The following is a 143858-nucleotide window of genomic DNA, read 5'->3' as shown; positions in this document are numbered from 1 at the left end:
TGTGTTTGGCATATTGAATACATCACGGGGAGCTTGCCAGGCTTTGCCGAGCGGGCGAGATACTCTCAGTAGCTTGCCAGGCTCTCCGAGAGGGGCGGAGAAATAGAATCCGGCTCTGCCGGGTTGGCTGCGTGCAAGGCAAACGCCCTACAGCTGTGCTATCGCTCCAGCCCTTGAGGTGTCTATTTTAGGAAAATGAGAAAAGAGTGTAGGGTAGGGGCCAGAGTTAGAGTACAAAGGGTAGGACATTTGCCTTGAATGTGGCTGACCTGGGTTTTATTACACAGCGCTGCATGTGATCACCTGAGCACCGCCTGGAGTGATATCTGAGTACAAAAGCTCGGAATAATCCTTAAACATTGCCAGGTCTAACCCCCCAACCCCCTGCACACACACATACACACACACACACACACACACACACAACCAAAAAGACTGCAGGGTAAAAACTGGTCACCTAGAAAGTGAAGTGTGCGAGCCTGAGATTCTTGTTGAAGAGAATACACTGTCAGAAACCAGCAGAAATAGTTGCTTCTCTCGGTCTAACCATGCCGAGATCAGGATTGGCACAGTACCCTGTCTCATGTCTGTTCACTCTAAAATGTCTCAAAGTGAAAGAAAAGAACTATCTCCCACCCTAATAAACTGGATCAGATGTGTGAGCTTCAGTGGATAGTGGATAGTGGCAAATTTCCATGTGGAAAATTGTATTCAGAAATGCCTGACGCCAGCACTTACATTCCAAGGCACACATGGAAGGGATTGAGGATACAGCCAAACTCACAAATAACCCGTGCTGTGTTATATGGTGTCCGGATGCATTTGGGGAAATTAAAGAGCAACATAGTGGGAAAACTTCTGCACAGTTGAATATGAATAACTTGAATGTGGACTAAATTCTTTGCAAGATTTTTCTGTCACTAAAGACTTGGGTAATTTCATCAGATTCTAAAAAAAAAAGCATAAACTATCACTTTGGGTTCTCTATAGTACTTTGGAAAGTGCCACACTTTGAAGCTTCCAGGTAGCTTCCAGGTAGCAAGTAGCAAAGCACTGACTAACTACTTTAAGTATACAAATTTTTATCTTAATGATTTTGAGTAAAGCTTTTTCCAAAGACTGTACACACATATCTTAACTTTTAAAAATATAAACTTAATTTTACTTGAGGACTGCCAATTAAGAACTGTATCATAGTATCAAAAATAGAGTTCCTTGGTGAAACCCAACTAAGGTCTGTTTTCTTAATGGTATGCATGGCTTTCAATTTCTTCATTGTGATAGGAAACTGTATTTATGTAAGATTTTATTATTGGAAACTGCAAGAAGGATACATAGGAACTATATTGCAACTTATTTTTTGGAGTGAGGAACAGCCACTGGTCCTCAGGGCTTACTCCTGACTCTGTCCCCAGAGATTACTCCTGATGGTGTGAAAGAAAAAGAGAGAAGGAAAGAAAGAGATAAGGAAGGAAGGAAGGAAGGAAGGAAGGAAGGAAGGAAGGAAGGAAGGAAAGAAGGAAGGAAGGAAGGAAGGAAGGAAGGAAGGAAGGAAGGAAGGAAGGGCGGTAGGTAGGGAGGGAGGAAAGACAAGGACTGGCTCAAGATCCCTAGAGATTGGTAAAATTATCAGTGGATGATGAAGATGTGGTATACATACACAATTCTATAATACACCACTATAAATGATGAAATCATTCAATTTGCTGCAACATGGATGGAACTGGAAGATATTATGTTAAGTGAAATCAGCCAGAAAAAAGACAAACACAGGATGATATCACTTATATATGGTATTCAGAGTAATTGGATGGGGAAATGCAATACTTTAAAGGGGGATGTCTAGATCAGCCTTGGAGCCAGAGTATAGGGAGGAGAAGGAAAGAAATGGAGTGAAAGGGAAGGGGAGAAGAGATAGATGAGAAGAAACAGGGGCAGGGGTCAAGGGTATTCAGGCACATTGGTGGTGTTAAGGAATGATGGAGCTGAATATCCAAACCACAGTCAACAACACTGAAATTATGAGACACAAATGTTAATAAAAAATTTTAAAGGTGCCTGTCAATATGGCAGGCTGGGGAGGGTTTGGGGTGAGGATATAAGAGAGGGAGTCTTGGGGCTGGAGTGATAGCACAGCAGGTAGGGTGTTTGCCTTGCACGCGGCTGACCCGGGTTCTATTCCCAGCATCCCATATGGTCCCCCAAGCACCACCAGGAGTAATTCCTGAGTGCATGAGCCAGGAGTAACCCCTGTGCATCACTGGGTGTGACCCAAAAAGCAAAGAGAGAGAGAGAGAGAGAGAGAGAGAGAGAGAGGGAGCCTGGGAACACTGGTGAAGGGAAGTTGACATTTTGACATTGGTGGCATGATAGGTGGTGGAACATTCTATGTCAAGAATCCAACTATGAATAAGCTTGTAATTCATAGTGATTTAATAAAATAAAATTTTGAAAGAAAAAAATTGGAAAAATATAGAGTAACATGAATGGGAAAGCATTAATCTACAGGGACTCTGACACTATACCTCTTTTCTTGTTTGGTAAAAATTCCTTAAACTCTATGAACTTCCATGTTTAACTTTGTAACATCAGGTATAAACCACATATTTCAGAGGATTATGGTATTTAATTAAACAGTATACTCAATGTACCAAACAGAGTATTCATCACCTAGTGGGTACTTAATAGATTGCCCTAATCTGAATGTTGCTGAATAATTTGTGGCTGTAGCTATAATTCTCTTGTCTTATTTCTGTAGCTCTGGTTACGGATCATAAGATTTCAGCTTTCACTTTATTGCTCTCCATGTGCTCCTCTGCTTAATTTACTGCTCCTCATCTTCTGAGAGCTTGATACAGTTCTATATACAATATGAATTAGGCTCAAAAAAAGAATCTCATCTGTGAATAAAGTATTTGTGTTTCAGCCACAGACACTAATTTTATTTATTCAGAGGCCTTTCTCTTTTGACTTACCTTCTAGCTTTTGGCTTAGTTCCAGATGGATGAGGTTCTTAGCTGAGTTCTACTTAGATGAAGCAAGTATATGAATAAAAATAACAATGGATATTACTTGCTGATCATTACAATGACTCATACTAATTATAGCAGATAAAGCTATACTATTTTACATGCACTGTCTCATTTAATTCTCAATACCAGTCTGAGATCTAACTAGTTTTTTCCCCTTCAACCATATTTTATTGGACTTTTAAATACATAGGCTCAAATATCTATAATTAGGTTATTGTTAGAATGATAAAAAATTCAGTGGGAAATGTATCAAAATTTAGTGAGTAGAATCCATATTCTCTACTGTATCACTGCATCACTGTCACTGTCATCCTGTTCATCGATTTACTCTAGCAGACAGCAGATAACGTCTCCATTCGTCCCAGCCCTAAGATTTTTGCAGCCTCTCCTTACTCGTCTTTCCTAATGCTGTCGTATTGGAGGCTCTTTCAGGGTCAGGGGAATGATATCTATTATTGTTACCATTTTTTGGCATATCAAATACGCCATGGGTAGCTTGCCAGGCTCTGCCGTGCAGGCGTGATACTCTCGGTAGCTTGCCAGGCTCATATATATATATATATATATATATATATATATATATTTCTCTCTATGATTTGTTGCTTACTGTCTGAACCTCATCAAATATGGTGTGGTAGTTATGGAAAATGGGTAGGGAGTATCTTATGATGTGTCCAGGAATATGTTCACTCATATGTGAGTCTTGGCCTGAGTGTGTGGAAAGCCGCCTGGAGTGTGGCAACAGTTGGGTAGTGGAGGTCGGCTGCCGGGGCTGGGTCCCTTGGGGTGGGGACTGTACTGTACTCTACTGTATTCTACTACAGCTTAAGATTTTCATCTATTGCCCAAGATGCCAAAGTTAATTATTTGCAAAACTGTCATCACTAGATCCAGCTGACTCAAGTACAGTTCTATCGAAGAGAACACTGTAACACCTATTCCTTAAATGCAATTGAAAATACTTTTAAACACCCCCAACTGTTTTTCTATTTCAATCAATTTTTAAATGGAGGTATCATAGTTTCTAGCAGTCTTAGAAGCACTGTTTGTGTTTCCAACACTACAGTACTACCCCCACCCCAGCACCATTGTCAGTATTCTCCATCACTGTTCTTAGGTCCCTTCTCAATCTCCATCCCAGGGCAATCTGAGTTCTCAGTTATCTTGTTAATATCTCAGGAATTGCTGTCATATTGGTCCCTGTCTGTACCCTTGCTTTATTTCTTTATACTTCACATAAGAGTAGGACCATCCAATCTTGATTCACTTCACATAGCTTGACACCTTCCAGTTTCCATTCAAGTTGAAGCAAATTAAAGATTTCGTCTTTTCACATAGCAAAGTTGAATTTCAGTATGTGTGTGTGTGTGTAACTTCTTTATCCACTCCTCTGTTTGGGGGCACTTGAGTTGTTTCTAGGAATTGGCTATTGTAATTAGTGCTGCAATGAACATAGATGTGCATATGTTCTAATAAATTCATGGTTTTGTATTCTTGGGATAGAGACCTTGCAGTGGGATTGCTGGTCCATATGGAATCTCTTTTTAAGATTTCTTGGGACATCTCCATACTGTTTTCCATAATGGCTAAACCAGACTAAATTCCCACCAACAGTGAAAGAGTGTTCCTTTCTCACCACATCCCCACCAGTATGTAGTTTCTTCTTCCAGACTTTTTAAAGCAGAATATTCTCAATGTTGTGAGAAATTTTACTGTCATTTTGATTTGAATTTTCCTGATAATAAATGGTAATGAACACTTTTTAATGTACCTATTAGCCATTTGTATATCTTCTCATGAGTCTATTAGCTCCTCTTCTCACTTTTGGATGGGATTGTTTGTTTTTTTGGTGTTGAGCTTAGTGAATGTTTTATGTATCCTGTAGTTTAGTCTTTTTCCAGATGTGTAATATACATATATTTTCTCCCAGTTAGTAGGGTGTCTTTAGATTTTAACATTTTAGTTATTTTCTTCATGGCCCAATTCTTAAAATGGGAACTAGGGCTCTTTGATGAAGTAGTTAAAGAGAGACTAAGAAAAAGAGAAAGGGAGTTTTTTTTAAAGTTATTAGAGATCTTTTTGGCTTTATTCAGTGATATATGAATCAGGCAACATTTAATCTATAAATATAAAAAAAATTTAAAGAGCTATGCAAATAAATTTTATTGATTTAGGGGGAAGTTTGAGAGGATCACAAATATTGGTGCTCAAGTACTACTCCCTGATCTGTGCTCAGGGAATCATTCTCAGTGTTTTGGGAACTATGTGGGGCTGAGGCTTAAACTTGGACTTCCTATACACAAAGCTTGCACTCGCCCCATTGAGCTATCTCTTTGATTCCATGAAATATTTTATCAATATTTTAGTGAAGTAAACTAGTTTTAAAGAAACCCAGAGAAAGAGAGAAACATGTTCAAGCGTGATTGCCTGCCTCTTTCCCTCTTTCGTGGGAAAAAGCTGAGAGTGCGCATCTCAGGTTGAGATGTGGGCCAATCTCCAGGGTCAAGGATGAACCCCACCTCCTGCTGGAAAGTTGCTTTTATAGGAGTGTTTCTTCCAATCTACCTTGGCCTGGAGTTCTTTGCAAATAGAAAAGTTAATCTGAGTGTTGTCATAAGGAAAAGGTCTTAGACACTTGATGGTCTTTTCATAGTCTTCTGGTCTTTGGATTCACTTGCAGATTCTCCTTTCCTAAAAGCATCTACCCTTCTCTGGGTGGTGCTTCATTTTTACATTTTCATGGTGGTTCATTTTCTCCATCTCTGAAGATGTTTTTGTATCTCAGTATGTATACCTCAAAAGATTGTGTTCCTCATGCTTTTGGGCTCCTTCAGAGCTAAGCATTTTCTTCAATTTTATTATCAACAGCCCCCCCCCCAAAAAAAAAACCCACAATCATCATCTGCCTGCTGTGAGTTTTCAAATAAGCGTAGGCTTGAGGGACACATGCATTCAGTGGCCAAGAGATGCCTCCACAGGCGGGTCAATGGTGACAGATGAATGAAGGAATGGGGAGACACGCTAGTTGGTCAGTTTATTTCTCTCTCTTCTCCTTCTTCCCTCTTACAGCTTCATTCTCCTGCTTCTTTCTAACAGCGTAGTTATTTCCTCCCCCACATAGCTAGATTTCTCTCTTCCCTACAGCAGCTGGCCTATTTCTCCTCTTCCCCTATTACACGTTAATATTTTCTTCCCAACATAGTTAGATCTCTTCCCCATTACAATATCAATATTTTCTTTCACGTGGTTAGATCTTTTCCTGCCTTACAGTGTCAATATTTCTCCCCTATTTACAGCATCGTTATTTCTCCCTTTTCATCTCTCCCCTTACAGCATAGCTATATAGAAATCATGAAGGATAGGGGTACACATACGTAGGATTGAATATTGTCATAACAACAAACAGGTAAAGCCACTCCTTCGGGGTAAGTTCTAGGAGATTAATTCAAGGGAAAAAAATCTCAACTGAGGGTTCAGCATTCTAGAATACTAGGAGATCCGCACAAGGGTGGGATTCCATCTTGGGTGTATTGCTTTCTCCTTTCCTCAGCTCGTGATCTATTTAAACAACCACAGTAAATTTAATTCTTACTAATATTTCTAGTCATTTTGTAGAAACACAGTAAGAGATATATTAAGCTTAAAGGTTGGCTCTTCCTGGCTACATCTCGCTATATTCTCCCAGACTATAGTCCTCAGGCCAAGTTAGTCTTTCCTAACCCCAGCAGGGTCCTTGTCCAATTATTTCTTTTTGGATCATGACAGAGTTTGTCCATGACTATGCTCTTAACTTATTACACATTTTATAGCACTTAGCTTGTCCCTTTCAGATGCCAAGGTAGCTTACAGCTGGCCTTGGGTTCCTCACTGGAATCCTCTTTTTTTTTGGGGGGGGGGTGTTTGGAAGTAAAGGCAACTGAGACTTAGATAAATGTGAGAGATGCCCAGGAGTAAATATTATTTCAAAGTCAATTAACTCCCATGTCTTCCTGTGTCTACACAAAGGACGTTGCTAAACCATGCAAATGACATAAAGGAAAGAGAGAAGCAACACAGGGTTTTTAGTGCCTAATGGAATTGGGTGTGCCTCAGGGGCACTGTTGTGGGAGTAATTCAAAAAACCTAAGCTCCCTGTGGGAGGAACAAGGACAAACCAATGCTATCCAACAGCCTGCAACATTCTTCCCTAGGGATTTCATCCTCTTAATGAAAAAAGACAGACAAAAGCAGGAACCAGGACACTACACTAGGCAAAAACCAAAACCAAAACCAGAAAGTCATTGCAGTACTACTTTCGTTTAGGGGACAGCAATGATTTGGGGTCAGTTTACCTAGTTAATGTAGGTCAAAAGTTTAGGAGTTCATGTCTGGGAGCATTGAAACTACAATTATATCTGAAGACATGGGGCTTGGCATGAACAGCCATTTGAGGTCTGTTGTCTTGTAATAGGACAGAAAGAAATCAATAGTCAAAAATCCAATTCTTTATGAACCTCAAGAAGAAAACAGTCTTGGAAATAGTACTATTTCTGTAATAAGTGCTTGCTGAGTTGTTTAGAAACAGTTTCTCTAAACTGCCTTAAGAAAGGAAACTTTTATTTCCCTTCTGTAACTCTATCCCCTTTTTTTCTCCTATATTAACTGTCCCCCTAATGCATGACAGACAGAGTCAGCCAGGAAATGTCTCCTCTCATGGTGCATTAAGCAGTAGGATTTGAATTAGAGGGTTTCCCTGTACTCTCTTAGGAGTTATCCACTTTACACTTTGAAGAATTCCTGTGTTTGGTGACCGGACAACTGAATAAATGCTAATCTTCCCAAGAGGTCTGTAGATGTTCCTTGCCCATATTTTAAACCCACAGTGCATGCCAGGTGAGGGATCCAAGAGAAGAAAATGAGGGCAGGGACTTATACTAAAAGGTACAGAGCAAGTGGGTTGATTCTCTAAGACCACAGAGGTCAGATTCCCACAAGGTTGCAAGCCGAACCAGCTGTAAAGGCAGAGGCATCTTTAGACAGAAAGGTTTCTCGGCTTTGGCATCTATTTCGCAATGGCTTGTGGTGTGAGGGATGTTTGGAAAAAGCGTAAACAGGAACCACTGTGTCCTTATTAGGAATAATAACTTCTCCAGGCAAGAAGCAGTGCTTGAGGCTCTACTCAAGACTTCCTTCCTCTCTCCTGTCCCAGCCTTTCTGGACCATTGCTCATGAAGGAAACCCACTGAAGGAAGCCATAATCCGTGCATGCTTTGGGGGTTGTTGTGCTGCAGGATTAAGGAAAGAAAAAGCCAATGATTCCATCTGGCTGGGCCGCAGATGCTCACAAGTGCTGCTTCTTCTTACATACGCTGAGCCGAATGGCGCTTCCTCCCTTTAGATCTGCTCAACAGGGCTGGCAAATTTTGTCCAAAGCAGAACACTGGGCAAGACTTCAGTGGGAGGGTCCGGGTGCCTAGCCACCTGTTTTTATATAAGCAAGAACTCAACAGAAGGTAGAGGCTACAGAAATAGATTGGCACCCCATGTGCCCTGGTTGAAAGAGTAGATGAATACTCAGGTCCATGCCAAAGTCACTCTAAAAGTGGAGTTTGTAAGAACAAGCTGTATGGATTAAACTTCTACTGCTGCCTTTTCTTAGATGCACCTTATTGTTGATTTATAGTAAGACATGGCAAGTATCTAAACAAGGGGAAAACAAAGTTTTTGGGATGTCAGGGCATATAGGAACGACCCTGGAGGATGAGAGATGCATGCTGAAAGTAGACTATAAACCGAACATGATTGCCACTCAATGCCTCTTTTGCAAACCACAGCACCCAAAAGGAGAGAGAGAACAAAAAGGTATGCGCTGTCACAGGGCTGAGGTGGACTGGGGGGTGGTGGGGAGGTGGGAGGGATGCTGGGAGCATTGGATATGGGGAATGGGCACTGGTGGAGGGATGGGTACTCAATCATTGTATAACTGAAACCCAAGCACGAAGATTTGTAACTCTACAACTGTACCTCATGATGTTTCACCAATAAAAAATTTTAAAAAAAGACCCTGGAGTGATCATTTATAAAACATTTTGATTTAAAGCGAGTGGGCTAATGTCAAGGTGGATATAAAGTTTATTTTTCTACATTTTGAGTTTTAAGAGCTAATGAAATCATCAAATGAAGATGCCATGAGGCAGTTAAACAAAAATGGAGTTTGAGAGGTTAAAACTATATATCTTTAATGCATTGGTTTATGCGTCACCCTATTTATTTCTCATTAATAAAATGATAAACACTATGAACCTATAACCCAACATAAGAACTGACCATTACTGATAATTCAAAACAACTTAAGTGTTCATCTATACTCCATTCTTCCAACTCAAAGACAAAAATGACTTTGAATTCCATCTATAGTTCCTTTATTTTGTTTTCTATTTTTTTGAATTCAAATTCTTATCTAAAGAATAAAACTGGTTTATTTTGCTTGTTTTTTTTAAGTTTATATATATTCGATATGCCAAAAACATTAACAAGTCTCACAATGGAGACGTTACTAGTGCCCTCTCAAGCAAATCAATGAACAACAGGAGGACAGTACCACAGTGCTATAAAAAGATTATAATTTTGGACCAAACCAATAGTACAGTGGATAGGATGCTTGCCTTGTTTGTCGCCAACCTGGGTTCAATCCCTGGCACTCCATGTGGTGCACTGAGCACTGCCAGGCATCAGTCCTGGTACAGAGCCAGTAGGAAGCCCTGAGCACCACAAGACATGACCCCAAAACAAAGCAAAAACAATTATAATTTTGTGTTGGAACTTGCTTTTGTCACTCAACATTGATTCATATATTACTGATTTAAATATGTTATTAGTGAAAGGATTGATTTGTATTACTTTGAAAAACCAAGCTCCCGAAGGAGAACAATGCAGACTCTCCTGCCTCTATGCCTGGCTGTCCTCACAGGAGCCCCTTTGAGGGGGGAGGACTATGTTTCTCTCTCTGCCCTGAGCAGAGCCCCGGCAGCTAAAGACTTCTGGGACCCAGCCACAGCCATGCTGAGACCACTCTCCACATGCTAAAATGAACCTCACGTATGAAGGAACTGGCAGAGGAACCCAGGTGTATGGGACCCAGGATTGAGATCTCCAAGCCTGCTCAGATCGGGACTGGGCCTTCTCCACCCAGATCCCCCATCTTCCAGTAGCTAGACAGTTACACCCACCAACTGCTGTGTAACCCCATCAACAGCCAAGATCCAAAGACTGTAAAACCAAGCTCCCCATTTTATTGTCTAGTTAAGAACTAGACCTCTTATTGTCTAGTTCTCACTCTCAGAGAACCCAGCAGGCTACCAAGAGTATCTTGCCCCCATATATGCCTGACTGGGAACACCTGGAAAGGTGATTAGAGGCTGCTCCAAATGCTTCCATCCCTCTCCGAGAGCCCAGCAAGCTACGGAGAGTATCCTGCCCACGCGGCAGAGCCTGGCAAGCTACCCGTGGCATACTCGATATGCCAAGAACAGTAACAATGATTTGGTCCTCATTCCCCTGACCCTGAAAGAGCCCCCAATATGCCATCGGGCTACACTAGCACGTGACAGGGACGAATGGAGACGTTACTGGCACCCGCTCGAGCAGATCAATGAACAACAGGGTGATTGTGATAGTGATAGTGACTTTGAAAATTTAGTTTATTTCTGCATTGTCTTTGGGAATAGGAGTTCTTTCTAGTCAATTTTTTTGTTGTTCCAAACAGTGAGATGCATTTTTCTTTTGTGTCTCCTGCAGCCTATGTGTAGAGTTACTCTAGAGCTTATACTTACATGAAATGTCATTTCAGGGCCATACTCAACTCATCAAGATACCGCTGATGTGATTTTCTATGCAGTTGTGTCAGTGGGGAAAAAAAATGATAAGTGCAGGCAACTGTAACGTCTAGGGAGCAGTTAAGTTTTGCCCAGGGACACAGGGGAAAGCAAAATCAAAAGAGGCTTCAGGCTTGAGGTCAGACTCTTAGACATGTACATGTTTGCATATGTATAGGAAGAAGAGCCACTGAAGTAGGAAACAGAAGTGAGTGGTCAGAGGTAAGGAGGACTGGCCAGGCAGAGGTGTGGGGGAAGATCCAAGAACATCAATAAAGGAGAGTTCAGGACTGGGGTGGCCATCATCAAAAGATACTTGAGGGACTGGAGAGTTAATACAGCTGGCAGGGCTCTTGCCTTGCACATGGCTGACCCGAGTCCAAACCCAACATCCATGAAACCCACCAGGAATGGTCTCTGAGCACAGAGCTAGTAATATGCACTGAGCATTGCTGGACATGGCCAAAAAACACAAAGCAAAAATTAAAAAATGCTTGACTGATGGACTTGAGAAGTTGACTGCCTGGTACCCGAAAGTAACACCCAACCTCTGTGTGTGTGTGTGTGTGTGTGTGTGTGTGTGTGTGTGTGTGTGTGTGTGTGTGTGTTGCTAGAAACTGAACCATCGTTTTCTGCAGACAAGTCATGTAATTTCCCAGTGAGCCGCCTCCCTGGTACCTGAAAGTAACACCAGCCTCTGTGTGTGTGTGTGTGTGTGTGTGTGTGTGTGTGTGTGTGTGTGTTGCTAGGAACATTGTTTCCTGCATACAAGTCGTGTCATTTCCCAGTGAGCCGACTCCCTGGCCCTGTCACACCAGGTTTTGCAAGAAACTAAGAGGCAAAGCACACATTAAGTAGAGAATGTGCTTGCCTTGTGCAGTAGATAAATACAGTAGATGAGGTGCATGCCTTGCACGTAGCTGGCCAAGTTTGATACTTGCACAAGGTATGTTCCCCTAAACACTGCCAGGAACACTGCAAGGTAGGTTCCCAAAAGAAAACAAAAGAAGTTAAAGGCTTTATAACCATCCCAGGTATAAGAAAGGGGGAGCGATGCTCAAACTTATCTTCTCATCTCAGTTTCAGGCAATGTTTACAAGGGTAAGTGGAGGGAGTGGAGAATTCTATCATCTATTTCTTGAAAAATAGGAGATAGATTTTGGGATAAACAGCATGGGGGCCTCTGGCTTTCTCAATGAGGATGTGTTTTAGATTCATTTTTCTCCTAAAACATAACTTGTAACAGATCTTATGTTCTGCTGACATTTTTTTGAAAGCTAAAGGCAAGCAAGGAGGTAGCACCAAGGTAGGAGGCACTTGCCTTGCATTCTCAAGGACATGAGATCAAGCCCCCAAAGTGTCTGGCTTTCTGAGCACTACTCAGTACAGCTCTCAGACCCTCAGTGGTTTCTTGGGCTCCTACACTGCAGGAGTTAGGGGTGCCTGAGCAGTATTGCAGTTCTGATTCTTATTGACTGGTGTGAAGCTGGCCTCTAGCCCTTCTAAGAACTGCTTGGGAGTCTACCCATAAAACAAGCTAGCGGGAACTAAGAGGGGATGTTTGACTGAGTTGTTATTGTGGTTGTTGGTCTTCCCTGCAAAATACTTATATATATTTACTGCCTCTGCGAAGAAGTTCCTGTAAAGCAATGCAGAAATTTATTAAGGTATTATTTTGATCTGGAAATACAGTACAGGGGTGAATGCACTTACCTTACCTTGCTGGTTCAATTCCCAATGCAAAATATGGTCCTTTGAACATTCCAAGAGTGATCTCTGAGCACAGATCTCGGAGTAAACCCTGAGCACAGCCATGTGTTGCCCCAAATACATAGATAAATAATAAACCTAATATACCTATGTCTTATAGACTTGTCCTTTAAAGGTCACGTCAGAAAACCCTGTTCATTTAGAGGGATGGTTTCCAAAGCTGAAGAAATGACCATTGATTTTTTTAAAAAATGTCTTTGTTGGAGCTGGAGCAATAGCACAGTGAATAGAGCATTTGCCTTGCACACGGTCATGCCCAGGTTCGATTCCCAGCATTCCATATGGTCCCCTGAGCACTGCCAGGAGGAATTCCTGAGTAAAGAGCCAGGAGTAACCCCTGTGCATAGCCTAGCATGACCCAAAAGGCAAAAAAAAGTCTTTGTTGGTTGCTGAGCCACATTTTAAGGGCAAGAGAGAAATACCCTAACTGGTAAAATCAGTGGATAAGTGGATAACTTCATCAGTGAGCTGAGGATCAACTGTGGGGAGTTATAAGAGATAGCAGAGTTGAAACAAAATTTTTAATTTTTTTCACTCAGAGAATGTTAGAATCAACTATTTTATTTGGTTCTAAATTTAGAAGTAGACACCAATGGGAAAGAAGAGATTGACAAGATGAGAAAGGATCCTTGAAGAGGAAGAGTTTTTAAGGATCAGGAATGAATAAAACATGCAACACAGGTTTGTTCTTGGCAATTTTATTTCTCTGAGACAGAGAAGTTTGTTAAAAGCTTTTAAATGCACCACCAGTGTGATTGTCACCATAGCAACTAACATCTACCTTTAGTGCACATTGTAAAATGTCCTATACTAATGGAAATAGAGTCCCGTTTGATTTTCTTAACAGCTCTGTAACATATTATTATTTCCATTTTGTAGAATATCTATAATAGGCAATCTAATGAAGGAAACATGTTCTCAATATTTACATGAAAACTAAGAATTAAAATGTAGAATGAGTTTTGTAAAATGGGAAAAGGGTTTGGGCTTAAGTAAACCAGAGATGTGAGAACAGTGGGAAAAATTAAACTAGGCACACTAGGTGAAGTGGTAAGGAAATGGAAAGAGGGAAAGGAAAAATACTAGGCTCCTACTTGTTTAAGGCCAGACGGTAGATCCCTTGAAAATAGTGACTTATTTCAACAAAAATTAAAATATGAATAAAAGGAATCTAGTGGTGATCGAAGAGCATCTAAGTATAAGAGAACTACGCAGTCTGGATCATTTCAGTGGTGTTCAAATACCAGGAGGGGGAGAAAACAGTACCACTGAGCACAGGGTAGAATCATACATTGTGGGGCCAAGAGTTAAGGGATGGACAAGGCCAGAGACGAGCACTCATTGGCTGACCATGGGTTTCCTATGGTCCCCGGGGAACCATGTGTATACGGCCTTAAGGAAGCAAATAAGGTCAGAGGGCAGAGAAACAGAAGGAAATAAGCAGTAAGTACACAAAGTGGGTGCAGAGTAAGTTCATCATTGGCATATGGTAGAATGGTGAGAAGGTAAGAGTGTGTGGCACAGGGACTTCCCGGGTATGGAATCTGAAATCTGAAAGGTTGAGTTACAGAGCCATGATAAGTCTACAGTGATAGGCAGTTGGAGAATAGGACGGAGACGAATATCACTTGGACTGAGCACGGGGCATAGCTCAGTAGCTTAGAGTACCAGCCTTGCAAGTCTGAGCTTGGGAGTTCAATCCTGAGCACTGCCACATATACTGAGAACGATTCTAGCAGCTCTGGTGTGTGTGATTCCTGGTGCTGTCAGTGATTTACAGCTGTCCACAGGCAGGGGTGTGTGTGAGCACCACAATAAAAGGGTAGGCCCCCTAAGGAGCACCACAAAAATATGCCCCCTGATGAGTACCACAACTAGAATCTTCCTTTTTTTAAAAAACAATTTTTTTTGCTCTTTGGGTCACATCCAGTGATCTCAGGGGTTATTCCTGGCTCTGCACTCAGGAATTACCCCTGGAGGTGCTCAGGGGACCATATGGGATGCCAGGGATCGAATAGCACACCTTACCCGCTGTGCTATCACTCCAGCCACAAACCAGAATCTTGACCCCTAACGAGCATATGTGTGAACAGCACAGTGACCCTGATGAAGCAGTACAACCAGAATGCTCATGAAGCCACAGTTAGAGTGGAATCCTCAAAGAGCGTCTGTGCAAGTCTAAGCAAAGGTGTGCAGCCCTCAGTGATACCACAATCTGGTATGTGACCTTTGGCTAGCACCACGACTAAAGATGTGAGGCCTTCCCAGGTCATGTGTGTGAGCCCCTGGCACTGCAATAACAGCATTAATAATTAAAGGAAGAAGGGAATAAAACAGAATAAGAATGGTGAAAAGGCTAGCGGAACTCAGAAAGCTGAAGGATGAACTATACACATATACTGTCCTTTGTAGCTTGTGTTGTTTTATCTTCTTCAAAACCACCCCCTGGGGTAGGGGTTCACAGACAGCCAGACAAACGCTGTTTGGAAGAAGTAATGCTGGGCTATTAACGATGACTTCTGCCCCCAAGTTTTCCTCTTCCTCTTCTGTGTCCAACTCTCACTGACCATGCGTGCCATCTCCCAGAAATGTTTCCCTGACTTAAGACTTCTGGGTTTTTATGAGTTTTTCTATCACCTAATATTTGGATGAAACATTTATTTATTTTTCTCAGTTCAGAGGACAATCAGTGTCTTTCTTTTTCCAGCGCCTGGCTTTGCTTGTGTCCCACCAGGGACTCAGGAAAAGTTTATAGAATGAATGAACATACTTCAAAACAATAGACTTGGCCCAGAGACTCACCGAGTCAGGAGTCTCCCTTTCTAGTATTTGGACTTATAGTTCCCATAAGTTTTATTTGAGAAGAAAAAAGAAAAAAAATTCTCTATAAAAGTAATGTCAGTGGGGCAGAGGCTAATAGGAAGGCAGCCAAAAGATCCATGGGGCGGGGGCTGGGAAAGGGACGGGACTGTCTGGGAATTAATTCAGGAGAAAGCAGGAGATACCCAGAGAGCAGTGCTGAGTGTATATTTGTTGAATTACTTAAGCCATTAATTAATCAAAATGTCTAGTGTCCTCAGAGACCAGCAAGTAAAATCCAGCTTATTCTTCCTCCATGCCTCATCTTAGCCTTACTCCCAAAAGACTGACTCCCTTCTTTGATTTAAACACCTAGCAAAGCCTTGCTTCAGTTCATATTCTTCACCCCAAAATTCTCCCTGCAATTCCCCCATTTCCAAAATCCCTCACATGCCCCACTTCTACTCATATATGTACACACAACAAATACACACACATACACACGTGCATACACATGCACATGCATAAACACACATGTCTATATGCACACACCCCTACATGTTGCACACAAATGCGCACACACACACACACACACATATGCATGCACACACATCATGCAGCCCTGATGACATCTGCCCCTGCTCTTTTCCTGGCTGCTTCTCCTTCCAGCTCTGTTTCCCAGAAAAGAGAAAGCCTGTTTTTAGTTAAGGCTTTGGTCACACACAGATGCCTTTTCCATTACTCTTGTTTTTCCTCTGAAGTGTAACATTTCCAATTAACTCTCCACAGGGGAGGAGGCAGGCCTGAACCGAGGTGGGGGTGGGTGGTGGAGGGCAGAGTCCTTGGAGGCCAGCCCTTCTCCGCCCACAAGTGACCCCTGAGCAGGCTGCAGCAGGACCATCCTGAACTCTTTGGGGGAGGGAGGGTGATGCCCAGGGATGCAGTTGGAGGGCTTGTTACCAGTCTTGGGTCTGTGAAATGGACACTTGTTTGAAAACTGAAGCACCAAATTAGCAATGTCTGTGAGTGGAATTTCTTTTACTCTTGGTACCTAGGGGAAGTGTTTGAATAGAAGAACCAGAACTGACTCATGAAAATCAAGAGCATATCTTCTTTATTTTTTTTAAAAAGTTTTAATTGAATCACTGTGATACAGTTACAATGCTTTCATGATTGCGTTTCAGTCATACAATGATCGAACACCCATTCCTCCACCAGTGTACGTTTTCCACCACCAATGTCCCCAGTACCCCTCTCGCCATCCTCACTGCACCCCCTGCCTCTATGGCAGACAATTTCCTTCTTACTCTCTACTTTTAGGCATTATAGTTTGCAAGACAGATAATGAAAGGTCATCATGTTTGGTCCTTAATCTACTTTCAGAACACATCTCCCATCCTGAGTGATCTTTCCAACCATCATTGACTTGGTGATTCCTTCTCTATCCTAGCTGCCATCTCCCCCAGCTTATGAGGCAGGCTTCCAACCATGAGGCAATTTTCCTGGGCCTTGTCTCTACTGTCCTTGGATGTTGGTCTCATATTATGTTATTTTATATTCCACAAATGAGTGCAGTCATTCTGTCTATCTCAGACTCATTTCACTTGGCATGATAGTCTCCATGTCCCTCCACTTATAGAAAGATGACTTCCTCTTTCCAAACAGCTACATAGTATTCTGTTGTGTAGATTTGCCATAGTTTCTTTATCCATAAGTCTGTTCTTGGGCACTGGAGTTGTTTCCAGATTCTGTCCATTGTGAACAGTGCTGCAGTGAACATACAGGTGCATATATCATTTCTACTGTGCTTTTTTTCACTCGGGAGCATCTCTTCTTTAGTTCATACCTCTACAACATAGAAATTTCCCCTCAAAGTCCAATAATGTATAAGTGAAAATATTAAGGAGTCCCACTCTGTCCTAGAAGGAGAGTTTATGCCATTGCCTGTATGACAGGAGAAATATACTGTTGTCTTGAGATCTGTATTCTGAGTAATTGAGTCAGTTTGATCACTAGTCCTCGTGCATTAACCAAAGCCTTAATTCAAATCTGAGCCACCAATGAGGAATAGTAGTTCATAGGTCCAAATGCTTGTGGGTCAAAAGTGTCAAAATGCAAGTACTTAATTTGTTGATGCCAGGTTTTACATGTGGTTTGTAAAAAGCACTGTTGGTGTGTGTATGTGTGTGGCTGGAGCCATAGTACAGTGGTAGGGTGTTTGCCTTGCACTCAGCGGACCTAGCTTGGATCCCCGGCATCTCACATGGTATCCAGAGCACCTCCAGGAGTAATTTCTGAGTGCAGAGCCAGGAGTAACCCCCAAGCCAAAAAGAAAAAAAAATAATTTTTTTTTAAAAAAGCACTTTGGGACAGGTATGTGCTAGGAGCTTGTCAGTTCCTGCACATTGCCAGTGGTATTATCAACTGAATCTTTGGAGAAAACTCATTTGTGCAGAGGCCCTGGACTACAGCTCTTTGCCCCTCTGTGGGTCCACCTCAGAAACCCTTAGTCCTGGGTTTCAAGAGCTAGAGTCTAATCTGATTCATTCGGGGCCTGGGAAAAGGAGCGGAAGCACTGAGAGGAAGATAAACCCTGGAATGGCATTGTGGGAAATATCAGAGATATAAGGAATTTAGTGTGAAGGGAGGGACTGGAGATTCCTGTCAGATTTAAGGAGCAAAGAATTCTGACAAGCTAGGGACACATGCTGTTTATAATCACAAGTTAAGAAGGCTTGATTGTACCTTGAAAGCACCGCCCCCCAACCCCCACACCTGGGTCCAATTATCCAAGACCCTGTTACCTAGAAAAATGGCTGAGTCTGGCTCTGGTTCCCAGACTGGGCTCACTCTCACTATCTTCTTTCTGATATGAACATAAAGGAATACAGGTGGTGAAGGGGCCCCTGGCTGTGGATATCCGTGTGTCACTGTTTTGTATTTTACAACCTAAAATGCTTATGTCCCCCCCATAAGCTTTATCAAGGTACAGTGACATTCAACACTTTATACGTTGAAAATATACACTGTGATGTTGGACATGCTTCTCAAACCATTATCCCAATAGGACGAATGAATGCCTTCATCAGGGATACAATTCAGTACTAGCTCTCATCACCATGCTGCTCTTTTGATCCATACAGTTTATCTTACAACTGGCAGTTTGGGGGGCTGGAGCAATAGCACAGTGGGTAGGGCATTTGCCTTGCATGCGGCCAACACGGGTTCGATTCCCAGCATCCCATATGGTCCCCTGAGCACTGCCAGGGGTAATTCCTGAGCGAAGAACCAAAGAATAACCCCTGTGCATCACCAGGGGTGACCCAAAAAGCAAAAAACAAAAAACAAACAGCTGACAGTCTGTCTGCTTCTACCATCTTTGCATATCTCCATACACAGTGCTGAGCCTCTGACCCCAGCAACCCATCTGCTCTGTTTCTAAGTGCTCAGCTTTTCAGATTCCAAATTTAAGTGAAATAATACCACATTCATCTTTGTTCTAAGGTTGCATTCAGCATAATGCCTTCAAAATTCATTCCTGTAATGGCAAAGAGCAAAATTTCCTTTCTTCTTATGACTGAAATAGATTTCATTATGTATATCACACACTGTTATGATATGTGATATATTTGAACCCTTGCATATATGCTAGGTATTGTGCATATTATATATCGCATTTTATCTATCCATTCAAATGTTTATGGACACTCAGATTCTCTGCATGTCTTGGCTATTGTAAACAGGGCTGAACATGAGAATATTCTCATGAACACGAGAATACAGCTATTATAGAGAACGATTTTTATTGCCTTCGCATGTTAACCCAGAAGTGGAATTCCTAGATCATATGATAGTTCTATTTTTGATTTTTTGAGGCACTTCTATTTTTTCTGATAATAACTCACATTTCACCAACTGCAGATCTCCTTTCTCGATGTCCTCACCCTCACCAGTACTTTCATTTCTTGTCTTTCGGTTTTTATATATAATAGCCATTCTGATAGTGTGAATCGATATCATCTTGTGGTTTTCAATTTGCATTTTGAGTGCCTTTTTAATTGGCCTAGTGATGATGTGTATATTTCCCTTTCATTTCTTTGTTGTGTTGCGGGGAGTCGGGAGGTGTTGGGCCACATCAGATGGAGCTCAGGGACTATTCCTGGCTCTGTGCTCAGGAGTGACCCCTGGCAGAGTTCGAGGAACCATATGCACTGTAAGTGCCTTAACCCCTCTACTAACTCTCCAGTTCCCATTTGTGTATTTTCTTAGGGGAAATACCTGTTAAGTCCGTCACACATATTTTTAAATTAGAATTATTTTTCCCCATTGAGATGTATGCTTTTGTATTTATTTTTAGTATTAATTATCAGCTAACAAATTGCAAATATTTTATTTCATTCTGTAGGTTGAATTTTGTTTTGTCGATGCTTTCCTATGCTATACAGAGCTTTACAGTTTGATGAAGTTTGAGCTGTATACAAATTCCGCTTTATTTGCAGCATTTTGCTTCTTGCTTGTGTGGGGTGGTGTCATGTCTCAAAAAATCATTACCAAGATCAGTGTTAAGGAACTTTTTCTATATATTTTCTTCTCCACTTTTATAAATTCAGCCTTCCATTTAAGTCTTTAATCCAGTTTGAATTTTTTTCGTGAGTGGTATAAGGATCTGGTTTTATTTATTTATTTTACATGTGGATTATTTTAAGGACTTACCAGTTAATTTAAAAATTCTTAGGAAATAGAAAAATGGAATGTGCAATATTCAGTACATATCCATTGCATTCAGATCACACTTGGCAATCTGAACAGACATTTGGGGAGAAAATAGAAAAAGCATGGTTTGAGAGCTCTGGGAATAAACCTTCCAAATGGAGAGGCAGAATTTACCCAGGTGGAAAAGATAATTAGATGACTAAATCCAGAGACTCGTGGGGGAGGGATCCGGCGCCCCTTTGAGTGGGGTAGTTAGGGAAAACGTCCCTGAATTGATTCATTTAGGCAAGGACCTGAAGAAAGAGCCAGACTTAGAACCAACAGATGGAAATTCTTTCCAGAGAAGGAACCAGAATCTGCAAAATCTGTGAGGCTGAAAAGGCTTTGTTCATAGAAATGAAAAGCGGACACTGTGACTTAATTAGTTTGTTTTTTAAAAAAACATAGTGAGATAATATTACATATACATTTATACTGCATTTTTGCTTAATACAGAATGCATTTATTTTATTATCACTTTTTTCAAAAATATGGTTTTAATGACATAATGTTCCATTCTGTAAATGATTATAATTTGTATAACTGTGCCCTTCAAAAAATTAGTTCCCAACTTTTTGCTTTTATAAATAATGGTAGCACAGACAGCTTTATACATATGTACATAAATGTTTGTCTGAACTTCTTGTTTTCCTTCAAGAAAAATGACTAGGAGTGGAACGGCTATTTTGTGATCAACATTTTTAATCCAAATTGCTCCCCAGGAAGTTGGCCTATGTTAGTTCTTTCACCAGTAGTATATGGAGTCATTTCTAGAGGTAGAAAAGAATGAGCACGATTGTTCTACCCTACCCTACCCCTCACTGTTGCTGTGAGGGGAAGGGGGGGGCAGGAGATGATGTGCCACGCACAAGTCTGGTTGTGGTGCTCACATGTTTTAGTTGTCATGCTCCTTGCAGGTTCCTCTCCTTGAGTTGCCTCATTTGCTCATATGCCCACTGGGGTCACATGTTCATTTACTATGCTCAAACACTGGCTCACCGGAAGTTGCACATCATGACTGTGATGCTCAACTTTTGGTTGTTGTACTCACTTGGGGTTGCACCTCTTTAGTTGTGGTATGCACACAACATCTGGGTGTGCGACAACCTGAAATTAGAGATCACTCACTGCTTGAGGGATCATGGGAAGCACAGAGGCCAGGACTGTAGCATCAGAAATTGAATTTATGCTTGTAAGGCAGACGCTCAAAGTCTCTGAGCAATCTCCCAAGCCTCTTAAACAGAATTTTAAATGTAAGCATTTATATTTATTTTGGTATGGGGTCACACTTAGCAGTGCTCAGGGTTTACTCCTGGCTCTGTGCTCAGGGGTGACACCTGGTGGTGCTCAGAGAGCCATATGTGAGGCTGGAGATTGAACTGGGGCCAGCCATATGCAAGGCAAGTGCCTTACTCCCGACTAGACGCCCCATGTGAACTTATAAATAAAAATCCTAATGTGAGAAATAATCAGTTTATTTATTTCTCTGGTTTTGAGGTCCACTTGGGAGGACTGAGATTTCTCCTGGCTCAGGGCTCAAGGATCAATGCTAGCTGTGCTGAGAAACCACACAGTGATCAAGTCTGGGCTTTCCAAACTATTGAAGTGTCTCCAAGCTCAACAACTGACTTTTAGTTATTGTACTAGGATAGAAGTCGCTGCAAAATCTGTTACCCTAGGGGCCTAGGGAATGACCCTGAGCCAAACACTGACACCCCCTATGAGCCCAATCCACTCCTAGAAGCGTTTCTCTTTGGTATCCTCAGCACCACCTCACCCTGTATGGTCTCCACCTGAACAGAGTGTGTGAGCGTTGCTGTCAAAGTATACAAAGTCTGATGCACTCTGCACCCAAGAGTGTAAGTGTGCAAGGATCAACAAGTGTGTTCACTCCTGGTCATTGCAAACACAACCAAAGAGGAAAGGAATGAGGAAAATGTTTTCCCTAAGTGATAAAAATCATTGTATGGGGCTACAGAGATAGTACAGGCAAGTGGTAAGGTGCTTGACCTTCGTGTGCTGATCCTGATTCAATCTCCAGCACCCCATATGGTCCCCCAGGTACTCCAGGAGTGATCCCTGAGTACAAAGCCAAGGAGCAGTTCAGATGCTCCATCAGATGTGGCTCCAAAACCAACCAACCAAATGAAAAGGATTATTATATGACCTTAAGAAAATTAATTTGGAAAAACATATTATAAAAATTATTTGGAAAAACATATTATAACCTTACTGCATACTACATAGAAAAATACATACCATATAAGTTAAAGAAGTTTAAAACATTAGAAAAAATTCAAGAAATGTGTTTATACCATTGAGAAGAAACAAAAATAAATAAGTAAAAGAAGACATATATATATAAATAAATTTTGTATATAGACACAGAACTTCTCTATTAGAAGTAAAGTGTTCCGAATTCTACTTTTTTTTTTTTCGTTGTTTTGTGGGCTACACCCAGCTATGCTTGGGGCTTCTGGCTCCACCTACGGGATCACTTCTGGTAGGGTTTGGTGGGAGGTTCTGGCCGGGAACATATATAGTGCCAGGGATACAACCCTAATTGAAGACATGAAAGCCAAGCATACTACTTGCTGTACTATCTTTCTGGCCCCTCCTATTTAAAATTTTAAAACATAAAATACAATGTTTAAGTAGTAACATAACTATCAATAAAAATTTATCCTCTGAGAATAATAATAGCTGACATAAATTGAGTGATTGCCAGGAGATTTTCGGGAAGCTTTGGGCCATACCAATTATACTCAGGGGCTACTCCTGACACTGAGTTCAGGGTTCACTCCTGGTGGTGCTTGACAGCCATATGCAGTGCCAAGGATCAAATTAGGGTCTACTGTGTAGAAAACAAGTCACTAAGTCCCTGGACTAGCACTCTGACCCTTGCCAAGCTTTTCAATATTTGCTCATAATTCATCATACAAGGATCACTTCCCAGTGCAGTTCCATTGGAGATGATGATTCGGGACCACATTCAGTCTTACAGTTCCAGTTGGTGCTGATACCAGCAGTGCTCAGAGATCGAAGTCCAGGACTCACATAGGCAGAACATGTGCTCTGCCACTTACGCTACCCAGTCAATCCAATATTTGCTTTTTGATTTTTTGACTCCTACAAACATGGGTACTATTATTATCAACCCATGGCATGAGGTGGCCAGAGTCAAGTGCAAAAAGTTATAAGCTGAGCTGAACAAGGATGGCTGTCAATCAAACACCTGTCAACTCCCTAGGAAACTTCTAGGGAGTCTAAGTGTCTTAACACTCTAGCAAATTGCTTCTTTGAGCTTAAGTGTGGCCTCTTTATCAGTCACTTGCCCCTCCATAGCAGCAGGAAGCACCTGATCTCAGTAGTCCCCAGACCAGACACTGGCACTTCATGGACATTGTCGTCATATTGTCCTCTACTGTCAAAGCCTCATAGAAAAGGAAAATATTATTAGAGTTTATGTTACAGGACTGGAGCGATAGCATAGCAGGTAGGGCGTCTGCCTTGCGTGCAGCCAACATGGCCAAGCCGAGTTCAATTCCTCCGCCCCTCTCGGAGAGCCCAGCAAGCTACGTAGAGTATCTCGCCCACATGGCAAAGCCTGGCAAGCTCCCCGTGATGTACTCGATATGCCAAACACAGTAACAACAAGTCTCACAATAGAGACATTACTGGGCCCGCTCAAGAAAATCAATGAACACCGGGAGGACAGTGACAGTGATGTTACAGATTCAGTGATCATCTTCACTGAAATGAGACAGAAAATTTTGAGGTTTATCAAAAAAAGATGGCACTAGCCAGCACAGAGTCCTTTGTGGGTCATCAATTAGTCAGAGGACAGGGCTGGCTGCCTTTAGGGCTTGACCCCAGGCAGGCATCTGTGGGAGACTGGATATTACCTGCTCTTCCCACCTCTGCAGCAGTCAGACTGTGGACCTCATCTTGCTTCCAACACTACTCAAGTCATCTCCAGTTTTTCCCCCCCAGGTGTCTTACCTCTGTGAGTTTTCATTATAAGGAAATACTCAAGAATAATGAAGGATGTGGAAAGAAATGGTTTCTCAGAACAGCTCTAAAAAGCCAAATGTGTATAATATATTTAAACAATGACTAACTCTTGCCCCTTCAGCTCCTTGGAACTTCTGTAGAACATTGTTTAGGCTGGCTTCTGAGTCAGAATCAGGAGATGGTTCTTCCCTGCATGGCCTTCATCCATCAACTGCTTCTTCTCCATCTTCTTGTGGAAGGACCCCCCCCAATACATACCTCCATTCAAATCCCAGAACACTTAGTAATTATGTTCTTTGGCAAAATCATTTACCCAGAAGTCACTCCAAGACTCAATGTCATTATCTGTAAAATGAGGATATTCCTATCTCTTAGAAATATTTCAAAGACTAGTGGTAATAATGTTATTCAATACACATTACTAACTTATTTTCAGAACTGAACTATTCTTCCACCCCCTATTTTTTTCTGACTCCTCTTTCTTTCTCTTTCTTTCATGTTCATCTTTCTTTTCTCTTAACATTAAGAAGATAATCAAAATAATAAGAGCACTTGATTGGACTAAAGAGTAGGTAACACAAAGCAACATAAATTGCTCCCTCTCTTCTCAAATGGCCTTGTTCTACAAAAAATAACTATGAACTTGATCTTCTGGTGGTTATCTGTTTATCTGATACTATGTGTATATCACATTTTTCCTTTTTAATTTCAATTAGATAAAAAAATCTATGTATCATTCCAAGATAAATAAAAAAAATGTGAAAAAGACTATCTGTAATTGTCCTACAAATGTTCCTGGTAGGCATCTGAGTTATTTACTACGTCCCAGTCCCAGGTGCTATGGCTCTGAAATTCATCTACATGCATGGAGCCTCCATTCAAGCTTGGCAGGGATTAAAAAAAAAAAGAAAAGACAGCTTGTTCTTGGGATAAAGGGGACTTCTTAGCAAGACAACTGTCCTTTAAGAACTGCCCATCTGTTTGCTAAAACTTCCTTATACTGCATTTCATCTACAGTCTTTCCTGCCTGGCTTCACTCCCTTCCTAGATAAGCATCATGGTCTCCCAGAGGAGATCAACCTCACAGCCTCTTCTTTTTCCCTCCCCTTTTTACCTCCCAAGTGTTCCCTAATTGGTCTTTTGCATAAATAATCTTGTCTTCTCTGCTTCTCAGAGGACCTAAAGTACCACAGCGGTGCCATGTGTGATCAGAGAGTAGGGGCAGTTAATGGACATCGACTTCCTCCAGGAGCAGGGGGCCAAAGAATACCATCCTGAGTGGTAAGTATGAGACAGAAGTTCCCTAGCACATCTTGGTGACCCAATGAACAAATGTTTCACTGGAGCTGAAAACTGTCTCCACAGAGAGCAATGCTATGGTAGATGTGGTGAGCAAAGTATTTGTAAAACTAAGTAAAAAACCATATTGGGGGCTCTTTCAGGGTCGGGGGAGTGAGGTCCTTTATCGTTACTGTTTTTGGCATATTGAATACGCCACGGATAGCTTGCAGGCTCTGCCATGTGGGTGGGATTGGTAGCTTGCCAGGCTCTCTGAGAGGGATGGAGGCTTTTAGGGTGTCTTCTAATCACCCTTACAGGTGCTCCCAGCCTACCGAATGCAAGCTTTTGGTCGACTGGCATGTTGTAATGATCTGCATGCCACCGTTGCCCCCCCCCCACTATGAGGCAGTGAGCCATCAAGGGGGTTCATGGGACATCAAAAGAACACCTGGCCACTCACCTACAAGGTGGTTGGACTTCTTGGTGTCTTTCTTAGATGTATCAATATGTCTAGGAAATGTGTATATCATAGGTGGCCATTGATCTAGAAAAGGGGCTCAGAAACAGTCTGAGCTCATGTGACTTGAACAGCAATATTTATTTAACACTTGTCTTAGGGTTATATAAACTCTCCTGTTTCTATCACCTTAAGTCCAATGAGATCTCAAGCAGCAGGCCAGTGCAGAGAACATTGCTGCTTTTAGAGAGGACATCTTGCCAATTGGGCAAAGGAACAATGGATAATAAATTCCTGAGAGGTCCTGGAAAAAACTCATGTGTTCCAGAAGATGGAACAAAAATCCTATGAAAATTCAGGTCTTGGGAAAACTCCACACGTCTTACATGTATGAGATCATGGATTTGATCCCTGGTATTTTGTGGCCCCGAGCACCATCACAACCAAAAAGAAAATTCAGGCACTTACCACTCTGGGAAAGTTTCTAGAGAGACAATGATAGATAGCCAAGATAACCCTTTCAAAGGAAAAAAAATTGGTGCCTTCCCTGAGTGAGACTCTGTGGAAAAAGGCTCCCCAGTATATCCCCAGTATATCCAGTAAAGTGAGCAACCCCCTTTCACGTCCTTTAATCTGCAATAATGGGGCTGGAGCAATAGTACAGCAGGTAGGGCATCTGCCTTGCACGCGGCCAACCCAGGTTCAATTCCCAGCATCCCATATAGTCCCCTGAGCACCACCAGGAGTAATTCCTGAGGGCAAATCCAGGAGTAACCCCTATGCATCACCACGTGTGACCCAAAAAGAAAAAAATCTACAAGACCTCATAGCTGGGGCTAGAGAGATAGTAGAGAGGTTAAGGGACTTACCCTGCACATAACTGACCTGTTTGATCCCTGGCACTGAATATGATCCTGAACACTGTCAGGAGTGATCTCTGAGCACAGAGCCAGGAGTGTGGCCCAAAAAACCAGAAGAAGAAGGTAATGGTAAGAAGATCTGATACTGTTGATGGTGGGAAAAGTTCCCACTTGAGTAAATAAGAAATTAGATCACTCACATCATCTGCTCTCTCTCCTATTTTTATTCCCTTTCCCTATTACCCTTTTAAATTTCTGTTACACTTTCATGTATAGTTCTTTCACCTGCAAATATATCTTGACACCCTACTTTGAAAATAAGGAAATTAGCATCCTTCTTTCTTTCCATTTTCCCATCTCTCAAAGTCTGTCTCTATGTTTTATATTCTGTTCTTCTATTTTTAAAATTTTTATTAGTGAAACACCATGAGGTACAGTTGTTTTTCATTTTTTTCATTTCATCATCCTGTTAATCGTCGATTGCCTCGAGCAGGCCCCAGTAACGTCTCTTTCATCCTAGCCCTGAGATTATATTCACGGCTCTTTAGGAGAATGAGACCCATCATTGTTACTGGTATTTGGCATATTTGGTAGGCCACGGGGAGTTTGCCAGACTCTGCCCTGTGGGCAGGCTACATTCGATAGCCTGCAAGTTTGTCCAAAGTAGGAATGAGATAATAAGATGTCATAAAGAAAAGTTCTGATAAGATGTCGCGCGGCCGCAAATGCGGCCGCGCGGTTCCGGGATCTGGATTTTATAGTCTCTGAGTCTTGGCCGCTGATGGGATTACACGGCGCCAGGGGGCCAGGTGGTGGGTGTGACCCCCGCCTACTGGAATTTGGAGGATCTGGGTGGAAGATGCTCGACTCCAATTCGAGTAGGCTTGGAGGTCTCGGCCCCGGAACCCGCGTGGCTTTGTCCCTCTGCCAGTACCTTCAGGTGTGCGGAGAGTGGTCTCAGCATGGTGGTGGCTGGTCCTGGAGGTCTCCGGCTGCCGTAGCCCTGGCCGGGGCGGGGAGGAAAGCTCAACCCGCTCCCCTCCAAGGGACTCCGGGAAGGAACACCGAGGCGCGGGGGCAGAGACTGTCTCTATGTTTTATATTCTGTTCTTCTATTTTTTAAATTTTTATTAGTGAAACACCATGAGGTACAGTTGTAGACTTACAAATTTTTTGTGCTTGGGTTTCAGTTATACAATGATCAAGTACCCATCCTTCCACCAGTGCCCATTCTCCACCACCAATGATTCCAGTATCCCTCTCCCCCTAATCCCCGCATCCCATCCCACCTCTGTGGCAGGGCATTCCCTTTTGTTCTCTCTCTCCTTTTGGGTGCTGTGGTTTGCAAAAGAGGCATTGAGTGGCAATCATGTTTGGTCTATAGTCTACTTTCAGCATTCTGTTCTTCTATTAGAATTAAACTTCCCTCCCATAGGTAAACACTAAATGTTTCAAATCAATTAAATATATTAACATTATTATGGTGTTGTAGTAGTTATCCTCCACAGAACTAAGATTTCACAACATCTCTTTATGTTATCTGTGTTTGATTGTTTCAAAAGTTTCTAAAGGCCGTGTGTGTGTGTGTGTGTGTGTGTGTGTGTGTGTGTGTGTGTGTGTGTTGCAAGGGAGGAGGGTTACTACTGTGCTCTATTTACCTATTAGACCTGCATCAAAACCTCTTCATTATATTACTACCTCTGGGTACCAGTCACATTTTCTTCTGGAAGATATTTTTGTAGACATCCCCTCCTGTTCTAATTTGAACTGGCTGCCTTTTTGAATAGTTGTATGGCTATTGTCCTGGGATTTCACGGACATTATTGGGATCCTCTGTTTTCTAAATACTAGACCTCTCTCTCTCTCTCTCTCTCTCTCTCTCTCTCTCTCTCTCTCTCTCTCTCTCTCTGTCCCTCTCTCTTTCTCTGAAATCTTATTTTTGAAAAGCATACAGGACATAATTTTTTAATTTATTACACCTGGAAAAAAAAAGAAATTGGGGGAAAGGGTCCTTTCAAGCAATGCTAAGAATTGCTGGGGGGCAAAGGTCATCAGTGATTATAGGCCAAATGGGCGGAAGGTTTAATGCAAGACTACAAGCATTTGATGCTGTTCAAACGCAGGAGTGCCTGGATTACCCACCAGCCCAGTAGTACTGGGGGCCTCCCTGGATGCAGACCACACGGAGCCCAGAATCAAAATTGGCTTACATGCACCTAGCCACTGTACTAACTGCTGAAAACATTTTTATTCAACTCAGATATTCAATAAATTTGGAAGGATATAGAATAAGTTGAAAATCACTTTTATCATAATATTGAAGTTTTACTATATTATTCTTTACATGCAATGATTTCTGTTGAGAGATCTGATGCTAATTCTAAGTCTAATTCTTAGTTTTTGTAAATGTTCAGATTTTTTGGTTGGAAAATTTTAGATCTTGTATTTTAACTTGATATTCTAAACAAAGTTTCACCTAGATTCCTAGGTGATCACTTTTTCATGAACCATGAATGGTACCCATTGTGGCCCTTAAGTATGAGAATGCATGTCCTTCAGTTCAGTTCATTTTACTTAGCTCCCCGTGACGTATTCGATACGCCAAACACAGTAACAACAAAGTCTCCAATGGAGACGTTACTGGGCCCGCTCGAGCAAATCGATGATCAACGGGAGGGCCTTTACCTTTACCTTACCTTTGCCGTTTCTTTTATAATAAACAACAAATAAACTGAATTAATTTCTCTCTGTTTCTTATGTCTTCCTTTATGTCACATTATAAATATATTTTTATTTAAAATGATATTTTAAATGATACTTTAAAATGGTATTTTCTGGGAGGTTATATTTACATTCCAACTCAGAAAAGAAATTCACTGTTTTTTTCTTTTTCAGGTAGTCAATGTTTTATATGTTTTAAAATAGCACCCTAGGACCAGAGAGGTAGTACAGAGGGTAAGATGTTTGCCTTAAAAAGCACATGAGAAAATGTTCTACATCATTAATCATCAGGGAGATGCAGATCAAAACCAATGAGATACCATCTCACACCTCAGAAGACTGGCTCACATCCAAAAGAACAAAAGCAACCGATGCTGGCGCGGATGTGGCGAGAGAGGGACACTCCTTCACTGTTGGTGGAAATGCTTACTGGTTCCGTCCTTTTGGAAAACAATATGGACAATTCTCCAAAATTTAGAAATTGATCTCCCAGTTGACCCAGCAATACCACTCCTGGGAATATATCCCAGAGAGGCAAAAATGTATATTCGAAGTGACATCTGCACTTGTTTGTTCATTGCAGGACTCTTTACAATAGCCAGAATCTGGAAAAAACTTGAGTGCCCAAGAACAGATGACTGGTTAAAGAAACTTTGGTACACAATGGAGTACTATGTAGCTGTTAGAAAAGATGAAGTCATGAAATTTACATACAAGTGGTAAAGTAAGTAAGTAAGTAAAGGCCCTCCGGTTGATCATCGATTTGCTCGAGCGGGCCCAGTAACGTCTCCATTGGAGATTTTGTTGTTACTGTGTCTGGCATATCAAATACTCTCGGTAGCTTGCCAGGCTCTCTGAGAGGGGTGGAGGAATCGAACTCGGGTCGGCCATGTTGGCTGCGTGCAAGGCAGACGTCCTACCCGCTGTGCTACTACATGGAAAGTATCATGCTAAGCGAAATGAGTCAGAAAGAGAGGGATAAACATAGAAAGATTGCATTCATCTGGGGGATATAAAGTAACAAAATAGGAGATTAATACCCAAGAATAGCTGAGATCAGTACCAGGAGGATTACTCCATAGCTTAGAGGCCAGCCAGGCATTCTAGGGGAAAGGGCAGCTCAGATAGAGAAGAGAGCACCAAATAAAGGGTGTTGGGAGGATGCTCCCAGGAGGGGAGATGCATGTTGAAAGTAGACTATGGACTGAACATGATTGCCACTCAATGCCTCTTTTGTAGACCACAACACCCAAAAGGAGAGAGAGAGAACAAAAGGGAATGCCCTGCCACAGAGGCAGGGTGGGATGTGGGGGATGGGTGTGGGAGGGATACTGGGATCCATGGTGGTGGAAAATGGGCACTGGTGAAGGGATGGGTATTTGATCATTGTATAATAGAAACCCAAGCACAAAAATTTGTAAATCTACAACTGGTGTTTCACTAATAAAACTTTTTTAAAAAAAGATGTTTACCTTACAGGTAGACTGCTTGGGTTTAACCTGAGCACAAAGCAAGGAATAAGCCCACCTGGGTATGGCCCCAAAACTAATAAAACAAAATAACAATGTTCATATTATATTCTTTTTTACTTAAGTTATTAACAATTATTATATCCTCAGAGAAATTTGATAACACATTCATAAAATGAGAGTTGCAAGTCCTTTCCGAAGATGGTTTGTTTGTTTTAGTTTATTCAAGTTTTCCTTTATATTAGGATATAAGATAATGGTCAGTTGGGAACTCTGTGTACACAGATGGATTAAATAAATAGTACAGTTCAGGGAACATAGACATGACATTATACTTTGAGATTTCTAGTGCCACTGGTGCCACTGCTTCGATCAGTTTTTTCCAAGAGTTGCATTTTTATTATCTTAATTTTTGGGGTGGAGATGAGAGGTCATATCTGGCAATGCTCATGGCTCTGTGCTCATGGATCCCATTAGCAGTGCTCAGGGGTCTATATGGGGTACCAGGGATAGAATATGGTCAGCTGAGTGCAAGGCCAGCATGTTGCCCACTGTACTATCTCTGCAAACACAAGTTTCATTTCTGTTTTAAAATTTTTTTTATTGAGATTCTGTGGTTTGCAGTATTATTAATAATGGTTTCTTGTGCACATAATTCCAACACTACACCCATCACCAGAATACTCATATCCTTCCACCACAGACCCCAACCTCTTCCCTCTAAGCCCCTCTTCCCCCACCCCTAACAGCCCCAACTCATTTGTGTGGATCAGTTCTCCCATTATGTTGCCTTGGGATCTTTGCGACTGTATCACTGTGTATCTTTAAGTCCCACATATGAGAGAGGTCATTCTATATCTGCCCCTTTCTGACTGACTTCAATCAGCATATTGTTTAGTTCCTTCCATGTTGCTGCAAATTGCATGATTTCATTCTTTCTTAGAGCTTCACAGTATTCCATTGTGTATATATCCCACATCTTCTTGATCAACTTATCCGTAATTAGGCATTTGGATTGTTTTTATAACTTGACTATTGTACTAAGTGCAGCAATGGTCATTAGTGTTCATACATCCCTTCAAAGTAATGTTTCTGTGTTTGGGGAATCGATGTCAAGAAGTGGTATTGCTCAGTTATATGAGAGTTCTATTCCTAGTTTTTGATAAAGGTAAAGGTAAAGGCCCTCCCGTTGATCGTCGATTTGCTCGAGCGGGCCCAGTAACGTCTCCATTGGAGACTTTGTTGTTACTGTGTCTGGCATATCGAATACTCTCGACCAGTAACGTCTCCATTGGAGACTTTGTTGTTACTGTGTCTGGCATATCGAATACTCTCGGTAGCTTGCCGGGCTCTCCGAGAGGGGCGGAGGAATCGAACTCGGGTTGGCCATGTTGGCCGCTTGTAAGGCGAACGCCCTACCCGCTGTGCTATCTCCATATTTATTTCCATAGAAGCTGAACTAGATGACATTCCTCACGACAGTGTTTGTGGGTTCCTTTCTCATCACAACCCCGCCAACACGGGCTATTTCCAGATTTTTTGATATGTGCCATTGTCACAGGTGTGAGATATGTCATTTATGTGTTCATTTGCATTTCCCTTCATGAGTGACAGAGTACTTTTTCATATGCGCGTTGGCCATATCTATGTCTTCTTTGGGAAAGTGTCTTCATACCCTCACCCCACTTATAGATGGGGTCATTGGACTTGGATTTTTTTTGGTGAATTTTGTGAATGCTTTATAGATCTTGGATATCAATTCCTTATCTGAAATGATGTGTACAAATAATTTCTTCCATTCTCTAGGGTATCTTTTTATTAGAACTTGAGTATCTTTTGCTGTGAAGAAACTTTTTAATTAGAAGCTGTCTCATTTGTTTATTTTTGTTTCTGTTGCCTTCGCTGTGGCACTTCCTTCTTTAGCCCCCTTCTTTCTTCCATTTGTAGGTGCATATCTGACAGCTGACACTTTTTCACACAATGTGTTGAAAGTTGACTCTTGTCTCACTGGAGTCTTGCTTATTTTCTCATATTTAGGCCCTGGCCATACTCGAAGGTCTCCAGCTTCTGTAGGGGCTCTGGAGACATAGCAATTTTTTTCTTGGCTGTAGGCATTCCTTCCTATATGTTCTCAACTGTTTCTGCCACACTGCTTATCCATTTGCTTTCAACTATTTTAGTCTTCTGTGCGTATGTTGCAGGCCTGGCATTTCAGTGCTCAGACCTAGAGGTGCTGAGGATCACCAAAGCTACACATAGCTGTGTGAGGGGAGCTATTTGTTGCTGGAACTCTGGGGTTTGATTTCAGTGTCTTACACAAATTCAGAAACTTGCACAGTAGAACATTGGCTCTCTAGCACTTGAGCCAAATCTTTAACCTGTTTCAACTCTGCTGTGCCCTAATATCACATTCTACCCCACTTTTCAAAAATACTGGTTAAAGAGAATTGATAAATTAAATTGTTCCTTTTGTACTGTTTAATACATTTGGGGAAAGGATGCCATAAATACATGTGCTCCATCAACCACCTTCAACCAAATGATATTCTATCTTAATAATTTTTTTGGAGGATGGACCACATCCCAGGTGAATCACTCCTGTTGGGACTCAAGGAACCATGTGTGGTACCAGGTATTAACATATTAATATTAATTCAAAAAGCCTCAAGATGTAATTTTAATCTACCATGCATAATTAGAAATTAAAATATTTTATATTCACCCATTCTTTCTATCTTGCTACTCAGTTCTGATTCGCTATATCTCACATAGATTATTACAATAGCTGATCAGTCACTCTAACTTGATATGTTCTTCTTCCATAAAACATAAACAAATAATATCAATATCCTGTTCAAAAGTCATTAATATTCCCAAATGATTGTGGACAAAAAAGCAAAATTCCCTCAGAATTTGAAATTTTTCAGTAATTTTCCCATAAACAATCACATCTTTTAAATTTTGAATTTTATTGTAGTTTTAGGTAACTTATTACAATATTATTAACTTTAAAAAACATTTATTTTTTGTTTGGAGGGCACATCTGATGTACTCAGGGTTTAGTCCTGGCTCTTCTCTCAGAGTTCACTCCGGGCAGGCTCTGGGTACCTTTTAGGATGCTGGGGATTGAACCCAGGTCAACCGTGTTCAAGGTAAATGTCCTACACACTTTACTATTGCTCCAATCCTTATGGTGTTAACTTTCATGGTCTTAAGGAACAAATTAAGTGTGCTTTTATTGCCATGAGTGCCCAACACCTTTTACCATGTTTTTGTAGCACTCTCAGCCCACTAGTATCTGGTACCCACAGCTCTGCAAAGGAGGAGAATTTTTCCTCACTGGTTATTATTCTCCTGTTCTGTTTTTATATATACCACAGATGCGTGAGCAGCCCCTCCATTATTTGTTCTTCTCCCCCTGACAATCTCATCACTATATCTTTTATCACATAATTTGTTTTTCCTGGAGTATTGCAACTTCCTGAGGCTGGAGCAGTAGTGCAATAGATAAGGTGTTTGCCTTGCATGCAGCCGACCCAGATTCAATCCCTGCTACCCACAATGGGCTCTTTTTTTTTTTTAAATTTATTTCTTTATTGAATCACTGTGGGAAAAGTTACAGAGCTTTCGGGTTTAGGTCTCAGTCATATTTCCCTTTACCAATACTTATTTTTAACCGCGAACCCCAATAGAACCCCACCTCCCACCCCTCCCAATTCCTGTGAGGCAGATGAGTTCTAGTTAATACTCTATCTACTTTGACTAGATACATTGTTTCAATAGAAGATGCACAATTATTGTTTAGAGTTTACGACCTTCCCCCTCCCCCCAATCAGACATGCTGAAACAGCGTTGTGAAATGATTTGCTTTCTACAACTTGGTTTAAAAATAAAATGATGTTGCGCGGCCGCAATAGCGGCCGCACAGTTTTGGATTTCTGCTATTTTACTTATTAACCCTGGAAGAATTTCTTTTAAAAGTTAGATAGTTAAGAGATTGGTTTCTGTGCTCTGGAGTCGTGGCCGTGCCGGAGAGCCGCTCGTGGGGGGCAGCTGGCGACCTCGGTCGGGCGTGAAGGACGGCCCATTACGCCCCCCTTCCCATGAGGTCCCTGCCGCCCCCACCCGCGGCTCAAACCTGCTGTCCACAAGGCTCCCGTGCGGCCGCCATCTTTCTTTCCAGAGAGCCACAATGGGCTCTTGAGCCTGCCAGGTGTGGTTCCTGAGCACAGATCCAGGAATAAGCCCTGAGAAACACTGGGTATGGCCCCCAAACAAACAACTACCACTACAACCAACAACAAGCCCCCTCAGGAGGCTAGAATGTCCTAACTTCCCTACAGCTTGATGTTTTATATTTTAGTCCCATTACTCACCCCATGGCTGAAGTGCTGTGTCCCTCTAGAAGATATCATGGACTTTTTCACTGTAGCCTACCGAATGTAACCTGCCCACATGGCAGAGTCTGGCAAACTCCCCGTGGCGTACCCAATATGCCAAATACCAGTAACAATGATGGGTCTCATTCTCCTAACTCTGAAAGAGCCTTGAATATGGCACTTTTTAAAAAAATCTCAGGGCTAGGACGAAGGAGACGTTACTGGGGCCTGCTCGAGGCAATCGACGAATAACAGGATGGTTGTGATTGTGATTGTGATTGATTTTCACTGTATCCCTAAATCCCCAAAGTCTGGGTTTTCCCAGAACATCACAAAGTCTCTCATATAGTCTATTGCCAAAGTTCTGACAGTCTCCTGAGAGCAAGAGTTGCTTCATCCACCTCCTGACTCCACAACCAATGAAAGCAATTCACACTGAACAAGAAGCCAGGAATTATTTGCTCAAGCAAAAGCAAAATAACTGAATTTGCTTTTTGTCTCTATTTAAGAAGCTGTCCCACTACCAAGGTCCATGCAGACCTCTGCCTGCTACATTTAGTGCTTGGCATCTGATAACATCTGGAAATTTTTCAAGGAATGACTGTACATTACCTCTAACTTGATTTTCCCAAGAGAAATTTTAAAGGGCTGCAACCTATTACCTTGATATAAACCAGGTAAATCTAATAGATGAAATTAGGCAAAATTCTAGGAAAAGGCATGAAATCCAGGCTTTCAAGAATGAACTGATGAGCTGTTTCAAGGACTGAGGCTATTTAGAAACCCAACCTTTTTCTCAAAAGACAAGAGGGAAAAAGAGAGGGAAGAGAGAGAGAGAGGTGAGAGAGAGAGAGAGAGAGAGAGAGAGAGAGAGAGCCTGCCATAGAGGCAGGTGGGGCTTGGGGGCAGGAGAGAAACTGAGGACCTGGGAACGTTGATGGTGGGAAATGTGCACTGGAGAAGGGACATTGTATGCTGGAATGGGTGCTGGAACATTGTATGACAGAAACTCAACCATGAACAACTTTGTAACTGTGTATCTCACCGTGATCCAATTAAAAGATAAATAAAAATTACCAAATAAATAAGTAAAATAAAATAAAGATTTGAAACTTTCACTCAAATAAAAAAAATTAAAAAACAAATCCCAGAAAGAATGGGAGAAGTCATTTATAATGGATAAATAAGTACTACAAATGACTACTAACTAGGGAAAAAATTCAAAAGTACCCAAAGTTCAACCATTATCCTAATTAGGGCCCCACTCTACCTAGATATTAGAGCTAGAGAGACAAAAGTCAAAGTGAGAGAGGGAGGGCCAAAGACAGCAGATAGCTGGATGAAGTTGAAATCAGGAGGCTGTGGAGGTTCCCTGTCCAAACCATGGAACCGTGACCAAGGTGGAGCTGTTCCGTGTGTCTTCGGGTCTAGGGAGCAGAGTGGGTTCAAGAAGATCAAACTAAAAAATGTAACCATGAGTAGATTCTGGGAAATTTCTGGTCTTTATATCTTTTCCATATAGTCTACCAATCATTATTTGATTAATTAGGACAATCTGAGTAAAAATTTGTCTTTTTAATTTTATTTTTTTTTTATCGAATCACCATGAGATACAGTTACAAAGTTTTCATGTTTGAGTTTCAGCCATACAATGAACACCCATCCCTCCACCAGTGCACATTTTCCACCACCAATGTCCCCAGTATCCCTTCCCCCACCCAAAACCTTCCCCTGGCTCTGTGGCAGACAATTTCCTTCTTACTCTCTCTTTACTTTTGGGCATTATGGTTTGCAATATAGATACTGAGAGACTATCATGTTTGGTCCTTTATCAACTTTCAGCACACATCTCCCATCCCAAGTGATCCCGCCAATCATCATTGACTTAGTGATCCCTTCTCTATTCCAGCTGCCTTCTCCTCCAGCTCATGAAGCAGGCTTTCAACTGTGAAACAATATTCCTGGCCCTTTTGTGTACTGCTGTTGTGTGTCAGTCTCATATTATGTCAAAAATATTTGTCTCTTAATAGGTCTAATTTATTAGGCAAGTCACCAAATGCTACTTCTTGTCCTACATTCCTGCAGAAACCCTGAGCCAGGAAAATTCCTTATAATTACATAGACTTTGAGGGGAAATACAAATGAAATGCATGTTTGTATGTATATGCACATATGTGCGTATGATCATGCACACACAAATGCCTGTCCGAGCAATACACGCACACAACACACCCACACACACACGCACGCACGCACATTCGTGGTGATTGTTGGATTAGACATAGCAATCAAAGGATATTTTTCCTCTCATTTTTCTCTGTTTAGTCGGAAGTAGGTTATGCAATCTTCTCTTCCCAAATGCCAACAGTTTCCTTCCACAACTCGGGACTTTTTTGTGGTCACTCACAGTTTTAACCCGGGGCCTCTCAGGTCACCTGGGAATTAGGGCTTTGGGGGAAGATCTCCTGCATTGAGGAGCCTGGAGGGGAAGGAGTATTTCAAGTTTCACCACTTTTTTTTTCCCCTCAGCTTAATTTTTCTAGGTCTGATTCTGATGTGGGGCCTGAGGGCCTGGAGCCAGGAGAGGGGTTAGCAAAAGTTCCCCCTCAATGTTGCTGAGGAATTCCTGACAGAGCCCATCAGAGCTGCCTTTTATCACCGCTATACGCTTTAGTGCATCTGTCATGGCTCACAGACATCGTGCTCCCTGCTGGATTAACCCTGCCTGCATTCATACCCAGGATGTGGGTCTCAAGGAGGGAGGGAACAGGTTGGGGGTAGGGGTGGGGGTGGGGTGCAGGAGAAAGGGAGGGAGGGAAGAGGTAGGAGACAAGATGAGAGGAGAAAAAAAAAAACTTTGAAAGTCCCAAGAATACAATTTGCAAATGAGGAGAAATATTCAACTTAGACAAATATAAGCCAAAAATATGGAAATAGAACAAGGGTCCAAAAAATGTGGGTAAAATCCAAGTGTCAGCTTGTTAGAGACGTTCAATATGGGAGGAGTGACTCCAGGTCCAGGCTCGTCCTGTCAGAGATGGTTTATTTTTTTTAGCGGATTATAAAGCAGAGAGATGGTTCATGGATGGATTTTTTTTTCCCTCTTGCACATACCTAACGGAGGCCTGTCATGTGTGGGCCCCAGCAGTGCCTTTGGAGAGACGCTCACAGACTCATTTCTGCCACGAGCTAATTCTAACATCAAGAGCAAGGACTGATTATACCCCAGCCTCAGTTTTGCCTTCTGTAAAGCATGAACACAACTTAACCCTGTTACACTTGGGTATTACTTCAGCAAAAGATACTCTAGGGCAGAAAAGAGGCTGGCCTATTTGACCCCAGATTAACCCCAAATCTAACAACGTCTGCATGTTTGAGAGCAACAAAACCTTTCCCATCTGGACTACTCCAGCCTCTTCTGGAGCTTGGTCTTGCCCTCTGGTGCTGTCTTGAGCAACCAGATGCATCAACTCCCCAGATTACTCTTGTCATAAGGAAACATTCTGGGGACAGAGACTGAAGCTAGTTGATCTCCATTTCCCCACTGCATGGTGAACCTCATACTTAGAAGGTGTTCACTTAATTATATTGACTATATGAGAAGGATTGGGAAAGGCATTAGACACTCCCTTGGCAGGAACTGGACCTTGAAGCCTTGGTATTGGCTGCATTTAGTAGAAGGAAGTGCAGGATGAAGAGTTGATGGCTACGTAAGGCAAAGAGCCTGAGAAATAAAACGACTGCTGAACTCAAGGAACGGAGTTTGTCTCTAAGTGTGACTGAAGTCAGGTTCTTTCAGCATCGTGTGTTTATACACAGTGCTGGAGGAGCTAGTTGTGGACGTTTTTTGTTTGCTTGTTTGGGGATTTTATTGTTTGTTTATTTTTGTTTTATTGGGGGGCTACACCTGGCGATGCTCAGTGATTGCTCGTGGCTCTGCTCTCAGATCGCTCGTGGCTCTGTTCTGCTCTGCACTCCTGGTGCAGCTCACGGGGCTGTATGGGATGCCGGGAACCGAACTCAGGTAGATCTCAGGTCAGGTAGGTACCCTATCCCTGTACCATCTCTCCAGCTTCAAAGAGGAGCTAATTTTGATATGCAGACGATTCCCGATTTTTAATACCCAGAGTTTCTGATTCCGTATCCCTGAAGTCCTGCAAGATAACCTATTTTTGAACACTCACAGATATTTTTTCTAGCAGGTAGCCAGCATATCACACTTTGAGAAGCACGAGCCGAGAGATTGGAGGGGGTGGAGGCAGTGGTTGCAGTGGTAGCGTGTGTTTGAAAAGACAAGGCCAGAGCTAGCTGAGAAGAGTTTGGAGTCTGTCCAGGAGGAGAGACCTCCAGGGTTTCTAAGCAGAGGAATGACAAGGCCAGATCTGTGATGGAAATCAACTGTTCTTTCTAAAGCTCAGGGTGTTTTCTCTTCGCTTCTACTCCATTAGATATCATTGCTTCAAGGGCCCTGAACAAATAAAGTTCCATTAAAGCCTCCAGGTTTTGTAGGACCCAGAGTTCTAGTTACCAGTGGAATGTGAAGTTCACAAGCCACGTTCGGGCTTGCAAGGGGAGGATTAATTAGGTAAAAAGGCAGTTGCACACATAAGTGGGTGCCCACACCCCAGGCTGGCCTGGTGTTTTGGTGCAGTCATTCAGGCATACAATACTCTTTTCAGTTCTAAGCGCCACCTCTTGAAACAAGTTTAAAAGCAAGTTCCAAGTGAGATGCCCAAGTGCTGTGTTTTATACAGACTAATGATCAACAGCCTTCTGCTTTTATGGTCCTGGCAACTAGACTCGCACTGCTATACCATAGAAAAGAATCTCTGAGTCTAGCATCTGACCGTATAGCTCAGTGCTGAAAAATATGTCTTAGGTTAAATATATATGATTGCTGTACGGAAATTACTTGTTTCTAAAAATGTGTGCCTGGTAGGGATTTTTTGTGTGTGTGTGACATTTTGAAAATGTAGCAAACTTAAAAATTGGAAACTTGAAAATTCACCAGTTTCATTGTGTTGGGACAATGAAATTAAAAATGCACATTTCTATTGTTTTTCCCCTTTGAAGAGCTCTTTCACAGGTGATATCTTCATTTGTTCTCAAAATAAACTTGTTACATATGTATTCATCATACCCACTTTACTATTGAGAAAATAAGCTCTAAGTGTTGGTGATTGGTGTAAAATCAGACAACTGGAAACGGTGGCTCCAGAAGCCAATCAGGTCTTTTGGTCCCCAAGTACAGGATGTTAAGATTTGCCAATAGAGTCTTGGCCATCAGTGGAAATGTTGCTATGAGGATATCACATTGTACCTCAAAACCATACTATAGTATACATAGCTAGTTTTTTCAATATTTTGTTGATTTCATCTTTGGTAGATCGGTGGATGAGGGTCTGGGCACCATGTCTAAATTAAGGAAATAAGTAGGAATAAAACTATAAAGTTAACCCTAACTGACAAGAGTTATGCATTCTGCCTCTAAGGTGACAAGAGGTTGCCTTGGAGGTAGAATGGTGACCACATTTGTAAGATAACTTAATGTGTCTAAGAAATTATCTAGGAAGAAAAGGGTGAGTCAGTCACCATCCCACAGATAAACATAGCAAGGTATACTTGAGGTCTACTTAGAGGAAGATATGGCCTACAGGCTTCAGCCATGCCATCCAACACTTGGACCAAAAAGCCTTGGGTTATTTACATGCTTGCTGTGACAACTCTGGAATTTAACTCCCTATCTGAGATGTTGTGGGGGACTGGAGAGATAGCTACACAGATTGGAACACATGTTTTACATACAGGAAGCACTATCTGGTCCCCTGAGTATCAAGAGCCATCCTTGAATCCCGAGGAGGGATTAAATATAAAAAAAGTTCACTACTCATGTCATTATTCCTAGTCCCCACTGGAGAAGAAAGAAGAGGGTCCAAATTCCAAGGAGAATAGGCTACAGTTTCAAGAAGCTTTGGGTTCAGGCAACTTTGTGGGAAAATAACTAGAGCACTTACATTGAGACACACGCAGATGGGACCCCCTGCCCCTACAGAACTATTTCAACTTCTTAAGTTCTCCAGGGATTAAAATTATTTCTTGGGTCCTCCTTCCTTGGAGGAGAAGAAAAACATTTTACAGTGGGATTTCAGAGTTGGTAAAGCAGAGACACAGGCAAAACAAGTCCTGTAACTATAAGTCTTTGGGGATGAATTCAAACTCTTTCTTTACATGGCCAAATTGTCACTAAGAGTGACCACTAGCTCCCCTAAATGCCTCTTGGGAGACCCCTTCCCACAAAAACTCCACTATTATTTCAAACATACCATCAGATTCTTATTTTTTAAAATGCTATATCATTGTCCTGCAACTTTGTGTTCAGAACAAGTCAGTTTTCAGTTGCTTTATGTGGTTTTTATTTTAAAATTATAATCTGACTTCATGTGTAGTTTTTTTTATGGGATCCTTCCACTGTTCAAGACCACGTAGGACCAATAGATGTGTATGTACCTCTATGGTGACAAGAGGTACTTGACTTTATTAATTCCTCATTCATTCTTTTGACACATTGGGCATATGCTATGTGCCAGGTGTTACCCTAAACAGAGATCAGAAATGAAACAGAACACTTTCCCTAATCCCTGAGAATATTCCAGTCCTGGGAGAAAGTCAGACTGAACTGAAAATGACAATTATAGTACTCATGAGAGAGGCTACTGCAAAGATAAAAAGAAAATTTTATGGAAGGGTAACGAGTTGAGGAGGGTAGATAAAGGTAAGTTATCCTAGAGTAGGTGATGTTAGAGAAAAATCATAAAGGGCAACTGGAGGAAGATGAGTATAAAAGAGAATAGTTTAAGTTATAGGGACTGAGAGAGAGGAGAGAGAGAGAGAAAACAAATAGAGTGATCTGGGAAAACTTACATAAGTTAAACGACATAGCTGATCCGTTGTTTCTTCATCTTTTCTGGGAAAATAAGACACAGTTAGAGATGGAGATGAGGCTCAGCGGTAGACCAGTTGCCTCTCCTGTGTGAGGTCCTGGATTTGATTCCTGATACTCAACGTGTGTACACAAATAGATAAGAGCAGGCAGGCATGTGCATGCACACACACACACACACACACACACACACACACACACACCAACAAAGTACATGGATTATTTTTCTAATGAGATGAAGGAATCAGTGGACTGTGTATTTAACCCATACAGAGGCTCATTAGTCAGGGGCTTCTCAAATTGGGCTTACCAGGCCTCAAACAATTCTATGGCCTAGCTGATAAATCCACCAAAGAGAGAAGGCAAAGAAGATGACAGTGGCTTCTGAATCCATCTGAAGGCATGGCCCCTACAGTACCAATAGCCCAGCATCTCTGTTTCACTCTTAAATTCTTCCCTTCCTCCTGGTCTTCAGCCTGAATGCTGTTCCTCTACACCACGCTCACCCCAAGAACCCAAAGAATCAGCATGGGGGTATAGTCGATTTACTATTGCTGTCACCAAAAACCCAGGAAACTCCCAATACCTCAGGACAGGGAAAGGAAACACTATGGAAGGACCCCAGTGAACCAATCTCTACCTGTCTGTCTCTAAGCTGGCAAGTCAGCTCTTTGATTCCGCCTTGCTCAGTGCCCGGAACATCGATTCCCTCTGTGGAAGCATCCCATTTCTAAAAACCCTTACAGGATGTGTGAGAAACTCCTTCCCTCTTAAATGGCTGACTGAACAAATTTAACGGAGGCTGTTACCCACTGAGTCTGGTATCAAAGCTCCAAGGTCCAGTTCTTTTTGAGTTTTTGCTTTCATCTAGAGTCTCTCGCCCCCTGCCCTCTGCTGCCTTCAGCCACACAATATCAAACAGCTGGAGTCTGGGCGGCTCCAAGATCCAAGTTTCTTAGCCTAACATGTGTGTGGAGGGGGTTGAGGGTGTGGGCAAACATGTAGAATGCTGAAGAAGGTAGGGGCTTCACATAGCCCTAAGTGGGGCCTGTACTTGCTTTAGGGAATCTGATATCGTAGATATCAGATTCTTAGAACTCGGTGTCAACAGACAGATTCCATTTGTCTGGGACCTAAGGCATGTGCAAAATCAACCATGCAGCACAGTTCCCAGAAATGGCAATGACTTGCTCTATTTTCCATTTCTCTGTCCTAGCTTCACTGCTGACTGGAGCGTTTACTAATATAGCTGCTATTTATAGAGTGCTACTGAGGGCTAAGTCACACGCATACATACGTGTGTATATGTGCAATGAGTATCACACGGGAACTGATCAATCAGAATAAGCGCTGGCCAGGGCTGGAACAATAGCACAGCGGGTAGGGCGTTTGCCTTGGACATGGCCAACCCGGGTTCGATTCCCAGCATCCTATGTGGTCTCCTGAGCACCGCCAGGGATAATTCCTGAGTGCAGAGCCAGAGCCAGGTGTAACCCCTGTGCATCGCCGGGTGTGACCCAAAAAGAAAAAGAAAAAAAAAAAAGAATAAGCTCTGGCCATAAACAACTGGCACCGTTACACCAGATATCTCATTATAAGCCATATACTTGAGAGAGATGCCACACAGAGCCACCCCACTGTTCTTAGACGAAATAACTGAGACTGTCTGCACTCCAATCCCATATTTGTCTGGATTGACAACCTGACTTTTTGTTGTATATTCCTCCCCTCCAGGGTTCATTTGTCCACAGACACCCCTTCGGGGATCTTGAAACTGAATACCTCACAGTCAACAGAATTCATGGCCAGTGGGAACACCTGAATTGGCAACACCAGGCTCCACAAGACAGTCCTACCAGCTAAACTTGTATGGGCAGTAGATGGCATTGTACCAGGCTCACCTGTAATTCTGCCTGAACCATGCAATTTAAGGTTTAATTACATGCTGTCTCGCATTGATACAAATTGTTGCAGAGGTCAATCTTATACTTTCGTTTATTCTTCATTCAGTCAACAAGTATTTTAGAGCAACTGTACACATCCCATCTCTGGCAGCCCTTGTGATACCCAGCATGGTGAAGTAGGCCAATTTAGATAACTAGTTAATGACCCATGAAGGGCTAATTTTTTGAATAATAAATTAATAAATGAACTCTCTCATTATTTTGGAAATATATTGAGAGATTTCCTGAATAAGTAAAAAGTCATAAACATTCAACAACTAGAACAACTAGAATTTTAAACCAGGACATTGAATTCACAAGTAATTTATTTCTAGCACCGCTGATCAAGATAAAGTTCTTTTTCTAAACATTAGCTTTGAGAACAGGAATGTACACAAAAGCCAACTTACTAATTACTGCTAGTACCGTGAATTTTAGTATCTAGCCTTTAATCTTAACTCATACATCAGAACTGCATTCTCTTAAGGTATACAATCTGTGTACTGTTCAGTTAATTACAATTAGTAAGTTACCTTAGCTCTTTGAATACACTTGGATGCTCCCTTCTAAAGAAAAAGTCATTTGGAAGTACACAGAAGATTCCTTAACGACCTGGCAAAATTTAAGTGTCATCTGAATATGCCTTTCTTTAAGTAATTTATGAAACAGTTGGGGAGAAACAGTACTGCACTGGGAAAAATCTTGGGTTTTGGAATTAGTACAGTACCATCACTTAGTTGTCGTGATTTTAAGCAAATTAATTTTACTTTTCTATAAAATGGAGATAATTAGCCTACAGCAAAAGGTTGACAGGCCTTTGAAGATCAAATGTATATGCAGATTCCACCTCAGAGGCTGGTGAGGTAGGTGTTCAATAAGAATTAGCTCACTTTTCAGAGGGTTCGAGAGATTAAATAAGATCTTAAATATAATTGAATTCACATAGCATGCAATTATTGTTCAGTTCTTCCATTTTAGTACTGTTTCTATTGTAGAGAGCACTTGGCGATTGTTTGCTTTATCTGGTCAGCACGGCCTTCTGAGCTGGATAATTTAATAAAGTCTCCACTTGGGGCCCTGTGTTTGATGATCTCATTGTTGTTGAAATCTGAGAGATGGCAATGTACATTGGAACCAGTAGAGGACAATTTTGCAATAGCAATCTCCAAAAAAGTTTCTTCAAGTGTTATATCTGTTGATCCAAGCCTCCTACTCAAAGGGATTTTGCCCTTTGGAAATAATCAAAATTATAAATAAAGATTTAAGACAAGATGTTTAGTCAGATGCAATTCATGATCATAAAAAATGGAAACAATCTAAATATATCTAAATATATGACATTAAAAGAATGGCAATAACAATCTCCCCTTGCTGGAATAAGTGAACATTCAAAAGTCACAAATAATCACATTAGATTGTTAAATTTAAAAAGCAGGATACATCTATATAAAAAACAATGAACACAATTGTGCAAAATATCAAATTAACAGATAGATCAGTGAGGAAATTGAATCCTGCCTTGATTACTGTCACTGTCACTGTCACTGTCCTCCTGTTGTTCATCTATTTTGCTCGAGCGGGCCAGTAACATTGTGAGACTTGTTACTATGTTTGGCATATCGAATGCATCACGAATAGCTTGCCAGACTTTGCTGTGCGGGTGAGATACTCTCGGTAGCTTGCCAGGCTCTCCGAGAGGGGCAAAGGAATCAAACCTGAGTTGGCCATGTCGGCTGTGTGCAAGGCAAATGCCCTACCTGCTGTGCTATAGCTCCAGCCCCTTGATTACTAAATGCGTAAAATATAGAATGTTGAATCCTGTATATGCTTCTTATTTATGTTGCTTTTTACACATCTTCTTACTATCACTCAATTCAATTATGCATTTGGATAATGAAAAAAAAAAAAACCAAAATTATGGAGAAAAACAACCAGGAACAAATCTTTTGTTAATAGTGTTATCTCTGGTGGTTTTAAGGTGATTTTCCCTTTGTTCTTTTCTGAGATTTCTAAATTTTCCTGAAGGAACATATTTTATAATAAGAACAGATTTCTATTCAAACTGAGACAATCACACTGCTGTTTTTCACAGTTGATCTCTTCAGTCCTTTTTTTCTGCACAATCTTCTCCAGAGAGTCTTTAAAGCTAAGTGTTCTCTAAGAGAAGTGATCTACCGCATCACAGGAGGGGACCTCCATCTACTCACCTCACTCTCTGGGCTTCCTCCAGTTTACTCTGCTCAGTATTCATGATATGGCTAACTTACATAGTCATTGAATCTCTGCACCCCCTTCCCTCAAAATAATAGACGTGATGATCACTTCCCCAATAAATATTTCCTGTTTGGTGGAGGTTCAGATCTCCCACACACCAAAGAAAGCCAGATACCACCAGATACTAGAGGGAAATCATCATGAATAGAATAGCAGAAAGCTCCTTCTGAAGCCCAGGTTCTGTTTTGAAATAGCTGGGGGTCGTAGGTGTTTGTGTGTGTGTGTGTGTGTGTGTATTGAGTAGGGGTCAGAGGGGTGGGGCTGGGGATAAGGATGCATAGAGTGTGTTGATGAGCTCCAGAGTAGGAAAACTGACAGAGAGACTAGGAGGAGAATTTGGGAAGGAGCTTGCTGCAGGGAAAGGGATGCAGAAGGGTGAGTTCAGTGACCCAAAGCGTTATAGAAGAAGTAATAATAAACACAATTATGTTAATGCAGAGTCATAAAAATAATAAACATAGTTGAGGTCCCCACAGTGCGCTCCATGCTGTAGAATCAAGCCTTCTCAAATCAGCTGTTCTGTTTCACTATATGGAGGGCCTGCAAAGAGATAGGACTGGGGTCAGGCACTTTCTTTGCATGCAACTGACTCTGGTTTGAACCCCAGCATCACATGGTCCTCAGATCATTGCCAAGTGCAATTTGTATCTGGATGCCCCCAAGTACTGCGAGGGTGGCCCAGCGGATCCCTGGCACAGCAAGGGTCTCTCATCTTTACATCATCTACCTACAGGTTGGTAGAAAATTATCCAGAGTGGTCTGAAAGCCTCCTTTTGATTTGGAAGCCCCCCAAATTAAAAAAAAAAACAATAAGTTCTATGGGTAAGCTGAACATCCATGTTCACAGCCTGGGAGAGAAGTAAGGTTCAAAGTCAAGGACCCTTCTTCTGGCTAAAGAGAGTTAGAAGGATTGAAATTTTCAGTTTTTGTTTGCTCTGGTTCATTCAATGAGGCCCAGGACTTGTGGATCCAAAGGCCAAAGGGAGAGGAATGGAAATAGTAGGAGAAAGTTCTAAAAGAAATGATATAAAGGTCTAAAGGACAATGTTAAAACGTTAAGCAATGAATTGTACATATAGGGACAGAGAAGCATCTATCAAAAAATGTTATGAATTGTGTTCCTGTTGGAACCTGACATGGCCAGGTGAGTGGTACCCGAGGTCATTTTTGAAGATAGGTGGAGAGTTACTCTGCTTGGGGCTGTGGGAAGAAGAACCATGGCACAAGAGTGGAAGGCTGCTCTGTCCCTTCCCTGGGGGAAAGAAATTTCTGTACCAAGATAGACCCCAGGTCTTAGAACTCCTGAATTGTGCCCCATGAGGAGGACAAAAAGGTTATTGAATGGGGAGAAAAAGAGATGTTGGAGAGGATCAGAATGTTGGAAATTAAACGTGAAGGAAAGGTAAAGATGGAAAGCGTGCGAATACATCACTCAAAAAAAAAAAAAAGAATTCAGAGTTTTTTCTACTCCCCCCACCCCCCTGCAGTGCTGAGAATTAATGCAGGGCCTCACACATGAGACAAATGTTCTTTTGGTTTTTTGGGTTTTTTTTTGCTTTTTTGGGGGGTCATACCCTGCCATGCTCAGGGGACCATATGGGATGCTGGGGATTGAACCCGGGTTGGCTTCGGGCAAGGCAAAGACCCTACCCACTGTGCTATCACTGCAGCCCCAAGACAAGTGTTCTAATGTTGACCTGCATTCCCAGCCCTGCTTTTTCTCTTTCTGGTTGAAAGCAGATGGGTTCCCTCCCTCACCATCACCACCAATCAGCATCCCCACAACCAAAAGGGTATGCTCAAAAATGCATACATGAAGAGATGAAAGTATCCAGATCATCAATAAGGTTCCTCCCTCAACTATGAAATGAATGAGAATAGACAAATTCAGTCGTGTGTGTTTACTGGTGGAAGACTTTCTGTCCTAGGGGTTTCTGTGCTTTAAGTGTGAACTTCCTAAGAGTATGATTATGCAAGTTAACATGTGCAGTACACTTCCAGACTACAGGGCACAGCTAACTGGGACCAGAGTCATATTTGCAGCGTTTTAGTGACATGACTTTATGTGAGAGAAGACTGCAACATTTGATAAGGAAGTTTCTCTTAAGTGAAGTACACTTCTGTTGCCTTTTGTAACATTTTTTAAAATTAAGATGCAATTAACATCTTATATGCCTTATAAAGCGTTGTTTTTACTGCGAGAGACAAAGGAACACAAAATTCAGAAAGGTTAAGTGACTTTTTCAAAGTCACACTCAGCTATTTCCTAGCAGTGGTCTTACCAGAAAAGGGCCACAGCACCTTGCTCCTCCCCGTTGTCGGCTAATCTGACTCAGGACTCAGGACAGCTTCATTACAGCTTTGGCAGAAACTCAAGGTTCACTTGGAACAAATGGCTTAACCCTCTGCATCTTGGTTTCCTCAGCTGCAATTTGAAGGACCAGACTGGATAATTCTTCACCATCAGTTTCATTCCTAAGAAAAGGAGGGGAACCCCCATTTCCACCAACTCTGCTTAGGTCTGGCTTCTCAATCAATATCCAAGGCAAAGTGGCATTGACAGCGAGGCCCCCCGGATCTTCCAAAACACCTACTAGAGATGCAAATTCTGGGGTCAGCCCCAGACCACCGGCTCTGTCACTCTGGGGCCTGCCATCTGAGCCTTTCAGCTCAGACTTAAGCCTCGCAGGGGTCCTAAGGCAGCTCTTGACTTGGCGTTCTCCGCTCCACACTGGAGGGAGGGTTTAACATCCCCACACACTAACACCGGGTAAGGAACCGTCCTTCGGGGGTCACTGCCCCCTCCCGCCTCCCCCGCCGCCCTACCCCTGGCTGCCCCCAAGGCCGGATGGCGAACGGAGGTCAGGGCAGGGCGCTGTCAGTCCAAGACACTGATTCCCTCCCTCCGAAACCCACAGGGTCGGTCCAGGGGCCAGCGTGGGGACGTCCCAGACACTGAACTCCTCATCAACGTATCCACGGCCGCTGCCCCACTTTTTTCGGGGTGCGAGGGGGGTGGGGTTAAGCGTTTAACAGCAGAAGGTTTGCTTTGAATGACTTGTCCCATAGCTGTTTGCTGGCAGAATGAAGATGAGCGGAGAAGGAGGTGTCCAAAAAAGGCTTGAAGACAAGAGTCTGGGGAAAAGCCGACGAAGTGTAAGAGAAACTCGAGGCGAAACCCGAGGGAAATAGGGGTGCGGGGGGGGGGCTCCCGAGGGAGGGAGGGAGGGAGGCTGAAAACAATATTCTGCGGGTGGGAAAGAAAGGGATTGGGTAAGAGCGCGGAACCAAGGCGCAGCAGAAAGAAAGTGGGTGTTAGGGAGGGGGAAAAAAAACTGCCCTGGAGTTTGGGGGACTTTTTTTTTTCCAGCTTCCTTTCCAAGACTTTTCCTTCGCTCCAGTTTGCTCCTCCCCTTCTCCCCGCCTCCCCGGCCCCCTACCCCCTCCCTCCTCCTCCTCCTCCTCCTCCTCCTCCGCCCCGCGCGGCACCGGGAGGCCGGGAGGTTGCAGGAGCCAAAGGAGGGATTGTTGGCGAGTTCAGTCATCCAAAAAAGCTTCTTCCCGATGGAGGGACCGCGGGCTCCGGGCGCGCCGTCCCCTGCCTCGTCCTGCTGCCGCCGCCGCCGCGGGCCCCGCTTCCTGCCGCGGGGACCCTGAGCCCCGGGGCCGCGGGTGTCAGGCGCCGCGCGCACACGCACACACGCGCGCACACGCACACGCACACACAGACACACACGCACACCCGTGCACACACCCGTGCACACACCCCCGCACCCGCACCGGCACCCCGGCCCGCCGTCCTCGCCCCGCGCCGGCCGCCGATCGGCTTCTTTGTTGCGCCCCGGGGCGGTGCGTCCCGGGGTGTCAGTGTGCGGGGTGCGTGCCCGGGGGCGCGGGGGCCTCTCCGCGCCCGCCCCCACCCCTCCCCGCTCGCCCCGGTCAGGAGTCCGCGGCACCCGAGGTGAGTCACGTCGCAGAAGTTTGTTTTCTTTTCCTAAAGAAAAAAAAAAAAGTTGTGTTTATTTGTTGCCTGGGGCTGGCGAGCGGGCGGGGGCCGGTGGGAGCGCGCGGGGCGCGCGGGCCGCTGCGGGGGGCTGGAGGGGGCGGGCGCGCTCGGGGCGGGAGGGTGGGGTGGGGAGGGCGCGGGCCCGTGGGTCCCGGAAGCTTCTCGGGTAGAACTGGGGCTCGCACAACTGCCCCCAAGGAGGTTGGCCCCGGGGGGCTCTGGCTTCTCTGCGCCCGGGGGTCCGGCCCACGAGGGGAGCGCGTGTTTGTGTGTGGGTGTGAGTGGGGGGCGCGGTTGGGGGGTTGAGGAGAACCCTCGGGCCCCCCAGGCTCGGCTTCATTGGCATTTGAAAAGGAAGGCGCTGATCGGATGGGGGGCTCAAAGCCCCGGGAGCAGAACAGCCCCAGAAAAAGCATCATTCCAGCTGCAATGGGGGCGTCTAAATGGGGTGCCCGTGTGTGTGTGTGTGTGTGTGTGTGCACACGCGCGCGTGACTGTGCGGGTTGGTGTGAGAATAGTTGTGGGGACAGAGAGGGGCTGACCTGCAACAAGTGAGAAGGGGCTGGAAGTGAGAAGGGGCTGTGTGAAAGGTAAAGGAACTCGCGGATACAGTTTCTCAGCTCGGGGGTGGAAGGACCCGAGGAGCTTTCGGGGTGCACAGGGTCCTCGGCTCTTCCAGGTGGTATTTTGGAGGGGGAGTAGTAAACCTGCAGGAGTCGAGGGAGCCCCGGGGGATTGGTTGTGTTGTTTGTTTGGGGGACCCGGAAGGGTGCTGTGTTCTTGCAGAGATGTGGCAGTGGAGCTAAGAATACCCAAACCGCACGCCCGCGATCCTAAACAGGCACTTTCTGGGTGTGGCGCGGTGTTTCGCCTCCTCGTCCCTTCAGATGGGCGCGCAGGAGAATGTGACCCAGAGTTACTTCTTTGACTGGACCGCGGGAAAGCTTATTTTGTTTTTCAGGCCCTTGTACTACACCCACCCGACGTTTGTCACCTTGTCCTATACTATCTAGGACTTTGCATACATTGGCCATGACATGAATATTTTTTTAAAAAAAAATTCTTGAATGTACAAGTATTTTTTTGATTATGTCAAGACCAGGAACCTACACAGGTGCCCCAAGCCCTGATTTTTTTACCTCACCCCTACCCCCCACCCCCAGCCCTTATTAGGTTATAGCCAGGGACTAAGTCTCAAACTTTTCTCAAGGGTTGTTTGGAAAATACTGAGATCTGATCATTTCAGAGTGCTCATAACATCTGGATGACTTGTTTTCTGAAGTTAATATGTCAGAGACAAGAACTTGACAATTTTGAGGGACATAACAGGTTTCTCAGGAATGTTTCTGAGGCCTTATAATTGGCACTTTTTAATGGTCTCGTAATTGAAACCCAGACAGTTCTCATGGTAATCCTGAAGTTCAGTGGGACACAGGTAGGGTTGAAAACAACAGTGGAATTATGATTTTCCTGCCAGATGAGTTTTGGGGAATGAGTTTACAGGAAGAGACGAAAATGAAAAATCAGGTCGCTCCAGTGTGCATATCGCTGAGTCTGCCAGTGCTCACAGAGATTTATTAGAGGTTGGCGGTTCAGAAGGCGGGAGGCCGTTTACACCTATGGAATCCGAGGATTGAGATGCCAGGCATTCTCTGTCCTCTGCTTTCAGATCTCAGAAGACTTTTTCTCAGGAGAAGTTGTCCAGGCCACAGGCCCTGGCTTTTCTTGGGAGAGGAGGTTACTGGAAGCCAGAGTGGTTGGTTCCTTGCCCACATCTGGGAAGGCGGGGTGGGGCTGCAGGAAGCAGTGGGGACCCTACTTGGCAGTTAATTGGTTGGCTAACTTGTGATAAGAGAGTGATTTATGTTCCTTTCCATCCTCCAAATGGGCCCAGAGATTTTCCTGCCTTTGAAGTGCTTTCAAGTGTTTGGGCTCCCAGCTACTCAGTAACTTCGCTGTGGTTTCTATGGCCGCCGAACTAGTAGGAAATTTTGCTCATGAAATAATTCAGTTGACTTCCCTAGGGACTTCCAGGGGTTAAGCACAGAAATGAGCCAGGTGGTCACGGTGTCCCACAGGATTCCTGAAGTCCAAGTTCACGTTTCAGCACTGCTCACTGATAGGGCTAATGAGTAGGAGTTTTCTTTGCTTTATCTCTCAAACAAGTGCAGCAAGGCTAAAGAAGATCAGAAATTCACCAGGTTTTTGCTCTCCACTTATTTCTGGATGATAATCCCTGACACTAGACACCTGAGCAAAAGGTTCCACACATTTGATGGGTACTTTGTTTCCTTCAAACTAAGCCCCCTTCTTGTCCCAGGAGAGTAAGTTTTTACTCAAAGCTCGATTCCTCAAACTATCCCCACTCTTCCCAGATTTTACTTATTGCACGAGCATCTACTAGGGATAAGACAATGCTTTATTTCATTACCCACAATCCCATCTACTATTTAATACTATACTAAATATGCCTTGCTCATCTTTACACATACTTTATACAGTGCGATAAAAGTGTAAGTTATGATCAGAAAGCCTTGACGTTTCTCTACAGTTATTTGTTTGATTTTTGATATGCTTTGGGTCACACCTACTGGTGCTCGTAACTTACTCCTCCTGGCTCTGTGCTCAAGGTTCACTATGAGTGGGGCTCTGGGGACCATATGGAGGACCGGGGATTGAATTTGAGTTGGCTGCATGCAAGGCAAGTGACCTGCCTGATGAAACTGTATTTCCAGCCCAGTCCCATCTCTACATTATTTGGACCAGAATGCACAAGAGTAGATGTATTCAACCACTTATATTAAAAGGGGCCAAATCATTTACAGAAAAGTCGTCCTAAATAGAACTTTGTGCCCCTCCCTTCCCCCCCACCCCGACCCCCCACTTCCAGCTTTCGGGGTGGTAAGGTAGAGAGAAGAGGTGGAATGCAGTGCAGGAGGTCACTCCATCAGGCAGCCTGAACTACAGGGGCTGGGATGCTTGCCTTGCGTGGGGACGACTGGGTTTGATCAGCACCACATCTAGTCCCCTGATTTCCTACCAGGATCCCTGAGCGCAGAGCCAGGAGTTAGCCCTGAACACCACTGGGTGTGGCCCAGCTTCAAAACTAACTAAATCGACCATCTCTAAAGGCATTCCCTTTAGGACTAGGAGTCTGGGTTTGGAGACCTGGTTCTTCCTATAAACTTCATTTATTCCAACTCAACTAATTGATCTCAGCATCTCCAGTGACATTGAGTTAGATTCTTTTCCCAAGCTTGTCTGGTCTCTCCTGCCTGTCCTTTCACGATTCCCCCCGTCCACATGGTCTCATCGTTCCTATAGCTGCCGTGCTTCTTTACACCCCTGGCAATTATTGCTGACACACTGCTGGTCTCCACTCTGTCTGCTTGTCAGCCACCCCACCCATACTGTTTAAGTCCCATAAACGACTTACCTCCCAGCTTAAAAACAGTCTACGTTTACAACCCGGATTTCTCAGCCCTCTTACGTGTGACTCAGTCCCACCTCACGATCATATAACCCCAGTAGGAGCCTTCTGCTCCAATCTGACCCGCCTTAATAGCTGACCAATGATGTTTCGCTGGGTCTATTCCTGGTTTGCTGCCTCCCCATCCCAGATCTCTTCCTTGTAAGCCCACTTTGCATCGTAGGAGGAGGCTTGCTTTAATGTGCTCTCGGAAAATATTTGGTGAATATTGATGAGTGTGGACTATTGGATCCAAAGATAATGGTTTCATACATCTGACAAGCTATTTTCAATGCACTCATTGTCTTTTGTCGATTTGTCCATTTCATTTCTAGCGGGAGTCAGAAGGTAGAGACTTAAGAGGTCTGTGCTCTTAGAAGAACTACCTATTCTCTGTTTCCTTATTTATAAAGTAGATTCATAAGGAATATAGAATTTCACCTGATAGAATTTCACCACTACTTTGCAACAACTGTTTATTTTGCTGTTCAGAAGATGAGACATGTCTCTCTCTTTCCTAGTCTCAGAGTAAGATTCCTGGACCCTGTGCCCATGAAGCCCCGTCAACCTTCACACCAGCTGAGGGCAGCAGCAGAGGACTAGAAGAATCAGGTGAGGCAGCCTCCCTACCCTGACACCTCTAGCCCGTTGGGCTAGTCACGCTGTTCACATTTCATGTTGTTTCTGGAGGTCAGGGTGTCTCATCTGTTGGTCCTGGAAGCGTCTAGCTTTGGATTCCGGACTAAACGGAATCATTCCAGTTTGGCTCACATACTCTTTTAGTCAGAACTTGGAGTGACCTCGTGTTTTAGGAGTGGCTGCATGCATACCACTCCCTCACCCTGCTTTTTCTGGGATGAACCCTATTGGACATGCTGGGATTTGAAGTCTGAGATGGCTGAGGCGCCCAGCGCTGGCTGGGTGAGGAAAGCCCTGTGTTTATTTCTCTGTCAGGGGTATTACAGTGAATGCCTTGTGATCTGCTGTACCGGGCAGTGTTTATCCCACAAAACCCAGAGGGATTCTGTGTCATCCCATCTTCTGAAATAAAGTGAGGAAGATCATTTCTCTTCTCCTAATGGTGAATTTGGCCTTATCTTCAAAGAAGGCCTTTGATGTTTGGGACAGGATTATTGGGCAGTCAGAGAAAATCATAGGAGGAGGATCAGAGCCAACAATACAAAGTCAGTTTAATTCAGTTGCCAGAGAAAATGTGGAGGAGCGTCTCAACGAGTTCTCCTGGTTAATAATAGGAAAGTGCATCACGGGGCCAGGGTAAGTCGGGTTGGAATTAAAAAATGTATCCCCAAAGGAGCGAGGCAGCAGAAAGTATGGCACAGGAATGTTTATTCTCCCCCGAAATGAGTTTGGACAGCACTGGGAAGATGTGGGTGATGACGTGTGTGTGGATGGAAGTCTTCATCCTTTCAGCAAGCTTTTATGGAGTCTTTGCTATCTGCCTGGAATCAATGCGAGAGCCCATGGCATCTAGAATTCCATTAGAGAAGACAACGGGAGAGAGATGCCCTCAGAAGCCTGTGCTTTTAGAAGAACTACCTGTTCTCTGTTTTCTTATTTATAAAGTAGATTCAAAAGATAAATAGAATTTCATCTGACAGAATTCTACTACTTTGCAACAACTGTTTATTTTGCTGTTCAAAAGATGAGACACTTCTCTCTCCTTTGTAGTCTCAGAACAAGCTTCCTGGACTCTGTGCCCACGAAGCCCTGTCAGGCTTGCTGCAGAGCCCAGCAATGCAGAGTCCCATATCGAAGTCCTTGGACAGGCTTGATGAAGGCCAGTCTTTCTCAGGCCAAGTCTTCCAGGCAGCCTGAAGGGCTTTCCGGGTATATGTTGTTTTATTGTCTTCCCCCAAAGAACTTATTCTTCTTCAAGAGGATGACCAGCTTACATATTCTTGAGAATTTCAAATTTATTTTGGAGGGGGAGGGAGTGAATCTTACAAACTGTGCTCTGGAGACCCAGAGGAACCCTCCCAGTGCTTGGCCAGTGCAAGGGTGGGGTGCTCCTCAGTCCTGATGGTACTTGTAGACCACATAGCCACACCCAGCAATACTTGGGAGCTCCAGGGCCACACCAGGTGATGCTCAAAGGACCATGTGGTGCCAGGGATTGAATGGGAGTCAGCTGCATGCAAGGCTTGCACCTTAATCCCTGAAATGTCCCTCCAATCTGAGGAGTCATTCCTTTTTTTCCCCTCTCTTTTGAGTCAAATTAAAAACTGAAATCTCGGTACTGAATACAGAAGTTCAGAAACTTGAGTTTTAGACAAGTGTCCAAAGTTAGAGTAGGGTCTGGAGCGATAGCACAGCGGATAGGGCATTTGCCTTGCGCGTGGCTGACCCAGGTTCAATTCCCAGCATCCCATATGGTCCCCCGAACACCTGAGTGCATGAGCAAGGAGTAACTCCTATGCGTCACCAGGTGTGACCTAAAAAGCAATAAATAAATAAATAAATAAAGTCAGAGTAGCTTTTAGCAGGAAAATATTAAATGTGGGTTCTGGGAGATGACTTGAAGGGCTGGAACACATACTTTGCATCAGGGAATCCCAGGTTTAAACCCTGGCAATGCATGGTCCTCTGAGCTCCCCAGGGAACAGCCCCCAAGCACCTTGCCAAGAGTAGCCTCGGAGCACTATGGGTGTGGCCCAAAACCAGATGAGAGAAATGCATTTTGTAGTTTTTCTTTCTGGTCCTTATCAGATTTTAGCTAAGAACTCTAGAAATACTGGCCTGGATTTAGATTTTTTGCCTCTCAATTCCGTATGCCCGTTGTCCCATTCCCTCCAATAAGTCTGCTGGGCTTTGAGATCATTCCCTGAATTCGCAAGTGAGGGGACATGGGTTTCAGGGTCAAGGAAAGAAGTCTGGACACGCCAGCAGCCCGACCCACTTTTCTTGCTGAGAGGTAAATGTTACTTGGGATGGGATCTCGAGGTGAGAGAAGGAGGCTGGGTGGGCCTGGATGGCCGCCTACTCCCCCCACCCCCGTGCTCGGCTGGAAATGGATTCTGATGAGGGGGCCTCCCCTACCTTCCCTGGCTTTGCCAATAGTTTTCCAGGTTTGGCCCTGCCAAGTGCTTTACTAGACTGAACCTCGCCAACGTTACAATCCCAGCAACTTTATTAGGTATGGGTCACTGTTAATTGGGGTGGAAAATAGGGTGTGTGGGGGGCGTTCTGGGTTTATTAGTTTTCTGTGAAAGCAGAGAAGGCTGCTCTTACTCATGTCACAAAGCATCTCCCCCATTTTCTGCCTCCTGTCTAATGACTGTGATCCCATAGTGGGGTGATGCCGCCTCTTCCTTTTATGTACCTGTGACCACTTGGGCTGGTATGCGTGAGTGAGTGTGTGTGTGTGTGTGTTGGTGGGGGGGTGTGTTTCATAGTGCAGTCAGCCAGCATAGTGCTCAGATTTTGCAAGAGAGACCATATAAAGTGATGGAAATTCATGCCTGTTCGCCTCTGCCATTATGAATGGGCATTTTGTAGTGGACAAGTTATGTAAAAATCGGCTGTGCTCCAGCCAAGGCTGAGGCTCGACCGGTGCTTCTAGCAAGCGGGCCTGCAAGCCTTCCCTGGCACCTTTGGTGGTCTGCTCCTCGGAAAGGCTGAGAGGTGAGAGCCCTTGGTCAGGGGCCTTTCATCCTGCAACCTTGGGTCGCCAAGCCAGGGCCTGGGGACTGAGCCTAAGCTCGTGCCTGCCTGGGCCCTGGCAGTTTGCCAGCCAGCTCTGCTGGATGGTCTGTGACAATGGAGGCAGGAGGAACCAGGGACAGAGGAGCACAGAGCTCCTGCCTGGAGAGGAGCGCAGGGTGTGGCAACCAGTCCCCATGTCACTGGAGCACCACAGAGGTCTTGAGTACCGGTACGAAGAATGGAGCAAGTCACTCAAGGCAGTTTTGTGATGGAAGTTCATGTTTGTTCCCCTCCTTGGGAAATTTTTATTTCGTTTTGTTGTTTGTTTTTGTTTGGGGAGGCACACCTGGCTTAAAATGTGGTGCTTGGGGCATCATCTGGGGATACCAGGGATCAAATTCGGGTTGGCTGCATCCAAGGCAAGCACCCTCCCCACTACTCTCTTCCTGATCCTATCCCTTAGTTTTGCAAACAGAGCTTGACATTGAGGTGATGAGCCTCGATCCTGGGAGGGTGAGTGTGAAGGAGCCGCGGAACAGCAAGGATCCCACTTCCTGGGAGGGAGGAGTCAGTGTTCTCATTTTTCTAGCCCAGAAGCAAGACCTCTTGCCGCAGCCTCTCATCCTGTCTCTCAGGGACTCAGCTGAGGGCCTGGAGCACAGTCCAAGCTCTGCATTCTCAGAGCCAGTGAGGTCACACAGCCTGCCTGCCCATCCTTTTGGGGATATGCAGCGACAGGTGCCCTTTTGCCAGCCCCCTGCATGACAGACGGAGTGCTGGGCCGAGTAGGCAGTATCATGAAAAGGGACATCGCCCTGCAACTCTGAGACTTCGGTGAGGGTAGGACCCATGCAGATTGCAGTTGGTGAGTGGCAGAGGTGAGGATTGCATGGTTGGTCTATGGACTCCAAGACTCAACCTTGGCAAAAGGGGAAAAGATTTCAGGTCTCCCTCTTAAACAGAGCTTCTGTACTCTTGAGACAGTTGGCGTTTGTTTGTTTGCAGCCAGCAATGTGTCAGGGGCAGGTGGGAATCCCAAGGAGCATTGTCTAGGAGACGTAGGTTGACCACTGGGACTGGACCCGGAAGATCAGGGTGGCCAGTTGCAGCTTCTGCCACAGGCTCCCCTTGTGTCAGATTTTGCTGTCAGACAGCTCCGAGCTTGGTCCCCCTGTCAGCATGTTTCCTGACTTTTTCTCCCCTTCTTGGGACATTATCTGAATTGCCTGATTGTGTCTCTGCTTCTATTCTATTCTATTCTATTCTATTCTATTCTATTCTATTCTGTTTTTTTTCTTTTACTTTTTGGGTCACACCCAGCAATGCACAGAAGTTACTCCTGCCTCATGCACTCAGAAACTACTCCTAGTGGTGCTCAGGGGACCATATGGGATGCTGGGAATCAAACCCAGGTCAGCCGCATGCAAGGCAAACGCCCTACCCGTTGTGCTATCTATTTTGCTTCTATTCTAGCTGCCAGTGAATCAACTAGCTCCTGGGGTCCCCACAAGTCTGCTCAATCAGGTTCTCCCTGGGTTAAGGGGAAAGAAGGGTTTTGCCCACCAGCTACTTAACTCCCTTGGTCAGAGAAGTGGCAGCTTGTACAGAAAAGTACCCTGGGGCAGGGAGTAGCAGCTTTGATAGAGGATGATATCTCCAGGCAAATGCTCACAGCACAGCCAGCAGAGAGAACTCCGCAGGCAGGTACCCGCAGGTGAGCCCAGCAGGACTCAGCCTCCCGGCTCAGGACTGTGGTAGAAACTGGACTCTGTCTTGGTTCCTTCTTCCTCATGAACAGACATGGAGAACCTGACTGAGGTCAGGGCCTGGGGACGCGCTGGGGACACACAGCGTTCCACTCACATGACCAAATGTTGAGTAGCCATGAAGGAGTCACAGAAATGTTTGTGCCTTTATCTTTTGGACCCTGCTAACTGCCTCCTTGGAGACAATGAGCTGCAGGTGAGAGCACTGTACTAGGGGACACTTTTCTTTCAGAATGTACCTGCCCACCTCAGTAGTAGCCCCTGGCATCAGTGTGAGTTAGGAGCCAGGGTACTCCAGGGGACTGGCCAGAGGTCAGAGTCTGGGCACAGTGGCTGGCCTCCGTTTCTGTGATTGCGTCCTGTTTTCTAAAGGCCTGGATCGGAATGGAGGTGGCTTTGTCTTATTGCCAGAAACCCTTCTGGTTTACTCTTCACAAACTGCCTTTCCCTCTGTGGTGGGAAGAGGCGATGGAGAGGGGTTGGGAGAGGAGATCTCCTGGCGGAAAACCCTGGTTCACAGTCTCTCTGAGACGGGAAGGACCAGGAGTCTTGGAGTTTCTGGGAGTTTCCATCTGAGGGACAGATGATTGGAGTAACTCTTAACAAAAGAAAATGAAAAAGGATGGGGGAGGGAAAGAGCTGTATGACTGTACTGGGGGAAACCGTCATTCTGAGGCTGCCCTCGGGTGTGAGATTGCGATGCCTCAAGATACAAAGCAAACTTTGGAAGCACCAAGACCTGGTTTTAAATCCTGGTGTTGGTACTCCCCAATATATAACCCTTGGAAGCTACCTATAAGCCAAGCCCCCTGATTCTTATGGTCATGGCAAAAAGAGGAAGCAGGACGCTGCATGCCAAGCACATGGAATGCCTTGTGGGCACGGGGCAGAGGACGATGGCTGTTAGGAAAGGAAAGAAGAAGAACGAGCAAAGTGAAAGGAGGTTTATGGCGGATTTCGGCAGCTCCAAGGCTGTGTAGGTACATGGCTGTGCTGGTGGAGTCACGCTGACACAATGGTCTGCAGAGATGAAAGAATGAGGCGGTGTGATACGAAACTAACACCTGAGAACAGCTGTGATAAATACCAGGTTGTTCACTCCATGGCTTAGAGGCCAGCTGCACACTCTAGGGGTAAGGGCAGCTCGGATAGAGAAGGGAGCACCAAATAAAGGGTGCTGGGAAGATCTGCCCAGGATGGGGGATGCATGCTGAAAGTAGTCTATGAACCGAACATGATTGCCACCCAATGTCTCTTCTGCAGACCACAGCACCCAAAAGGAGAGATAGAACAAAAGGGAGTGCCCTACCAAAGAGGCAGGGTGAGATGGGGGATGGGGGGTGGGTGGGAGGGATACTGGGATTGGTGGGGGTGGAGAATGGGCACTGGTGGTGGGATGGGTACTCAATCACTGTATAACTGAAACCCAAGCACAACAACTTGTAAGCCTACAACTGTACCTCATGGTGTTTCACTAATTAAAAAAAATAATAAAAAAATAAAATAAAAAAAAAGAATGAGGCGGTGTGGAGAGGGAGGTGCCCATGGTGTGGCATGGCCCCCTCTAGGTGCCTGTTTAGGGATCAGTCCTCAGGCCTGGTCACTGAGGTGGGGTCTTTTCAGGTTTCACTGCTTCTTGCTGATTCAGCATCCTCCATTCTTCCCATTAAGGCCAATGACATGAATTTGATAATTTTTTTTTCTTCAAATTCACTCTGATCTGTTCAGTGCCATTGGCTTTCCCTTTGTAACACTTAAAGAATTTTACAAGTCTCACCATTTTTTAAATGATTATCGCTTGCAATTTTATTATTTATTTTTACCCATTGCTATTGAGGTACCTGGATTTGTAATGTTATATTGTTATGTATCCCGCCCGCATGGCAGAGCCTGGCAAGCTCCCTGTGGTGTATTTGATATGCCAAAAACAGTAACAACAAGTCTCACAGTGAAGACGTTACTGGGCCCACTCAAGCATTTCAAAACTTCCATGAAACGAGTAAATCCTACAAATGTAAAATGTAGTACGAGTGAAGAGTATCAAGAAAATTTTCAGGGGATAAACCTGGTCCATGGCATTAGCTTCCTGAGTGTCCTCCCTGCCTCGCCAACTATTCGCTCACCTCCAGTCTGTTCTTCGTGGAGGAGTCGGGTCTCTCTCCTGAAGGCTCCCGAACTGTCTGCAGCTCTCCATCTGCCGGGGCCCTGCCTCACCCTTTTTATTTTTTTATGCTTTTTTGGTCACACCCAGTGATGCACAGGGGTTACTCCTAGCTCATGCACTCAGGCATTATTCCTGGCAGTGCTCAGGGGACCATATGGGATGCTGGGAATCGAACCTGGGTTGGCCACGTGCAAGACAAATGCCCTACCCACTGTGCTATCGCTCCAGCCCTGCCCTGCCTCACTCTTTTCCTCTGCCTCCTCTCCTCCCCACCCGCTCCCACCCACAGCTGCCCAGTGCTCCTCTCACTGGCTGGTTCCACACCTTGCTCCTGTGTTTCCCTCTTACTCTTGCTCTGCTCCCTCTCTGGGATGCTCTTCCCATGGGCCTCTGTGTGGGACTGGCCCTAGGTGAGCAAGGTCGAAGCAGGGACCCTAGAAAGGATTAAGGAAACCAGACAGATATGAGGAAAAGTGTGAGGCCAGAAGGCTAACAGCCTCTTGTTTTCTGAGCCCCCACCCTCCTCCACTTGCAATATTTATTGCTTAGAACCAGGGATTATCATCAGAAGAACAACGTTCCTTGGTTCGTGGCCTATCTTAATCTATCCAGACTAAGATTTTGCACATCCGAGGCCTCAGTGTATCTGGACAAACATCTTTATAATGGGTTGATCTTGAGCAATGTTTCCTCTGGGAGGAAGAGCAGAGATAGAGCTATCCTGGGAGCCTGGCCTCAGTGGTTTTGCACATCCGTGCAGGTTTGCTAGATATCAGCTTCCTGTTATCTGCCTCGTCTGCCTTTCTCCTGATTAACCCTTGGTTCCCCACACCGCTTCCCCCTTCCACCCCCAGCTTCATCCCAGTCCCTGTGTCTCAGCCACTTAAATCTGATTCCCACTCAGGTCCCTCCCCTTTCCTGGGTTTTCCTTTGAAGTTCTTACTGTTGAGGTATCTGTGGGTTCCTTTGGGTGTAACGTTCTTCTCTTCACTGGGAAAAATCTGCGAGGCCAGGGACCTTGGCACCTCCCCCTCTTCCCCGGACCTAGGATAGAATTCATTGGGTAATCAACAGTCTTGGTGGTTTTCTTCTTATCTGCTTGAGTCTTGACTCTCAAAAGGTGGGACAAGATTGTCAGACAAAATTACAAATCCCAGACAGATTTAGAAAGGGAAATTCTGTCTGGGTGTCTGGGGGAGGCAGGGCAGGGCTGGGCCTCTTTTAGAAAGTCTGGAAGTGGAAGTCGCCCAGCTCCTTGCTGTGTTGAGCCCACATCATAGTGTCACTTTGAGAAATGTGTGTGTGTGTGTGTGTGTGTGTGTGTGCGCGCGCGCGCGGAGCAGAGCCGGTCATCCTTTCTCATCCTCAACACTCTGGAGAATGTGTTTGCTCACCTGCTTTGTGCTTGCGTGGTGCTGGGCCCACACCCTCTCCTCACACTGGTCACGCGGCAGTTTCCAGAGGTGTCGACACAGCACTGCTGTGGAAGCTGAGCTCCGTCCCCTCAGGATTCGCACCACAAGCCAAGGTGTGGGGAATGTGGCATAGATGTGAGAATAGTTTCCCACAGGCCTGAGGGTGTGGTGGGGCCAGATCCCGTGTGAGACACAGCACTCGGCTACTGGAGATCTGACAGGCCATGGAAATGCAAGGAATAGCTTGTCACTTGATTGGCTTCCCGTTGCCTCTGACATTCCTGACTTGCCGCTAGCTTTGGGGGCACTGGAAGAACCAAAATGAAGATACAGCTCCCAGGAGACATCTCAGGGCCTCCTGCTGACGGTACATTAGTAACATAAGCAAGTTCTCAGCACTCTCCTGCAGTTCCCTTACTCAGCTTACTGGGCCGGAGCATGTACAGCAGGCGGGGCACTTGCCTTGCATGAAGCAGACCCAGATTGGAACTCCAGCACCCCATGTGTCCTTGAGCACCACCAGAAGTGATCCCTGAGCACAGAACCAGAAGTAAGCCCTAAGCACTGCCAGATGTAGTTCAGTCCCTCCAAAAAACCCAAGCTTTGGGGAAGGGCAGAGAACTAGTACAAAGGTTAAAGCATTTGCTTAGCCTGTGGCTGCTACTTCAACACTGGTTCAAATCCTGGCCCCACAGATGATCCCCAGAACACTGCCAGGTGTGACTCCTGAGCACTGCTGGGTGTGGCGCTTAAACTTTTTTTTTTTAAAAAGCAATTTTAGATTTATGGGGGGGGGAATATCAGTAAAATCCCGGAAGTGCGTGGCCGCGAATGCGTGCTTATTATCTTATCATCTCATTCCTACTTTGGACAAACTGGCAGGCTACCGAATGTCACCTGCCCACACGGCAGAGTCTGGCAAACTCCCCGTGGCGTACCCAATATGCCAAATACCAGTACCAATGATGGGTCTCATTCTCCTAGCCCTGAAAGAGCCTTGAATATGGCACCTTTTAAAAAAATCTCAGGGCTAGGATGAAGGAGATGTTACTGGGGTCTGCTCGAGGCAATCGACGAACAACAGGATGATCGTGATCGTGATCAGTAGAATTAAAATCACCATTTTAACTTCACTTTCTTCCCCTGATCAGTTTGCCCTTTTATCAACATGCATGTTAGTTCCGTGTATTTGTTATAGTTGAGGGCCCAGTATTGACACATTTGTATGAACTGAAGAGTCCCTGTGCATTAAGACTCGCTTTTTGCCTTATAGAGCCCGGGGGTCACCAGTTGTACCATGGGCACAGGCCAGCATTCCAGTCGCTTACAGAATCACAGACTCCTTGCCCCCAAATTCCCCGTGCCCCATCGATTCCATTCATCCTCCTCCTCCCTTCCCTCCCCCAGTCCCTGGCACCTGTGGCTCTTTCTGCTGTCTCTGTGGTTTTGCTGTTTCCAGAATGTCTTCGAGTTAAATGCAGACCATGTATAACCTTTCCCAATTGGCTTCCCTTAGAAGTTACCTCTGGTTTTATTTTATTTTATTTTCTCATCACACCCAGCGATGCACAGGGGTTATTCCTGCCTCTGCACTCAGGAATTACTCTTGTCGGTGCTCAGGGGACCATATTGGATGCTGGGAATCAAACCCGGGTCTTGCCTTGCGTGCAAGGCAAACACCCTACCCACTGTGCTATCGCTCCAGCTCCAGAAGTTGCCTCTAGTATTAAACTTGGCCTTCCACTCTCGTCCCCGGCTTCCCCCCTCTCCCCCCCTCCCCCGCCCCACAAATACATCTAGTCACATGGGTTTCAAACACCTGGTCAAGGAGGAGTTCCCAGGCCAAGTGTCCCCCAGACTGAGGCGGCCCTGCCAGGCACCTGTCCCGGGCCCAGCTCCCCCTGGCTTGCCTTCATCCCAGTCCTGAGCACGCCTGGCCACTGTGCTACTGGAGTTTCGCCCCGGCTGGTAAACTGTCAGGAGCTGCCTGTGTTTGCGTTTCACATCTGGAAGTATCAGCTGTGTAGACCTTCCCTTCCCGCTCCTCAGTGGAGAGACAGGCCGAGCTCACGGGGGCTGTTTGCCTTTGGGCTCCGGAGTTTGTTTTACTTGCTCTGGAGCTGTGGAGCAGCGGCGGGAAGTGAGCTGCCCCTGGGCAGCCGGCCCTCCTTCCCCGCCACATCCGCTGGGCCTCTGATGTGCCCGCGCCCAGCAGCCCTGCAGCTCCCGGCCCGGGTTGGCACTGGAGCCCCTTTGCGGTCCTTAAGGCAGAACATCCGGTACTGAGAGACTGAGACTTCCCTGCCTTCCTTTGCATCTCACGCTGGGATTTCCTGGAAACGGGACAGCGGGAGGCCTGGAAGTGCACTCAGCAGCTCTCGGAACAGGGTGCCAGCCAGGGAGCAGGAAGGTGATAGTTTTCCTCATGGGACCCTGAGGAGGGAGCTCTTCCATCCACACCCCAGCCACGGTGGAAGGGGAGGGTGGGTGTGCAGGAAGGGCAGAGGAAGTTATCTGTGAACGGGTGCTGGCAGGCTCGGCTTGGACCAGGTGGCACCGTCTCCGAGGCCGAGGACAGGAGATGTACTATGCAGAGAGAGGTCCAGCCCCGGGGGTAGGGGCTGAATGTCTGCCCCGGCGCCTGCTGTTTGGAGTAAACGCAGACCAGCAACCTTGGCTGGTTGCTTCCCTCTCTGAAGCAGGCCAGGCACGCAGGTCCCCGCGCAGCACGGAAAGAAGACCTGTTGATCCCCTTGGAATGTCAACTTTGGGACTGCGAAAATTCCATCCAGATAACCCAACTCTTTGCCCTCCCCTCCTCCTCTGCTTTGCTTTTGCCTGTCACCCTCTCTCCCTTCTGCAGCTGACTCTCCTGAAGCTCTGGCCTGTCGTGCAGGCAACTGTCATGTCAGTGGAGACCAGGAGGACCCGTCCCAGTTCGTGACCAAGACTGTGCACCAAAGCAAGGGGCTATTTAGCGTTTTTGGATTTCTTCAGAAAAACACTATCTGTAGGTAGCCTATTCTTTCCTTTTTTTTTTTCTTTTTGGGTCACACCCGGCGATGCACAGGGGTTACTTCTGGCTCTGCACTCAGGAATTACTCCTGGTGGTGCCCAGGGGACCATATGGGATGCTGGGAATCAAACCCAGGTTGGCCGTGTGCAAGGCAAACGCCCTACTCACTGTGCTATTGCTCCAGCCCCTGTTCTTCCATTTTTTGTTGGGGCGAGAGTTTTAGGCACACACCTGATGGTGCTGAGGGGCTCAAGAGTGACCCCTAGTAGTATACTCAGGGGGCCGTATGTGGTGCCAGGGACTGAACTTGAGCAGTAACCACTGCAGCGACTTAAAAGGCAAGTGCCTTCCCTCTTGTGTCATCTCTCTGGTCTCGTCCTTCCTTTAGTTAATTATGAGATCAGGATGGGGATGTGGGCTCACTTTCCTCCCGTGTCTGTGACACTGATTGTTACTGACCACTAGCACATTCAGAAGCGGTGCCCTGGCTTGTTGACCCGAGGAGGCCGGAGTGGAGAACCAGCCGAATCATGCACTTGAGGCGTCTGGTGTTCACTTCTCCAGCCCAGCCTTTGCACCCGAGTCACTCTGCCCGCAGTCTGTTTCTGGGGAGTGCAGGAAGATCCCTGAGGAGGAATTCCACAGGAGTGGAGCTCTAGGAACCATGATCACCGAGGATCTTGCCAAGTACTTCTCTGGAAGATTTTGGGTTTGTGTGTGTGTGTGGGGGGGGGGGACATCTTAGGAAATCTGACCCTATAACAGGTCTTGTCATCTCAGTAAATCCACCTTCAGCATAAGGAATGGCATCTGTGTGGGGTGGGCCATGCCACACCCACCCACAGCTGAGTTCTGTTAGAGGACGCACTTTTGTGTCTTGTTCCATGTGGGAAGCATCTTTTTGTGTTGGTGTCTCTGCTGTAGTCCTAGTCTTCTAGGATAATCTATCAAGGGGCTGGAGAGATAGTACAGGTGTTAAGGCACTTGCGGTGAGGACTGCTGACCCCACTTTGGTCCCGAGCACTTCCTCTGGTCCTCCAAGCCCCACCAGGGGTCACTCCTGAGCACAGAACCAGTTTACCTCTGAGCACTGCTGGGTCTGACCCAAGAAACAAACGAAGAAGAATCTGTAGAACTGGGGCAGGGATCCAGTCATGCCCACTTGCAGCCTGCGCCGCTCCCTAGAGGAAGCCAGCCCCCGTGGCAGGAGACCAGGAGGCGCCTTTATAACCGAGCTGTCCTTCTTTCCAAGTCAGGAAGTAAAGCGGAGCAGTGTGCCCAGTTGAGATGAACTCACAGGCGGGCAGAACTAATTTTCCCGACACAGGAAATGAACCAAGATGTCAGGCTAATGCCCTGGGTCTGTACCGGGGGAGAGACAGTAGGAACTTATTTTATGTCGTCCCCCTACTCCATCTCAGCCAAGAAGAGGCATGTGTGTTTTCCTGCCTCAGGCTGGGGGATTCTGACTTGTCTCCCTGGTGTGAAGCATGCCACCCACTGCAGCTCACGCTCTGCAGCCAAGGGTGCCCGCTGCAGCCTGCCTTTCTTCAGATGCGTGAGGTTTCCTCCGAAGCTGTTTCTGGTTATCCAGAAAGCCGGCACTAAGCCTTGCCTGAGAACTCATCCTTCTGCTGGCATGTTCCACATGGGCACAAAGACGGGTCCCTAACCATCAAAGATTTTGGACAATCAGCAGAAATCTGAGCACTAAGCCTGCTGCCTTCAAAACACTGAAAACCCATTTTGTCAGTATTTCCGTATTTCCCTAATACAGGCAAGTGGCCTTGTCATGTTGAACAGCACCATCTGCGTTGTCTTATTAGAAGGGTGCTTGCTCAGAGTTGGGACATAGTGACCACTGTCGTATCATCGGCATCATGACATGAGATAAACTGCCGATTCATAATTCTTTTAAAAAAGAAATTAATTTTGGTCACCGTGTTAGTTTCCAATATTATCGATAGTAAGGTTTCATGTCCAGCATTCCAGCAGCATATCCATGCCCCACGGGAGGGTCCCTTTCCTTTCATTCTCTTTGTACCAATGGCTCACACTTTCAGAGAAGAGTTTTGTCAATTACAGTGGTATGCTTGAGAATTTTGTAGCTGTAGAGACCCAGAGAACAGTGATACGCTCAGAATTCCAAACTGGTGTTCTTGATGGTCTGTCTTGGGGGGGAATGAAGAACCAACCAAATACCAGCTTATGGATTTTGAGGCCTCTGTACTTGGTTGGTTTCTGCAGGCAGGGAAGACCCAGCTAGAGCAGGGGCTGTATTATGGAGGAGGTTCTTCAGAGCTCTGGAGATGTCCTTCCTGGACGGTGGGCCCCGGGGACACAGACAGCCGGATCTGGGTCCTACGCCTGAAAAGCCAGAGACATTTCTTGAATGTCTGGGAGGACCCGCCTCTTTGAAGGAACATCAGGGAGTGGTAGTTGGTCCAAGAGGGGCCACCTTCCTTCTCCCACCAGAACCTGGGAACCCCCGAAACCCACCTCAGTTAATTAATAAGAGGATATGGGGTCTGTGAGTGGGTGCACTTGGTGGGTTTTTCTGGAAGTTGATGCAGGATTGGGAAGGTTTGGGAGGATCTTATGCTAGTTATCCTATTAAATAGTTATTCTATTAAAACAACAAACCTTAGTATTAATGAATAGCAAAACCAGAAAGAGTAGTATGGGGCACCGCATGTACCCATCAACCAGATTCAACAATTATCAAGACAAAGAGGGTTTTTTAAAGTTTCATTTGCTTGATTAGTCCATTCTTTTGTGCAAGATGGAGCAAGAACGAGGCCACAAGTTTGCCCTTTCCCAAAGTGTGTAAACTTTGGGAAACTTTCCATCCCTTGTCACAATGGCATGAAAAGGAAAGAACATCAGCCTGCAGCCCCCAGGGAGTCGGGGGGGGGGGGTGGTGCCCACTTGTTCCACCCTGCCCTGAGCTGTCCCGAGGTCTTCTTTAGCTCAGTTGTTGAGTTCTTACCTTTGTTGAGTTCTTACCTTTGGTAAAGCTCAGCTTTACCTTGGGATCCCAGAGCCTAGCATTGGCTGGGGGTTCAGTGAGCGCCTAGCCTGCGTCAGACTGGGCTCTGGGTGGACAGATGTGAGTTTTGTTAGCCCAGTGCTCACCATTTCAGGCAGGACATGGGGGCGGCTGATGGGTGTCAGGTGAAGGGGCAGGCCCTGAGTGCACCACGGTTTACAAGGGAGCTGGGTAGGGACAGAGAAAGGCAAAGAGCTGCATCCATGCTGCTCTCGCTCTGCCCCAGCTTCAGGCCCTGGTGCAGCCATTCGGACAACCCCGAGACCTGCTGCACTGAGTGGCCGGAGTCCCCTGCACACAGCCTGCACCGCCCAGGCCCACATGTTGTCCCCAAGTTCTGCTTCCTTCATTTCGGAGCTGGCAGGGAGTGGGGTGCAGAGACTGTGTCCGGAGGCAGCAGAGCCCCCCGATGCCCTCTGCAATGTGACTTCCTACCCCTCTTCTGTCTGCAGTCCTGTTGCTTCTAGAAATGTCTTAGGCAACTCAGGGTGTCTAAAATAGGCATATAGACCCAATGTTTACTGAGAGGAAATTGGAAATACACACTTTTTGTTGTGGTCCACCCCCCTCCCATTTAGTCATGCATCCCCAGCGTAGGGTTCACTACTCGGTTGAAGAAGCAGAGCTCTAGAGAGGCAGAGCAAGGGAAGCGTGGGGTAATTAGGTTCGAAGTCTGCAGTGGGACTTGGGGGGACATGGGGGAGAAAGGCCACAAACACTTCCCATCCGCTAGGATCTGTATGTGGCCAGCCGGGGCCTCGGGCAGAGGGAGCCTCGGAGGCCCCTGGCAGCCCTGGAACTTGCTACTTCTAATCCCCTGGCCCCCCACCCCCACCCCAATCCCATCACCTTCTTTTTCAGCTTACACTCTCCTCCCCTCCCATACATGCATGATGTGTGTATGTGTGTGTGTGTGTGTGTGAGAGAGAGAGAGAGAGAGAGAGAAATAGAGTGAGAGAGATAGAGAGACAGTGTGTGTTTGAGAGAGAGGGAGAGAGAGAGAGAGAGAGAGTGTGTGTGTGTGTGTATGTGTGTGTGTGTTTTAATTTTTGTTCTTGGCAGAAGTTAAGACACAAGATGGATTTGGAAGGAGATGAAACCAGTCTGGGTATGTGCCGGGCAGCAGTTTCATGCCTGGAATGGGAGGGTGTGTGTGTGTGTGTGTGTGTGTGTGTGTGTGTGTGTGTGTGTTGTTGGCGGGGAGCACCCACCATCTCTAGGGTGGGCGTGGGGTGCCATCTCCCTCCCAGTATGGACCACAGTGAGGATCAGTGCCTTTGGGAAGGTGGGAAGCTGCAGGCTGAGCTGTTTTTGACATCAGGATGTCAAAAATCCAGTGGGGGTGGGGGGAGTGGGGGGGAGGGAACACCAGGGAGCAATTTCTGCTCTGCTCTGCTCTGCTTTTAGTGGCTGCCTGGTGGCCAGCACTTTCCACTCTAGCTAGGTGTCTGTGACCCCTAGACAGGGTTCTGGCTTTTCCAAGGGAATCCCTGATAGTTTTTCAGGGTCTGACGTGCACCCTGGATGCAGAGAAACTGACCACCTCCACCTCCCGTGTCGTGATCCTAGCCTCAGTCAGGGGTAGCATGGAGCTTCAGTGGTTCTGCTGGGACTCTGTGCCTGAGAGCTATGGGTCTGGATGCCCAAGAAATACATGAGAAATCTGAGAGAAGCTTTTGGAGTAATTGCTTTTTCTTTAGGACAAATAAAGATATTAAAAATGTGGAGTGAAAAATATTTCTCTTTTCCCAGCTTCTATGAGCGAAAGAGAAATCAGAGTATGTCTTTTTAAACTTTCAAAACAATTTCTTGCAAATAATAAAGTAGGGAGTACTTCATGTAAAATTCTCAATTCCACTGTAATACCCAAGTCAGCCAGAGCTTTCCTGCCGGATTCTTGATCAAAATGACCCCAAATCTATGGCAGACATACCAGAATACCGTGGCTCCCAAACTTGACTGTGCATGACAGATTGGAGGAAAAATTTACAGTTTGGAAAGTATTGAATCAGTAGTGCTTTGGCCCCACTGCTAGAAGTTCTAACATTGTCTGTCTGAGTTGTCATCCCAACATTGATATGTTTTAGTCATCCCAAAAGATTGTTTTGTGCAGCCAAACGTTGGGAACCTCCAACCTCAGGCTGGTGTGAAAACAAAAGGAAGATGAGAGAGGCCAGATTCAGAAAAGGAGCACCTGGAATAGCATTGTAAATCACTGGGCTCAAATGAAAAAACGAAAAAGGAAGACTTGGGTTAAGGATGTAGCTCAGAGGCAGAGCACTTGTGTTGCCTACGTGTGCACTGCAGAGAGAAGGGGGAGGGGGAGGAAAAGGGGAAGGGGGAGGACCAGAAGGAGGGTGAGGGAGGAGAGGAAGGAGAAAACACACTATAAATACCTGCTGTTGCATATAATTCAAATCCTAGAGTCCAAACACTGATGACAACTTGTGGACCCGAGTTAGGCACAGATGTCTCAGGACTAACTCTCAGTGAGTTGGGGACTCTCAGTAATGAACTGCAGAGTTCATTATTGTGTGGTCTGCCAGACAAATCCCTCCAAGAACATGGTGGCTAGGGCACAGCTCCAATTTAGACTAACTTGGATTTTTGCTGCCTTTTTTCAGTTTATTATATATATTATATATATATATATATTATATTGAAGCTACCAAATAGATCCATTATCAATAGGCAGGCGAAACAGAAATGCTGGTTTTTAAGCCTTTACTTGAGCAAATTGCTTAATCTTTTTTGTTTGATTTTTTTGGGTCACACCTGGTGGTGCTCAGGGGTTGTTCCTGGCTCTGAACTCAGGGACCACTCCTCTGGGCTCAGGGGATCATATGGGATGCCAGGAATGGCCATATGCAAGGCAAGCACCCTACCCACTGTACACTCTCTCTGACCCCCAAGGTGCTTGATTTCTTTGAGCCTCACCTGCTCAGCTGTAAAATGGGGGTGTCAGTACTAGCCACCTCATATCATTGTTTAGAGGTACGACAAGATGATGCATGTACTTCAGGTCATTTTATCACAGTTACTCAACAAAATGGTCCAAGGAATTTCTTGGTTTTATGCTAAATTGATATTTTTAATTCACAATGGAATCAAAATTAGTATACTACACTAAATTCAATGACTTTTAACAATATTTACACGTCAATTTAATGAGGAAATCAGTAATTTATCATGAAATGAGAAAATCCCTCAGTGTTAATGTACCCATCATGCTAATTTCAACAAGGTATTTGACAGTATATTTTTTACAGTTCACCAAGAAAAGTAATTTTAGATTTGTAAAGTTTACTAACTTGGGCATTTCCCCCCAAATACTCGACCATACTGTGTGGAAACAACAGAATCTTGGAATTAGGGAGATGTTCTTTACACACCAAAGCAGTTGTTTATTAGACACAGGTACAAAAATTCCTTAGATGAGATAATTGCATAAAGAAAAAGCAATCTTTTTCAGTTCAGGGATTGTTGGAAGTGAGATCCCCAGATAATAAGGTAAAGGTAAAGGTAAAGGCCCTCCCGTTGATCGTCGATTTGCTCGAGCGGGCCCAGTAACGTCTCCATTGGAGACTTTGTTGTTACTGTGTCTGGCATATCGAATACTCTCAGTAGCTTGCCGGGCTCTCCGAGAGGGGCGGAGGAATCGAACTCGGGTCAGCCATGTTGGCCGCTTGTAAGGCGAACGCCCTACCCGCTGTGCTATCGCTCCAGCCCTGGGGAGAGGAATATAAGTGATGACAGTATATATCAAGATAGCCCATTGTTTTCTTTCACTTGTCTTCTAAAATGATCATTACACACTCACTTTGAATGTTTCTTCATGTTTGAAATGAAAAAATCACAGTTGCCCTAATCTTCAAAGATAATTGGTGTGGACATTCAGCTGTCTCTCCACCTTTCCTTATGATAGTCCGAGTAACTGTACACTCCACATTTATATGCAGGTTGTAAGTAACAAAAATGGGATCATGCTATTTTGCAAGTTGCTTTGGGACCGTCCCCAGGAACCGCTTAGGCCAATATTTCCCAAAGTGTATTTGATGAAGTTCTTCCTACTAATGGCACTCTGAGCAAGAAGAGTGGTGTGGGAAAATAAGTTTGGGCCTGTGGTCAAGGAAACCTAGGCTTGTGGTTAAGTGAGGTCAGACTTCAGTCCATATTCTGTCCCCTTCTCAATGATTCATGTGGCATAATAGCGTATTAAAGACTCCGGAAAGGCCTGCATCAAAGAAACCTAGTTCACTTTTCTTTACATAGTATTTCCCTGAATTATTTTTGTTAGCATATTTTAATATCTATTAAATTTTAATATCTATTTAATATCTAGACTTATTTTATTTTTCTTATTTTTTAAAATTTTATTTATTTATTTATTTATTTATTGCTATTTTGGGTCACACCTGGTGATGCACAGGGGCTACTCCTGGCTCATACACTCAGGAATTACTCCTGGTGGTTCTCAGGGGACCATATGGAATGTTGGGAATCGAACCTGGGTTGGCTGCGTGCAAGGCAAACCCCCTGCCCGCGGTGCTATCGCTCTAGCCCCAGACTTATTTTAGACCGAATGTGCCGCTTTCTGCGTGTCTCACAACTGCCTTTCTTCCACAATTTCCCCCCTCCACTACCACCATCTGTAACCTAGTTGGAAAGGCAGAAAGCAGTAAGCTCATGCGTTCATTTTACCAACTGAACTTGCTTACTATGCCTTACTTACTGTAATAGATGGCTGGGGCCACAAGAATCAGCAAAACGTTGTTCTCTGCCCTCCAGAATTTTCAAGTGCCCTTCACACTCAGATTGGATTATACTTGGCAGTCAGTGGCAGCTCTTCTGCAGGGAGAGCCCAAGAAAGCCCAAGGGCAGGAGGTTAGAATTATCCCACCCTTCTGCCCTTTTCTGCTCCTTCATCACCTCTCTCACACTTTCTCCGTTAGAAGTAGTATTGCTGGCCCAGCTGGCAGGACGCCCTGGGTTTCTCTGCAAGAGCCTGCCTTGCCCTGAGGCCACTGGGCTTCTCTAGTTGAGAAGAGCTGGCAAAAGTTGGGGGTCTGGGGTGTCCTGCAGAAGGCAGAAACTGACTGACGGGTGGAAGCATGCTTCAGTTTCCCAAATTGGCGCCTATTTTTGTTTTAGGTGGTTTGAAAGAGCCGTGTAGCTAAGAAAAGAATGTTGGGGGATGGAAGGGTGGGATGAAGGCCTCAATCTATATACAGTTGGAGGCCAGAGAGGCAGTGATGAAAGTGGGTTGGTATGAGACCAGATGAGAAAGGAAACGGTCTTGATGCTCAAGCTTTTTTTTTTTTTAGCGGCCAGAACGGGGTCATTGACTGCATGGTCATAAACAAAATGCCCTGAAAACTCCAGAAGGTATGTCTGATCCTTGAGATGTTTCCAGTTCTTAAGCTTCTTCCCTTGAAATACGAGGATACGAGGGCTAATCGACAGCAAAGATCAGATTCATGAAAACATTCCTAAAAATAGCCCAAACGGGAGTTGATTCCAACTGAATTTAGTTCCGGTCACGCCTTGAAGACCTGCTCTGTGCCACATGATTTCTGAAGTCTGTTTCTCTCTTAACAGCCTCCTGTGAGATAGAATTTGTTGCTCCAATTCGTTGTCCTCTTTAATGTGCAGGAAGAGGGCTTCTTGTTTGCAGCCAAGTCAGGTCAGCCTTGGGCCCAGCCACAGAGGCCCGATGCCAGCCAGAGAGAGGTAACTCTCATCTCCCCTCTTTGCCCTGACTCCGGCAGTTCAGCCATTTTACCCCAAGGCTCAGCTTTTCATCTGAGTGTCTCAGATTTCGTGCCAGCGTGCACGAGCCTGTTAGGGGGTTGGTGAGTATGCGTGTTGGGTTGGGGCTGCCTTTGCCTCACATTGGTTTGAGTCATCCCCAGAACTCAACAGGCCCAGAAGCAGCGGCGAGATCCTATTCAGTCTGGGTCACGGAACCTCGGTCTGGTTTTGAGTGGTGTGCGGAGTTGTGGATGTGGGCCGGGTGCCATGGGTTACTTAATCATCATGAGGAAGAGGCATAGAAAATGACTGCAAGTGACAGCTTAATTGCAGTTGATGGTAATTATGTTACCTAACAGAGAAATTCAAAGTCTTTGCAACCCCCCAGTCCTCTTGAATGCCCAGCTCTTTTTTTCTGAGATAAAGCTCAGTCCTAACTATCTGACTATAGTTCTCTCTACACTCTGCCATGACCTTGCGTCCTGGGTTCTTATTGGTTCACTCAGTTCGTATTTGCTGAGTGCCTAGAAGTGGGTTAAGAAGCTAGTAGATGTCCTTGTGATTAAGATTGCCATACCATGTGGTCTTGTGGTCAATGGACCTATGGAATTAGGGTGATGGAACTTTCATAGGGGAAGTCCAGAATTCCAGGTGACACGAATTGGGCCCCTCACCACTAGCTAGCCTAGGGCAGGTGCTGGGGACTTGCTTTAGAATGGAAGCGAGTTCCTTGGGTACCAGCTTCTCTTTGCGCTCCCCTTGCTCGGCACCTTTTTTGTAAGCTCTCTTCTGTTAGCCTCATATTTAGATGCTATGAGGGGCCTATGTCCTGTCTGTCTTCCCCACTGAATGAGAACTGCAGTGGGCATCTCAGTTAAATCCTGAGGAAAGGAAGGAGCAGAGAGAAGCAGCCTCTCTCCAGCAATGCCCCCCATCCCCACCTTTCGTCAAACTGTTTTGCAGCTGTAGTTCACCTGATCCAGATTTTGTGGACTAACCAGGTAGGTTTGGTAAGGGTCTTGACGACAGGTCTTCAGCATACGTTCATCGAGAACCAGGAGTGAGACTGGGCAACAAGTAAGTCAGAATAGTGAGAACTGACATTGGTCAAATGGAGACTTAAGAGGTCATAGAGGCTCCTGTTAGCTTTAAGCTCTTTTCCAATATTAAGTGATGTCCTTTGATGAATCTTCTAGAACTTGAATGAATATGCTTGGCAAGAACATGGATGACAGAAAGAAGAAATTTTGGAGGGGGATGTGTTTGTTTATTTGTTTTTTTGTTTGTTGGGGGTGGGGGGACTGGGACACCTGACAGTACTCGGGGCTTTATTGTGGCTTTGCACTCAGGAATTATCCCTGGCTATCCTCAGGGGACCTTATGTGGTGTCAAGGATGAAACCTACATTAGGCACGTGCAAGGCAAGCTCCTTACCCACTGGAATATCTCTCTGGTACAAGCAAAAGGGCTTTGGGGAGCACCGACCTGTGTTGAGCAGGGTACCAGCACGTGCTCTCACACACACACACACACACACACACACACACACACACACACGGAGTCACTTTTGTCATAGTTTCCTGAGGTCTTTGCTAGGGGTTCTAGTACCTCACATGTTCTCTGTAAATTTTAGGTTTTTATTGACTCTGCTCTTCTGAGGCCCTGTGGCATTTTATTATTGATATAGTGGCAAGATGCTGCTACTGCTGAGTGTCTAAGTTATTCAAGTATGAGGACCTTGCATTTTTTTCTCTATATCCCCCTCCACCCCTCCACCCATCCCCCCCACCCCCACACACCCTTAATAAGGTGGCTCCTAGCGGTTATCAGCGTGGGCTTGTTGAGCTGACCACAGTTTTCCCTGAACCTGCCCCGGAACCTGTATCTCCCATCCTGAGTGATTCTGAAATTTCTAGTTGTTTCTCCACTCTTCCAAAACACTAAGCACTAAGTGAGACAAACACTAAGTGCGACTTGTTTGTCTCACTCCATGAAGCTGATCCTGCTGCTTTCCTGGCTGGTTTATCCCAAGTGCTTTCCTGGAGTTCTGTGCACTTTGCAGAGAGCGGACGGCATTGCTTGCCCCTAAATACATTCCCTGGGCTAATACAGCCCGTTCTCCATTTCGTTCAGTGGAATCAGCAATCCAGCCATTCCCTGAACCTGCTTAAGATAATTAGGATTTTCTGTATACTTGTCAAGTAGGAGCATTTCTCCTGAGTTCCGAGAGATAGGACTTCAGCTAGTTAAGATGCCTTAAGTTCAGGTCCTGGGACTGGTTTGTTATACTTCTTGTTTGCCCTGTCTGATAGGCCCTAATAATTATTTTTTACCTTGGGTCTTTTGTCCCTTGCATGCTCCCCTTGCCAACCTACTTCACTGTTTTAGATCTGGCCCTGGCCAGAGGCTGTAGTTTGAAACAGGTCGTTGCAAAAGAGCAGGTGGTTTTGTTTTGGTTGTGTGTTCACTGATGAGGTTGGAGATTGAGAGCGGGGGTTTGGAGGAGGCTGGGGGTATAGTTTTCTTTCTACGAGCTCTTCACCATAATTTCTTGTCCCAAATAGCCTACTGCCTGATGGTGATCTTTCCCCCTTTCTCCCTCAACAAGTAGAGACACTGCAGAGAAATTATGATCATTACCGTCATTATCATCATCAAGAGTGCAGAGAGGGCATAAATGGGGTGGGGGTGGTAGGCGAGGTTATTAGCTCCAGTGATATAAATGTTAATAGTTTGGGTGGGGATTGAGAGGTAGACGCTGTTTTACTGGAAACCTGGGAGTTTTATCGAACACCTCGTGGATCTCACACCCCATGGAAGGGCTCTGTGAGTTTCTATAAGACCTGTATCTAGAATGGCGGGTTTACCATGTTTTGTTTTCCAACAAAGAATATTTGCACTTCTGATGCATGTGTGTAGGACAGCCAAATTAGACCATTGCTTAATTGCATACAGCCTATTAAAAAAAAACCTACAAGCAAAGAGTTGATATATGTGTTTGGAGTTTTTTTTTAAAGCACAACACATCCTTAGTTTAAGGGTCTTTATCTCAGAGCCCATTAGGTGGCAGTGCCAATGATCTGCAGTGAGTCACTTTTGTTCTTTTTTTGTTTGGGGGTCACACTCAGCGGTGCTCAAGGCTTACTCCTCACTCCAGCAGGGGCTCAGGGGCCATATGGGCTACAAGTGGGTTGGACACATGCAAGGCAAGTATCTACTCTATTATCTCTCTGAACCCACTTTTGGTAGAAAAGATCCATGATTCCCGTTGCCCCCAGTTCATTGCATTCACACAGAGTTGCAGTGACTCAGTTTATCTCAGAGGTACAAGTGTTCTCTCTTTTACTTTCATGGAGGGTAAACTGAGGTTGATATTAAAAGCCATTTATCCCAAACCAGCAATGGTGAAGTGGCATATCTATGTCCAGACTGCAAGCCTGTGGGTTTGTATCACCTGGTCCTGCTCAGTGCCAGTGTTTTCACTTAGTGCAGTAGCAACATTTATGATATAAAAAAAAATGCTATTAGTGCTAGAATCTTTAGTTGGCAAAGCATCCAGAAGAGTTTTGATATCTTTTCTCCCCATTTAACATGGGGACAAAGGCACTCCCTGGGCTGTGAAGATAAGCGGTCGTGAAGATAAGGGAGTCACTGGGCGTGACACCGAGTAGGAGCTCAGCGTGTTTCAATGCCATCCCTGTATACATGCTCTCACCCCACCTCTCCGCTATGCAGTCTCTCAGGAGGAATCCTTCTTCTCTTTCTCATTCAACACCTAGCCATGTCTGCGGTGACCAGGGTCCCTCTCTCTCTTTCTCTCTGTCTGTCTCTCTCTCTCTCTTTCTCTCTCTCTCTCTCTCTCACACACACACTGTGATATCATATACACATCTGGTTGTGACGCTCCTGTGCTAGCCAGGGGCACTCCAGGTGGTGGTGCTCACACTCTCACATGCCTAGCTCTGGTGTGTTGGAAACTGCACACATTTCCATGATGCTAGTGGTCACAAGACCATCGAGCTGTGGGAATCATGGTCTACTCTCATGGATAGCAACAGGGATTGAGCTTGCAAGCTCACACTTACAGGACAGGTGCTTTTAGCCACTGGGCCACTACCGTAGGCCCCAGCAACTCCCTTAGTTTTCTGTGTCTCGTCCAGCGCTTGCCTCCCAGACTCATCATGATGCTGCCACCACTGAGGTTAGCTAATAATGTTACCAGCTTTGATGAGATTCCTGCAGTGTAGTAGTTGCAGGAAGCCCAAAGCCTTATGTGCAATTGAGTGTTTGCTCTGAGAGAAGAGGTAAAAAGGAAAACAAAGCAGCATTTGTTTTTGAATGAAAAGAAGAGCCTCAGGAACATCAGGGACACTGACTTCTGCCAGACAGCGTGCCCCTACCTGCCTGGGCTGCTCTCACTGACCTAGGGGACACTTGGTTTTTGAGAAATGAAGACCAAAACTCTTCTTTAGAAGTATCTCCTTAAAAATATCATCTTTCTCCTTAAAAAGTATCCCTTTGGTTCCACCATTGACACCCATATGAATCTGTGTATCTGTATGTGCCTGGATCAGATTAACATTCCTTTCAGCCCAGTTTTTTTAATCTGAAAAAACTCTTCAATTCAGCAAAGACTGTATGATCCTCAGATATCAGCTATGTTTTTTAGATGCTAGGTTGCCAAAATAAATGGACACGTCCTTACCTTCTGGAAATTTACAGTGCCGATTCAAGAGGAAGAGATAGAAGAAGGTCACATAGCCCAATCTATACCTGAGTGTTAAAATTTTATCATGTTTTGCCAGTCGTTCTGGAGACCAGATGAGAATATTGCAGTAGCAAATGTATGGTCAGTGTTAAGAGATAGGTAAGAGATCTTTTTGTTTGGGGTAGGACAGAAAGATAGTACAGGGACGAAGGCCCTTGCCTTGCATGCAGCTAACCCCAGTTAGATCTCTGTAACCTGCTATGTATGACTCACAAACAAACAAACAAACAATAAAATTGCTTTGATGAGACAAAGGGAGAGGAAAAGATGGCTCCAGAAGAAAGAGGATATATCCTTCCTTCTAATATTAAAATGCAGCTTGTTCAGATTCTAGTGTTGTGAGAGAAGATACTGGGAACATTTGACTGGAGTCCAATTGTGATTATAAAGAACTTGAAGAGTCTGCAAAGGAGTTTGAACTTGGCTTGTGATGCTCAGTAGGGGAGCTGTCCAGTGGGTCTGTTAGCTTATTTTGTGTTTGTTTTCAGCTGACTTCAAGAGAGGAAAATCATTCAAAATTTTTCATGTTTTCAAATCCCAGTTGTATTTATTTTTCTTTATTTGGTGGAAGGTGGGTGTCATACCTGAAAATGCTCAGGGGTTACTCCTGGCTCTGCACTCAGAAATAAATCCTGGTGGTGCTCAGAGAACCACATGGGGATCTGGAAATTGAACCTGGGTGGTTGCGTGCAAGCTCCTTATATGCTGTACTATCTCTCTGGCTTCCTGGTTTTATTCTCCTTATAGTCTTTTCTGGCTTCACCCAACTGTTGATGTGTTTTTTGCCAAATGAGATCTATGTTTTTCCTTAACTTTTAAAAAACTTTCGGCTTTTGGGGCACACTTGGCAGTGCTTGGGGACTACTTTTGGCTCTGTGATCCTGGTGTTCTGGGAACCATGCAGGGCTGGGCTCAAATCTGTCCTTCTGCTCCAGTTCTCTGAGCTTTCTCTCCAGTCCTTAACAGCTTTTAAGTAGTTTCCACATTGCTACTTGATCTCTCTGATGATCACTTTTGATGACTGCATAAAAGTCCATTGATTAATTTACTTAGTTATAAGTATGTTCGTTTGAAAAGAAATAAAGGCTCTAGGGTCAGGCGGATCTGGGTCACCTCCAAAATATGACTTGCCATGTGTATGAACATAGACAAAAGAATGAGCTTTAATTACCTCATTTATAAAATAAGTTGATGATATGTCTACCTTATGGGGCCATTGTGAAAATTGTACAAAAGTAGATGAATTGTGGCTTAAGAAAGGCATTTATTCAATGAATAGCAGCTGCCCATTTATTCTCATTATTATTTGGATGGGCTGAAGCAATAGCACAGAAGGTAGGGTATTTGCCTTGCACGTGGCCGACCCAGGTTCGATTCCTCCATCCCTTTTGGAGAACCGGGCAAGCTACCAAGAGTATCCTGCCTGCATGGCAGAGCCTGACAAGCTCCCAGTGGTGTACTTGATATGCCAAAAACAGTAACAACAAGTCTCACAATGGAGATGTTACTCGTGCCTACTGAGGAAATGGATGAACAATGGGAGGACAGTGCTACAGTGCTATTATTTGGATGAGATTGGTGTTTAAGGTGGAAGCTAATTAAATGGGGGAGAGAAGAGAGTGTCCAGGAGCTGATTGCAAGCAGTAGATTGGCTTGTGCCATCCAGGAGAGAGTCACTGGCACATGAGACTGTTGAATTCCTAAAGGCGCTAGTTCCTCTCATTTTACATACTCAGTTGAAAATGTACAGTAGGTTTAGAAAACAAGATAAAATATTAATTACCTCAGTAATATAGATCACAAATCACAAATCATCCTGTTATTTGTCGATTGCCTCAAGCAGGCCCCAGTAACGTCTCCTTCATCCTAGCGCTGAGATTATATTCAAGGCTCTTTAGGAGAATGAGACCCATCATTGTTACTGGTATTTGGCATATTGGGTATGCCACGGGGAGTTTACCAGACTCTGCCGTATGGGCAGGCTACATTCGGTAGCCTGCCAGTTTGTCCAAAGTAGGAATGAGATAATAAGATGTCATAATAAGACATCGCACGGCCGCGAATGCATGCAGCTGCGCAGTTCTGGGAGCTGGTTTTTATAGTCTCTGAGTCTTGGCCGCTGATGGGATTAAATATAGATTATATATTAAAATTATGTTTGGGCATTTTATGTGTTCCAGAAAATTTAAAAATGATGCTTCACCATATTTCTCTAGCTTCTGATACTAGAGCTAAGGACCATTCAACTTGGTCAGATGGTAGTGTGAGAAACAGACCGATTCCTAGGGATGGGGATCAAGGATAAGGGCCTTGATTGAGCAGCCAAATGGGTGATGTACCTCTCTCTGTTTGGATTATAGGAGCAATAGGGCAGAGTAGATGGAGTTGAGTCTGTTTGTGTAATTGCATCTGAGTAGTGAGATGAAAGATACTTGATCTAGTACCAGTAGCTATCCCTGATTTCCTGAAGAGTTGGAGACTGGGGTGTCAGGGATAGTTCAATGCTTCCTAGTACGTGTGTGCATTGTGGGCATAAGGTCTGGGTGCCAGCACCATCGCTGCCAGCCCACCCCCAACACTGCTGGCTGTAGTCCTGATGGCACCTGACACTATTAGGCCTGAGCAGCACCTCTGTGTCAGCTTAGTATTGAGTTGGTTAGCCAAGTATCACAGGAGTCATACCTGGTATTGCATGAAGTGCCCCTGCCAACAAAAGACGGATTGGCCAGTTTAGCACTCACCATGATGTGCATTCGAATGTTGAGATTATTGACTACAGGGAAGGCTGGGAAGATTTTGGCTTCTCTACTGAGCATCTATAATCCTCCAGATTTGCTGTAGTTCCCCCACCTGCCCTTTTGCACTTGTAGAGTAGAAATGGTAGGAATTAGAGTTAGGTAGGGGTAAAAAAGAGCTTGAAGGGGGAGGTTGCTTCCCCCAAGAGGGAACGTGAAGTGAGTCCTATAATCCTGCTCGGTTGTCTATCTTCATCTACTAAAGTTTGGAGTCCTCAGGGAAGAGGCAATATTTGCCTTATTGGTCCCTAATGGATGTAAATGGATATGCTGAGGCAGGCTTCTGGGTAGCAATTTAGATGACCTTAGGCTATTTAGGTTTTACGCCAGTAATTGAAGTTGTACCTAGCTCTCGAAATAGCTACTGTACTGAAGGATTGTTGAGAAAGAAGGTCTTAAAATCAAGGCAAAGAAAAACCCTAAGCATTTTCATATACGCTCCTACATTCAGTATCCTGCAGCCCCAGGTTGAATTTAGGAAGCCAAAACGATGTGTCTTCGTGGTGGGTAAGAGCAAGGAAACTGAAATACATCAAAATATAGAACACAGGAAGCATGGTATGTTCCATGGTTTCAGTGAGTTCATCTGACTTTGCCTGCTTGTCTTTGGCATAGGACGAGACGGCTAGCAGCAGGCTCTTGTAAGTGCCACTGTCATCATGATGGCAGGGGTCTGGCTGCACCTTGGGTGGGAGCATTTTGCTTCTGTTAAAGCCATTGTCACTCACATGAAGAAGCCTGGTAGTCATTGTTAGCTGCATAGAGTTTCAAGTTCACAGTCAGCAAGAGCTTCTAAGAGTGAGCGCATGTATGCTCCGTTCATTCAGCAATGATTATTGAGTTCCTCCTCTGTGCCCACACCAGAGGGTCCATACAGCCCTGCACCCCCGCTTCTTGGCATCTATCCCACGGGCCCAAAAATACTATTTTGAAAGGCCATTGTGGTCTTTGCAACACTGTTGACCATAGCCAAGATCTGGAAACAACCCTAATGTCCAAGAACAGATGAGTGGATTCAGAAACTGGTATTTAGACACAACGGAATACTACTCAGCTAGAAGAAAATGAGATCATGCAGTTTGCAGCTGCATGGATGGAACTGGAGCATATCATGCTGAGTGAAGTTGGGAAGAAGAGGGACCAGTACAAAATGATCTCTCCTAAAGGCGGGAAATAAAGAAATACGGTAAGGGAAATAAGGGCCAAATACAATAGAATCTGAAAGTTGGCTCCAGAACAGAACTTATCAAGGGGTCTGTGGGGTGGGAGATGGAAGGAAGGGTGGAAGGAGACACATTGTTGGATATTGCGTGCATGTAGCTCTGTCATTAACAAGCTTGTTCACCACTGCCTCAACATAGAAATAGAGATGGCGTACAGGTTTACTTGTTGGCGGGAGGGGGCGAGTGGAGATAGAGGGGACAGAGAGTGGTCAAGGCTTAGTGGCAGAGCCTGTGAGGGACCCTTGGTTGAATTTCTGGCACCAGACAATAAATAAATAAATTCAAATAGGAAGGGGACATGGAAGTTTCTTTAGGTTTTTGGGCTACACTTGGCATTGCATTTTGTTTTCTGTTCTCAAATTTGTGGACTTTTTCCCTGTCATGTAATAAAACTTTAATTGCTTAAAAACTGTTTCGTGACATAGGAAATGTATTCTTCCATGAGGAATCCTGTCAAGTATCAGCTCCTCGTCTGTATGTTCTGGGTAGTTGGGAGAAGCGTGAGCGACACCCTTTCCAAAGTCCTGCTCACCCTGAGTAGCGTGGCCCCTAGACTCCTACCCCTCTCCGTGCAGAGTCCATAGTGTGCCCCTGGGTGACAGCTGTCACCTCCTCCTCAGCACCAGGCCAGCCTGAGGGGTCTGGGAGCCTCAGGTCGGCAGGTGGTGGGTTTTCTGCCAGTGAAGAAGATTTATCTCTGAAGTGTTTCCTCCCTTTGCAATCCCCAAGACTTTCCAGGTAACTTGAAGAGCTGGGAACTGCCCACACAGGCCCATAGCTGGAGGAAGGTACTGTCACTGCCTTTGGTGACCTTAGTGGACTGGGACTGGAGCATGCGGGGCTGGAGGCTGAATAAACAGGACATTTTCTGTGCTCCAAAGTATCCTGGTGGCCTGCATCCAGCAGTCTGATGCCAGGGTGGGTCCCACCTGCGTACACCTGCGAATAGACCACTCCGAGTCTCCATTCCTTCTGCAGGATAGACCACTCCGGGTCTCCATGTCTCCTGCAGGTGCCACCCCTGTGCCATTTTGCCCCCTGGGTACACCCACTTCTCACCCCTCACCCCCCTCCCCGCCAACCCTACTGCCCCTCACCCAGGCCTGTACCAGCCTCACCTTCCACCTCCAAGTCCTGCCTTCCTACCAACATAGAGCTCTCTAGCTTAGATCTGGGACCTTGTTCTTCTAAAAGAAAGAGAGGAAGAGAAAGAGAGGAAAACAGAAAGGGAAACAGGAGAATGTCCGGAGAAAGGGGCAGTGGTGCCTTGGGCCATCTCACTGCATTACAATGAATATGGACTCTATTAAGCTCCGTTCTGCCTGTTAGTGTTTCCCGGGGCAACACAGCCCCCATATGGCAAGCATGCAGCAGATTAGGGTGGGCCCCCACGCTGCATTGACGGCCGGGGGCTTGACTGGCAGTTGAACCCCCTCGGTATCTCCCCCTATGCCTCACACTTGACACTGCCTGTGTTTATCTAAAGCCAGGAGGGGGGTGCCATTTGGACGCTTTTTGTCCGGCCAGAAGAGAAGGGGAGGAGAGGCTGGAGGCAGGGTGGGGAGGAGAGCGGGAGGGAGCAAGGCTTCTGGAGGTGGGGTAGAAAAGGGCTAGGCCAGAGGGAAGGACTCATACATATTCAAGAGGAGCCCTGAATGGAGAAAGAGAGAAATAAAGCAGATGGAATTTGTGTTAAAGAACAGCACAATCACCCAGTTTTGAGCTCCTCCAAAAACAAAACCCCCAAAAAGAAAGCCAGAAAAGGGAATGGCCTTCTAGGAGTGTAGGAGCTGCGTTTATCCAATTAGCAGGGTTGTCAAATTGAATTTATATGGAACAGGGGTGGGGGGGGGGATGGATAAGGAGGTGCCGAAGAAAGGAAGTGCTTTTCCCTTCCTGGCTCTCTTTTGCAGCCTAGCAGTAAAGTTTCATGGGGTTTTTTTTTCCCCCTCTTGTCTCTTTTTGTGGGTGGATTTTCCAAAACTTCTCTTGAAAGAATTGAGGCCATTTTCAGGAAAGGGGATCTGGGGTAAAGAAATGAGAGTCCGGGTGACTTTTTCCTCCCATGGTAGAGGCGGGAGAGGATTGGAGCCATCCAGCTGGTCAGTCCCCAGCCCTTCCCCACACTCTGGCCCTTTCTCCCAGAAAGTAAGATGCAGTGTCCGTCCAGGGCTTCTGTCATGCACTCAGATACTGAGGTAGCTGTCCTGGCTTGCTCACAACCTGTCGTATGGATCATTGAGGTAAAGGAGTCCAGGCTTTGTGAATTCCCCTTTGTCATCACTCTGAACATTGATTCCTCCTTTCCCAGACACCCTCCATAGTTCTCCGGTATATTGTGATTTGTAAATGTTTTTCCTGCTCTTCCGTAGCATGACCCAAAGTCTGGATCCCACCGTATGCTTTTTGTTCCTTTAGGATTGTCTCCTGAGTGAGGTTTACATCCCGAAGGGATTCCGCTGGGCCACTAGGAGAAGATATCAGAGATTCTCTTCATGTTTATTTCTGCCTGGAAAAAGGACAGGAAACAAAGTTAGCGTGCCTTCTGTTGGTCAGCAGGAGTGGCAGTCTCTATGGCAGGTGGTCCCGAGAGAGCCCCACTGGGGGGGGGGGTCTTGACACACACTTGGGCATTCATTTCTCAGTTTTCCTGTTGTCTCTTAAGTGGATTTACAGATTATATTATTTAGTTTAAACTAAATTAACTCACAAAAGGACAAGTGGCTCAGAGAGATTGCTGCAAAGAAACCGGGGGTTGAAGGGTTTGGTGATAGTCCGGGAACATGCCAAACAAGAAGGAGACAGCAGAGCAGACCCTTCCCCAGCTGCAAGTTAGGAAGCAGAAAATGGTGATCATGGAATCGCATCTGATGAGAAGCCAACAAAAATAATGACCATTCAGGCCGGTGATCTGAATGAGATTATATCCATATACCTCGCGATGAACCTAACCCTAAAGAGGTTTGCTATCTTAAGGTATTAGCTTAATGATAGCCTAAAACAAGCAATTATTATGTCATTAAAATATGGCTTCGCTTTTACCTTCTATTTTTAAAAGTTTCAGCTTGGCAGCACACGCATCCAAGGTATAAATAAATATGCATGGGTTAGGGATATTTTCCAAAATGTTTTCCTCCACAGCAAGGCTAGAAAATCCTGGAAGTTACTGTTCAACATAAACCTCCAGTGATAGTTAAGCTGGTTGCTTGATGCTGCTGCCTTCAAACAGACTTGCTTCCTGACCAGGCCGGAGTCACCTTCAAGTGCCTTCATCCCCACAAAGGCCACGCTTAAACACTCTCCATCAATTCACCTTCTGGCCTCCGTGCTGACTCCCCATTTGTGCCTGGGTTAGTGGTCAAGTATTGGTGAATATCACTCATCAGTGGACAGTTTAAATAATACTTCTCTGAAGTTGGGAGTGCTATATATGCATATGTGTGAGGGGAAAGAGACAGAGACACATGGGGTCGGGGAGAGAGGGAGAGAGACAGAGACAGAGAGACAGAGAGATTGTCTCAGAAGTGGAATTTCTGGATCAGCATGGTAGATCAGGTTTTGGTTTTTGTTTCTGTTTTTTATTCTTATTGAATCACCATGAGCTACCCTTATCAGGTTTTCATGTTTGAGTTTCAGTCATGCAATGATCGAACACCCATCCCTCCTCCAGTGTACGTTTTGCACCACCAATGTTCCCAGCACCCCGCCTTTCCCCCTGCCTCTATGGCAGACAATTTCCCTCTTACTCTCTCTCTAATTATGGGCATTATAGTTTACAGTACAGATACTGAGAGGCCATCCCGTTTGGTCCTTTACCTACTTTCAGCACACGTCTCCCATCCTGACCGATCCCTTCAACCGTCATTGACTTGGTGATCCCTTTTCCATCCCCGCTGCCTTCTCCCCCAGCTCAGAAGGTAGGCTTCCAACTGTGGAGCGGTCTTCTTAGCCCTATCTCAACTGTCCTTGGGTGTTAGTCTCATATTTTGATATTTTATATTCCACAAATGAGTCCAGTCATTCTATGTCTGTCCCCCTCCTTCTGACTCATTTCATTTAACATGGTACTCTCCATGACCATCGACTTGTAAGCAAATTTCATGACTTCACCTTTCCTAAGAGCTGCATAGTATTCCATAGATGTACCACAGTTTCTTTAGCCAGTCATCTGGTCTTGGGTACTCAGGTTGTTTCCAGATTCTGGCTATTGTGAACAGTCTTGCAATGAACATCCGGGTGCAGCTGTCATTTCTACTGTGCTTTTTTGCACCCCTGAGATATATTCCCAGACGTGGTATTGCAGGGTCATAGGAAAGCTCAATTTCTATTTTTTAAAGGAATGACCATATTGTTTTCCAAAAAGACTTGACCATTCGGCATTCCCACCAACGATGAAAGAGAGTCGCTTTCTCCCCACATCCCCACCAGTACTTTTTTTTTTTGATGTGTGCCAGTCTCTGTGGTATGAGATGATATCTCATTGTTGTTTTGGTTTGCATCTCCCTGATGATTAGCGAGGTAGAGCATATTTTCATGTGCCTTTTGGCCATTTGTATTTCTTTTTTGAGGAAACTTCTGTTCATTTCTTCTCCCCATTTTTTTGATGGGCTTAGAGGCTTCTTCTTGTCCAATTCTACTAGTGTCTTGTATATCCTGGATGTTAACCCCTTATCAGATGGGTATTGGGTAAATATTCTTTCCCATTCCGGGGGCTCTCTGTATTTTAATCACTGTTTCTTTTGAGGTGCAGAAGTTTCTTAGTTTAATGGTGTCCCATTTGTTTATGCTTGTTTCCAGTTGTTTGGTCAGTGGTGTCTCATCCTTAAAGATATTTTAGCTTCAATGTAATGGAGGGTTTTGCCTACATTTTCCTCCATGTACTTTAATGGATTCAGGTCTGATATTGAGGTCTTTAATCCACTTTAGATTGGTTTTTTATTTTTAATGTTTTGAAAATCCTCTATATTGTTTCTCCTAATGACTACCTCAATACCCAGTCCTATCACCATAGCACGTGAGGGCTCACTTTTGTCCAGGGCCATGGCAGCAACTCAGCTTTGTTTGATGATAGACATGATAACCATTCTAATTATTATGGTCTTATGTTTCATTGTTGCTTTAATTTGTACTTTCCTAAGGACTAGTGATGTCAAGCATGTTTTGATGTGCTCACTGTTCCTTTGCATATCATATTTGGAGAATGTCTATTTAGGTGCTTTACCTACTTTTGAATGTGGTTATTATTATTAATATTATTATTATTTTGCTATTAAGTTGTATTGTCTCTCTCCTCTCTCTCAACAGATATAAAGTTTATAGATCCCCCTAATCCAATTTTATTGTTTTCTTTTTCTTTTTTTTTTAATGCTTCTTTTCCTGTGCAGAAGTATTTTTTCAGTTTTCTTTTTCCCTTTTTTTGAAGTGCCAGGGATCAATCCAGGTCCTCACATACATAAGATAAGAGCGCTGTCACTAGGCTTCATCCCTAGCCCCTAGGTAGAAGGTGTCAGGTTGATGTAGTTCCACTTGTTTGCATTTTTATTCTTTTGTTTACATGTTGTGTAAAAGCTCATTACCACAATTCGTATCAGGGGGCTTTATTCCTACTTTTTCTTCCAAGGGTTCCATGGTCTATGTCATTAACACATTCTGAGTTCATTTTTGTGAGAAATGAAAGTTGAGATGAGAGAAGATAAGTGTTACTCCTGTGGCAGTTTTTAGGGGTTAGGGGGTATCATAGGTTGTACCCTGCAGTACCTGGGATTATATACTGGAGTGTGGCACAGTCCAGGGGATCAAACTCATGGCCTCACGCATGCATGGCATGTGCTCCACCAGTGAGTCATATCCCTGCCCCCCTCCTTTTTTTCTCTTACTTATGAGTAGCCAATCATCCCAGCACTATTTATCCCAGAGGCTCTCTTTTCTTCTTTGAATATTCTTAGTTACCTTGTCAATAGTTGAACTTGTAAGATTATGTTTTTTTCCTGGACTTTCAATTCTTTTCTATTGGTCCTTTTCTCTGATTTTATCCAGTACTGTGTTTTTTGATCACTGTAGTGTCGTAATTTTTTTTTCTTTTATTCCCTCACCTTTTATCCTCTTCATTGTTGTTGCTGGGGGTTGCATGATACACCTGACTGTGGTACTTGGAGGAAATTGGACTCCAGCTTGTGGTGCTCATACACACAGTTGTGATGCTTACCCAAATTTGCACATGTGTGTTAATTGACACACAGTAGCTATGGTTCTGGTACTCCGTGGGAGTCTCACCTTGGTACTCACACATGTGCTTGCCAGATGGCAATTTCTGGTCACAGCATTTGTGTATTTTTTAGTTGTGGTACTGTCTGGGAATTATATCCTGTTTGTACCATAAGTGCACACCTACTTATGGTACAGCCAGAGGTTGTGTGTAATACCTGAGATAAACAGACAGGAGAATTTCAGACTTGGGGGCCAAAGTGATAGTATAACTGGTAGGCTGCTTGCCTTGCATATAACTGACCTGAGTTCCATTCCTGGCACCACATATGAACCCTCTGAGAATCACTAGGAGTAATCCTTGAGTGCATAGCTAGAATTGAGGACCACTCACGTGTGACACTCCCATTCCCCAAAATAAACTGGCAGACTCAAAATAGTAGATTCCCAAGTCAAACCCAGCAGCTGTGTGATACCAGGAATTTGAATTAGTGACTGCACATGTGTAAGGTAAGTGGTTCTGGTATAGTATAATGTTGGCTTTGTACAATTAATAAGAAATAAGGATCATTCCTTCCTTTTCTATTTTTGTGGAAGGGTTTTGAAAAGACTGGTGGTATTTCTTCTTTAAGTATTTGGTAAAATTACTAGGGAATATAAATCTGAGCATGAACTTTTTTTCTCATTTAGAAATTTTATTATTGATCCAGTATATTTACTGGTAAATTATCACAAAATCACAAATCATCCTGTCATTCGTCGATTGCCTCGAGCAGGCCCCAGTAACGTCTCCTTTATCCTAGCCCTGAGATTATATTCAAGGCTCTTTAGGAGAATGAGACCCATCATTGTTACTAGTATTTGGCATATTGGGTACGACACGGGGAGTTTGCCAGACTCTGCCGTGTGGGCAGGCTACATTCGTAGCCTGCCAGTTTGTCCAAAGTAAATTATGTGTTCACGTTTTCCATTTTTCCTTGTTTCTGTCTTGGTAAGATTTATATTTCGTTTTTTTCTTCCTTGAAAAAAATTTTTTGCCATACCTGGTGCTGCTCTATGGTGCTGAGTTTACTCAAGGCTGTTCTCAAGGGTCACTCCTAGCCAGGCTCATGGTTCCATATATGGTGACAGGAATTGAACCCAAGTCAGGTACATGCAAGGCCAGCACCCTACCTGGTACTATCTCTCCTTCACCAAGATTTATGTTTCTAAGAGTTTTTTTTTTTTAATGTCTTCCTGGTTGTTGTTTGTTGGTATAAAATTGTCCACAGTAGCTCCTTATATTCTTTGAATTTCTGTAGCATCTGTTGTAATGTCTCCTTTTTGTTTTTAGCATTTTGATGACTTTATTTTTTTGGTTTGGCTCAGAATTGTCAGTTTTATTTAATTTTTAAAGAACCAAGTTTGGGGGGGCTGGAGCAATAGCACAGCGGGTAGGGTGTTTGCCTTGCACACGGCCGACCCGGGTTCAATTCCCAGCATCCCATATTGTCCCATGAGCACCGCCAGGGGTAATTCCTAAGCTCAGAGCCAGGAGTAACCCCTGTGCATCGCCAGGTGTGACCCAAAAAGCAAAAAAAAAAAGCAAGTTTGGTTAATACTTTCTAGTGTTTTCCCGTACTCTGTAATTTATTTGGATTCTAATGTTATAATTTCTTTTCTTGAGCTAACAGTTGGATTACTGTGTTCTTTTTTAGTTCCTTAAGAAATAAACTTAGATTGTTCATTTTGAATTTTTTTCTGCTTTCTTTTTTTCTCCAAATTTTATTTTATTTAAGCACTGTGAATTATAAAGTTATTCATAATTAGGTTCTTGACATACTATGTTCCATCATCAATTCCACCACCGGTATCAATTTACCTCTACCAATGTTCCCAGGTCCACTCTCCTACCCCTTCCTCCCAGAGACATCCTGCCATCTTGCTAAGCATCTTTTAAATTTGGTTACCAAAGTTTGGGTCTTGTGATTTCAGTGTTGTTGACTCCATGGTTTAGATATTTAGCTCCGTCATTTCTTAACACCCAAATCCCTTTGACTACTGTCCCTACTGCTTCTCTTCTATCTCTTTTCTCCTTCCTCCTCTATTTCTTTCCTTCTCCCTATACACTGGGGCCAAGGGTGATCTAGGTATCCCCCCTTTAAACCATCAAATAAGTAATAGTGTTCTGTATTTGTCCATCTTCTGGTTTACTTCATTTTACATGATACCATCCATGTTGCAGCAAATTGCAAGATTATCATTGCTTGTGGCTGCATAGTATTCTATTGTGTATATATACCACATCTTCATGATCCACTGATCTGTTGTTGGACATCTAGGTTGATCCCAAATCTTAGCTATTGTGCCGAGTGCTGCAATGAATAGTGGTGTGCATAAATCCTTTGGAATAAATGTTTTTCTGTCCTGTTGGTAGATAGCCAAAAGTGAAATTGCTGGGTCATAGGTAACTCAATTTTAAGTTTACTAAGAGCCCTCCATATTTTTTCATGGTGAATTTTGAATTTTTCTTATTAATGTAGTTTTTGTTGCTGTGGATTTCCATCTCTAAGCTCCTATTTCTGTATCTCCTAAATTCTGCAATGTTTCTCTTTTCTTTATTGCCTCAAGAAACTTTATTCTCTATTTAATCTTTTTTATATTATTCAGAAAAGTGTTGCTTATTTCCCATGTGATTATCAAGTTTTATTGTTAATTTCCAGTTTTGTTGTTAATTTTCTACTTTCCTGCCGTTGTGGTCAGAGAAGATACTTGGTATGATTTCATTCTTCTTGGATTTTCTAAGACTTATTTTGTGGCCTAACATTTGGTCTATCTTAGAAAATGCTCCGTGTGTGGTTGAGAAGGATGTATATTAATGCTGTAGTTGGACAAAATGTTCTTTATGTGTCAATTAGATCCATTTGGTATATAGTGTTGTTCAAATCCATTATTTCCGTATTGATTTTCTGTCTGCATGATGTATCCATTGTTAAGACACATAGTATTAATAGAAGACACTCTCAGGGAATAAGCTTGAATTATATTTAGAGCCTGGCTCGGGCACGACTCATACTTAAGAACATCAAACCATAGTGACTCTCTTCTATTTGGCATAAGAGTAATCAGGGTAGATGTACAGATATTAGACAATTTACCACTAGAACTGTGATATACAATGTAACAGCCTCTACCTCCATAGAGCTATTTCAAATAAAATGAAACCTTGTGGGTCACGAATGACAGGGGTTAAGGTTAAACCTTGCCTATGGTTTACCCTGGTTAAATCCCTGTTACCCAAGCAGAGCTCAGAGTGACCCCTGAGCACAGAACAAGATGTAGTTCCTGAACACCACTGGGATGGTCCCCTGACCCCAAAATATAAAAATTCAGTTCCTTAGTTACATTGGCCACATTTCAAATATTTGCTGGTTAGAACTTTCTAGTGTCTATTTCTAGTGGACAGAAAAATTATAAGGTCTTTTTATGGGAAATTTTCATCAGAAAATTGTTTACAGGTTTCTATCTTTAAAAAAAGCAATGGGAGAGGGTATGGTGCCGCCAGCAGGTCAATCTGTACCTGTGAGGTGAGTGCATCAGCAGCCTGATGCACCTTCAAACTTCCAGATACCCCAAAATTGCTTCTGTGCCTTTAGCCAGACCCCAAAAACTTGGGGCAGAGTTTACCAAGAAAGTAAATGGCCAAAAGTTAGGTATGTGGGAGACACACCCACAAACCACCTCCGACTCAGCTATATAATTGGAGGCATGGCCTCTCTGGTTCCTGATTGAACTGTTTAATGGCCATGATCCCAGAGACTCAGAAACAAATCTCGAAACCCAGCGGCTTTTGGCAGAAATGCATCCGGTCCCTGCAGTAGGTTACCGGTGCTGGGCCAACTCAGGTGGGAATAGGTTTCGTGCCTTGGCCTGTTCCCCCGGCGGCCCATTGGCCACCATTCTTCAGAGGCCACTGGACAGTCAGGTTTGGGTTCCCAGAGATGAGACATGCAGGGCCTCATGGGGTGGGGGTGGACCGGACCTGTACTCCCCGTCCCAACGAGACCCAAAGTCATCACCCACGAACAGCCTCTCTGACTCCTGATCAAGCTGCTTAACGGCCATGATCCCAGAGACTCAAAAACAAATCTCAAAACCTAGTGGCTTTTGGCAGAAATGCATCCGGATCCCACAGTACGTTACTGTCTCTGGGCCACCCCAAGTTGGAAATGGTGTTGTCACTCTGCCTGCTCCCCCTTGGCGGCTCGGTGGTCGTCATCCTCCAGAGGCCATTGGACAGTCAGGCTTGGGCCCGCAGTGATGAAACTTGTTGGGCCTCACGGGATGGGGGGGGCAGAGAGCCGGGCCTGTCCTCCCCACCCCAACAAGACCCCAAGTCATCACCCACAAATGGCTTCTCTGACTCCTGATCAAGCTGCTTAACAGCCTTGATCCCAGAGACTCAGAAACAAATCTCGAAACCCAGTGGCTTTTGGCAGAAATGCAACCGGACCCCGCAGTAGGTTACTGTCACCGGGCCACCCCAGGGGGAAAGGGTGTTGTCCCTCTGCCTGCTCCCCCTTGGCGGCTCGGTGGCCATCATCCTCCAGAGGCCATTGAACAGTCAGTTCTGGGCCTGCAGTGATGAAACTTGTTGAGCCTCGCAGGATGGGGGAGCCGGTCCTGGTCTCCCCGTCCCAATGAGACCCCAAGTCATCGCCCACAAGTGGCTTTTCTGGCTCCTGATCAAGCTGCTCAATGGCCATGATCCCAAAGACTCAGGAGCAAATCTCTAAACCCAGTGGTTTTTGGCAGAAATCCCTCCAGATTTAAATGTTAAAATTTTGGAATTTCAAAATCACATGGCCCTACTGCAGCCACGCAACATCATATGTTATTCATAACCAGCAATAGAACACAAGTTGTCTACTGTTGCCTTTTTAGCAGATCTGAGTGTTGGGGTAAAATCTCAAATAATAATGGTGGGTCTGGTGTCGAAATATTGAATGTGATCAAAGTAGAGAGAGAATAATGTGGAAAACATCTGCCCCACAGTTAGGGGGAGAGCGTGGGATGGGGGCATACTGGGATTTTTGGTGGTGGAGAATGGGCACTGGTGAAGGTACTGGTGTTTCATTGTATGACCGAGACTTAGACCCGAAAGCTCTGTAACTGCTCTCACGGTGATTCAATAAATAAAATTACAAAAAAAAAAAAAGCAATAGGATGCTGTACTAGTTTAGAATGTGAATGACCACTCAGAAGGTGAATGTTACAGATTCTGATCAAAGTAATAGTTTAAAGCATAAAAAAATCAATTCAAAAACTTATTCTAGGGGCCTGAGTAATAGTACAGCAGGTCAGGCGTTTGCCTTGCATGTGGCCGACCTGGGTTCAATCCCCGGCATCCCATATAGTCCCCCAAGAACCACCAGGAGTAATTCCTGAGTGCAGAGCCAGGAGTAACCCTTGAGCATCTCTGGGTGTGACCCAAAAAGCAAAAACAAACAAGCAAACAAAAACCTTATTCTATATTTAGTAAATTTAGAAATTTGTTCCAAATTTATTCTAAATTTTATTCTCAAACATAGTCTACACAGTTGTTTAATGTGACCTCAAATGCATGTTGCTGCGTGGTTGGGTCAGGATAGAAGGAGTCCAGGACCAGAATCTGAAGACCTGATTTTGCAGTCTGAATCTCCCTTAATCTGACCTGAGAAACTTCAGCAGATCTCTCAACTTCTCTGCACCTTGCTTTCCTCCAAATAACACTTGGATATCTGTCAAGTATTATTTGAAGCTGTTATTTTCTCTGAGATTCCTCCTGATTTATTTTTTCCCCTTAAGTTAGGTCTGTAAATTAAAGTACAACTTCTTAAGTAGCAATGAACTTTCTTAATTCCTTCTCCCATCTACTGAAACACATACTAAATCCTGTGAGAATTGAATTCGCTCATTTCATCAATAGTTCCCCTCATGCTTCTCCTGTACAGGAACCCAGAGAAAGCCAACACTCCCATCCCCCAACACCCAGTCTGCTGGCTTTTCTTGGTAGGAGCAAAACTTTTTTACCTACAGAGAACACTGAGAAGGGTGAATCTTTATGAAATAAAAAAAAAATTCAATAAGTATTATCTTAGGTCAGATACACATACACACATATACACTTACACACACACTCACTCACACACACGCATACACACATACACTCACACACTCACTCTCACACATACACACACACACACACACATACACTGTGGCTATAGCCCTTCTTCTATGGAAAAGTCTGTGTCAGATCTGGTACTCGTTATAAAAGACTGTTTTTGAGTTTCTCTCACTCTTCCTAGACCACATGCCTCCTGCTTTGTTCATTTCTGATTTTGGTGCAGAGGGTGTGTTTGTGGTTTGGCTCGTGGAGGCATCCCTTTGAGTGAGGGCTGCAGTGGTGCTGGGCACCACGAGCTCCCGCATGGAGCCCTTGTCTCACTCTGGCTTCAGCCGGTCTGCCCTTGTGGGAGAAGGAAGGGAGGGCTCTCTTGCCAGTGAACAACTTTGGCGTTGTTTGTAATTTTTCTGAAAAAATAAATACTCTGAAACTATAACTTCTCATGTTTGGTCTTGGCCCCAGGAGTGTATTCTGTTATTGTTGTTTTTGGAAAGTTTAAAAAAATGCCTGTTTTGAGGAGATTGTTTCAGAGGGGAAGATATATGTCAGCAGTTAAATTTCTCAAACACGTTTGATTTTTCTTGCCCAAATACCCTTTTAAAAGAGCAGGGGCCAGAGTGGTAATTCAGTGGGTAGGGAGCTTGCCTAGCATGCAGCTGACCTGAGTTCGATCCCAGCATCCCATATGGTCCCTCATGCACCACCAGGAGTAGTTCCTAAGTTCAGAGCCAGAAATAACCCCCGAGCATCACCTGATGTGGCCCCAAAACAAACATAAAATCGCAAGTACCTAAGCCTCAGTGAGGAATTCTTGACAATAATTTATTTTCCCTTCGCTTTGCTCCCTCTGTATTGTCCTCTCATCATTTCTGAGAATGTGCAGAAAATGCAGAAAAGATCCCAGACACACTTAGCTTTGTGAAAAACAAACAGCAAAAAACTAGCAGGTCTCTACCCTGCTTTCTAAATTGCACCTTGTCTTTTCATAGTGGGACAAAAGTACACTGCTATGAGATTTTCCAGCTTAACCATATCTTCTTTATCATTCAAATTCTCAAATCTGGATCATTGGAATCACCATTGTGGACCAATCTCAATAGTTAACTTGGTCCAGGAAGTAACCCAGTTTTCCATCTGCTAAGCAAGACGCGTCATACGAATAGAAATCCCCTTACCGCCACACTTCTGCTTTGATGTCAATGAGATCCCACATATCCTTGCTTTGAGGTCATTAAGTGGTACCTATTCCACAGTTATCTGGGAAATGATGGTGAATGTCATGTCTGGCTCCCTCTTTGGTTACCTGCTTTCTCTCCCTCTCCTGCTGCCTATTTTTCTCTTTGTTGCTTTGAAGAGCGGGATGGTGGCTGGTGACAGCTGTGAGGTCTGTTTTCATTTCGTAGCTTGTAAATGATGGGCAGTTCAGGAGTAAGTAGAATTATTTGGCTGATCCTTGTTAAGCCAGAGAGAGTTCAGATCAGATCTCCTCAGTAAATCTTTGTAGACTATAAGACCAGCACCTTAGTAGCTAGACTCTGTAAGAAGAGAAGCTTCATACCTCTGGACCCAGTTTTCTCACCTGCAAATGGGAATAATAAAGAGCCCTCCAGCTCATTTTAGCTTTCTTGTCTTATGTCTACTCTTTTTCTCGTGTTCTGCCCCGCTGCTTCATTCCTTTCTTGGGGCAGGGAAGGAACAGGTGCCAGCTCTCCCCTCTAGGAAGGGAGAAATGAACTTGTCCTGAACAACCAAGTTCTCCCAGACCCTGTAATTAGGAATTTGTACAGTGTTCTGTGTAAATACCTTACTTTGTCGGGTAAAAAAATAAAGTGGAATTATAACAAGTGTCTGGAAGATTTAGAGGAAACCAGAAGTTTGTTCTTTGCAATTGGTTTGTAAACTTGTGAATGAACTTCTCTGTTACTATTCTACTGTTCCACCTCACCCTTACTCCAACTTGATTTGTGAAGCCCTTATTGGGAGCACTGGTGCTCATAGAAGAATGTGAAAAGGCTACTTCTTCGGGCCCAGATGAAATACAGTGGATAGAACACTTGCATTGCTCTGGAAGAATGGGTTCAATCCCCAGCGTCCCATCTGGTGCCCCAAGAATTGCCAGGAGTGATTCCTGAGAGTAGAGTCAGGAGTCACCTCTGAGCACTGCTGGATGTAGACCCTAAACAGCTACCCAAGAAAAGGAATATTACTGTGGTAAAGTAAGTAAAGTAAAGGCCCTCCCGTTGATCATCGATTTGCTCGAGCGGGCCCAGTAACGTCTCCATTGGAGACTTTGTTGTTACTGTGTTAAAGAGCATGACTTTGGAATCAGCTCAAACCTGAGTTTCATTCCAAATCTGCAGTTAGGAAATCTTGGGGAAGTTACTTAACCTCTGGACCCAGTTTTCTCACCTGCAAATGGGAATAATCCCCACTACACAGAGTTTTTATGAAGATGAAAAGAATACCTCATGCCATGCAGAAGTCCTTGTGTCGCTACTGACTGTCCTTCCAGCCAATCTCACGTTACTGACAGTGTCTCTTCATTTCGCTTTGCAAATAATACGATCCTTTGACTTATCTGATGGTCCAAAAGAACTCATTCTCACCAACAGGAAGTTTTTTTTTTTGACTTGTCAGGATAGAACTTTCAAAAACCTTCTTTAGTGGTGGACTAGAAATAACCGAAGGATTGAGATGGAGGGGCAATAAAACTGTTATATATTAATGCCAAAACCTTTATATATTAATATATATTAATTAAAGGCTGGAGCGATAGCACAGCGGTAGGGCGTTTGCCTTGCACGCAGCCAACATGGCCGACCCGAGTTCGATTCCTCCGCCCCTCTCAGAGAGCCCGGCAAGCTACCGAGAGTGTCTCGCCCGCACGGCAGAGCCTGGCAAGCTCCCCGTGACGTATTTGATATGCCAAACACAGTAACAACAAAGTTTCCAATGGAGACGTTACTGGGCCCGCTCGAGCAAATCGACGAACAACGGGAGGCCCTTTACCTTATATTAATATACCTTTCACAACAAAACTATTATATATTATGCCAAAAACTTTAGATGTGAGCTGTGTGACCTTAACAACAGTAAAATATGTGCACACATATATTTTCAAGATTTCATTTTAAGCCTGTTTAGTAAAACACTTGCTTCTTTCCCAGAACATTGGGGAGGCTGAGGGGTACTTCAGTGTCAAAGACATGAGGAAAAAGAAGGCACTAGAAATCCACTGGCCACCATCCCAGCCAGTGGATGGTGGGTGTCCTAGGCCCGATTTGGACATGGTTACTGTGCAGAGCAGTTGTGGCCTTTGACTTTTCGAGTTATTGAGGGAGAGAAGTTAAGGACTACAAGGGGTCAGAGAGATAGCACCGTGGGTAAAACACGTGCCTTGCATGAGGCCAGCCCGGGTTCAATTCCCAGCATCCCATAAGGTCCCCCAAGCACCTCCAGGAATGATTCCTGAGTGCAGAGCCAGGAGTAACCTCTGTGCATCACCAGGTATGACCCCAAAACAAAACAAAATTAAGGGAAAAAAGTTTTTTTTTTAAACAACAACAATAACAACAACAAAAAAGGACTACAAAGAGCTTGGAGAAGAGAGAGGTTTAGGCAAATCCCAAGCTCTTCCTAGCACAGAGCTGGAGCCTGGAACTTGGGCCTGGAGCCCCTTCTGTCCAGTGGTGTGGAGAGGCTGCAGGTTAGCTCCAATGTCAGGTGCTGCTGGAAGCGCAGCCCTGGGGACTGGTCTCCCCACACGTCTCCCAGTGCTGTGTGAAAATGTTCCACTGTTGGGAAGAGTTAACATTTTGAACAGATGTCAGCCTGCTGGAAATAGACCATTAATGTTGCCACATGTGCATGATTCAGCAGAAGGGAGCCAACATGCAGATCAGAGGTTTTTATTTGGCTTACAGCCACCTTTTCAGAAAAATTTGAAAAATTACTCAATACCTCTCTGGAAACCTACCTTTTTTTGGGGGTTTTGGCTTTTGAGCCACACCTGGAGGTACTCAGAACTGACTCCTGCCTCTGTGTTTAGGGATCAATTCTGGCAACGCTTGGGGGACCATTCTCAGAGCTAGGAATTGAACCCAGGTTGGTGACGTGCCTGATAGACACCTTTCCCTGCCGAACTATCTCCCCAGCCCCCGAGATCTATCTTCCCTCAGAGTAAACAGAGGGGAAATCATGCCCCCCAATTATACCCAAGATTTTAGGATTCATTACTTAATAAGCTCCCCTCAATGAGGGATGGATTCTGCACGTGTTTATAGACAGGATAGTGCCTTGTGCAAGTCTGTGCTTGCAGTGTGGCATGGCATACTACGTGGCCAGGAGCATGGGCTTCCTGCAAGCCAGTGGGGAAGATACTGACATCTGCTCCAACAACTGGCTTGGGTTGGAGGCCTCAGCCTTTTTGGAACTTCTGGACCCCGTTATCCCAGCTATTATTGGAGCATTAGGCAAGACTGACATTTTTTATCTTTTGTATTTTTTGTTTTTTGTTTTTTGCAAAGCTCAGAGCTTACTCCTGCCTCTGCACTGGAGAATTACTCTTGACAGGGTTTGGGCAAGGTCCTATGGGATGCCAGGCCGAACCCAGGTCTGCTGTGGGCAAGGCCAGCCCTCCAGCCCAAAGACTGACATTCTTGCCAGAATAAAACCACCTCCTGGCTCAAGAGGGCACTTAGAAGGATCCTTCTCCGATGATAAATGACAGCAAATGTTCTTGTTCTTCAGCAATAGGATCAATCTAGCACTCTGGGTGTCGCCTCTGGGGCGGATGCATGCTGGGAGCATGGAGACAAAGCCAGACCCACACGTGAGCTGCCACAGGAACTGCGTTATTCTTATTCTCACCATGGGCATTTCTCTATTTCTTGCCACAGTGTCGCTGGGCATGTTAGCGTCTCTTTGAGTGATTCCAGTGGCTTATGGGACTGCAGCCCCTGGATTCTGCACGTCACTGCCTGCGATGATGACGACCTGGACAGGAAGGAGAACTGAGGTCGCCCTGGCTTGGCTCCTCTTAACCTCCACGTGCTGCTTTGCCAACCTGAGTGAGTGCCCACCCATCCTCCCTTCCCCAGATCCCTCCCTCGGGGAAAAGCACTCTGCCCCTTGTGGAATGGAAGCATTCAGCCTGCCCCAGGAGCCCTCTCAGAGGCCGCTCCCCACCTCCTCCCGGGCTTCGTAAGACATCTCCTTCCCACCTGCTCAGTCACAATACCACTGTAGCACTGTCCTCCCGTTGTTCATCGATTTGCTCGAGCAGGCACCAGTAGCATCTCCATTGTGAGACTTGTTGTTACTGTTTTTGGCGTATCGAATATGCCATGGGGAGCTTGCCAGGCTCTGCCATGCAGCGAGATACTCTCGGTAGCTTGCTGGATTCTCTGAGAGGGGCAGAGAAATAGAACCCGGGTCGGCTGCATGCAAGGCAAACGCCCTACCCAGTCACACGAGAAAAGAAACCATCACAACTCTTGCGGCTGCATTTCAGTCTCTTCAAATACACATTTGCGGAGGAGGGAGAGGAGGAGGAATAATTGCTTTGCACGAGCACTTATGAGATGAGATCATGGCAGGCACTCTGCACGCATTGTTGGGAAGTTCCCTAACAACCCTGGAAGACAAGTATTCGGAGCCCCGTTTTCCTGATCGGATGCCAAGGGCCAGTCATGTGACTTGGAAACAACCAGTGGTTCTGAGGTTCGGGTCTAGGCCTGTCCAGCGCTAGAGCCTCGCTCTGGCCTCTCCCTCCTGATTTGCGAGCGTAAGAGCAAGAGGGCAGCTGGGCCCAGGGAGGAGCTCCTCAAAGATAAAGAAGTTGAGCGATAGCACAGCTGGTAGGGTGTTCGCCTTGCACACAGTCGACCCAGGTTCGATTCCCAGCATCCCCTATGGTCTCCTGAGCACTGCCAGGAGTAATTCCTGAGTGTCAAGCCAGGAGTAACTACTGAGCATCACCGGGTGTGACCCAAGAAGCAAAAAAAAAGAAAGAAGTTCGTTGGGGGTGACCCGGCTCTGAGTTTTGCCTCATTGTGTCACCTCCCTGTCATGACATTCCTGTCCTTGCTGCAGGTGCTGTCCCGCAGGTGTCCGTGCAGCCTCCTTCCACCGTGCAGAAGCCAGGCGGGACGGTGATCCTGGGCTGCGTGGTGGAGCCGCCCGGGATGAACACCAGCTGGCGCCTGAACGGGAAGGAGCTGAACGGCTCAGACGACACCCTGGGCATCCTCATCACTCACGAGACCCTGGTCATCCCTGCCCTCAGCAACCACACTGTGGGCCGGTACCAGTGCGTGGCCCGGATGCCGGCTGGAGCCGTGGCCAGCGTGCCTGCGACGGTGACCCTGGCCAGTGAGTGCCGTTCCCTCCCCCCTCTGTCACAGTGCAGCCTCTCTCCTCCTTGCTGCTGCTCCCTCTCCTCCCCCCGTCCACACTCCCGGCTTTAGATTTACCATGAGAGGGGCCTGCGGTCTGGGGACACGGTCTAGGGATTAAGGCATATTCTTCGCATGTGCCCATCCAAGCATTCAATCCCTTGTGCCACTTAGCATCGCTGGACATAGCCCTCGAGGCCCCCAAGCATTACAGGATACAGCCCTGGCCACCCCTGACCACTGCCAAGTGGCACTAAAGTCTTGGGCCTGCATTTAACAGCGTGGTTGGCCAAGAAATTGCCAGGAATCACCCAGGACCCTGATAAAGGGGGACCCGACGAGTTAGAAATTGCAAATTGGAGAGCAGCAGCTGTCCTGTGTGACCCGCTGTGGTTCAGGAAGATGCCCCGTGAGCAGGGTGAGGATCAGAGTAGGATTTCATGAGCAGCTGAAAGACGGGGAATGGGCCCGCACTGTTACGTGGCTGAGTTGATTCTATGGGCATCAGGCTGTGTGCTGCCTTCTTCTCACTCACTCCGGGTTCAGGGCCCACTTCGTCACCATTCCCCGAGTCCCCACAGCAGCCGAGTTCAGAGCATTGGCACAGCTGTGCCTCGTCTAGCAGATCCTGCCATGCCCACTCTCGGCCTCTGCCAGTCTGTGATGGCTCACCCTGGCCCCAGTGTCTGGATTATAACCAGGATAGCACAAAAGGAAGCAGTGGTGAAGGGATGAAAAGGAAAGAGAAAGTGAGCAGGTGACTGTTTGACCTGGTGAGGTCGGCAGGAGACCCCCATTACTCTTGTATATAATTACCATTTGGGTGTATATACTGGGGTACCCAGAACCGGTCCACACCACATCTACACATTGTGCATTTGGAAAGTGAAACTTTGCTGATTCAGTTCCCAAAGGCTAAAAGCCACCTCAGAATTCTTTAGATGCTGAGCCTCTGGCCAAGAAATACTGATAATGACCCCTCTCTTCCCGGAGACCGCTGTAAAGGGCATGGGGGAACTTTCTGGGGCTTCGATGGTATTTGGACCATAATATTGTTTCCACATTGACTTCGCAATTCCCCCTGATTGGGGCTTCCATGTCCCCATGGGTGATGGGGCTCCAGAAGAGGAAGGGTCTGTGTGGTATGGGTCATGCCTATGGCGGGGCACTCAGAAACACCCCTTGGTTTTGAAGTGAGCTGTGATCCTGGACTCTGAGTGTGTAAGTCCTGGGAGGAGAGTGGGGAAAGAGGGGCCTTGCTGAGGGGTCTCAGTCCACGGAGGAGTGGAGGGAGGCTATCAGCCGTGTTCCTGTTTTCCTGGGAGACAGGCCCACTCACCTGGGCTGTGCTCCAAGAAGGAAGGCAGGAGGGGCCTTGGCCGTCACCCTTAGGTGTCTAGCCAAGCAGCACCAGGTGCGGGACGCCCTCAGAGCAGGCTGTGAAAGCTCAGTGAGGGGTACAGAACCTTGGAGGCTGGAGGGAAGGGAAGGTTACTCTCTCATAACCAGGGGGTTGCTCTCATATTCTTGGATATTTTTAAATTGCAGTTAGGTTATATCATGGAAAGTTCAGAATATAGAGAAATTTTTTTAATTGAATCACCGAGAGATACAGTTATAAGTTTTCGTGTTTGAGTTTCAGTCATACGGTGATCAAACACCCACCCCTACGCCAGTGCACATTCCCCACCACCAATCTCCCGAGTATACTTCCGCTTTCCCACCCACCCCCTGCCTCCATGGCAGACAATTTCCCCCAGACCCTCTCTCTCCTTTTGAGCATTATGGTTTGTAATACAGATACTGAGAAGCTATCACGTTCGGTCTTTTATCTTCTTTCAGCACACATCTCCCATCCTGAACGATTCCTCCAGCCATCACTTTCTTAATGATCCCTTCTCTATCCCAGCTGCCTGCTCCCTCGGCTCATGAAGCAGGCTTCCAACTGTGGGGCAATATTCCCGGCCCCGTGTCTACTGTCCTTGGGTGTCAGTCTCATGTTATGTTATTTAGAATATAGAGAAAATTTAAGGAAGCAGCAAACATATAGAGAAGATGCCTTCACCAGCCTCACCTAACCACTATCATTATTTTGGGGTGTGACCTTCCCATCTTTCTCCATCCCTACACAATTATATTGCTGTAATGGTACTACTGAAATATAATTACTTGGGGTCAGAGTAATAGCAGGTAGGGCACTTGCCTCGCATGAGGCCACCCTGAGTTCAAACTTTGGCACCCCATACAATTTCCCTAACCCACCAGGAGTGATCACTAAGTTCAGAGCCAGGAGTAAGCCCCAAGTAAGCCCTGAACTCTGCTGGGTATGGCCCAAAAACCAAAGAAAAAGGAGTGAAAAAAAAGTGCAAGGGTGAGAAGGAAGGGAAAGAGGTTGGGAAGAAAGGAGGGAGGGAGGGAGGGAGGGAGGGAGGGAGGGAGGGAGGGAGGGAGGGAGGGAGGGAGGGAAAATAGTTATTGTCCTTATTTTCTTCCTCTTGGTATTTTAAGAGTATTGCATTGGCCAAAGAACCATAACTTTTTTCTATGTTATTGGGTATAACATGCACCTCTAATTTTAAGATTAAGATAACTAATTTCCAGGTTATACACAAGGGCTAGAGAGGTGATTGTATAAGGGATAAGTTTCTTGCCTTGCACATGACAATCCCTGGTTCTATCCCTACCACTGCATATGATTCCCTGAGAATTACTGGGAGTAACTCCTGAGCACAGAGCCAGAAGTAAGCCCTGCAGACTGCTGGGAATGGCCCAAAATCCCTTGAAAAAAGAAAAGAAAAGATTATCCATAAAGTACATTAGTCTTGAGGCTGGAGTGATGATAGTATACAGCGGGTAAGGCGGTTTGCCTTGCATGCGGCCGACCCGGATTCGATTCCTAGCATCCCATATGGTCTCCCAAGCACTGCCAGGGGTAATTACTGAGTGCAAAGCCAGGAGTAACCCCTGAGCATCGCCAGGTGTGACCCAAAAAGGAAAAAAATGTATTAGTTTAGCATTAGTAATGTAAAAGTGTATAACACGAGCTGCCTCCTGCTTTTTCCATTCATGTGTAGATGCACCACACATCCCCGCTGCTCTGCTCCCTTTTGCCCCTTCTAACCATGTTGCCTTTTCCATCTGGAACAGGCTGAAAGGCACTAATGCCCCCAAACAGCCCCTGGTGTCTCTGCCTTAGTGTTCTGAGACTGTTCCCTATTGCTGGGCAATGAGTTGGCTTCCCAATTTTCTTGTATTATAAATAAGCTGTACCTTTGAGCAACCTTGCTACTTTGACCTTGCTACTCACCTAGAAGGAAGATTTCACCATCAAATGGTCAACACGTGTCTAAGACTCCAAAACTGCTATAACCCTTCATTTGGCCTAATTAGGAGTCAGGCTTAACCTTTAATTGTTTGGAGGAAGCAAGATTTGGAGAGTAGATTTACTTTGGAGATACAAGATGTATCTGTGTGAAAAGAGAAAATTCATAACCTTTATTTAAAAAAAAATCTTTTCTGCTGCTTGGCGGGATCTGCATTTGGCAGCAAGGACAAAGGGGAGGGTTTGGTTGCTACCCAAAAGGCACAGTGAGAGGAGAAGGAGCTTGTGTGGAAGCTAAGTGAGTTTTGTTCAAAAGCCAAGAACTATTGGCTTGTCATTTAGACAGGAATCAGAAGTGAAATGTTTGGTCCTGATGAGGACAGAGATCGAGAGAGTGGCCTTGGGATGGGGCAGGACTTGCCGGGGTTGGATCAAGGTGGACCAGAACTATAGTCCGCCCCCCTTTGGAGGGGGCAGTGGTGGGGTGGCGGACAAGCAGGAAAGGCAGGAGAAAGGGGTGCTGTCTTTGGGTTATTGCCATGAGGGATTTGGCCCAGACTCAGCAGTTAGATTAAGTTTCCGAAAGCACATTCCTGAGCAGAATGGGGGCTGTGTTTGGCTGGCTGGCTGATGTACAAGGGAGACAGAACTGTAGAAATGATTCTGGAAGGCCTGGTCTGCATTTTGCAGCAAGGCTGGGCCTCGGTGTGCTGGTAGGCATGTACACGTGTACTCACACTTGCCCGCCACGCGTGTAAGGCCAGCTCTGCTCTTACGCCGGCAAGCCGATGTCGTTTGTCCCACTGGGCCCGGTGCACATTAGTGAGCCCCTGGAGGTTACTGGGGGCTGTTGATTTGGCTGAGGATTCAGGGGCGAAGGAGGTCTTTGGCCAAAGCTCCCTGCTGGTCCAGATCGCTTTTACTTAGCTGTGAAGGGCTGGGGACTTTTGGATTTTTCTCCTCACTCTGGCATCAGCTTCCGGTCTTCCCATCTGCAGAGGCTGACCCGGGGACCCCACGTTGTCCCCATCATATAGTCCCCACTTTTTTTCTCTCTCCAATCTCACCATGCTCCTTTTCCCTCTGTTCTGATTCAGCCTTTGGTTGGTGCTCAGCACTGTAGCACTGCACTGCACTGTCCTCCCGTTGTTCATCAGTTTGCTCAAGCGGGCCCAGTAACGTCTCCATTGGAGACTTTGTTGTTACTGTGTTTGGCATATCGAATACGTCACGGGGAGCTTGTTCAGGCTTTGCCGTGCAGGTGAGATACTCTCGGAATTGAACCCCGCTCGGCTGGGCCGGCCGCACGCAAGGCAAACGCCCTACTGCTGTGCTGTGGCTCCAAATAAAATATAAAATGATAAGCTAAATCAGTCAACAAGTCCAGCAAAAATAGCAACAGAAATGGCTGTTCTTCCAATTTTTTTTTTACATTTTAGTAAATGCCATCCTACAAAAGTAGAGCACTATTCATTGTGTATATTCAAAAAATAAAATACGAAAGGCCTCGCGGCTCTCTCACCCTGTGTTCAGTGGTCTCTGCTGCTTCTCCCACCCTAGGGAGGTTGACAGTGAAGGGAGGAAGAAGGAGGGAATGAGGGCCAGGCTGGTCGGTATCAGTTACAGTTTATTCCAACCTCTCCATTCTCCTCTTCTTCTCCTTCTGCTTCTCTCTCTCTGGATCCCCCAATGCTCAGCACAGAATAGCAACAGTGTGAAAATCAGAGCTGACGTACAATGTGAAAATCCACTTTCGAACCCTTAACTCAAGTCAGCAACATTCAAATAAACTCTTAGTTTTCAAATTTTTCAATTAAAAATTTTTTTCACTTTTTTTTTTGGTTTGATTGTTTTGGGGCCACACCTGACTGTGCAGGCTTACTCCAGGATTTGCACTCAGATTTCACTCCTGCCTGGTTTGGGGGACCATTGGGGGTGTCAAGGATCACACCTGGGTTGGCTATATGCATGGCAAGGCCCTGCCACTATTCTTTCTCTCTCTCTCTCTCTCTCTCTCTCTCTCTCTCTCTCTGGTCCTTTTACTTTTTTGATTCATTCTTTCTCCCCACTGTCCTCTCATCCTAGGTCCCAGTCACAGCTGGAGATGAGAAAGATGGAAGCGGGGTAGCAATTCCATACCTGGGGATTTCCTGTCTAAACTAAAGGGAAATCTTACACTGACAGGACATGTAATGCTTCCTTGAGGCCTTGAAGCACTGTGATCATGAATGAACTTCAGAATTGTCCGCTCTCTGGCTTCAGAGAGCAGAAAGTGAGGTAGCTGACAGGAAACAAAGGCAGCCGTCTCTGTGACTGTGTCTTTGAGGAGAGGTCAGACTTTTTCAGTGGACCTTTATTTTCTTACTTCCACAATGAACAAAAGCAAGAGTCAAACTAGTATAATGGCAGAAATAAAATTCTCTCAAGATCTGGGCTTATGGCATGGAATGAAGGCACCTGGTCTGGTGCCTCACACCACATGACCCCCAGAGCAGCCCTGGAGGTCCCGAAGAACCACTTGGGCGCCCCAGGTGATCCCTGGCACCAGAGGGCCTGAGAAGCTTCTCATCGGGCTTTCATTGACTGGCAAGGATCACTGTAAGGGGGGCTTTCCCATCTAGAGAGATAGTTGAATGGCTAAATTTGTGCTTTGCAAGAGGTCCTGGTTCTATTCCTGGCACCTCGTGGTGCCTGAAGCAATCCATGAGCACTGAGTTAGGAGTATTCCCTGAGTGCTGCTGGCTGTGGTTCAGAAATAAAATGGTTTGGGGTTCTGAAGAGTTGGATCAGGGGGTTAGAGCACATGCTTGACCCATGTAGCCCATAGTCTCCTCACACCACTGTGCAACACTGCCATCCTTACACCGCTGAGCAACGCTGTCAGCAGCATCCCGGGAGCACCAGCAGGTGTGGCGCAGAATGACAGATCTCCTGGGTTTTGACTCTGTCACTGATGGTTTATTTGACTTTGGTACAAATTCCTGATAGCCACCACTGTAAAACAAGCTCAGTAGTAATCATTGCGTCATCTGTCTTCTGGAAGCTCTTGGGATTCAAATGAGACAATATGTGATAGGAATATTTTGAAGCCTTTTTATAAATTCTGGGTGAATTTCTTCACCCACCTGGTTAAGAAACACTTGTGGAGCATTCGGTTGCAGGCAGGTTGGGGCGCCGTGTCCAACTAAGTGCTCCCCAGCTGCATTCTAGGGCATCGCTTAGGAAGACAGACGCAACCAAACCTAGCCAGAGCTAACAGAGCAGTTTTTCTGGCAGAGAAAAGTCACCTGTGTCCTGTGAACAGCTCCCTGGTGGTACCTGTATTAACCAAATCCCCACCTCCCTGGCACCTCAGGGGGCCCCCCACTGTATTGGATGCTATCGGTGTTGTCCTCAGAACTGCCATCTAGGTTTGGTTGGCTCTCTGATGTGTGAAGATTCAAGCAGATGGTCGTTGACTCGCGCTAGCAAGCTGTTGCCTACCCTGGCTCTCAGCATGGGGAATTCCATAGACAGAAGCTGTATTTCTCTCTGTTCAGCTCAGCCCTCAACTCTGATTCCCATCAGGAGTTCATGAAATCTTTGAGACTCTGATTTAGAATGATTCTCATTCTGTGCATTAGAATAGACCTTTAAGGACCACTGTTGAAAGACACTTCTTTCTGATTTCTAGCTTCCCTTCTCCCTCTGTTAGTGTTCTCCAAAGAAGCGGAATTAGATATCTATTCATCTATCTAAAATCGGGGGCTGAGGGGGAAGACATATGATTATAATGAGAGAAGGGGAGGGGAAAGGAGAGGAAAGGAAGTCAGATTTATCTTCAAGAACTAGTTCACATGATTATAGAGGTGGGCAAGTTCAGATTCTGTCGCACAAGCCAGCAGGCTGAATGAAGACTGATGAATCTCACTTGGGAAACAGGAAACCGTCTATTTTCTAGTATTGGCAGCAGAGTTCAGTGTTAGCATGTTTGAGGGTTGGTGTCCTGAGAATTGGGGCATGTTCAGAATCTCTAGAAAGACACAGTATGACCTTGTGCCTGTCATTGAGGATCTCAGTCTACTAGGGATGGGGGCTGCAATAAATAAATAAATAAATAAATAAATAAATAAAATAAAATAAAGATAACAAGTTATACCCATGAGCTGCCAAATAGAGATATCAATTAGCCTGAGGTAGCTTAGGCTAACCATGTTTCATTTCAGTTTCCAGGCATTGAAGAACACTCAGGGATAGAACCTAGAAGAAGGTATGTGGGACAACCTTTATACAGAATTTTTTAATTACCTGAGATATTTTCCTAAGACCCACAAAACCACTGAATCAAGCTTTCAGTATTGTGTCTGGTGGGGTTTCCAGGTCAGTTTTGCACTTCCAAAGTAAGTCGAATTTTCACAGTGAGAGATTTCTCTGGTGAGTTCAGTCAGATCTGAAGTCTCACCACCAAATGTTAGTCTCTCTGCAAACTCCACATCCCATTACCTACACCAACATATTTCTCATTGCTTTTCCTTTTAGGATTTGTTTTGTGATAAAGAAAGGGAACCTTATATCTCTTGAAACACAGGGCCTGAAAGTATCACATCCTTGGATCCTTACAGTAAACCCTGGTCTCATTGGCTCAGAATTGCCAATGGGACCCCCTGGCCTATTGAGTACCACTTTGGAGCCAACTCTTCCCCCCCACCAACAAAAAAGAGAAAGAAGGGAAACCTTAGTGACCGTTTTTGAGTGTCATCCCTCTCTCCAGGTTGTTTAGTCAGCCTTTCGCCCCCTTAACAAAAGAATGATGCATTTGCTTCACATGGGTCAAAAAAAAACTTGTTATGGGCCTGGGTGCCAACCTTTTGCTTGGAGATGAGGGGGTGGCAGTAGGTAAAAGAGTTGGGGGAGGAAAAGAACACAGATGACTTCGAGCTACCCCAGGAGAAAAGGAAGTCGGCACCTTTCGAGGCTGCTTGTAAGAGTGCCCATGTGTGAGAGATAGTTACTTCCACACTGAGGAATAGAGTTGGGAAAGGGCTGTGACATTGACCTAGCAGAATTGTTGGATGTTTTGTTTTGCCATTTGGACAAGAAAATTATGGAAAGTAGATCGATCTCAAAGGTGCTGAGCAAGTTGCATCTCTTACTAGGAAATGACTAAGACATGCCTTATAGCTTTAGGCCAAAGATCCATTAATCTTTTATGTTTTTAATTGAAAAATGGGCAGACATGTCCACCTCACGAGGATTTTCCCTGATAGACATTTGAAATCTTCACATGATACTGACAACACTAAAGCCCCTCAGGCTTGGCACAAGCACCCACATTAGGGAGTTCAGGGCATTTTTGCAACCTGAAGTCCTGGGTTTTAATTCTCCATTTAAGAGTGATCTCTGTTCCTTGAAACAAGACCTCAGGTATGCAGTATATCATCTCCTGAGGACATGTTGAGAACTCCGAATCTGTCCCTCCATCTCTGCTTTGCACACACAACCATGTACTCCAGAAGATCCTGTGTACAGAATTTCTAAACTAAGAGCAAAGGGAGGTCCACAAAGTGTGTGCTTAAGCAGTGCAGACTAGAGCCCCAGTGAGCCAGAACAGACTTTGAGGGGTCCTGCGTAGAGATGAGAGGAGCTTGTGTGATACCAGTAGACCCCGTTAAGGAACAGGATGATGCCTCCTAAGATGAAAAAATAATCAGGAGAGCAAGTGAGTGTCTCTGCCACCCCTGTTATTTGAGTGTAGAAAAAGTAAAGGATTTCTCTCTTGACCTTCTTTTGTTGACTTTCAACTGTCTTTGAGAATTGGAGAACTACGAGTCCGCTGGGCAAATGAAACAAACTGTCTGTATCTATGAAAGACTATCATTTAATGGCGAAGAAAATAATGTAAGAAAATTTGGGGGAACAACCTTGTGGAGACAAAAACAGCTTTATTTTTTTGTGGGGAGAATTATGCTTGATTTTTTTAGTGATTGTGCTCCTCTTTTACTTTACAAATGTTTCTTTTTTTTTCTTTTTGGTTCACACCCAGGGATGCACAGGGCTTGCTGCACTCTGCACTCAGGAATTACTCCTGACAGTGCTCAGAGGACTATATGGGATGCTGGGAATCGAACTCGGGTTGGCTGTGTGCAAGGCAAATTCCCTACGCGCTGTCTTATCACTTCAGCCCCGACTTTACAAATATTTCAAGACTCCAGGAACCATAGAATGAAACTCAGGCAGAAATACAACACCTCTCTCTAGCCCCAGCCAACCTTGTCTTTCTCTTGGCACATTTTTCATCCCCCCCTTGTTTGGGAATGCTGCTCCCTTCGGCAACATCTTCCTTTCCATCCCCTTCTAGAAAGTTTTTATCTCTTACAGATCAATACATTTCTTCTCTATTTTTGAGATTTCAAATATGTTCACTGTGGCCCCCACCGATCCTAAAACAGTGCTCCTGCCTGCCTCTCTGTCCCCTCTTTTCTCTGGTCTTTCCTTCTGTGAAAAATTCCTTCTTGCCCCCTCTGGTTTTCAGGTCTGGTGAGATTTCCTTTTATCCACTTCTTTACTCCTTGTCACTCTGCCTGGACGTGAGACCAACACCATTCATCTCAGTGACCCACTGCCTCCCACACGTCAGTCTTTGGTGAATGTGTAGCAAGAGGGTCACTATATCACTGTATCACTGCCGTCCCGTTGATTGTTGATTTACTCGAGCGGGCACCAGTAACGTCTCCATTCATCCCAGCCCTGAGATTTTAGTAGCCTCTCCTTACTCATCCGTCCCAACTCTGCCATATTGGAGGCTCTTTCAGGGTCAGGAGAATGGTACTCGTTATTGTAACTGTTTTGGGCATGTCGAATATGTCACGAGTGGCTTGCCAGGCTCTGTCGTACAAGCGGAATACTCTCAGTAGCTTGCCAGGCTCTCCGAGAGGGATGGAGGCTTTTGGGACGACCTCTAATCACTTTTACAGGTGTTCCCAGTCTACTGAATGTAAGCTCTTGGTCGGCTGGCTTGTAACGATCTGCACACTGACAGGCATGCACCTGCCTGCATCTTCTGGGCAGTGCCTGGGACATCTGCAGGCTCAGGTTGCTCTCCTTGAGGTCAATGGAATGAGCCCAAAGGTTGTTGAGCAGCTAACAGAGCAGAACCCCATCATGGAGGGGAGACCAGGCAGTGCGTAGGTGGGTGGGTAGTGGAGGGCCTTGGGCGGCGGGCCCTAGCTCGGGCTCTGGGCTGTAGTAGACAAGATAGGGCGGCACTCCAGAGGCCAGTCCCCTCATCTTCTCCACCATACCCCGCCTCCTCCTCCTGCTTCTCAGCCTCCTGCCGCAGCCCTAGCTACCGTTGGAACAACGGCCCGCTCTCCCCAGGCTGCGGAGGGGGCTAGAGACGGGGATACCTAGAGCTGGGTATCCAAGAGGATACCCAGATAAAATGTGTTGAACGTCTTGAAGATCAAAAATGGCATGTGGAAGTCTAGTCGGTTCTGACTGATCTGGGAAGGAAAGTAGAAAGGGTTGGGCAAGAACTCAGGATCTAAATGGGTTGAGGAAACAAATTCAGAAATTGTTTAGGAGAACTTGCCAGGGCTGATGAGAGAGGATAGGGGCTAAGGACTTGGCCTTACAGGTGGCCATCCCCAGTTTGATGCCCTGACATCACATGGTCCCCTTTTGGACGAGCACATCCAAAGTAACCCCTCGGCACAGAGCCAAAGGTAGCCACTGAACAACCCAAGGTATGACACAAAACAAAACAAAGAATGGAAAAAACAAAGAAGTGATGGCTCCGAAAAAGCGCTTATAAAACATTGAAATGTTTGGAGGAGCCACTGAAACTTCTAGAACCTCTGAAGGGAGGTGAATGAATAGGGCCCCATTTTTCTACCAGACACTGGGTGGGACACTGGCAGTGGTGGTGGGTGCAAACATTAGTAGGCACCATTACTTAGAGAAATATGTAGTTCCAAGCGTGTGGGCAGAAAAAGTGGTACACACTGTGGCCCCCACTAATCCTAGGCCATGGCCCTGCCTGCCTCATCTGCCTAGAATTCTGCCTTTCAGGGCCATGCTGAAGTACTCGCCACCACTCTCCTCTGGGTGCCGTGGCCTCCATTCTCTCTCATCTCTCCTTCTGGTGCAAGCTGCCAGGCCTGCCACAGACTGTGCCAGGATCTGGCTCTGATGAGCCCAGACCACCAGGATTCACATTAATTTTCCCATTGCTAAGTTTATAGTTTATATTTGGTTGATCAGAGAAATATGTATGATGTGGGTTGCTGGCACGTAAATCATTTTTCCTTCGTTTTCAGCGTATTTTTCAAACCATTTCATTCTTTCATCTAGTCCAAGAGCAACTCCCCAGTTCTGCTCACCAGCCCTACCTCACAGCGGCCCTGATGTCAGATCAATGAGATGCTCCACAGACATGCTCGCTCTTCATCTGGTCGCCAGACTCAGTGGAGACGTGGCTCCCATCCTTGACTTGTCTTCGAGGATTAATCATATTTCGGTTCTCTTGTTATGTCCGTAAAAAAATATTTTAATTGGTTCAAGCCAAAAAAAAAAAAATTCCCAACGCATTAGTTCAGTTTGCAACAGATCACGGAACGACATGGCCAGCGAAGTTCTTTCCCTTCTTTCTCCTTCCTCTCCCCACACGTCTCCCTCTCTGCCATCTCCTGCTGACCTTCTGCCTTGACTTTGATCTTCCGTCTTGCTCCCCCTGGCTCTTTCATCACTTCTCCTTCAGCTTTTTCCCACTGTTCAGAGCTGCTGTAAACCCCGTCTCCATGCAAAGCAGAAGAAACACACAATCTAGTGATGAATGCATTTGGCATCTGCAGACAGGAGGTTTCCCCCACTTCCCTCCCCGCCCCCCCCACCACACACACCACCTCATGGAAACCTTTTATTTAAATCAAAGAAAGCAAGGCCTTGTTTTCATCAGAAAGTGTGCTCGAGGAATGTTATGTCATGTTTCTGTGGCTGTCAGGAGAAAACTTTGGAGCCAAAATTATGTCTGCAGTTGAACAGACAAGGGGGAGAAAAATCTCAAAGACGGCAAACATATTTATCTGCTCTCCCAGCCTGTGAAGAGAGGGCAGGGTGCCCGCTGCTGCTGCCCCCAGCTCTTAGCTTCTCTGTCCAGGTGACCTGGCTCAGGCCAGTGTCCTGGTGGAGGTGGGGCTGTGGCTCAGGCAGTGTCCTGGTGGAGGTGGTGAGCACAGAATTGGTGTGCCCTGCCTTGTGGGCTGTGTTGCTTTTCCCTGTTAGACTGCGGCTATCTCTGGCTAGACATCCCGTTTGCCTTCGTTGCTCTCCTGAAGTGCCTGGTGTTGCCCACTGTTGGCCAGCTCTGAAATGGCTGAATCTGATGACCTAAGGGATGGTGGTGTCTGAGGGCTGGCTGCTGGCAGTGGTGACCCTCTTGCCCGGTGGGCCAGGCTACCTTGGAGTGAGTGGCAGGATGGTACGGTGGTCAGAGGTTTAGTCACCAGCCCATGTCCCTGGCTTCCGAGAGACCAGTGCATCCTTTCATAAACGGCACGAGGTACCAGGCTCTCCGACCCAAAGGCAGCCCGCTGCCCTCCAGCCTCCATTCTGCCAAGCAAAGCTCTAATCCTCCGCTCACGGTGGGCACGGGAGAGACCCCGCATTGTCAGAGGCCATCAAGCAAGGCGATGACCTGTTCCATCCACAAACCCCACCTCTCTGTCCATCCACAAAGCAGTGAGCCATAGGCTCCCCCTCAGGAAGCCCTAAGTGACCCAGCCCCTCTCACCCCTCTGCCATCTTCCCCGAGAGAACCACAAGCTCAGCAGTCGCAACTGGGGCGAAGTCGTGCTCCGTTTTGTGGCATTAGCCATCTCCGCAGTAAGCCACCGCAAGGACAAGTCGGGGCTTGGAGGCCGGGAGGGCAAAGCAGGAGAACTGTCAGAAACTTGCCGGTGGCTCCAAGGCTGGGAGCCATCCTGGCTGCAGCAGTGCCTGCATGAATGGAACCCGTCCAAACCTCAGCCGATGAGTGCAGGCTTGTCCTGGGGGGTGGGACGGGGCAGACTCCACGTGAGAAATGCCTCTCTGGGCAGAAAGGCCACATGTCCAGGACCTCGTGGAGATGAACCGTGGATAATGGTCCCGCCTCTGCTAAGGGTGCCATTTTACCCCACTTCCTGCCTCAACAGAATTGATTGATTTGATTTGAACTCTGATTTGATCAGAATTGAACTCTGCCGCCTGAGGAAGGACCCTGGGAGACAGACGGGAATGAAGGATCACACTCCCTGGAAGGGATGGCTAGATGGATGGATCACGGTCGGGGCGTTTTGCTAAGGGAACTGGATATGTTCATTCTGTGAACATCGAAGGGGGATTAGCCTCCAATTAAGATCAGATCATTAAATACGGGTATTTAATCCGGAGCTCTAGGAAGCCTTTTAGCACACGAAGCCGTGGTTTAACGGCCAGGGTGCAGGTGTCGAACGGTTGGAAACCACGAGTATAAAGGAAGAATCAAAGCTGAAAGGTGGTGAGAAAGAAATCTGAAAGGCGCTCAAGATAAAACTTGTCAATGTGTAATTTCAAGAGCCGTGGCAGCGAAGCGGTCACGCCCACGGGCCTCTCCACGGCTCTCTGCCTCCTCCCCCATGGCTGAGGAGGGCCCTGACCACCTGGAGGGAACAGAGTACATCACCACTTGTATTCCAACAAGTTGAGTGTGTTTGGGATCCTCCTGGAGTCGGGGGTCAGCAAGTTTCTCTTCCCTTCAGAAACCCAGTGCTTGGATGAGTAAGAGCTGGCAGTGCTGTCTGGAGCCTAAACTGTCACGTACTTTCTGATGTTGTAGGACAGATAAAGAGCCGGAAACTCCTAGAGGGACACAAGGATCAGGGCTGCTGGGCTGCTGAGCGTTGTAGAGACAGGAGGAGTGGCCCTGCGGGCACCTGATCAGTGCAGACAGATTCACCCACTAGCCTAGAGAATACATAAAGTGGGGGTCTGGAGAGGCAGCCCAGGGGACTGAAGGAAGGTAAGAGGATTAAGGCTGCAAAAACATTCCTCTGATGGCTTTCTCAAACACACTGGGCAACAGGCAAGGGCAGGTGTCCTGTCAAACCCTGAAACCCGATCCTTCATCCTGCAGGGGAGGCCTGCTAACCCCATTTGTAGTTTCAGGGGCTGCTCCTCAGTCATTCCCAGGGAGACACTCATCAGCCAGGAAACTGGGATTGCAAATAAATTGCTTCCCGTCTCTGCAGTCTTCTTCTCTGGTGGCTGATGAGGATATCATTGATCATGCCATCCCCACCCTCCTTCCCCCCCCCAAAAAAAAAACAGGAAAAGGGGTGCACTGATTTTCAGATCGTTCATCACTTCATCCCTCTGCCTTTGATCCCCTCTTGAAAATCCACTTTCTCTGCTCCAGCAACCAAATCAGGAGCGTTTGTCCAGCGAAGCAACAGCTAAGGCTTAGACTTAAGGGACACAGCGAGGGGACAGGGCCAAGGCTTAGGCGGCTGCCTACTTGTTTTGTAGCCAGTAAAGCCCGCCTGCCAGTCAGTCCTGAGGTAGCTGGACACCCAGCTGGGGTGTCTTGAGTCCTGTCTGCACAGGCTGTTTGGCACATGCTGGCACCAGCGCGGACGGCTGTCTGGCCACATGGCTGACCCAGGCCCCGCGTCTTGCCGCCCCCACTGCAGAGCCTCCTGTCTGCTGCTGAGCAGTCGTCAAAGGGTGCAGAGGAAGCCAAGAGGGGCTTACGGGACACAGTGTTTTCTTGTCTTGGGTCGGTGAGGCGGGTGCGGGAAGGGGTGCCTGCTCCGTGCCTGGATAAGCCCTCAATTACAGCAGGGCAGGCGCCCCGGGCCATTGAGATGGAGAAGGGGTTCTGGTGCCAAACTCCTTTCAGTTGCTCACATCTTTCTTACCAAATGATCTGCTCGGTTTAAGTATATATATTCTTGCTTGGGGCGAATTTACTTGGAATGAGGTAAAGAGAAGGCGGAGGGGTGGGGCGGGGGCTGGGGGAGAGGCAACAGCTCTCTATTGGAGCATGGAAGAGTGCTTCTTGGTGACTGAGGTATTTTTCCAGTCGTCCCTGAGCTCACAATAGCTCGCTGCTCCCTTTGTGGGAGAGTCCTGACTTGGCAGGTACACAGTGCCCTGTGCCAGGGGGAGGACTGAGGCCTTCACATGGTTTCAATTCATTGCTTTTGAGAAGTAGTTAGCAACATTTTTGTGCAACATGCAGATGCAGCCTGCCTTCTTCCACAAGCCCCACTCTTATTTTCTCTGAAAGCAAAGGTGGGTGCTCACTTGGCCGAGAGGCTCCATCGCAACGGGGCTACATACATTGTGAAAGCCACTGAGAAATGAAAAGGTGAAGTTCCTTGTTCAGACATTATTACGAATTTCAGGATGGTGTCCTCAGAACCCAGTCACAAGTGCTGGCCCCTTCGAATGCTTCCCCGTGAAGTTGACGTGGGCATCACCCTCTAAACTATGCATCAAGTAAGCAGAGATTTAGAGACCATTTGGTCTATGCTGAATCCTGTGCAGTGTGGGGTTTGGAATTAGGGTCAGGGGACACAGTGTAAAATTCTTAGGCTGTCCTCCAGCAATTTTCCGTTTTACTAGGGCCTGCGCTCTCACAAAACGAATCGTGAGACAAAAGCCAGAAGGCCTCCTACGCACCCAAAGGTAACAATCCGTGAGAGAGCTCGCGGCAACACCTGTGCATCAGTTTTTCCAACCTGGAAAGTAAAATAGGGCAACAGAGATGAATCAGGAAGAAGTCTCTCAGTTTTGTCACACCAACCTACTCCAGAAGTAGCGTGCACTTCTTTATTCTTTTCTTTAAAAGAATTATGAGGCACTGTGATGTTGACGGTAATGCTGCCAGTTTCCAGCACCACACCTGGCACCAGTGTCATTGTCGTTGTCCTTCCACAATTTCCCCAAATCACCTGCCCCCCCTTAGCAAACTCACTTCTGTAAGTGGACTTTCAGGGTCTGGGATCATCAGGTGTTTTTTTTTTGTTTGTTTGTTTGTCTTATTTCTCTACTGTTTCTCTTTATAGTTTGCATCTGTAGGGCTGGAGAGAGAGCTCACTGGACTGCTTTGTATGCAGGATGGCGTGGCTTTGATCCTTGGCATGAAATCCCTGGAGCACAGTGGGAGATTTCCCCCAAGAGCAATGCCAGGAGTAGCCCTTGAGCACTGCCAGGCAGGCCCCTAAATAAAATAAAATAAACTAGACATGTGAGAGTGATCATTCTGTATTTGTCTGTATTTGTCCCTCTCCTTTGGACTCACTTGACATGTTATCCTCTGGCTCCATTTACATAGTAGTGAGCTACACAATTTCATCTTTTCTTCCAGCCCCGTTGAATTGCATCATGTGCATATAACACCGTTTCTTTATTCACTCATTTGTTCTTGGGCACTTGGGTTGTTTCCAGACTTTGGCTGTTGTAAATAGTGCTGCTGTGAATGTAAGAATGCAAATATCTCTTCAAATTAACATTTGGCGACTCATGTGGTAGGCTCCAAAAAGTGGAATTGCTGGATCGTCGATGTCTCAGCTCAACTTTTAGTTTTAAGAGAATTGTCCATAAATTTTCCACAGAAGCCAAGCCAGATATATTCCCACCAGCTCTGGATGATACTTTCTTTTCCCCTTCATCCCTCCAGAACTGGTGTTTCTGTTACTTTCGATGTATGCCACCCGCACTGGTTTCAGGTGTAATCTCATTGTTTTAATTAATGTTTCCCTGAGAATCAGTATAGAGCACTTTTTTATATGCCCTTTTCATATTCAGATGGCCAGTGTGTGTCTTCATTGAAAATGTACCTGTTTTATTTTTCATTCAGTTTTAAATGGGATTGGTTGTTGGTTTTTTTTTTTTTTTTTGCTTTTGAATTTTATATATTTTGACTATTATCCCTTTCCAACCAGTCCATGGGTGTCTCTGTTCTGGTCATCATTTCTTTCACAGAAGCATGGATTTCTTACTCTTTGGTTATTAAGTCTAAGATCACCTGTGTTTCAGTGGCTCCAGAAGTAATCTCTTAGGCAACATTCTAATTTCAAAATAGCCACACTAAGATATAAGGTTGGGCATAAGATATTTATTGTGCTAGACTCTTGTCCTTGAGCTCACAGTGCAGACCAAATTCAACTAGGAAATTTAAGTTTATAGGCAGCATAAAGGGCTTCTGATTCCCAATTTGAGGGCCCAGCTTCCAAGATACTAATTCAGTTAGTGAGCATATATTGAGCATCTGTTTAGGCCAGGACCTGCGTTAGATGTAAGCAACACATTGATGAATGAGTCTTGGTCCCTGCCCCTTAAAGATTCAATTTTTCCTATTGTAATCAAAGAAATAGTGATCCTGCCATAAAAGAAAAAGGCTTTCCTAGTCTGACCTAGCTCAGCTAAGATATTCTAGAAATTTCCATGAGGAAACCTCCTGACCTTACCAAGTGTCTTGATCACCAGGCTCTCCTCTGGTGACAATAGTTTGTTTTTGGTAATTACTCTTTGTCTTCTGTGAGAAACTTGATGCTCTTCTTCCTTGCATCTTTCTTCAGGGCTTCAGTGGAAACAACAATATAGGCAGGTGGAATCTTGCAGAGGAATTGGAGTAGCTCTGATGGTATCACTTCCAAGAGCAGAGCAGAATTTGATGTGCTCAGCAGAGAGGCTGCCCCCAGGGCTTTCTAAGTGACTGTAAAGAGTGTCTGAGTAAATGTTTTCATCTCCCTTATCTTATTCTCCATTCATTTTGCTTCCTGCCTTAAATTAAATTCAGCTACGGTCCTGAAAACCAATTTTTGAATGTGGTTTCTGTTGCACAAATGGCCCCTGTTTGGTGTATGCAACCCTGGGATTTGGCTCCTGTTTGGAATGTTGGACGGTTTGGGAAACTTCCTGCCCTTGTTCCAGATGGCTCTGTCTCTCCCAGCTTAGACCCCGGTTCTCGTGTTGGCGAGCCACGTTAGGAAAGACAGCCACCATGTGAGACCGCGGCCAGGTGTCAGAACCCTCAGCCCCCCCTCATTCTACGGCCATGTAAGCAGGCAGGAGAGGCTCCTCTTTGCCCTAGAACCCCCCTGAGCAGCCCCAGACCTGAGAAAGGATTAGCCACAGTATGGCACTGAGTTCCTGGGTAGCAGAAACCAGCCTTAGAGTTGTAATCTGGGTTGCTTTGTGTTTGATTTTGGGGGAGGAGGGTAAACATAACCAGCTGTACTCAGGCCTTACTCCTGGCTCTGTGCTCACTCTTGGCAAGGCTGGGGATATCATATAGGGTGCTAGAGATTGAACTCAGTTTGTTCCTGTGCAAGGCAAGCCCCCTGCCTGTAACACTACCGCTCCAGCCCTTGGTTGGAAATGAGTGGGATCCAGGATCAATAGCTTTTCTCTGTGGATTCTTTAAAGAAACTGGAAATTTCTGATTGTACTAGGGAAAAGAACTCAGCCTTCTCTTTCCTTGTTCACTCGAGTGTCTGTCCAGGGGCTGACCTGTGTCAGGACATTTGCATGTTAACCGTGACCCATGTTGGGTTCCATCAGATTGAGGGCCTGGCCAACTTGCCCCTGGGTCTCTGGAAGAGAGGAGACTGGGCCGGGCAGGTACCCTCATCACAGGTACCTCCGAGGAAGTCATCCATGCCTCCCTGTTCAGCTCGTACTGTCCCCACTGAACTCCCATGCAGTGATGGAGGATCTCATATTCCATGCTGTGATCTCCAAGAGCCAAGAGGAGGCTGGAGGAGGGACTTGGAGCACCCCTGAAGAATCCTGCCTGACACCGGGCTCAAGTGCCCCGTGTGGTGCTGCTTTGCCTCTCTGGACACCCATCAGGCACCTTCCCTCTCTCCACAGACCTCCAGGACTTCAAACTGGACGTGCAGCACGTGATTGAAGTAGACGAGGGGAACACGGCTGTCATAGCCTGCCACCTTCCCGAGAGCCACCCCAAAGCCCAGGTCCGATACAGCGTCAAGCAAGAGTGGCTGGAGGCCTCCCGAGGTGAGTGGGCACTGCAGGGCCCTGAGGCCGCTTAGGGAGCTGCTATTCCTCTTTCTGCGTCCCCTCTGCTGTCTTCTGTCTTGCTGCTTAGCCCTGTGGGGGAGATGGAGTGGGAGGGGGGGGGATTGGCCACCCTTGTGAAAGTCCCTGTCCTGAAGAATTTCACTGGCAAACCCAGCTGTCCTGGACCTGTGGGGCTCCCCAGAGGTGGGTGCCCTTACCCACACAGAGAGCCGTCTTTTATTTATTTATTTATTTATTTATTTTTGGGTCACGCCCAGCGATGCACAGGGGTTTACTCCTGGCTCTGTAATCAGGAATTACTCCTGGCGGTGCTCGAGGGACCACATGGGATGCTGGAAATCAAACCCAGGTCGGCCGTGTGCAAAGCAAACGCTCTATCTGCTATACTATCACTCCAGTCCCGAGAGCCGTCTTTTAAGGGAAACTAAGTTTCTCCCTCCAGTCCTCTTCCCAGTAAGGCAGCGATTCCAGCTTTCACAGTCGTACTAGGGGACATGGCAGGCAGCCCGGGGAAGGCCATGCCGTGGAGCCTGCAAGCAGGGGGGTCAATAGAACTGTCTTACTTCTACCCTCAGCTGACCCTGAGCTCCGGGCCAAGGAGACCCGGCTGACTCGTCTGGATCTCACAACTGACAATGAATCCCTTTCCTCATAACCAAAGATTTCTAATACTATATTAGATGTACTGACTTTTTCTAATGGAAAAAGGACAAAACAGTATAGAAGAATGGGACTTTGATGGATGGGTGGGCATGGCGAGGAACACTGTACACCTAAAACATGGAAACATTACGGTCCTGTAAATAGTGTTGTCTTCAGAACATTTTTGAAAAGTACAGAAAAAAATTTTGAAAGGGCCAAACACCAAAGCTTACCCCTGAGAAGTAACTGGAGACTGAGAGAGAAAGAGCCTGGATCCCACCATGCCTTGGGGGGGACTTGTCCATCCCGCACTGACCGTCTGGCCTTGCGCCCACAGCTCACGGCAGCAGGTACCCCCTGACTCCGCAGACCTGGAAAACAGGGACCCCAGGTCTTGCAGGCCAGGCACTGACCACTGACCGCTTCTGAGTGCTGGGCTGTGCTTGCCTGCAAGCTCCATCCTACCAGTCACTAAATCACGAGGGTATCCGTAATCTGCACGGCTGTCTCCTATTTAAGAGTCTGAACATGCAGGCCAAAGAGAGTACAGTGGGCAGGGAGCTTGCTTTGCACGTGGCCAACCAAGTTCTACTACCAGCGTCCCATATGGTTCCTCGAGCCTGCCAGGAGTGATTCCTCAGGGCAGTGCCAGGAGGAAGCCCTGAGCACGGCCAGGTGTGGCTACAAAAAAAAAAACACCATGAATAAGAGAATCTGAATGCAGACCTGAAGCCCCTCTGCCTTACCCCTCACCGCAGCATTCCTGCATGCAGAAGCAGACAGAGCCTCGTATAAGATAGTGATACAGAGGAAAGCTTTCAGTGGAGAGGGCAGCGGTGGAAAGCCAGAATATTCCTCTCTGGTTGCAGAATTCTTTGAGTCACGTGCTTCAGAGATGTGACTGCAGTGAAGACGCCTGGGAGTTCTGTAGTCCGTTTTCTCCTGCCTTGGGGCTTGTAAAAGGGCTTGCATCACCTCGTGGTGTGTGTGTGTGTGTGTGTGTGTGTGTGTGTGTGTGTGATGCATGCAGCATGCTCATGTGCAGGCATTCTGGGAATGGGCCACTCCGTCCTTATGGTGGCCTGTGGGCTGACAGTCCTGTCGCCATTTGACAAATGAGGGAACAGAATCAGAGATGCTGACGACCTTACCCAAAGTCACAAGGCACCTGCACATTCAGAGCTTGAGGCCAGGGCTGGCTGACCCCAATGCCACTTCCTAAAAGGGTCGCACCAGACCTCTGTGCTGATGTGGTGTCCGTGACTGTGCATCAGCTGGTTGTTTAGCTGCTCAGTTGGTTTGTTTTTGTCCCTGATAATTTTGCCCCGAGATCAGATGAGATCGGGCACGTTCAGGGTGATATGACGAGCAATAGCACAGCAGTAGGGCATTTGCCTTGTGTGCAACCGGCCTGGCCGAGCCGGGTTCTGTTCCTCTGCCCCTCTTGGAGAGCCCGACAAGCTACCAAGAGTATCTCGCCCGCTCGGCGAAGCCTGGCAAGCTACCCGTGACGTATTCAGTATGCCAAACACAGCAACAAGTCCCACGATGGAGACGTTCCTGGGCCCGCTCGAGCAAATCAATGAACAACGGGAGGACAGTGACAGTGACAATTTTGCCCCAGGTAGTAGTATAAGGTTGGATGGAGGAGAACAGGTTTTTGGTGTGGGCTAATTGGGACTAAAATTTAGGGTCACACACACACACACACACACACACACACACACACACACACACACGCTAAGTGCTGCTGCATTCTGGGGCCAGACCCATCCCTTGTGTCTTGTCCTGTCCTCAGGTAACTACTTGATCATGCCATCAGGGAATCTTCAAATCGTGAACGCCAGCCAGGAGGACGAGGGGATGTACAAGTGTGCTGCCTACAACCCAGTGACCCAGGAAGTAAAAACTTCGGGCTCCAGCGATCGGCTGCGAGTGCGCCGTAAGGAGCGGGGGGTACCCGGCTGCAAGGGATGGGGGGACTCTGGGGCCAGCTCTGGATCTGAGCTCCCTGGGGACTGGAGTGATAGCACAGTGGGTAGGGCATTTGCCTTGCACGCGGCCGACCCGGGTTCAATTCCCAGCATCCCATATGGTCCCTCAAGCACCGCTAGGAGTAATTCCTGAGTGCAGAGCCAGGAGTAACACCTGAGCATCGTTGGGTATGACCCAAAAAGCAAAATGAAAAAAAAAATGTGTGCTGGATCTGAGCTCCCAGAAGAGGAGCACGGAGGAGGCTCGGCCCAAGGGACCTCCCTTGGAGGCACCCCTTCCTCCTTCACTGTGTTGCCCTCAGGGGTGGGTTCCTTTGCAAGGGATCTCTTGCACAGAGGCCCATGGCTGGGGCTTGGGAGCCACAGACTGGTCCCTTGTCTCTAGACCTACTGAACAAGCCGGGAAAATCACCAGCAACTTTAAGGGTCTCTCTGCGCACACCGCATCCTGGTCTGGTGCCCCCATGGCGCTGCCCGCACCTGTGTTGCCAGTCATGCTTGCCCTCCCTTCTGCTCCTCTGCCCTCTTCTTTCCGTCTCTACACAAGGTCTCTGGTGCCCATCGGGAAGGCAGGACCCAGGGGGATTAAGTCACTTGTCCCACTTTGTTGAGGTTGTAAGCTCCTCCAGGACAGTTTGATTCCAAATCCCTCCCGTCCAAGGGCCATCTTGAGCCAGCACTCGAGGCCGGGCAGAGGAGGCCGTGACAGAAAGTCCTGGTGCCACCTGCTGTCCTTGCCCTCTCGACCCTTCCAGGCTCCACTGCCGAGGCCGCACGCATCATCTACCCACCCGAGGCCCAGACCATTATCGTCACCAAAGGCCAGAGTCTCATCCTGGAGTGTGTGGCCAGTGGGATCCCCCCACCCCGGGTGACCTGGGCCAAGGACGGGGCCAGCATGGTTGGCTACAACAAGACACGTTTCCTGCTGAGCAACCTCCTCATCGACGCCACCAGCGAGGAGGACTCGGGTACCTACCGCTGCATGGCCGACAACGGCGTGGGAGAGCCGGGAGCCGCCGTCATCCTCTACAACGTCCAGGTGTTCGGTGAGCTTCTCCCCGGCGCTCCTTGCCCTGCTTATTGGTTGGTGCTTTTTCCAGAAACGCACAGCCCGAGGCTTAGATGGGGCTGGTGCCTTGTGACTTTCAGACCTCGGAGTGGGACAGCCTGAACCTCTCAGGCTTGTGGATGTCCAGTCCCTGGTCCTGTGACTGAGGGAGGGGATCAGCCCTCCTCTCCTCGGCAGCCCCATGGACAGAAGGCACTGTTCCTGGCTGTGGTCCCCCTCCATAGCCAGATGGCCTGGCTGGGAAGGCTCAGGGCCTCTCTGACTCCCTCTGCTCTCCCCACAGAGCCCCCCGAGGTCACCGTGGAGCTGTCCCAGTTGGTCATCCCGTGGGGCCAGAGCGCCAAGCTGATGTGTGAGGTGCGAGGGAACCCACCCCCTGCTGTCCTGTGGCTGAGGAATGCTGTGCCCCTGGCCCCCAGCCAGCGCCTGCGGCTGTCAAGGAGAGCCCTGCGGGTGGTCGGTGTGGGGCCCCAGGACGAAGGCGTCTACCAGTGCATGGCTGAGAATGAAGTCGGGAGTGCCCAGGCTGTGGTCCATCTGAGGACCGTCAGGCCAGGTGAGTGCAGCCCCCAAGGCCTCGGGAGGGCTTGAGGCTTCATGCAAGACTAATCCCACTTAGAGGCTGGAGCAATAGCACAGCGGGGAGGGCATTCGCCTTGCATGTGGCCGACCTGGGTTCGATTCCCAGCATCCTATATGGTCCCCTGAGCGTCCCCAGAAGTAATTCCTGAGTGCATGAGCCAGGAGCAATCCGCGCAATGCTGGGTGTGACCCAAAAAGAAAAAAAAAAAGACTAACCCCCCCCCTTAGAATCCCAACCTGTAAAACTCTTCCACTAAGTTCCAGTTTATGTTTACTTCCTAAAAGAAAGTGGAAGTGCACGTTCTTATTAATAAAAGGGACCTATTTAACCTGTATCTTAAAAAAAAAAAATCCTTCCTGGGACCTGAGTGATAGTACAGTGGGAGAGGCACTTGCCTTGCATGCAGTTAACTTGGGTTTGATCCCTGGCACCCCAAATGGTCCCCAAGCCTTGCCAGGAGTGATCCCTGAGTGCAGAGCCAGGGTAAGCCCTGAGCACTGCTCAGTGTGTGACACCAAAATAAACCAAAAAAAAAATCATTTTTAATTGGTATAATCAGTAGGTTCCTGGGATTCTGTGAACTTAATTCTGTGAACTTAATCAGTGTTCTAACATAAAGAAAAAATTAAGACTAGAGAGAGGGTGCTGTGGGTAGGGTGATTGCTCTGTCCACCCAGGTTCGATGCCCAGCGCTCTATATGGCCCTATATGGCTCCATATGACCACTAGGACTAATTCCTGAGCATCTCTGGGTGCGGCCGAGAAACAAAGAAAGCAGAAGAAAATAAAAAGTAAGTCTAGGGGTCAGGGAGCTCATTCAAAAGGCGAGAGTTTATGCCTTGCTGTGATAGCCCCCAGATCCAATCCCTGGCATCTCATGACCCCCGACACACAGCTGGTGTTCAGTCCTGGTGGCCCCCAAACCCTCTTTGCCACCCTGAGCAGTTCTCATTCAGAGCAGTTTTCCATCACTGCACATGAACACAGAAGCATCAAACACATGAAGCTGGGCCGATTGTTGCAGGGACAGCCCTGATGTCCCCCGAGCACTGCTAGGGAACTGCCCCCCACAAAAAAAAATAAGTAAAGCAAAGCAGGTCTGTCATCAGCTTGGTCCACTTCACTTGGCGTCTATAACCCAATTGATCAGTGACTGCATGCTCTGCATGGGGTTTGGGAGTGAGGAGAAGGCAGAGACCCCCCCCCCCCCGAGACCCTGCCTCTGGGCATGCCTTTCCTGGGGGGAGAGAGCACTGAGCCTACCAGCACTTTGTTAGAAAGAGGACAGTGAAGACAGGGGCTGTGGCAGCTTCCAGTGGACTATCCCCTCTCACAGATTTGGGCCCTGCACACCCTGGGCCGTGGTTGGCTGCGCTCTTCAGGAACATCCCCACAGCCTGCCCACGAGACAAGTGGCTGGGTCGTCACACTTCGGGAGCAAACAATTTGCACCTGAGAGGCATGTGCGAACCTCGGAGAATGAGGGGCCAGAGAGGCCGGCCTCGGCATGGCAGGGCTGGTGTGCTCTTCACAGAACTGGCCTGTGCGTCCAGCAGCTCACTGCCCCTCACAGCTCCTGGACGGGACCTCTTTCTGCCTCCGCCCGTCGCCCTCATTTTTCTTCTGGGGGCACTGGCTCGGTGACCTGAGGGGACTGACGCTCTCTTCCTGCCCTTCTGTTTTCCTGCTCAGGCATGACCCTGAGGCCCGGGCGGGAGGCCAAGCTGGACACTGCCACCTCTCCCATGACGCCCGCCGGACCTGCAAGTCCTGACCAGCTGCTGAAGGGCCTCCCGAGACCCCCACCGTCGGCGCAGCCGGCATCCACGCGGTGCCTTGGAGAGAAGGGGCCGGTAGCTCCTGCTGAGGCCCCCATCATCCTCAGCTCGCCCCGCACCTCCAAGACAGACTCGTATGAGCTGGTATGGCGGCCCCGGCACGAAGGGGGAAGTTGGGCGCCCATCCTCTACTACGTGGTGAAGCATCGCAAGGTACGGGCCCTCCCTCCACACAGCCACCTCTGTGGGGGCTCTCTGCCCTCATTTGCTCTTCTTTTTCATTATTGTAGTTTGGATCACATGTTTACAGTGCTTTTGGCTTTTTGGGTTTTGATGTATGTAGTTACCTCACCGCTGAACCACCCAGAGGTCTCCGACCATTTGTCTCTGTCCTTATACTACCGCCAGCCTCCTCTGAGCCTCCCTGACTTCCCTTCTCCTTCCCTGGCTTCCTTATTTCTCTGATCCAGGGCCAGGGGGGTTGCCATCAGTTGATAACTTCCATTGCCTTGTTCTCTATACCACGGATAAGTGAGAACCTCTGGTATTTGTCCTTCTCTCTCTGGCTTAATGTGATACCCTCAATTCCATCCAGGTTGCAGTGGTCTTCACGATCTTATCTGGTTTCTTATAGCCACGCAGTGTTTCAGTGTGTATCTACGGTACACGCTTATCTGTTCATCTGCCGTTGGGCACTTATGTTGTTTCCACTTCCTGGCTGTTGTACCAAGTGCTGCCGTTCCACACTCATTTTCCTGAGGCTAGTGCTTCTGGCTTCTCATTCCTGAGGAGAGCGCACCCACCTCCCCTCTTCCTTCTGACATTTGTTGCTGCTGTTTGTTTGGTCTTGTTTTTTGACCACAATCGGCTCTGTGGGTCCCTCTCTGCAGGAACTCTGGCCCGGCGGGCACACTCTATGGCCAGAAAAGCAAATACCTGTGAACAAGTGTTGGCTCTGAGGGCGTATGAAAAAGCCTTTCAGTTCTCGGGATTCGTCCACTTTCGGGTTTTGGCCAGCAGGCATTTGAGCTAAAAACGGGGTGCGTTGTTCAGGCCTCAGCTCCTCCTCCCGGACAGAGGGAAGTCTGTCCAGGTACATGTGTCTGGCTCTGGTGCGACATGGGACATGGCTGAGCTGTCCCTGCTGCTCTAAGTGAAAGCACTCACCTGCGGCCATCGCACAGGGAAGAAAGGGGTCCTCACCTGTAAGGAAAGGCCTGTACATCCCCTCTTCTGCCCATGTGCTTGCTGTTCTCTTTCTGAAGTCAACAGACAGGAGAATGTCGTCGTTCTTAACTAGATTTTAAAAAAACAATAATTTGATGGGGGCCTGAGCAGTAGTAGTGGGGCCTTTGCCTTGCATGCAGCTGACTTCAGTTTGACCTCCGGGACCCCAGCTCGCCAAGAGTGACCCCTGCGCAGAGAGCCAGGAGTGAGCCCTGAGCACTGCCAAGGGTGACCCCCCCCCAACAAACAAACAAAAAAGAACAAACCCCTCTATTTTGATAAGTAATATGGTTATAAATGCTTGACTTTATGATGCCTCTTTATTATTTTTTACTTATGAAAGTGCTGGGGTACACTAGGTAGGTGAATTTAATGGGGTATGGCTTTTCCCAGAACTATATATTGTCCCCTGGGCCCCAGCAGGATCAGTCCCTGAGCACAGAGCAAACCCTGAACCCAGCCGAGTGTTACTGTCCACCGACTAAAAAACTGTATGGCAGTGGAATGGGAAGTCTTGGACTCTCTTCCTTCCAAAGCAGAGCCTGAAACCCAGCCTGAGACACAGGCTGGATCCCCCTAAGCCTCACTGCCCATCACATTCTGTTCTCTACCCCCCGTTGACATGCTCCTCACTCAGGAGATCTCCGGTCCACACAAATTTGCAGAGATCCTGGGTGGTAAGAGAGACACCTAAGGCCTAGGTTGCCTCCTAGGCGGGACCTCGGGAGGGGCTGGGGGAGCAGCTTCTCCTTGTCCCTCCACCTGGTGGCCTTCCCAGAGTTGGCCACAATAGGGCGGCCGGGCGTGGAGAATGAGTTCCTAATAGAAAGTGGCATTGTTCAGCCCAGGCTATGGGACACGGCTGGCCCCAGTTCTTATTTCCCCACGTAACTGGACACCTCTGTCTGCGGGTTGTAGACAGAGATCGGGTCAGGCCAAATACTCATGGTCCCCAGGAGACAAGAGTCAGCAGGAGAGCAAGAATAATATTTTTCAGGCCAATAGGTGGTCGTGAAACTGCCCCAGCAAGAGACAGGCTGGCAAAGGCCATGCATGGTGATCCGGAAATGCCAGCCCGGGGCTGCACTCAGCCCCTCGGTGTGTGTGTGACAGTGACTAATCACCATCCAGTTCGTATTCTGGAACCCAGTGGAAGCGTGAGGGCAGTGCAGGGCAGGCCGGAAAGAGAGGGGGCGTTGGAAAAGTAGGAGATGTCAGCCCCTCACTTGGAGCTGGCCCCTGGACACTGCCAGGGCAGAAATTCAGTCTCAAAAGCAGCTCCCTTCTCGAGAGACTAGCGCGTCTCTTAAAAAAAAGTTTACAACTGTACCTCATGGTGTTTCGCTAATAAAAATTAAAAAAAAAAGACTAACACATAAACACACACACACACACACACACACACAAAGGACTTTGATAACAAAAAGCAGTATTTGGGTTGAGATTTTTTTTCACACACATTCTTGCCAGAGGCTGGGAATCTGCCATCCCAGTTTCACTTTTTCACACGTGGGATGTCGGTCTCATTTCCTCGTGCATCTGCAAAGCCTAGGCTACTGTGTTTGGGTTTCCCTGCACCGCTGGGGATTCGCAGTTTGTAAAAACTTCTCCCCTTGGAAGAAATCCTGGAAGGCTGACACTAATGAGCGTGGACCATCCCTGTCCCTTGAATAGTAGGTTTTGTTCTCGGCTGGAATCTTCTGCTTGGGGAGAAGCGTTTTCCCTCCCAGCTGTGCGTGGCTCAGGCGAACCGGAGCTCAGGGGCCCACAGGAGCGGAAGTGTGAGCCATCCACATGTGGCAGTTGCAGCTTCTGTTCGGTCCTAAAAGACGGCGTGTGCGGTCGGGGAGCAGAGACAAAGCAACTTCTGGGCATTGTCTGGTGGGGAACCTGCAAGCCCCTTCATTTTGTTCCTTTAGTGGCACACCCCAAGGCATTTAACCGTGTTACACAATTTTTAAGTTCTTTAAGCGAGGACTCAGAACAAAAGCCCCCAAAAGAGTAGAAGTGGCACAAAACTTGAGCTGAAGATGTGGAGCTGGGGAGGAGCCCGGTCCAGAGTGCTAGGGGCTGCTTGGGGCTGCGTTCCATGCTGATTTGAAGTGTGCTCTGAAATTCTTGCTTCTCTTCAGAGTTAAAGGAACTTCCTGGTGGAGCCGGGAAGAGACCCAAAGGGCGCCCAAACCCCCCTGGGCTTCCAGTCTGCCCGCCTCTTGTTTACTCTTCTACCCTCTCTGGAACCAAGTCGTGCATTTTCACTTGCCTGTGGTGTGACCTCCGGCAAATGACTCACTCACCTCCTGGGGCCTTACTTTGCTCATATGTGGAGCAGAAACATGTGAACACCTGTTCAGAGAAAGTTTCCCACTCCCTGCCTGGAGATGTCTCCCGTCCTCCCATCCTCCTGGGAACCCACTGTGGTTGCCATTCCCCTCCGCATCTCGTTAGACTGGATTGAAAAGAAGTGTTTAGTCAAGGGCCAGGAATATTGCTCCAGAGTTGGAAACTTGTCTCATGAGTTGGGGGAGAAGGCCGCTGGAATAGAGAAGGGACCCCTAAGACAGTGGTGGTAGAAGGAATCTTTCGGGATGGGAGATGTGTGCTGAGAGTCAATAAAGGACCAAACATGATAACCTCTCAGTATCTGTATTGCAAATCCTAATTCCCAAAAGTAGAGAGAGCGTATGGGGGAAAGTGTCTGTCACAGAAGCAGAGGGAGGGTGGGAATGGGGAGGTTATATGGGAACATTGGTGGTGGGAAATGTGCACTGGTGGAGGGACGGGTGTTGGATCATTGTATGATTGTAACTTAAGCATGAAAGCTTGTAACTGTATCTCGCTTTGGTGGAAGGAAGGAAGGAAGGAAGGGAGGAAGGAAGGAAGGAAGGAAGGAAGGAAGGAAGGAAGGAAGGAAGGAAGGGGAAGGGAAGGAAAGAAAAGAAAGAAAAGAAGTGTTTGGTTTAAACAGAGCCCAGGCTTGTAACTGTATCTCGATTTGGTGGAAGGAAGGAAGGAAGGAAGGAAGGAAGGAAGGAAGGAAGGAAGGAAGGAGAAGGGAAGGAAAGAAAAGAAAGAAAAGAAGTGTTTGGTTTAAACAGAGCCCAGGCTTGTAACTGTATCTCGATTTGGTGGAAGGAAGGAAGGAAGGAAGGAAGGAAGGAAGGAAGGAAGGAAGGAAGGAAGGGAAGGAAGGAAAGAAAAGAAGTGTTTGGTTTAAACAGAGCCCAGGCTTGTAACTGTATCTCGATTTGGTGGAAGGAAGGAAGGAAGGAAGGAAGGAAGGAAGGAAGGAAGGAAGGAAGGAAGGGGAAGGGAAGGGAAGGAAAGAAAAGAAAGAAAAGAAGTGTTTGGTTTAAACAGAGCCCAGGCAAGAGTGTGTGTACAGTGTAGAGATTTGAGGGAATATGCAGAGTGGTCTTGGGAGAAACTCTCAGCAGCCAACTCAGGCCATTGAGCCCCCCACTGCCCCCCTACCCTGGAATTTCCTCTGGGGACCATTTGGTGGGTCCAGAAGCCTGATTTCCTGTCCCAGCAAAGCCAGCTGGCCGCAGGGTGGCAGGATCCATGCTCCAAGTGCTCTCCCTCCCCTGCCCGGCCTGACCCCTCGCCCCACGTGACCTCATTCTGTTCTCCTCGCCCACTGCAGCCCTCTGGGGGCTCCCATCTCAGGCCCGTCCTCATGCCAGCCCCTTCTCCAGCAGGTCACCAACTCCTCTGAAGACTGGACCGTCTCTGGCATTCCTGCCGGCCAGCACCGGCTGACCCTCACCAGACTCGACCCTGGGAGCTTGTACGAAGTGGAAATGGCCGCTTACAACTGCGCAGGCGAAGGCCAGACAGCCATGGTCACCTTCCGGACAGGTGGGGGCTCAGACCTTGGCCCCCACTTGGGGTTTCCGTGCGCTCGTGGAGATCCTCCCAGCCCTCCCCATCCCCCACCCCCCACCTTGAAATCACTTTCCTTTCCATTGGCTTCTGTGCCCAGGCCATGTTCCCCTCTCTGCTGGGAGAGCCACCACTAGCCGGCGGCTCTGCACCCCTCTGACCTCCCTCCCCCCACACACACACTGCTGCAGGGATTGCACACGCTGTTCCGCCAGTCCCGGGAGTCAGACTGCACTGCCGACTGGCCCCCCCCACACCCAACCCTTGGCTGGGTGCAGGCTTAGAGATCAAACACCCACATCCTGCTCTGCTCTCGTAACCCATGTCCGTGCAGGACGGCGACCCAAACCCGAAATCCTGGCCAGCAAGGAGCAGCAGATTCAGAGGGACGACCCCGGCACCGGCCCGCAGAGCAACAGCCAGCCGGAGCACGGACGCCTCTCCCGTAAGCCCCCACTGCGTGCCTCCAGGGGGGCCAGCACCCACACCCAACCAGGGCCACTGCCTCCAGCTTCCTCACTGCGTGTGGGTCCGGGGAGGCTGGGTGTGTAGCACCTGGATTCTTGGATGTTCTCTTGCCATCTCCCCTGATGACCCGCCATGAGGAGATGCAGTTCAGGGATCACTTGTATCACTTGAATCACTTGTCATCCCGTTGTTCATCGATTTGCTTGAGCGGGCACCAGTAATATCCCCATTCTTCCCTGTCCCGTGCTAGCGTAGCCCAGTGGCATACTGGGGGCTCTTTCAGGGCCAGGGGAATGAGGCCCGATATTGTTACTGTTTTTGGCATATTGAATACGCCACGGGGAGCTTGCCAGTCTCTGCCATGTGGGTAGGATACTCTTCAGTAGCTTGCCGGGCTCTCCGAGAGGGAGAGTTTGTTTTATTATAGTCTCTGGATTTTGGCCGTTGATGGGATTGCATGGCCCCGGGGGCAGTTTGTGGGTGTTAACTGCCTAGCAACTGGAAAACGGGGGGTCTAGGTGGAGGAGGCCCAGTTTCGATCCAAGCGGGCCTGGAGATCTCAGCCCTGGGTCCCGCACACCTGGGTTCCTCTGCCACTTCCTTCATGCGTGAGGCTCCTCCGAGCGTGTGGAGAGTGGCCTTGAGCATGGCTTTGGCTGGGTTCTGGAGGTTTTTGGCTGCCGGGGTTCTGCTTGGGGCAGGGAGGGAGACTTAACCCGCCCCCCTCCGAGGGGCCCCGGTGAAGACAGCCTGGCGCGGGGTCAGGAGATTCTGCATCGCTCCAGGAGAGTCTGCGTCATTCAGGAATATTGAAGCGAAACACTATAGAGTCCAACCCTGGGCTGACTGACCCTAGGGGTGGAGAGAGTCGTGCAGGGCAGGCCACCACACTCTGGTACCTCAGGGGTGGAATAGTCAGGGCTACTCTCAAAAACTCCTCCCCTTCAGGACAGTGACCCGGGGGGAAACAGCCACAAAGGTGAAAGGACCATGGGAGGAGCGGCCCCTCGGAACAGGGCAGGCCTGGTGACCACCTGGCTGTGGTCTTATTGTGTCCCCCTATCCCCGTCCCCCCACTGCCTCCCTTTAGCCCCAGAAGCTCCAGACAGGCCCACCATCTCCATGGCCTCCGAGACATCAGTCTACGTGACCTGGATTCCCCGGGGCAACGGCGGCTTCCCCATCCAGTCCTTCCGTGTAGAGTACAAGAAGCTGAAGAAAGTGGGAGACTGGATTCTGGCCACCAGTGCCATCCCGCCTTCGCTGCTTTCTGTGGAGATCACGGGTCTGGAAAAAGGTAGGGTCCTCTGGCGGCCCCACAGAGGGCAGTGGGTGCTCTGTAGACTCCTCGCTCCTCACGGAGCTGCCGTCATGCTCAGGGCCGTGTTCTGGGTGCCTTGGTGCCCCCAGCTCTTCCTCCTTCCTTTACTCCCTCGGAGGTCCTGGGAGGCTCCTTTCAGAGGTGGGTGGGAGTTGTGAGTTCTCTGGAGACTTGACTTTAGGGGAGGGCAGTCCGGAAGATCCCTCGAGGTCTGGGGCTATCTGAGTGGACGTTGAGGGGGGCGGTGAATTGCGTGTTTCCTGACTCAGGGGTTCAGGAAGTGTCTCTCACCAGGCACCTCCTACAAGTTCCGGGTCCGGGCTCTGAACATGCTGGGGGAGAGTGAACCCAGTGCGCCCTCCCGTCCGTACGTGGTGTCGGGCTACAGCAGCCGAGTGTATGAGAGGCCGGTCGCAGGCCCTTACATCACCTTCACTGATGCCATCAATGACACCACCATCATGCTCAAGTGGATGGTAAGCTGTTCTGGAGAGTCCTGGGGGGAGCCAGGGCAGGAGCCAGTCATTCCTCTGCCTCGTTGCCCTTCAAAAACAGACGATCCCAGTAAACGCCACGCCTCCTGTGTACCCAAAGTTGGGACCAGAGAAACTCACCCTCATATTAGCCCAGGGCTTTCAGAGGACTGTCTTTGGAGAAGTGGTAGGTTGGTTTCTTGTCCTCAGAAATGTGGTGCCTCTGAGCTAGATACTCTAGCGCGTAATCTCTACAGCATCTGAGCTAGATACTCTAGTGAGTAATCTCGACAAGCATATGAGCTAGGTACTCTAGTGGGCAACCTCTGCAGCATCAGAGCTAGGTACTCTAGCGAGTAATCTCTATAGCATCTGAGCTAGATAATCTGGTTTGCAGTCTCTACAACATTTGAGCTAGAGACTCTAGCGAGTAATCTCTACAGCATTTGAGGTAGGTACTCTAGCGAGTAATCTCTACAGCATCTGAGATAGGTACTCTAGTGAGTAATCTCTATAGCATCTGAGCTAGGTTCTCTAGCGAGTAATCTCCAGCATCTGAGCGAGGTACTCTAGTGAGTAATCTCTACAGAGATACCATCTGAAATTTCTGCCAGGGACCCCCAGTGAATTTTATTTTGTTCATTTGTATTTTTACATTGACATCATTGGTTTGCATTATGGAATGTCAGGCATTAAGCTTCTCTGTGTGTGAAATTGTCACCCACCATTTGGGCCCCAGAACCTACCATGTACCACCAAAAAGACCCCTCCGCACCCTCCTACCCCCCATCCCCTTTTTCTCTAGCAACCACCATAGTTGACACTGATTCTAGGAGTTAGTTTTGTTGTCTTTTTGCCAGATCATTTGCTTTAGTAAATCAAAGTCCACATATGAGTGGGACCTACAGATAACTTGTTCACTTCCTTATTTCATGTAGCATAACCATCTCAGGATCCATCCATTTTGTCCCCAAAGACACAGTTTCATATTTTTAAAATTATAGTGTAATATTCCATTTCCAGAGTAGTATTTCACAGCTTCCTTAGCTAACCGTTTTTGGTGCATTTAGGTTGAGTCCAGGTTTGGGTTATGATTTTTGAGAATTGTAACATAAGCTTATTATTTTTTTTTTTTTGGCATGAACTCAGGGCCTCATTTGTGAGGCATGTTTCTCTACTACTAAACCACAGTTACAGCCCTTCAGTGAGTTGTAAACTCTTGGCGGGGTAAAATTTCCATGCAGCCCTGTTTCTGTTTACACGATTTCTTTGCTCCAGTGTCAACTCGTTTTTCCTCCATTCCTTGCAGTATATTCCAGCAAGCAACAACAACACTCCCATCCACGGTTTTTATATCTACTATCGACCGACAGACAGTGACAATGATAGCGACTACAAGAAAGACATGGTGGAAGGTGAGATCACTTGTGTGTGGACAGTTTCCCATACTGGCGAGAGGGCAGTCGATGCTGACCCTGTGTGTCCAGCATCATTCACTCAATCACAACACCCTTGGGGCTGTCAGTTCATAAGCCCATGCAAGCACTTCAGCTCATGGTGAAGGAACAACAGGAGTTGGGGGAGGGTATCCAGAAAATTGCTCCTGTGTTTCCTAACCCTGGCCCATGCCTGTTCATGGCACCAGCACATACACACACACACACACACACACACACACACACACACACACACACAAAACGCCTGACTGACTATGATGTGAGGGGCAGGCATGCCAGATACATACTCCTCCATGCCACACTCTTCCTCCCTCTCTCTCAGGAGATAGATATTGGCACTCCATCAGCCACTTGCAGCCAGAGACCTCCTACGACATTAAAATGCAGTGCTTCAATGAAGGAGGGGAGAGCGAATTCAGCAACGTGATGATCTGTGAAACCAAAGGTCAGTCTCTTGGGGCTCTCTGCTCTCTTCCTGCTATTTCCAGTCTACATGAGCCAAGTTGCTTTTCTGTGTGTGGCTTCCTCCCCCAGGATATCTCGTATTTTCCAAGTGAGGAAAACTTTGTCATGTGTAACCCTTTCATTCACTTGTCTGTGCCTCATCTATAAAGATGAATGACTCCCATCATTAAGGACTTTGGGGTGCTTAGGAACAAACCCATTCTTCGGCAGGAAATTTGCTATAAACACTTGATCCCTGTGATAATACCTGATACTTACACTGGCTGGTTCATTTAACAGCAGCCCGCGAGACTGCAAAGAAACTGAGCACAAGGAAATTGTGTTGCCACCCACTCGTGGTAACGTGTGCTTTGCACCAGTTTCATCTAAGTATCAAACCAGACTCTCTCCCCTAAAACATGTTAAACAGATTCACATAAGTTATTATTTGTCTGTTGGTCTAGTGCCACGATCACTGTTCTTTTCATTTTGCAAATACTCAAAGACTAGAGTCAGGAGGAGGTCACAGAGGAATAGGAATGGAGACGTGGTGGGGAAACGTTTTCCTGTCATTGGCAGCAATAGTTTCAGCAGTTTTCAGCCATTTGCCAAATATGACTCACCGCCTCCGCTCTGCACTTCCTGCCCTCTTCTGTCACACAGAGTGCAGTGAGTGGCAGGTATATGCACAGCCCTAAAACATGTATCAGAGGATAAGAAATCGAGACTTTCGCCAAGGCTGCAAAAGGCTTCAGAATAGGAAGTGGCTCTGGAGGGGGGGCAGGGTGGAGGGTCACCTTTCCTGTGCCAAGAGCCATTTGGATGTCTATAACATCATTGGCGAGCTCTACAAAACAGGTAGACGGTGTGCAGCCGACAAACAACACCTGTGTCTGTCCCATTGTGTACCATTTGATCCCACAGGCTTTATATGACCAGACATTCCCCACCTGCTCTCAGTGGCTCTCAGGGAAGAGACCAGGGACATGGAGTGTGCAGGCCAGGGAGGGCCCTAAGAGGTAGAGAAGGGCCATCGTTGTTTTATGAAGAAGGGTCACTGGTGACTGCTTAAGAGTAGGCTGAGGGGTTGGGGAGTCAAGCAGAGAGGAGGAGGGTGGGTTTTAGTCTCCCTGAAGCAGGGAGGGTAGAACCAGGGGCCGTAGGTACATGGCAGGGCTAGGAGTCAAGCCCTGAGCATCATGCTTTAGTCATGCACAGGCCATGCAGCCCTGGGTCGAAGTGGAGAGACCCAGCAGGGAACGAGATTCCTTATGTTAGGAATATGGAGAAACCACCTGCAGACTGGCTGAGTCAAACCATCTAAGACCTTGAGATGCCAGGGTCCCTGTAACCGCCCTCCCAGGCTCCTGCCGGGCAGGCTTGAGGTCAGCTATGGACTGACAGTCATAATGTTGTACGTTGAATTCACGGGGACAGAGAATGTGACACAGAGAGTGCACGTGGACTCAGGGGGACCTGGGGGAGACCTGGGAGAAGGCAGACAAGAGCACAAAGGGTCTGCCTTCTCGAGGTGATGGGAAGCGGAGGCAGGGAGTGGGGTTGTGGCAGCAGGTGACAATGTCAGATTCATGGATGACAGCAAAGGCCAGAGAGGATGTTTGTGTTCTTTGAAGTGGTGTCTCATGAGTATGTTTGTCCTGGGGGGACAGGGTCGCTCCAAACATCTGTCCTGTTCCCCTGCTCCAGTAGTAATAGTAGCAGCAGCAGCAGCAGTAATAGTCATAGCTTACGTGTACTTCACATCTCTGAATCATGTCCAGAAATAGCAGCTTCCTGGGTAGATTCCTCCCCATTTCTATGTATTTGTATATATTTTCTTCCCAAAGTTCACCACCTATTTGTTTAGAAAACTCCTGACTAGTCCTGACCAGAATTCTCAGACTGATTCTTATACTTGGCTCACCAATATCTCAGGTTATATTGTGAAAATGGAAGGTTCACTTTGCTGTGGTACCCAATTTCACATTCACTGCTAAATTTCATGCCTCACTGCAAAGTCTTTCTCGCCATATCTATGAAATCACACACACACACACACACACACACACACACACAATTTATTGTGAAGGAAACATCAAAGAAATAGATGCTGCAGTGAGTTTTCTCCATAATTCCAGCTCGGAAGTTTTCTGGCCAGCCTGGTCGGCTCCCACCCCCAACTCTGGTGCCGCCTCAGCCACCACCCCCTGAAACCATGGAGCGTCCGGTGGGTCCCGGGGCCATGGTGGCCCGCTCCAGCGACCTGCCCTATCTGATTGTTGGGGTCGTCCTGGGCTCCATCGTCCTCATCATCGTTGCCTTCATCCCCTTCTGCCTGTGGAGGGCCTGGTCTAAGCAGAGTAAGTGAGCAGCCCAGCTGGGTGGAGTGGGGACCCCGGGAGGAGATGCGGGTCACCGGGCCCCTAACAGGCCATGTCCCCTTCACATTCCTGAGAACTCATGCTCCTGGGGATTGCCAGGGGTTGAAAGAGACTCAGAGATTCCGAGTAGACCCAGGCGGATGGAGAAGTCCTCTGTGTTGTCTTCTCCACGTTTCAGGGAGCTCAACAGTTGACTGGCTCCAGCCATTTTTGACACCTGAAGCTGCTTTAAAGCACAAGTTCATGCTTTAAACTTCTCTGGTCTCTCGGCTGGCCTTGGACTTAACCCCAGTCGTGGCTAAACTGATTGCCCTCTGCTGATTTCAAGTGACCACACCTCTGATCACCTTGCACATCTCAATATTATTCCTTCCCATCCCCTGCCACCTTGTCTCCAATTTTTTTTCCACTCCATTTCCTCAGCCTTGTCCCTGCCAATGTTTTTTTTCAAAGATCAGTCTAACTGGAAGGTGGGGATGGGGCGGAGAGAGCACAGCAAGGAGGGCACCTGTCTTGTTGCATGCAGTAGACCCAGGTTAGATCCCGAGCATTCTATATGGTCCCCCAAGCCCTGCCAGGAGCGAGCTCAGAGTGCTGGGTCAAGAAAAAGGCCTGAGTACCACAAGGTGTGGTTCCCCCTAAAAAAAAAAAGTGTTAGGAAGAAATGAGCGCCAGGAAGATTTTCTGTGGGAGTGTTTCTCATCCCTGGGCCTTTTCACCTTCCTGCCTCATTGGGACACTCAGTGATCGGAAATATTTGGGGATTCACGTGGGACTTGTCTAAGCAGTCCCAGGCCTCACTATCCCCACCTTCTCCCCCCAACCCCCCCACCCGGTCTTCCAGAACACACAGCAGACTTGGGGTTTCCCCGAAGTGCTTTGCTAACCTCCTCCTGCCAGTACACAATGGTACCACTGGGCGGTCTCCCAGGCCACCGAGCCAGTGGCCAGCCCTACGTCAGCGGCACCAGTGGACGCACCTGTGCCAATGGGATGCATGCGAACAGGGGCTGTCCCGCAGCTGCCCGGGGCTACCCCGGCATCAAGCCTCAGCAGCACTGCCCCGGGGAGCTCCAGCAGGTAACGTGGTCCTGAGAGCGCACCAAGCCTAGCAAGGGTGTGTGTGTGTGTGTGTGTGTGTAGGGGGAAGAGGGGTTGGGAGAAGAAGGGAATGGGGCTCTAACAAGGGGGTGGGTTATGTGTGTATGTGCGTGCATGCATGCACGCAGGGGGAGGCGGGGGGGGGGGGCGTGGAGGAGGAAATGGGGCCGTCCTCCTTTCCTAATCCTCACTCCTGGCCCAGGCTTACTTTGGGCAGAGACAACTAATCCTGGTGCTTACTTCATTCCTTCCTTTTCTATTCCTCAGCGGGATGACAGCAACAGCCTTCTGAGACAGACTGTTCTTGGCAAAGGCTATGACTCCCACTGTCACCAGATCCCCAGGTAACCATCACCACCCCTGCCCCCTTGCTTCCTCCTGCCAGTCCTCAGCCCAGAGCTCGCCTCTCTATCTCCTCGAATCCCTCGTCAGCAGTCCCTGGGTGGCAACTGGCGGTGCTTTTCTCAGGGGCCCACATCCGACATCCTGGTCCAGGGATTCTCAGGCTAATGGGTGTCTGCAGCCCTCAGGCTGGCTCTGCTCCATGCCATGGACGAGTCCCCCAAACTCTGTCCCTCCCTTGGCGGCCAGAGGGGCACAGATACTTGACCCACTGCCACCACACTCTGTACCCCATGTCCTCTCATACGCTCAGTGCTCGTCTGAAATCCAATGGACACAGGTTAGAATTGTCCATAGAAATGGTGCCCTGACACTTTTTATGGGGGTTGGGGCCAACATCCAATGATGCTCACGGGTTACTCCTGGCTCTGTGCTCAGGAATTACTCCTGAGGGGGTCCTTGGGGGACCATATGCAATGCCAGAATGGAACCCAGGTTGGCCGCATGCAAGGCCAACCCGCTCCCTGCTATACTATGGCTTCAACCTTGCCGTGATGCTTCTTGACATTCCAAAGCGGAACAGGTCCGGCTGAGCCCCGACATCCTAGACAGGCCAGCAGCAGGACACTGGAGGGGGGGGGGGAATAGCTGGCTGCTCCCTATCACTGCCTCATCTGCTCTCGTGCATGCAGGGGGCACAAACCTGGCGCAGAGGAAGACTCTTGCTTGTACCCGCTGCCCGGGAGCTCCACTCACCAGCTGCTGCAGCCCTGCCAGGACCACCGCCCCCCGGAGCAGCCTGCTGCTACCAGCCACCCTGCCAGGAGGAACATGCCCTCTAGTTCGGGGCTGGACGCTGCGTGGGACCCCCTTTTCCACCCAGGTGCGTGCCCAGGGCAGGCCACTGACTAGGCTGGAGGTGACAGGAAGTGGGAATCCAGGCCTAGGCCTGACTTGAACCCTCGGGGTTTCCATAAAGGATGTGGAAGCTTTGGGGAGGGGGCCGCCCCCTTCCCTGGTGAGGGCCCAGCGGGCCTGTGGGGGTCACTGCACACCAGTCCTACGCCAACATGTGTCCACAAGGCTAGGAAAAAGGATGCCCTTTTGGTCTCTCTGTTTCAAGGTCATTCACAAATCCCTTTAGGTTCTCATAATCCGAGAGACATTCTCTAGTCACTCCCAAATACCTCGCTTTGTTGGGTCTTGTCTCTTAATTAAGGACTGAGGTTGCATCAGCCAGTCAGGAACCAGGCTCTGGGAAACATCAGCACCAACGCTGGGCTTCCACAGAGCGCTCTCCAGGGGGCTCGTGCACCCCGCCCCGCCTCGCGCTCTGCCTTCTCTTGGGCCAGTGTCTTGGAAACCAGTGGATTCTGGGTCAGGGTGCGGGGTGGACCCGCACGTCGCGGAGGTTCAGCTGAGACAGAGGTTCTGGACTGTGACTCTGGGAGGTGAGCTGCTAAGGAAAGGAGAGGCATCGCGTGGACCTGGAGTCATTAAACTGGACTCCCTGGCTGTGTGGAGACGGAGTGTGGGAGCGTGTCCTGGTCAAACATCACCCTCGCAGAGCCTCAGTGCAGGAAGCCAAGCAGGGCTCTCCCGTGCCCTCTGGGCACAGCCAGGCCTCCTGTTTTGCAGCACCTCACAGAGTATGTGGGACGACGCTAGCGAGTGGTCCCAGCTAAGACCCGAGACCCTTCTGTCCCACACAGGAGTGACACAGCCCCGAGGGAAGGCCTCCTGCCCATCCAGATTCTAACGTTGCCCTCTTCTCTCGCTCCTCAGGGCCCCCGTGCTGCCTGGGCCTGGTGCCTGTGGAGGAGGTGGACAGTCCTGATTCCTGCCACGTGGGGGGCGACTGGTGTCCCCAGCACTCCACGGGAACCTACGTGGGCCACGACCTTGGGGTGCGGCTCCCTCCGAGCCCCCCACTGCGTGTGTCCTTTGAAACGCCGCCTCCCACCATGTAGGGCAGGAGTGGGTATCCCAGAAAGACTCTAGAGTGTTATTTTAAAGAGGAAGCAGAAAAATCGGTATTTATTTTTCTATAATAGCCATATTTATATATTTATGCACTTGTAAATAAATGTATATGTGTTTTATATAAATATATCTATTATAATTCTGGAGAGAGTGAAGGGGTCTGACCCATGGAGGGTACAGGAGGGTGAACAAGCCCTTGGAGAATCGGAGGCAGCTGGGAGAGGGGAGGATGGACTGGGAGGGGCAGCAGGAGGCCCCCGGGAAGCCGAGCAAAGGAGGAGGCCCAGAGGCACCGTTGGCACAACCCCGTGGGAGCAGCTCTGGCCACAAGTGCCAGGCCAGAGACACACGTGCAGATGGCGGGTCTGGTGCTGCAGGGACCGTTTTCCAAAGGTGCCCGCGAGGACAGACTACGATGTATACTACAAGCATTATAAGTACTATTACAGCATTAACAAACTTTCCAGAATCAATAATCTGTGGCAACATATCTCTGTAAAAACAAACACTGTAACTTCTAAATAAATGTTTAGTCTCCATCTTAGTCACGCCTGAGTCAGTGCTCACCGCAGAAGGGTTCAGTGTTGGGGGAGTCGAAGAAAATACCCCCGGGTGAGGGTTTCTGATCATTAAGAGAGGAGGTATGGAAAACGTAACGCTTCTCTCTGTCTTTGTACGTGTTCTGTGTTGGCCGTGTCCCAAAAGTTAGTGCTTTTGCCAGTAGGACGGAGTGGGCGCTAGGCAAGAGGAGCCGATTCCCACCCTTACCTTACTGACTGAACCCGAGGTGACGTTTTGGTCATAACAAAGGAAGGAAACTCCCCCTCTTCCCCTAGATACATGAAAGACACAAACTTCTCCCAAAATACCCTTTCGAAGTGCCATGCGTACACATGAACACGTGCCAGCCAATAGAACTCACTGCCCTTCTTTCTGGAGTTACACAGCACTGCCAGAGAAGC

The 143858-nt window shown here is 46.7% G+C and overlaps 1 protein-coding gene and 1 long non-coding RNA gene across 3 annotated transcripts; both read left to right on the top strand.

The window, feature by feature from the left end:
* Positions 1-50310: 50310 nt before the first annotated feature.
* On the top strand, positions 50311-100949 carry LOC130018526 (uncharacterized). The gene is made up of 3 exons (XR_008791576.1): positions 50311-50505; positions 54541-54631; positions 100877-100949. It is a non-coding gene; the product is annotated as an uncharacterized LOC130018526 (long non-coding RNA).
* Positions 100950-100959: 10 nt separating this feature from the next.
* Positions 100960-143428, top strand: BOC (BOC cell adhesion associated, oncogene regulated). 2 transcript variants are annotated; one of them, XM_056109245.1, is made up of 18 exons: positions 100960-101047; positions 102072-102350; positions 121575-121721; positions 124186-124329; positions 125137-125430; positions 125737-126009; positions 127729-128027; positions 132743-132902; positions 133261-133371; positions 134485-134691; positions 135010-135191; positions 136498-136603; positions 136968-137090; positions 139228-139449; positions 140315-140550; positions 140839-140915; positions 141606-141796; positions 142699-143428. In XM_056109245.1, the coding sequence occupies exons 1-18, from the start codon at positions 100963-100965 to the stop codon at positions 142881-142883; spliced, it is 3321 nt and encodes a 1106-aa protein (XP_055965220.1). In that variant the 5' UTR covers positions 100960-100962; the 3' UTR covers positions 142884-143428. The 2 variants fall into 2 exon arrangements, with proteins under 2 accessions (XP_055965220.1, XP_055965219.1); XM_056109244.1 differs by having other exon boundaries at positions 132740-132902.
* The last annotated feature ends 430 nt before the right edge of the window (positions 143429-143858 follow it).

This window comes from Sorex fumeus, unplaced genomic scaffold (assembly GCF_029834395.1).
Source record: "Sorex fumeus unplaced genomic scaffold, SorFum_2.1 ptg000265l, whole genome shotgun sequence".
NCBI lineage: Eukaryota > Metazoa > Chordata > Mammalia > Eulipotyphla > Soricidae > Sorex > Sorex fumeus.
The sequence above is the reverse complement of the archived record's forward strand: the minus strand, read 5'-3'. Positions and strand labels throughout refer to the sequence as shown.

Excerpts from the sequence above, each read along its gene's own strand:
- BOC (XM_056109244.1), top strand. The coding sequence starts at position 100,963 with ATGATGACGACCTGGACAGGAAGGAGAACTGAGGTCGCCCTGGCTTGG. Across the intron at positions 137,091-139,227 it reads GATGATCTGTGAAACCAAAG|CTCGGAAGTTTTCTGGCCAG; the intron begins GTCAGTCTCTTG and ends CCATAATTCCAG. Across the intron at positions 140,916-141,605 it reads CACTGTCACCAGATCCCCAG|GGGGCACAAACCTGGCGCAG; the intron begins GTAACCATCACC and ends TCGTGCATGCAG.